We start from the raw sequence: 144,179 nt of genomic DNA, 5'->3' as shown, positions 1-144,179 counted from the left end.
CTGCCACCGAACTTCACTAATTCCCACTATATCTAACTTTAACCTATCCATTTCCCTTTTTAAATTTTCTAACCTACCTGCCCGATTAAGGGATCTGACATTCCACGCTCCGATCCGTAGAATGCCAGTTTTCTTTCTCCTGATAACGACGTCCTCTTGAGTAGTCCCCGCCCGGAGATCCGAATGGGGGACTATTTTACCTCCGGAATATTTTACCCAAGAGGACGCCATCATCATTTAATCATACAGTAAAGCTGCATGTCCTCGGGAAAAACGTTATAAAGCCAAAAATGTTTTCTTTGTAAATGAGCCGTAAAAAGTATAAAGAAAAGGTATCTCTGATTGCTAGAAGTAGTTGGTACATCAAAGTGTTAGATCACGTCAAGCAGCGGCTTTATACCATTGCAATAACTTCTTCCGCGCAACTGTACCTGCTCGTTGAGAAAAAGTCCGTCATTCGAATGTAAATGCTTGAAAATTTCCATCTCCTCCAAAATATCAAGGTTACTACCTTTTCTTCAGCATGCAAGATTTCCAACTTCTCAACCCCTTTAGGAGAGTGCCCTGTGATTAACAGGCGATCTGCAAAAGAATAATTAGGGGCACACGAACCATTTTTCCTCAGAAAATGTTCTTTACAGCGAATTGAAAAGGCACGTCCTGTTTGACCAATATAGTAGGCACCGCAAGTGTCACATGAAATCTTGTAGACAACATGATTCTGAGAGCGCCACTAGTTGACTTTAAATTATGGATGACACTTTTTCTCAAGTTGTTATTTGTAGAAAAGGCAATATTACATTTGTATTTAATCTGAAGCAAACTTTGAATCTGGTATGACACTGGACCTAAAAATGGAATTGAGAAGAATTTTTTCTCCGATTCTTCTGGGATGCTGATGAAAGAACCAAGTGTAGTACCCTTCTTTCCAATCTTCTTTCTGAGGATATCATCTACCAACCGAGCTTCATAACCATTATTGACCGCCACAGTTTTAATAAGATTAATGTCATTATTAAAGTTTTCTTTCGAGAGGGGAATGGAAAATGCTCTGTGAATAGCCGAGAAAAAGAAAGCATTTTTTGAGAGGCTGGATGCGTATAAGAAGTTGGAACGATTTGATCAGTTTGGGTCTCTTTACGGAAAATGTTGAAGGAAATTCTGTTTTCAATTATTGACAACGTAAGATCGAGGAAATTTAATTGACGATTTTTATTTTCTAGTTCACAAGTGAACTTAATCATGAATATCATGAAACAGATTGAAAATGTGGTTGATTCCATCAGGTCGACCTTAGTAGACTACTAATATATCGTTATCGTATATACAGTAGGACAAAATGCCCAGATCTATATCTGAAAACAACGTAAAGAGTTTCATCTCTAACGAATTGATAAAAATTTCGGCAAGAATTCTGGCTAGCGGGATCCCCATGGCTACGCCGTCATTTTGTTGGAACAGTTGCCCCTTGAACTGAAAGTAATTGTACTTAATTTCAACGGTGATCAAATTCATGAAATCTGTAATTTCTTCATCACAGATATATTTCTTAAACCTACGCAGATTTACCTCCAAAATCTTAAGGGTTTCTTGCACAGGAACATTGGTGTAAAGGTTTTTTATGTCTAACGAAACCAATCTATAAGCCTGGTAACAGTCTATATCCTCTACTTTGTGAACTACAGCAGCACTATTTAAAACAGAATAGCAATGGGTGAAGACAAAAGACTTTTTCAGCCGATCATGTAAAAATCTAGCACGTTCATGATAAAAACTGTTCTGACGAATGGGATGGCCAAGCTTATGTGTCTTAAATCGCGCTCTTAATTTGGGAGGTTGTGGATTCATATTAATAAGTGACTTTTTGTGAAATGGTTTAAGCAAGAAATTGGCGTTGTTAACAGCTGATCTGATTTCTTTGTAGAGGGACGGAGTAGGATCGACTTGAAGTTCAGAAATACCATTTTCTTCGAAATAAGACATGGTTTTCGAAATATACTCTTAATTATATGCAATGACTAGTGAAGAGCCTTTATCAGCTTTCGTTATAAGGGCATCATTATCTCTAAGTTCCTTATTAATATTTCCAATCAAGGCCTCATCATTACATGGGGCATTAGGGGAAGCAGCCTGACATTTACTAAAAATATTTGTTACATCATAAGCACAGCAGTATCCATTTTTATGCAATCTAAACCAGTTTTCAGGTCTACAATGACATTCTGCAAGACCTGCTTGTTAGTCAAATCTGGTTTAACATTATACTTAAGCCCTTTTTCTATCAGACTAGTTTCTGCTTCTATAAAATAAATATTAGTCTTATTTAAAACTCTGTGATAAAAGACATGGCCACTTTGTTTGAATTTTTCGGAAGATTTCTCAGGTGGAAAAAGGCAGAAAAGCTTACTGATTTTCTTTTCATGCTTGTGCATAACACCTTGTTTATAATTCTCTAAATAGTCATTAATTTGTGACCATACGACATTGATATTAACATTAAACAAATGATGGTACAATTTGTAATTTCAAGATACTGGTCGTAAGCCTCTGCATTAAGAGCGCCTTTTTTTGGCATCAAGCGATTTTATGTTATCAGAAATTAATTTTTTTACAGTAGGCCTGAAGCTCAAGGCATCATTTTTCCAATTTATGAAGTTAATAAAAGCCTTTACATAAGTGGGTACTAATTCCCTACTTTCACATTGCTTATTAAAACAGATGGACATGCTGGTATTTAACAATTTTTTCTTTAAGTCGTTTTATTTAGATACAGCCTTAGATACCTGGGCAGGCAAAATCTCAAGGTTTTTAACGTGGCTGCCAGTCAGCGACAGTTGTTTGTATTATACAACAGTTTTTCTCGAATGGCAGTGGGTAGTTTACCTTTAAGAATTCTCAGTATATCTCTTGCCAACATCGGTTCATCCCAACAGCAAGTCTCTTTAAGATATTTCTCAAAATACTTTCTTAAATTCCATTGCTGGGGGTTGAAAGATTCCGGACTGTAGGCCTGTTTTCCTAAATGTGCTTGTACAGATCGGGACCATAACCCTGCAAGAAATTTGTTTTCAAAACCAGAAAACGACTCGCACTGTTCGGCCATTTCTAGTGCCCACAGCACTGCATCTCCTGTGATAAAACATATGACAAACTGAATCTTTTGCCCCTCTATCCATGAGAGACGCAAAACGTTTTCAAAACTTTTTGTAAGTATGACAGGATAAATGTATATCCGAAACTGTGTTTTATCAATGATTCCTCAAGTATTACTTGGGCAAGGGTTGGTAATACGCTTGAATCCACGGCACCAACAATGCCCGTAAAAGTCGGTGGAGTCTGGCTTGCCTGACTCTCGGAGACAATTTCTCGTCGCAGCGTATATTAACTGGAAAGTTGCTGTAACACTTTTTTTTCTATGTTTCTCTCTAAGTGGCCTACCCATGCTTATTCAATAACAATATACAATAGACACACAGAAAACACAAGAAATATAACACACACCTTAAGTGAAACTGTCACAAAATGTACTAAAAAATAAACACACAAAAATTAGAAATTTCTGCTTAAATTCACTTCTTTTTAGTTCGGTAAGCTTATCATTAACAAAGTTCTGTACATGAATTGAGCTAGTACCACCTATACAGAATGTTCTGCAACTGCAGTGCAGGTGTTACCTATACAGAAATGTTAATTATCAAAAACACTGCAAATTATCTTGTGATCTATGCTCTGAAGTTACCTTTGTGCACACTTTACTTTAAATTACTTTACACTAAATCTGGCAAGCAAATTCGTATGGAATATGCACTGCACCAGACTATCTGTGTCAGAAACTCAAACTGAATACTATCATTCACTACCTTTAGTAAATGAATCGTTTTCACTTCACTGCAAAAATATTCAAATGTAAATTCACTAAAATATATAGGGAATTTAAAGTTTTTCACTGTGCAGAGCGCCTGGCCCCCTGCTCATTTATGTCTTGTCGTCCACCAGCCAGCAGCAGCACTTGTATCTGCCCTCTAACCTTTTGCAGTTTTTGGTTTATTGTTCTGGTTATTTGTACAAAGCTGCACCCCAGGATCAGTTACTGCAGCCACTTCTCACACTTGGATAGGTTGCTTGTAGGATTTTGATGGAGTGGTTAATGAAACAGTGTATCTTTACACCGTTAAAATATGTACCACCTAGAATTTCTACATACAGAAAATATACATTTACATCTAAGTTTTATCTGAGATTCTGAGTTTAAGCAAACACTAAATACAGCTATATAGGAGAGTAGGAACTTTAATAATGACAACTATTTATTTACAGCTCGTACAAAATAGATATGTGTTTCAGAGTTTTACTAACCTTCAAAGTAATCCCCAGCATTGTGTATAACCCGTTGTCAACGATGGGGAAGTCGTAGGGTACTCCGTAAGATACTCTTAGCAGTGCCAGTTGTGTTGGAAGTTCTAACGGCGCGGTCTATTGCCCGACAAATATTTCGGTATGACGACAGTTTTCATATATTTGCAAATTTAGTCAATTTATTTTTCATCACGTTATGTGGCGCACCACCACAATAGGTATGAAAGTACAGCATAAGAAACATGTAAAAGACAACATACACATGTAGAAAACGAAACTGACTGGAATCCCATAACTTAGAAATGGTTCAAACGGCTCTGAGCACTATGGGACTCAACTTCTGAGGTCATCAGTCCCCTAGAACTTAGAACTACATAAACCTAACTAACCCAAGGACATCACACACATCCATGCCCGAGGCAGGATTTGAACCTGCGACCGTAGCGGTCGCGCGGTTCCAGACTGTAGCGCCCTAGAACCGCTCGGCCACCCCGGCCGGCAAGCCCGTAACTCCAAGGCAGAGATGGATAATAGGGGAGATGCGAATCCTTAGAAGCTTGCATTGCCATGCAAAAGACAAGTGCCTCCTTTACGAAACTTAAAATATTCGTAGGAAAGAAGAGAGGTTCAATGATGGCAGAATTGTGTACAAAGGTTTATACAGGGGAAACGAACTTCAGGAGAGGAGGTAGATAAGAATTACACAAGAGATACGATAGTGCGACAGGAATTTGATAGGTTACAGAAATACGTATTTCGAAACAAGGCACTTGAAATAGTTGTACAAAGATGATATCCTTGATTGAGGCAGCCATGAGAGAATTATGCTACCTGGCATGCAAAATACATGACAAACTGTGAGGTGTCCCTAGTTTTGAGCGGCATTTATTTTTAAAATTTTGCGATTACTAAAGCTTGGTAGAGAGCCGAAGGTAATTCGCTGCATTAACCACAGCTGCACAATAGTGGGCTTCTCAACAATAATAGCTCTCTGCAGTAAACATGAAAATTCAATGCAAAAACGAATATTTTTAGCTTGCCGAAGATGAACGAAGGGCTACGAAGTGTTACGATGTAAGTAAGAGATTTCAGCTGCGCGCCAAGCTCTGAAGTAGGCGATAGAACTACGCTGAACATTTTTCGTTTGTGAGAGCCGACTATAGAATGTATTCATATACTGTACATATGTAATAGTCAGCTTTATCATGGTCCTGGAACGTATTAACTTCATAGAAGGAATCGTTTCATTATACTAAACTGTTACTATTTTACGGTGTTGGCAAATAAACCCATCACAACAGCATCCCGGGAGTTACTTCATAGAAACTAGCCACTAGCGCCACGAGTTAGAATCACAGGTCGCCTGCTTGACAGTGTGCTACAAGATCTGCTTTTGCAAACTTCATCACCAGGGCCTTCACAAATGTGCAGGGAGGAGACCCCCCAAGAGGGATCATTGCCGACAAAATTTTATTAAATAAATTATCCACGCATAATGTTCGGCCGTAGTCGGCTTGGGCATACTGTGGTGGAAGGTGGTGGCCGGAAGACCATGGTCGGCACATTCTTGCCACGTACTCCTCGGTCAGACTCAAGTCCCACGGGTTGGTTGCGCTGTCGGTGGTACGCTACTAGCAAGGCGCATTGGCGGAATCAATCCTCCAATCAGAGACTAATCGTGTGATCACGTGGGGACGCGGCCGGGAGCGACGAGGGCGGCTTGGAAACAGCTCCGCGCTCTCTTAGCTTCAGACCTCGGCCAGGAGTAGTCGCTCCTCTAGCCTCTGCCTCTCTGATGAGCAGACGGCAACCCCTCTTGGGGCTGCTCAGCCCTACGTAGGCACCAATGTATCATCGTTACAGGAATAAACTGGGTCCATTCCACTTCATTACTTTTCATTTTACAACGCATTCCGCTCCTGACCTCTATCCTGACGAACACAAAATACGGGTAGGAAAAAAAACAGTGGATCAGTTTGTGTTCCGGAGAACTGTATGTAAGAGTACATGAAGGATATGCAAGGACACGAATTACCATAGAGGATACAACGCCCGAAGTAAAATCTAAATTTCTAGTATCTGTACCTTTTGACGAAGTTTACGGTAATATGTTTACACTTTGACATTGCGAGGGTAGGAGCTGCAAAATGCATGGAGCGAATCGTAGCCTGCAAGTTATCCATTACCCAGACGGTGTTTTCAAGAGACGTAAGATGTGAAAAGTAAGTACTATTTGAGAAGGGAATCATTCAAGGTTGCAGACATTCCCGAATGACGTTCAATCCGTAAAGTAAGCAAGCCTTAAGGGAACCAATGAGCAACCTGCGAAACGATTCAAAGATCAAGGAGAAAATAAAAATTTCGTATTTCCCCGATGACTCTGTAATTGTCCCCGACAAAGCAAAGGGCATGGAATAGTAGTTGAAAGTGGTGGATATTATCTTGAAAGAAAGATATAAAATACTGGAAGACAATGGGAAGAGAAGAATAATTGTTAATATCCCAAACAAATTTAAATATTTGGAAGCCTTTTCTATAGGTGTTTAATTCGAATGTAGCCTAATACAGAACTGAAATATGGATGATAACGCTTCAGACATGATGAGTATACAAGCATCTGAGAAATGGTGATACAGGAGAATGCTGAAGATTGCGTGGGTAGATAGAGTAACCAGTGATAGGTAATTAATCTATTTGGTGCTAAAAGAAACCTACGGGAAAACATGATAAAAATATCGATTGGTGGAACACGTCCTGAGGCATCAAGGAGCCGTCAGCTGTAATGGACAGAAATGAGGAGATGGGAGAACTCCACAACAGTAAACAGATACAGGTGAATGTATTTGTTGCTCTGTTGTTTTCTTCACTCAGAAGATCGGTTTCAAAGAGATCTCCATTGACTTAGACGCTCTGACCGCTCGCGGAAAATTCTGGTTTGAGTCATAGTAAGGCAAAAATTTTCACTGTTCTTATTCCATTACACAGCTGGTAGTTGGCCATATTCATACCTGCATGCATTTCATGTATTCGTGTGTGTACATAGTTCATCTATAGATTTTGATGAGCGACTGTGCGAGTACCAAAGTGTCCACATCTTTGATTGCATTGACTTAGAAGCTTAAATTAGCTTCACCCGTCAAGGGAAGTAGATAACAGTACCTGAATTAAATTTCAACTTTACATCTCTACCAGTTACTGAGAAAAAGGCGTGTTAACGGACAGATGAGACAGACATCAACGTGTCCCTATAAGGGTTCTGTTTTTATATACTGAGGTACAAATCATTGAAACTGGAACAATTCCATGTGAAATATCGTGCGAAGTATTGAACGACGACCGGCTGCAAGCCCGAAATTTGTTTGAACATGGAACAGTTCCATATTTACCAGTGCGTATCGGAGGCTGGAGCATGTTAACGCTAGAGGCGCATTTACGCAGAGGGTTTTTCTCGGTACAATTCCTATTAGAGCGCCACCAACAATGAAAAATTAGTACCGTCATGTGATGAGGACTCACAGCGCCAGCTGAGTTAACGTCTTTGTATGAAGAACATGTTTGTGTTTTTGTGCAAGGTGAGTACATTTTGTTACTGAAATCTCGAAGCTCCTGGGACGCGTGTCTCTTAGAAATGAAAATAGGTAAGTATATGTTCCGTTACTGAAGATTATTCTACTTTACAAGGAAAGTTTGTATAGTTTGAAGGCCTGGAAGTTACAACTGTAGAAACTGAGGCATAGAGATGAGACACGCTTACGTAGTTCTACTGGGGCACGTTTACCAGTCAATGGAACTTTAAGGCTAGAGCAGTGGGTAACGTTACCTGAAACGTGAAGGCACTGGTGAACAAAACCCAGAAATTGCCAAAATACTATTTGAAGCTAATGAATCCCAAGCAGAAAAAATTTGTGAGAACAGGGACTGGAAGGGCAAGAAACTGTTAAAAGCAAGAAGAAGGAATAATGCTGGTGAACCTATTTCCAATGGCGTCATTACAGTTCTTCCCACACACAGGTAGCGCGTGTTAGCAAACACTCACGTCACAACGAATTCCTCATGCTGTTCTTCTTTCTTTCTTTTATAGCTAGCAGCAGTCTGACGAAGATGATGAAAATTGCCTTTTCATTTACTGCTTGAAGCGATACAACCAATAAAAAGTAATCAAAACGTTTATTTACTGTTAGTGGTTCAAATGGTTCAAATGGCTCTGAGCACTATGGGACTCAACTGCTGAGGTCATTAGTCCCCTATAACTTAGAACTACTTAAACCTAACTAACCTAAGGACATCACAAACATCCATGCCCGAGGCAGGATTCGAACCTGCGACCGTAGCGGTCTTGCGGTTCCAGACTGCAGCGCCTTTAACCGCACGGCCACCTCGGCCGGCTACTGTTAGTGAAGTTTTTGTATTTTGTCAAGTTTTTCAAACGATTTTACGGAAACTATCTGCTAAAAAAGTTCATTTTTGCTTTTTTTATAGCTTTATTTGTCAGTTTCATGATGATGTGCCCATCCTGTCGTTAATGGTCATAGTTTTTGTGATATTTAGGCTAAAGGCAAGACAGTGCGAGGAACTCGAAAGAGTGAGGTTGCCATGATTTTGCGTCTTGTGCATATTACGTAATATGTTGTTGTCTATAAAATTTAGCTAACATATGGAATTTTTGTTTGACTTGGGTAGAGGTATCTATCTTCAACAATCTCAAAAAAAATTAATGTGATGTTGCACACACGTTTGCGGTCGTGCCGCGCCTGCGATAGACAGAATGAAATATCCTGAACATTCCTCATATTTCAAAAAAGTTTTCAGGTGTCGAAATGAGATTTTGGAAAATTATAGCATGCAAAGACGAGAGAATTTTGCCATCCCATTGTTATATAAAACTTCATTATCTCTGTGTTATTCCGTTAACTACAGACTTTTCTGGTGAAAGAATGTAACTTTAGAGAATATTGATAGCTGGTGAAACGAGAAATGCTATAGTTTTTGGAACAACATATGTGAAGACATCACACGTTTCTTTTTGAGTAGCTACTGACTCTACTTTTTCTTTGTTCCTCACTTAATAAACGTAACAAACTGATGCTCCCAAATTCTCTCGAAATTGTGTCTGCACAACATGTTAGTCAGGCGAGACAGTGTAAACCCCATTGTATTCTGGCAAAAGAAACAAGTTATAACATAGCAGCCAGAAGAAATGTGTGGGTTGTACTCAAAATTCGCTTCTCTGAAAGTTACAAATGGTTAACAAGCCAGGCGCTGCATTTCGTACGAATTCCTGTTAGATATTAGCGAAAGCAGAGGTTACAGTAGAAGTTTTTGAATGGTCACTATGCAATCGTGGGCATAGTGTGAGTGTAGGCTTCAGTTTAGAATGGTGATTCCCCTCCAGCGCGCGGTATTTCCCCCACAGTGCTCTGAGGTACCTCCCCCCTTCCCCCCTCCACTGTTGCTCACACCATCCTTCCCCGGCAGACTGCGCATCTAGCGGACACGGCATTTTGCGCTCACTGTACTGTGAAATCAGTAGTAAACAGCACTATTTAACCACAGCCTAACGAGCCCGTCATAATTCGGCCAGTTGGTCAATTCGTCACTATAAGTCTATCGCGCCTTTCGCCGTAACTCAGCCACCACCGGGCTGCGGACGGCGGACCTCTGCCTGCCTGCTCAACCTGGCAGCCACCATCGCGCCAGCCACCCGGCCCTGCTCTTCAGCGTCGGTTCAGACTTCGACTCCGGGTGACACTATCGCCATGTATCTGGGACACAGCGATTTTTCGTAATGGAGACGATGTTGGCGACCGCTCCGTATCCTTATTCGTGGCCGCTCCCTGTCGCCTCAGCACGCCACCGTTCCTTCAGAGCGTGCACACCGACTGCCATACACCAACACCTGTGGCCACTGAAGTGCCACTATGTTACGAGGGAAAACCCCGGACCGAGCTACAGGATACAGCACATTCAGGCGACTGTCTAAGCTGAATAAATTAATACAAAATTGTTATACGATCACTACCGGTTTGTTCGTGGCTTCCCCACTTGTTATTCCTTGCTCTCAAACACCCACGGAAGACTCGAGCACATCCTTTTACACATTGCACATTTATTCCGACCGGTTTCGGTTGAAAACCATCATAAAAGAAGCGACTTTTAAAATTTATTTATCATACTACACACGAATGTAATAGTCGGTTTGTTTCCTGCTTTCCCCTGGAAAACAAAGCAAAGCTAACATGAATTTTCTAATCGACGACGAACTAGAAGATACAAAGTATGCTGGTGACAGAAGACTGCATGTTCAAAGTACAGTATGAAAACGACACACTCCCTGCTGCTTAGGCAAACGTAGCCAAATTGGTTGGTCCTCTTCGCATTATTGGCGGTATATGGTGCGCCTTAAGTGGCTCATGGAGACACTATTAGGTTCAAAGGCGGCTTCTGAGAAACCAGAGAGCCAGCCGCTGTGGCCGAGCGACTGTAGGCGCTTCAGTCTGGAACCGCGCTGCTGCTACGGTCGCAGGTTCGAATCCTGCCTCGGGCATGGACGTGTGAGATGTCCTTAGCTTAGTTAGGTTTAAGTAGTTCTAAGTCTACGGGCCTGATGACCTCAGATGTTAAGCCCTATAGTGCTTAGAGCCATTTGAACCATATTTGAAGAAACCAGAGAAAGATGGTTTTTCGGTACCAAAATCATCCATTAAAGTCTATGAATATCCACCTGTGCAAATGGTGGTTGACAGATTTCGGGTGTTCAGTACAAAATGCGAAATTTTGAACACCTTCAGCAGTCTATTATTTGAATGCAATTTATTTATGCGACCATTTTCGGGGTTTCACTACGCCTTCTTGAGGAGACGAGGAATCCGTCCTCATGTGCAGTCGAAATAAGGACCAGCATTAAGTTACTACTGCGACTGCACAAGAGGCTGGGTTTCTCCTACTCCTATACGTCGGTCAGGGGACCTGAAGATGGCTTAGTGGAAAGCCGTAACTGGTCGCGTAAATAAATTACACTCATTATATCTCCATTATCATCGGAAAGGTGCTGCGAACACCGCTTTGTAATACCAAAGCACTTGCAAAGTCTATGTGCACGTAAAATCCGGCCTGATGTGTAAAATTAGTTTGCTTTACTTCAATTTCACATAAATAAACTATCAAAGGTTTTCTGAACAATAAAGTTCTTTTCATGTGAGTAGCATGCCCTGCTGCAAACAAGGAATGAAGGGTACTAGAGGAAAAATACTGCCATCGGATAACAGAGACGACTAACACGCTCCTGTCTGAAAAGTGGAGTACCAGATGCCTCATTCTGCGTTCGTCAGCAAATTAAAAAAAAAATTCGAAACATTTTGGCACGCCAATGTGATCACACTTCTTTAAGCTGAGAGAGATGGAGACAGGTGTCAGTGTGACAGAGACGGGAAAGTAAGAAATACTGGAAGATAGTGGACAGTGGCTATGGTACAGAAAGAGCGAAGGAGACTACGGCTGTGTGAGAGAAAGAGAGGGACACAGTGGGATTGGAACATGTTGAAATTGACATAACAGTGCAAGGAAAAGAGAGAGTGCCAGTGGGAGAAGAATAAAAAGTGGGAAAAAGTAGAAATGTGTGGTAGCCAGTGAGCGGCAGAGTCCGTTACAATGACACTGAGGACGAGAGAGAAGTGACATTGAGAAGAGACAGCAGCAGTGGGAAGGAATAAATAATACAGTAGCAATAAGAGAGACTAAGAAAGAGATAGTGACAATGGGAGGAGACTTAAGTAATGTGACATAACGAAGGAGACTGTCGCTGTGGCACAGGAGACAATGACAGAGACACAGAGATATAATGGAATGAGTGGGGTGAGTGAGTGAGAATGGGGAAGTGGGAGGGGCTAGTGGGTGTGAGTCAGTTAAAGTTATGGGACTTTGTGAGAATGAGGTGTTACTTGCATATTAAAAAGAGAACGAATATCTTCGCATGCCAAAAAATTTGGGAAAATTCTTAAAGGTACTGAGGAATGTTATGGTTTAGGTACGTTAAGTAATTATCGTGAACCTGATATTCATTTCAAAACGTTATCTAGTTCTCCGCCGTGAAAAATGTGGCCTTACGTCAACAGAGGCGAGGTAAATTTCACCTCGCAGAACAATTTTATCCAGTGTTTCCTGGTGTTCAAAGCCTATGATTATAACGGATTATATTGAAAAGAGCAAATTAGTAACTTACGAATTTTACTCAGTATCTGTACGAACATGATGAAAAGATATAAAAGAAAAGCTTGGGACTGGCATGAAAAAAATTCGTCTTTCTGGTCGACTAAAAAACCACACACAGAGACCTTTCGAGAACGACAAAACTGATGTACGTTGTCAGCGATTGGTTTAACCACCCACACTTTTTACGAGATTAGGAGTTTCCTATCTTCTGCCTATTACTACATCCATAGACATTGGTAGCTGAAAAATATGAGTCTAATGAGGGTCTTGAATGGCTGTGTTTTAAGTCCTCACGGATTAAATTTAGTATTGGAATCTATCCACTGAAACAATGTTATACAAAGTGTTCAGGAGTAGAAGGAAACTAACTCGAAAAAATGATAGATAAAAGTATTTAATTGAAAGCGGAAAGCTTTTCCTTCATTGCATAACGAAATGCGTAGAAAGTCTCGATTATCATCGACGGATATACGCAATAAAATGGACCTGCTGTGTACAACCTCAGAAAATTTTAACGAACGCGAATATGATTGCAGTTACTTTGAGAATGAGACAAGATAGTAATGGAAAGGAATGCAGATAACTAGTAATGGGAAGGAATCTAGATAACTACAGGGTGCACGAGAATGAAGTCCCTATTAAAACTGTTTGTAAGTTTTTTGATAATTTTTGTAAAGAAAAAACGTTTGTTCCTGACAGTGGTGTAATTGTTATGTTTTGCTACAATTCAAAATCAATACCACCATCTCCCATCAGATGTTTGCAAGAGACTTCTGCAGCTAATCTAGCCGTACATATCCAAGAACATGGCGAAACCACTCCTCCACTACATTAAGAGTTTTTGGTTTCGGCGGTAAACTTTCTCCTTCTCCCACCCTCAAAATACGAAATCGCAGGGGATAAGTCAGGAATCCTTGGTGGCTATTATAGGGGGCCAGAACGTCCCAACCAGCGTCATGGAAAACGTGTGTCGAGGCGCACGCGCACGAGATATGCGATCTGAGGCAGAGCCCCACCTTGCATAAAGGTTAGATCATTGTCATTGTCCCATGTGGATACAATACCATAAAATAATTTTCAAGCGTGTCAAGGTACTATTTGGACTCATTGTGTCCCGAATGAGACAGGGACCCACAATTTTCGTGGATGCCATGCTGCTTCCTCGGGTCCTCTGCTGCCCAATAGCAACAACTGTGTCGGTTAACAAAATCGTCGACATAAAACATTGCTTCATATGACCACAGGATATTGCCGAAAATAGCAGACCAGCTTTCATACCAAGCAAGCATCGTCTCCCCATATTGCAACCGATGATCTTGCTGCTCGGCAATAATTCGTAGCAGTAATGAGGTTTTCATGGACGAAAACTCAAATCTCCCTCCACAAGAGCCCGGATTTTGGTCGGGTTAAGCCACCTTCCCGATATATGTGACTGTGATTTCTGTGGACTCTCGAGTGAACGTTTCGTGAACCACTTGCACATTTTCCTCCGTCCCGGACGTTGAAGATCGATGGTTTCTCCTAACATCTGATACAGAGCCTGTGTCTGTTAGCTTCGAGAGGCAATTTCTTATTGTCTATCTGAGAGACGAGGCCCTTTCACACTTCGCCACCATCTCTGTACTCGTACCAAGAACCGAAATACCTTGCACTGTGATACCAGCTGGGCCTGGTCACGCCACTGATATCTGCCGTGACATAAATGAGATACAGTGTAATAAATTTTACCATTGTAAGGAACAAAATGATTCATGTTACAAGAACATTTGTCACTTAAATGCCTATATAGTCCTCCATAACTATTTCGAAGCTATAACCCCCACGAATGAAAAAGGAAGCATTAACTTTTAACAACATTGTGGGTGCTCGAAGTTGCTCGTACAGCGAAATATGATACACACAGCGTCTTGTCTAGGGCTAAGAAATTTGTCATCGGAAATTAGCAACCTCATAAGATAGTTCTTATCTTTGCATAGTATTTATTTTCGGACATGTAAAGCTATACATACAAATGAGTAATCAAATAAGTTACATTGGCATTAACGTATGATGATGGTCATTCTATGGAATATATACGGTATATTGTAAAGCAAGCAATCTACATAATGGAACTAACATGCAATTTAAAATCGGCAAACGTGTACGTATGATGTGTGTGATGCTCTTAATAGTATCAATATTTACAATCTAAACAGTCTGAGAGGCAATATGGATTCGATTGATAATAAGGTATAAATGAAAAAGAAACCGGTGAAATACGTTTAGAAGTATTAACAGTATTAACAGTAAACATTCTGTGTGATTGAATGGACTCAATTATCAAAAGCCTATAAATATAAGTAGAAACACATGTGAATAAAACACAAAGACTGATGTAACTGCCATATTCTTTGACTCAGTAGTATCAGTCACTATGTAGCAGCATGTTGAAGGATATGCGGCAATCTATGCATTCGTAATTTGTGTGATACTCTGAAGTATGCAGTTGAAGTAATTTAGGGCGCAACATTTAGAGTACTTTTCTTTCTTACGCACTTATTTAATGCAGCATGAGAGTAGCGTGTCTGTGCACGCTTATGTATGCAAGAAGTTGTTTAATTTTAATGTGTGTCCATTATCAATACACATATGTGATTTAGAAGGTAATAAGTTTTCCACCAGTAAATTTTTTCTAACTTAAGATTCATCATTTCGAAGTGTACATCGGCTTTGTTCTACAGTCCCCCTTTAAATGCTTTGACAATTCCTATTTCCATTACTTTCGCTTTTACAAAACGTATAAGAATCAAGCAGTTACGTAACCCGTTTGTGCCACGTCCGATGCGAATGTTATTCTTCGCCAGCTTCTGAGTCTTTCCAAAGTTATGGAATGAAAACAGTAGACGAATAAGAGACCGCTCTCTACTTCTCTCTCTCTCTCTCTCTCTCTCTCTCTCTCTAACTCACTCTCTCTCTATAATTCGAAGGGAGCGGAACATTAGCAGAAAAATCTTCCTTACATATTTAGCGAGGTTTTCTGTAAATTACAGAGCTCTTTATTAGAACTGAGAAAAAACAATGAGGGAATACGAAATAATGAATACTGAAATCTAGGAGTAGGAGGAAACAATGTAATAACAACTCCTCTTTTGTTAAGACGCCTGTATCTACGGTATTTCTGAAATAAAGTTAGGAATAAAAGAAGGTCTGTAAATGTCCGTATGAAAAGACAGAAAAGCTTCACTAGAACAAATGGGAACGTAAATTGTAGATTTTATCCTTTGACGTTCAATGTATAAAATATACATGTGTAGAAATTTTGCGAGGTTAACGTTCAGTTTTCAACCAATATACTTATTGTAGCATCTGGTATCAAAATTTCATTTCCCTGTATCTTGTGCTTTACAGATTTATTGAGCGTTTGACATTCAGTCAGTCCCTATATCTTCCTCATTGCATCAGGTCGCTCAAACGTCAGACAACACATCTGGGTTATTATTCAGATGTTTCGAAGGTTTAACGCATCGAAATCTTTATAGGACATTCAAAGACGTCTTTTTCTGGCTAACATCGGAATATTATTTGCAGTGAGGTACAATATTTACCTGCGGTACTGATGGTTCTGCCCTGAGCAAACACTGTTTCTCTTGGTGTAGTACACAAACATGTTCCGGAAAAAATTCTTCATGTTCAGTGGGTTTGTTTATTCTCTCTTAGTTAACATATAAAAATTTATACAGTATAATACTAACACTTTTGTGGTTACAGTATTTACATTAATAAAAGTACTGTCACAAATGTTAACAGGAAAAATAAGTATCTTTCTTGGTAATACATATTGGCGTTTATTGGCTGTCTGATTTTTGCAGCCCAGCTATAATTATTACACTCCAAAATGTAATTTACAATTAATAAGCATTTACATAAATGTTTTGTTCCATAGTTTTCCAAACATTTAGGCCTAATATGAAATTATTTATTTTTTCTAATGCTTTTTATAACTCTACTGTTATATTATGTTGTCTTGTAAGCAAATAATCGCAGTTCTGTTCTTTGAGTAGCGTCTTTTAGGTCGCAGTACTAGTTTGCAAAAAAAAGTGCTGAAGTATATGTTGATTGTTAATAAGTCTGTGAAATGGTGTGTGGGGAGGATGGAGAACGGAGGCGACTGTGTAAGTAAATGTGTGTAGATGTCTCGATTTCACACCATATAATAAATTTGTATTTATTATTCCTGCGAAATTTCTGTCAGTACATTTATTAATGTAAATACTATAGCCTCAAAACCGGTTATTTATAATAATACTTAATTTTTATATGTTACTTAACAGACGGTAAATCAACCCACTGATAATGTACGTGCTTCTCCGAAACGTGTTTGGATACTAAAAGAAGAAAAACTGCGTTTGCCCAAGGCAGAACCAAAGAGCTTCAACCACAAGATGCCAAACTGGTGACTTTCGTGACTTTATCCAACGAATACCTTCCAGCTAACTGCTCCCCATTCTGACGTATGTGCCACGTATTTGGAGGGCAATTAGTATTTAAAGTAGCTTCCTTCAGTTATATGAGGCCAGTATAAATTACAGGTGAATCGAAATGCAGTGAAGAAAACGTGTCTCTTGTGCTGTAAAATTCTAACAAAGTAAGTTTCAGATGGTAGAGCACTTTCCCGTGAAAGGCAAAGTTCCTGAGTTCGAGTCTCGGTCCGGCACATAATTTCAATCTGCCAGGAAGTTTCAAAGTATGTTTGTCTCTGTCGAATCCTCAGAATAACTACAGACCCTGTAGGTAAACGTACGTTCTAGGAACAGTCAGCTAATATATTACTTTCTCCTACTCATATCTCGACGGAGGAGGGAAAAGTTTAAATTAGACAGAGACGAGCACACACAGAGGATTACCAGCAGTCGTTTTTCCCGCGAAACATTCGCAATTTGAACAGGAAAAGCGGGAAGTGACAGTGGTACACAATTAGCAAGGTACCCCCCGCTACACATTCTGAGATTCTTTACCGAGAGTGCGTATAGGTGTATAAGTACAGCAGACTTACAAGAGAACAGTCAATTGAAACATGCTATAAAGCCAATGAAGTTTATTAGAGAAAGGTTGTTTTAGTATTATTACTTAATATGCTCGATGTTCTGTTGACTATTTAGTTTTGATTTAGAGAGAAAACATCCATCTGATCGTCATCGTTATCCATTCGTTGCATCACACTGCTTCGACAATAAGATAGCTATTGGAGTCTGCGCCTCAATACTCTCGCCTCCTTATACGCCTTTGCGTTAGTGGTTTTATGTATTGCGTTAGGACAACGAGTTGCTGTTCGAAAGTAACACCACTTTTCTTGTCTGTGTGAGAGTTTTCTATCTGTATTTACGCACTTTAAAAACAAGAGATAGAACTGAACAAATCAAGTTAAAAAGTGAGTACTTTTCGGAAACTGATACCTGTTGATATCTGCTTAATACTGCCCTATGGTCAGTATGCCCAGGCATCATGTCTCCTTACACCACATGACAACTGCACCACCAAAACGGTCATCTCTGACAATGCTTGAAGTACCCTCATATTGTGAGAGAACACGTAATGCGCCAAGTAATATTGTCGACCACGATCGTTTTGTTGGTCCAGAATCATAACGTTGCATGAGCGTAGTGACTTCCCAATCTTTGAACGCGGTACAGTCACCGGTCAACGTCATTGTGACGCTATATTCCTTCCTCATTTGCGTCTCTTTAAGAGTGCAACCGACGCTACATTCATTTTTTATGGGTGACAACACCAGCCACCGCATCGAACATTGCAGGTGAAAAAACTCTTCGAACGAGTGGATATTCGGCGAATCGACAGATCTGCCCGTTCCCCCATAAACCCTTTCGAAGCCGTGTGGGGTGCTTTGGGGAAACGTACACCAGTACGTCCACACGAACCAGCGACCATCCGGTACTGGTCAACAACACTGCTGGATGAATAGGACGCCCTACCACAAGAACTCCTTAGTAAACGTGTAACCAGGAGGGAGCTCTTTGCAGGGCATGCATTGCCGTCTTTGGTGGTTACCCCCCTCATTAAGAACCATTTTCTGACTTTAGTAGTGTACATGGGACTATCAGGAATCGATGTGACTTCAGTATAATTATCGTCTTAGGAAAAAAATACCATTTCTGTTTGTTTCACTGCATATTTATTTCAGTTACTTCTGTAATTTACATTAGCATATGACTATATGGTCCAAGTCTGATCGAGCTATGTTACTTGGCAGTGACACATCACGCAGAAGTAACTTTATTCCTTAACTTTGGCACACTACCGTAATTACAGAAGGACTGCGCGTGAGGATGTTATTTGCGGTACATTGTTGATTAATAGTGTTGAGCACCGCAGCAGAAAACGAAGTAAAGTCTGTCATACACTATTTCTGTTGTTCAAACTCTACGGAATCACTAATCTTCATTTGATCCCAGTGCGTCCTCGAAACGATGTATACCAAACGTAAAGAAGATAGAGACCTCATTTTTACCGTAAACCCGTCAAACGTTTTGCAATAGGTTACTTCTAAACTAAATATCACAATAAGCAGCACCAATATCGGAAAAATAAAGACTTGATCATTAAGTGATGTTATGTGAAACTATAAGATATGCAGAAATGAATTTTTGTTCCAGTCATTGTTCCCGGAATCGAATGAGAAGCATTACATAGTAAAGAAAACGCACAGAATCGAAAGAAATGGTTTTAAATTTTGGCTAAGAAAAGGAGGCTTTCTATGGAAAAGCTACACGAGTTCTTGTAGAAATGTTTCATTCACTTTTTTTTCAGCAACAAAACCGGAAAACTAAAATTTCTTATGTACTGGCATCGGCCGTCGCTCGGCTAGGCTGCGCATAGGACAGGGTAACCTCATCGGACCACTTTGCGTTAGATTGCTGCTGTATTCACGAGGTCGTGGGACGCTCACGTAGGTGTTGCAGAGTGAGTGCACCCTGGATGAGACGTGAGAAATTACTTACCTCTTAAAGAAGAAAACTTAACGTTAACTTATTATGACAAAAGCAAAATGTATGATTTCTATACTAACCATAAAGATTACTTCTGAATGGATCAAGGTGCAGAATATTCGCTGTTTGTGAATGTGATAGAAGTTTGGTATCATCGAATAAACATTAAGATGAAATAGCTATGAAGACTTCAGTTGGCTGCCGTTACTGACATATTCTGCGAATAGATGTTTTAGACGATAAAATTTAAACAGTACCTGTTGATAAACACATTCACAAATGTGGGAGAAATGTTTATTTCAGGATAATACATGCTTTAAGTGAACCTGACTAAAGAGAAACTAGGCTACTTGAAGAAAGAGTTTTTTAATGAAGTAGGAAAATAGTAATGACATGTTGGAACTTGGTATAAACAACATACCACCATGAGAGGGACCGAAATTTTTCTGTTATATTTGTATTCTTACCTGAATTACAAATTACACTCATGCTTAAAAAAATAAATAAAAAAAAATTAAACGCCTTGAACGACTAGAGAGAGGGCTTTCATATTCATAGGATATGTACATAAGTATCTTCTGCAGAAATGATTAACATTTCAGTCAGGACGGTTCAGCATGTGTCCTGTTGCCCAGCAGGCACAGGATCCGCCATGGACCAAAGTAACTTGTTCCAAGCGTGATGGCATCGACACATACAAGGCACGAATCGCGTCCTATGGTATAGCCATCCATGCTGCATTCACCTGGTTCCAAAGTTTATTTGTGATGGTCGGCATTTGGTCGTAGCACTGCACCCGTTGTTTCACCACAACACACACATTTTCGATTGGCGACAAGTCTCGTGATCTGGCGGGCCAGGGCCAGTAACTGACATCCTGTGACAACAAGAAGTCACGCGTTCGTGCAGCAACAGGTGGTCGTGAATTGCGTTGCTAAAGAATGGCGTGTAAGGTGCTGTGCAGAAAGGGATTTTTACGAGTCGCCGGATGTCATTCACGTAGGTCACACTTGTCACTGTGCCCTGGACACGCACCAACTCTGATTTGTGGTTGCACACAATAGCACGCGACAGCCATAAGGCCTTGAGTTGGCGTTGCATTTCTTGTGCGATTGCAGTCACTGTGGTGCCAGCCCTCCCTCCCCCCCCCCCCCCTTCCACGGTCTGCGATGAACCAAAATGCGGCCCCCATTTTCAAACAAACAGCAACTGGATTCGTCCGTAAACACTACCTGATCTTATTCCTGCTCCCATTGACGTCGTTCCATACACTGTAAATCATCAAGGGTAGGCGGAGAAGTGGAAGACGAGAACTTAGCCCATGCTGTTATAAACGACGACGGACTGTCTCCCCTGATGGTGTGTGATGTGTTACACTGTTCCACTGATGCGTCAGAGCCGAGGAGGAGGCCGATCTGTCCTGCAATGCCATCGGACGACCTGTCGATCTTTTCGGAGGGTGATCTGGCTGGTGCGTCCTCATCCATCTCGTCGTGTTCTACGGCCTTCTGTGAAGCATTCTGCGGACACCCGTTGCGCTGCCGAAACACTTCGTCCCACGCGAGAAGCCATTTCTCTGGTAGATGCATCACATTTTCTCATTGCAATATTGTGTCCTCTTTCAGACTCACCGATCTGCCGTTATCGTTCACGCATACGTCTTCTCACGTCACACTGATCCGTCATCTTCAGGCGGCTGTTGTGGCCTAGCGGTTCTAGGCGCTTCAGTCCGTAACCGCGCTGCTGCTACGGTCGCAAGTTCGAATCCTCCCTCGGGCATGGATGTATGTGATGTCCTTAGGTTAGTCAGGTTTAAGTAGTTCTAAGTCTAGGGAACTTATGACCTCCGATATTAAGTCCCATAGTGCTTAGAGCCATTTGAACCATCATCTTCGGTTTATCGCGACGAGAGCCGCAATCATGTCATATTAGCAGTAGGTGGTGTTGCGCAGCAACACCAATGTCGACCATGAACCCGGGGCCATCATGGTTCAAATGCTAATCAATTCTGCAGAACATACTAACGAACAGGTCCTGTGAACATGAACGTCTTGTCTCTAGTCGTTGAAGATGTTCTGCTTTTTTTTTGAACATGAGTCTATTATGTTTCATAGGTAAATTTTATTATTTTGCTTCTGCTACTTTTGACGACACTACCTTTTACGTACCTTTCATCTGAATAACACCAGAGGAAGGAGTGTAATTCAGTTTCATCCTCAATGACTTAATAGAAAGGAATAAACATGTACTGATTTCAGAGGACGACATGAAACATTAACATTATAACTCTAAAGAGTCTGCAGATAAATTTACTGCCAGGCGAAATAAATAAAAAGATTAAAAAAGTATGTTGTCCGATGTTACGTTTCTCTTTTGTTTCCATAAGTATAGGTTAAAAGCCGCTGCATTATTTTTATGTGGAGAACGGTTGATTAACGAAACAGAGGAGAAAACTGTGTTCACACAATACATGTTTGTATTCTCGGAATTCAGTGTAGCACAATTACGTGAAATGAATTCTCCCTCCAGGCGTTGTACCTTGACGGAAAAGTTGCAGAAGCACCGGCAGTTTCGCAGCCAATGGATAATTTATTCATCCGAGATGTACAGGCCCAGCTAGCATAAAAATATCGTCTGTGCATCGTCTACGTCCAATAGCGTAAAATGGATAGATTCAGCGCAAACAACGCTCGATTTTTTCATCAGAAATTCCTTTTGATTCACTGGTGTGAAATGTCTGTTTTTTTCTTCAGTGGTGCGCCCTCTAATATGCAATTCTTTTCCTCGGAGTAAACTACTGTGGATTGAGACAAAAGAGCTATGTCACTCTTCTTTGTACAATCCAAGTTGTGTCACGATGATCTACGATTCAAACTTGGCAATTGACTTTTAGAAATGAACATTCTGTGATTACTTCTACCTTAGTTAATATATTCCGTCTTCCAATCTCGCGTAAATACGCGAATTACCCTTAGACCTGAGTACTGTTCTGCCATAACTTCACTGAGAACCATCATATTAGGCACGATGCACGCTGGAAAGACCACTTTCATGATACAGATCTCATGAAACGTTAAAGTGAGGTTGCAGCAGACGGATACGACAGCAAAGGGTCATGCAAACTACGTTTCATGAAATAATAGTTTCATCATTTTTGTGAAACTTGTAAAACTGCTTTCGTGTGGCTTCAGTTTCAAGTGTCAAGCGTCAGTTCAACATTGTTCGTATTTGCCAGAGCTGTGTTCCCAGGAGAAGAAACACAACCATTTCATTCTTTTTGAGGTTAGCAGAAGCTGTGGCGAAACATCCGTGTTCATATGATTTTCGGCCTGAAGAAATACAGCAACAGGGACTAAGTGCGTGGGAAGCAGTGGTACCACAAGTGGAAAATTGAGGTTCGATTCAAGTTTTTATACATCTATCATATTCTAACAATTAAAAATTGCATGTATAAGTAGTTATGAAGTTGAAATATTTAGCATATAAACAAAGGTGATGAAGATGATATGATTTACAAAGGCTTGTAAAAACGTAAAATTAATTCGGGTACAATATTAAAGCTGAGGCACATTATATGTTAGTATTTAATAATTTTGTTTTCATTTCCACCTCCCAAGGCATCAAAAGAGAGTGAATGCATAAAAATAAACCGAAGTACCTACTCACTGTTATAATTATACTTCTCCCATTCTGAAGGATTTGCTCTGCCTTGAATCGTCCGCGAATATTAACTGTCATAAGTGGTTGCATTGGGTTTTAGGTGAATATGCAGCATCTTCTGATTTCCGAATCTTAATTTTACAAAGCCCTGGCCCTTGCGACTATGGATGTAACTGTCTTTGTTCTAAATAAACAACAGAGATATCAAAAACGCGGAATTTTGACGTGAACATTCCTAATGCGCAATCTCTGGTCTTGATTGAATCTTCGTTTTCCTTCTGTCACAGTAGCTCTCTGAAATGGTCACATGAGCTAGGTTTTCAGAGGGCAGGCCTCTTCCCCAACGAAGAAATACGGGATATGAACATGATTTTTGCCTAATGGTAGCAACTTCGGTTGTCATAAATTCAACCTCCCCACGATCCAAACAGCGAAATAGGCTTGCTGAATGGAATACATCCTCACCGCTGTTTCTTCCATGATCTCACAAGTCAGTGGTTGTAAAAAAAGCCATCTGCATCAGCACAGGCCACAAGTTGAACAATAAGTTGTAACAATAACTTGAATTATTTTTTCATGCTTGCTATTCATTGAACTCCGAAGTGATTGAAGGCGCTATGAGTTCTGTTTTCACACATTCTCATCACGAAATACCACCTACAATGGTTGCTAATAGTTCCAATAGTTCTCTCACGTGAAGCGAAATACTGAGCGAAAGTCTGAAAGAATTATCAGTATTCAGATATGTGGAAAATAATATATTTCATAAATAAGGTAACGCGAAATAAATAATATAGGTAATACTTTTTCAACGACTAAACTAAATAACCAGTTTTTATTGATTCAAAGATCTGTTTCAATGAAAGAGTGTAAAGAGACTTGTAGGAATATGAGAATCGTATTTGCGAGGAAGATTAAAAAACCACCCTCTGGTTCCGAGGCCAAAAAGAAGTCAAGGCCTCTGGTTCTAACCATGATGTTCATAAAATCACATGGGACTGCCAGAAGAAACAATCTACCTGGGTATCTTTCATCTGCACCTTCTCAGTCATTAAAGGCCGATGACTTATTAGTTATCAGTGAAACCCAGTTGGAAGTTGATCGTGACGAGGTCATAAATGAAACAATAAATACGCGTTCAGAGGTGCTCTGAGAAAATAAAATTAGGAAACTGGGGCAATGGGACCTCATCTAAATAAAAATAAGAAGGAAATCCAGTCAACTCATACTGTTGAAATAACTGCGAATTATGGGGGAGTCTTCATCGTCAACGTCATCAGCTACTGCCGGTCGGCTTCCACTTGTAGAGGGCTTCAGTATGCCATAATGTGATCTACTCTACACGGATCTGTAACCCTTTCTTAGAAAGAATCCCTAATATAATTCTCTTCCACAAGTCTTACGTATATTCCCTCATCATTCAACTACCCTCTTCTCTGTCTGCAAAATTTTTCTTTGATTTTGTTTTATACTTTTTGTAGAATTTAATAACTTTTGGAAGTAATAAAATGTTCTTGATTTTCCTCAGTAATAGTGTTAATTTATCGTCACTACTCAAAGCTATCCTCACTTTTGTGTCCATCTTTGTTATTTTTGGGCTAATTAACTCCAGAGACAAACCAACCTTGTCATTCTGAAGAAGAACCTTCATTTTCTCTGTTGCACTGCTAAGTTCACTAACTGCAACGTAAGTACTGTTTTGCTGATCAAAGGTTGAATACACTACATCCCTCTCTTATTTCGCCGCCAAAACCACAAAAAAAGGGCCAACCACATCGTCATCGTAATACATCACAAAAGTGAAGAAAACCATTTCCCGTGTTTCCTATGTGTACATGTTGAAACGAAACATTTTTCTTGAAGGTCGTTTCATGATATCGGTTTCGTGAACTGTAGCATCTAGCAGTCGCAACACAGTGTTGTTTTGAATGACAACCGAACTCCTTCCGAGTATCAGTTTAGTAACAGCAGCAGGTGTTTATCTCAAGTCACGTGATAGTGTCAGCTACAGTGCCGTTGTGTGAGCTTGTACAAAAATAAAAGAAAACACATGAGTTTGGACTAGAGTGTGGCTGTAAGTGAACATTTAGCCGAGTTAAATTACGCTAGGCTCGGGATATCAATTGGAGCCATCCGGTGATAGCCTGAACTCGTTACACGTAACGGTGTTCTTCAAGCAGTCACGGTCCAGTTGAAAACACTGTACAACGGGATGGACTCGGAACCGTGTGCTGTAGACCTTACTTTTTGAGCAGATTGCCAAAAGTGCCCGGAGAGGAAGGAAAACGGCGAGCAAACAAGGTTCCGAGCAAATGCTGGTACTGCCTGCATCGCCTCTGCTCCAAATTTCCGGACGAAACTTGTGCTGCCGGCTGGGCTGAGGATTCTTGGCGAGAGGCTGGGATCGAGTTCCACGGCGACTGCTGATAAGAATTCAATTAACACGCCGGCACGCGGGCAGCGGGGTCGCGTTAGGTGAAATCAAGGCCTGCGGCGCCGGGGGGTCTAGAGGGGTTTGGAGGCGGCGTAGGCTGGCTAGTGGTAGGGGGCGGCGTTGGAGGCGGCCGAAACCAGCCGGCGGGGCGGCTGGGGGCTGGGGCAGCCTCAGGCCACGGGCAAATCTTCAATCACGGCTGCGGGATTTGCCTCGTCCCGGTCTCAATCCGCGGGGCAGCGCCTCAGGCGCAGCCAGCGAAGACTGATAGACACAGGCCACAGTGGCAGAGTATCTTCCCCGACAAGACTGCATTGTACCTCGCACCTAGCTATTTTAGTCTGCCAGCTCCAAAACGAAACAGTTTTATGCCAGGTCCACATAAATTTTTATGAGAGCGACAAATCCTTTTTTTATCTCTTCAATACGTCGTGTGTAATTACATTTTACTCACTAGGTTAACTTATGCAATTGCCGTACAATGAGAGACGGCAAAGGATTTAGGAAGTCAGTTAAATGGAGAGGACGGTGACTCGAAATGACATCACAGGATGGACACCAAAAAGTGTAAAACATCGCAGGAGTAAGTAAAATCGACTTACGTCGCATGTTATTGAAGATAGTAAATGCGTTTTGCTAGAAAATAAAGGAGCACGTTTGGCCCAAGGAGGATGTAAAAATCTGGACTCTTAACAGCAAGAAAGGTAATAATGAAAAAGAGATGTTATGTGTTGTGTAGTCTTTTCCCGAAATATTTTCCTGCTGTTTCACATGGATGTGAATAGAGGAAAACAAAGGAGAGAATAGTTTTTGAAATACATTTTTAGTATGCTGAATAGTGTTTAGATCATCTAATGAAGTGGTACTGTATCGCATAAAGGACAAGAAAAGAACTTACTGACAGAAGGAATGTCCTGAGACACTAAGGAGTAGTTCATTTTGCAATAGAGAAGTGGTTCCCAACATTTCTGAAATTATTATCGCGGTTACAGTCTGATAGTTCATAAACCCCGTCCCTCGTTCCCAATGTAATACCACAACCCTTAGGGATCCTGTATCCTTTTACCACTCTCATCCCCTCTCTCCCAAAGAGGGCATTGTGTGTTATAATTATACTGCTTCGATCCTGTCTTTTCTGGTTATCTGGATTTGAATACACTGAAGATTTTTTTTGCTGCAAATTAATAATTTGTATTAATTGAAGCTATTGTTTTGACACTGTTTACGTTGGGCCTCACCACTACACAGAATGAAGGGAACATTTTGGGTTAAAAGCTGATGTATCATCACAAATTGTACATTATACAAACTTCAGGCACATGGTAGGAATAAAATTTATGTTGTCATTATGAACTAATTAACGATTAAAGTACCGATGATTTTAGTCATCGAGAGGACAGCTATTTTTATGTTTTCAAACTAAAAATCCAATTGTATCCGTAATAGAAATATGACACGATAATTTTTGTCATCATTAAACATAATAATGTTTTAATTGGAATTGTTTAATGGAATTGTAATTACGACTGCTTTGAAATGTAAAATTTTTCTGGTACGAGATTTAATTAATTGAACCTCGGTCTTTCATTAAATGAAACTAATCCCTCTGTTCACCTGAAAATGATAGGGTAATTATCCTTTAAGCAAGTAAAATGATACATGCAAACTAACGAAATACATAGTTGTAAGGATAAAAGTTGTAATTTAAAGTCTTATCAGAAAAAGATTCTTTCCTGTCCTTGTTGGATATTATTCACTTTTATTTCACCTAAATTTCTATGTAATTTGGGAAGATCTAAGTAAAAGTTTTAATTGTTAAACCTAACAATTTAATATGTTACAATGTCAGTAATTGTTTAAAATCATATAAACAGAGGCGATTTGTAGACCCCCATATCTCAGTTGGAGTTCAGTTTTGACATCAGTCATGAGACAGTGTTAAGTCTATTTTACATGTATTTCGTTGCCGAACATCTAGAGCGCGAAATAAAACTCCTTGTGAATAAGAATTCCTGGAACTTATTTCGACCATCGCATGATTTCTGAGTGGCGATGCAGTAACATCACACAGGAAAGAAACGTTGCAGTGTGTATAAAAGCTGCCCTCCTCACCTACCTCGCAATTCTTGCTTCACCAACACCTTGTATCCCCATTTGAAATCAACTAATTTTAAAAGTTTGGACTATAGTCGGTATTTGTAAATCCCTTGATTACTGGACTCCTCACTTCTGAACTGGGAATTTAAAAGACTTCAGACTGCTAATGTTTTGTGTCTGGCCACAGCCAGTAATAATAATAATAATAATAATAATAATAACAATATAAACCCTCAGGTTTTTATATGTGGTTCCCTAAGGTCGTGTCCGCAATGCAAATGTCACACCTATAAATGAATTAAAAACAGCCTTGTCATAGACAGCCTACACCTAGAGGGATACATTAGTCGAGGTATCCAGTCGTGATGATATTCTACTCTTGCTTGAATAATAGATCGGTAATGCTGAATAGAAGCAGATATCCTCGGAGCAGGGAAGCAACTTAAATCACTTAATAAAAGCAAGTCTTAAGGTCCAAATTGTTTGTCAATTGCTTTCCTTTCAGATTACACCGAGGTCATAGCTTCATACTTAACAATCATATACAACAGATCGCTCGACGAGAAATCTGTACTCGAAGACTGGAAAGTTGCACAGTTCAAATAAATATTCAAGAAAGGTGATAGGAGTAATAAACTAAATTACAGGTCCATATCATTAACGTCAATATACAACAGGATTTTTAAACGTGTATTGTTGTCGAACATTATTAATTGCCTCGAAGAGAACGGCTTATTGACACATAGTCAACACAGATTAAGAAAACGTCGTTGTTGTGAAACACAACTAATTCTTTACTCACACGAAGTTCAAATTGCTCTAAGCACTATGGGACTTATCATCTGAGGTCACCAGTCCCCTAGACTTAGAACTACTTAAACCTAACTAAGCTAAGGACATCACACACATCTATGCCCGAGGCAGGATTCGAACCTGCGGCCATGGCAGTCGCGCGGTTCCGGACTGAAGCGCCTAGAACCGCGCGGTCGCCTCTGCCGGCACTCACACGAAGTTCTGAGAGTTATTGACAAGAGATTTCAAATTGATTCCGCGTTCTTAGATTTCCAGGAGTCTTTTGACATCGTACCTCACAAGTACTTTGTAATCAAATTGCGTGCTAATGGACTATCGACTCAGTCATGCGACATGATTCGTGGCTTCCTCTCAGATGAGTCACAGTTCGTAGTAATTGACGGAAACTCATCGATTAAAACAAGTGATATATATCGTTCCCACAAGGTAGTGTTACAGGCCCTCGGTAGTTCCTTATGATATAAAAGATTTAAGACACAATCTGAGCAGCTGTCTTAAGTTTTCTGCAAGCAGAGGATACTGTCGTTTATCATCTAATTAAGTCATCAAAAGATAGAAACAAATTGCAAAAGGATTTACACAGGACGCGAAAATTGGCAAATAACTCTAAATAATGAAAAGTGTGAGTGTAGAAGTAATCCGAAACTTTGGTTACACGATAAACCAATAAAACCCAAAGGTCGTAAATTCAACTATATACACAGGAATTACAATTACGAACTCAATATACTGGCAGAACACACAGGAGATGTTTCGGGGAAGGTGAACCAAACGTTGCGTTTTATTGGCACAAGACATAGAAGATGCAACAGTTCGACTAAAAGTGGCTGTTTAAACAACGCTCGTCCGTCCTCTTTTTGAGTGTTGCGACGCAGTGTGGGATTCTTACCAGATACGATTAACGGAGTGCATCGAGATAGTTCAAATAAGGGCAGCAACTTTCGTATTATCGAGAAATAGGGAAGAGAGTGTCACTAGCGTAATACACGATTTTGGTTCAAATTGCTCGAAGCACTATGGGACTTAACATCTGAGGTCATCAGTCTCCTAGATTTAGGACATCACGCACATCCATGCCCGAAGCAGGATTCGAACCTGCGACAGTAGCAGCCGCGTGGTTCCGGACTGAAGCGCCTAGAACCGCTCGGTCACAGCGGCCGGCCAGGATTTTGTGTGGACAGCATTACAAGAGAGGCGTTCCCTGTTTCGGCTGGATCTTCTCACGAAATTTCGATCGCTAACTTTCTCGTCCTACAAACAATAATATTGTGTTGAAGCCGACCTCCATAGCAAGTAACTATAATCTTAATGTTGTTGTTGTTGTGGTCCTCAGTCCAGAGACTGGTTTGATGCAGCTCTCCACGCTACTCTATCCTGTGCAAGCTTCTTCATCTCCCAGTACCTACTGCAACTTACATCCTTCTGAATCTGCTTAGTGTATATCTCTTGGTCTCCCTCTACGATTTTTAACCTCCACGCTGCCCTCCAATGCTAAATTAGTGATCCCTTGATGCCTCAGACCATGTCCTACCAACCGATCCCTTCTTCTAGTTAAGTTGTGCCACAAACTTCTCCCCAATCCTATTCAGTACCTCCTCATTAGTTACGTGATCTACCCACCTTATCTTCAGCATTCTTCTGTAGCACCACATTTCGAAAGTTTCTATTCTCTTCTTGTCCAAACTGGTTATCGTCCATGATTCACTTCCATACATGGCTACACTCCATACAAATACTTTCAGAAACGACTTCCTGACACTTAAATCTATTCTCGATGTTAACAAATTTCTCTTCTTCAGAAAAGATTTCCTTGCCATCGCCAGTCTACATTTTATATCCTCTCTACTTTGACCATCATCAGTTATTTTACTCCCTAAATAGCAAAACACCTTTACTACTTTAAGTGTCTCATTTCCTAACATAATCCCCTCAGCATCACCCGATTTAATTTGACGCCATTATCATCGTTTTGCTTTTGTTGATGTTCATCTTATATCCTCCTTTCAAGACACTGTCCATTCCGTTCAACTGCTCTTCCAAGTCCTTTGCTGTCTCTGACAGAATTACAATGTCATCGGCGAACCTCAAAGTTTTTATTTCTTCTCCATGAATTTTAATACCTACTCCGAATTTTTCTTTTGTTTCCTTTACTGCTTGCTCAATATACAGATTGAATAACATCGGGGAGAGGCTACAACCCTGTCTCACTCCTTTCCCAACCACTGCTTCCCTCTCGTGCCCCTCGACTCTTATAACTGCCATCTGGTTTCTGTACAAATTGTAAATAGCCTTTCGCTCCCTGTATTTTACCCCTGCCACCTTCAGAATATGAAAGAGAGTATTCCAGTTAACGTTGTCAAAAGTTTTCTCTAAGTCTACAAATGCTAGAAACGTAGGTTTGCCTTTTCTTAATATTTCTTCTAAGATAAGTCGTAAGGTTAGTATTGCCTCACGTGTTCCAACATTTCTACGGAATCCAAACTGATCTTCCCCGAGGTCCGCTTCTACCAGTTTTTCCATTCGGCTGTAAAGAATTTGCGTTAGTATTTTGCAGCTGTGACTTATTAAACTGATAGTTCGGTAATTCTCACATCTGTCAACACCTGCTTTCTTTGGGATTGGAATTATTATATTCTTCTTGAAGTCTGTGGGTATTTCGCCTGTCTCATACATCTTGCTCACCAGATGGTAGAGTTTTGTCATGAATGGCTCTCCCAAGGCCATCAGTAGTTCTAATGGAATGTTGTCTACTCCCGGGGCCTTGTTTCGACTCAGGTTTTTCAGTGCCCTGTCAAACTCTTCACGCAGTATCTTATCTCCCATTTCATCTTTATCTACATCCTCTTCCATTTCCATAATATTGTCCTCAAGTACATCGCCCTTGTATAAACGCTCTATATACTCCTTCCACCTCTCTGCCTTCCCTTCTTTGCGTAGAACTGGGTTGCCATCTGAGCTCTTGATATTCATACAAGTGGTTCTCTTCTCTCCAAAGGTCTCTTTAATTTTCCTGTAGGCAGTATCTATCTTACCCCTAGTGAGACAAGCCTCTACATCCTTACATTTGTCCTCTAGCCATCCCTGCTTAGCCTTTTTGCACTTCCTGTCGATCTCATTTTTGAGACGTTTGTATTCCTTTTTGCCTGCTTCATTTACTTCATTTTTATATTTTCTCCTTTCATCAATTAAATTCAATATTTCATCTGTTGCCCAAGGTTTTCAATTAGCCCTCGTCTTTTTACCTACTTGATCCTCTGCTGCCTTCACTACTTCAACCCTCAGAGCTACCCATTCTTCATCTACTGTATTTCTTTCCCCCATTCCTGTCAATTGTTCCCTTATGCTCTCCCTGAAACTCTCTACAACCTCTGGTTCTTTCAGTTTATCCAGGTCCCATCTCCTTAATTTCCCACCTTTTTGCAGTTTCTTCAGTTTCAATCTGCAGTTCATAACCAATAGATTGTGGTCAGAATCCACATCTGCCCCTGGAAATGTCTTACAATTTAAAACCTGGTTCATAAATCTCTGTCTTACCATTATATAATCTATCTGATACCTATTAGTATCTCCAGGATTCTTCCAGGTATACAACCTTCTTTTATGATTCTTCAACCAAGTATTAGCTATGATTATGTTATGCTCTGTGCAAAATTCTACAAGGCGGCTTCCTCTTTCATTTCCTCCCCCCGAATCCATATTCACCCACTATGTTTCCTTCTCTCCCTTTTCCTACTGACGAATTCCAGTCACCCATGACTATTAAATTTTCGTCTCCCTTCACGACCTGAATAATTTCTTTTATCTCGTCATACATTTCATCAATTTCTTCATCATCTGCAGAGCTAGTTGGCATATAAACTTGTACTACTGTAGTAGGCATGGGCTTTGTGTCTATCTTGGCCACAATAATGCGTTCACTATGCTGTTTGTAGTAGCTAACCCGCACTCCTATTTTTTTATTCATTATTAAACCTACTCCTGCATTACCCCTATTTGATTATGTATTTATAACCCTGTAATCACCTGACCAAAAGTCTTGTTCCTCCTGCCACCGAACTTCACTAATTCCCACTATATCTAACTTTAACCTATCCATTTCCCTTTTTAAATTTTCTAACCTACCTGCCCGATTAAGGGATCTGACATTCCACGCTCCGATCCGTAGAATGCCAGTTTTCTTTCTCCTGATAACGACGTCCTATTGAGTAGTCCCCGCACAGAGATCCGAATGGGGGACTATTTTACCTCCGGAATATTTTACCCACGAGGACGCCATCATCATTTAATCATACAGTAAAGCTGCATGTCCTCGGGAAAAATTACGGCTGTAGTTTCCCCTTGCTTTCAGCCGTTCGCAGTACCAGCACAGCAAGGCCGTTTTGGTTAATGTTACACGGCCAGATCAGTCAATCGTCCAGACTGTTGCCCCTGCAACTACTGAAAAGGCTGCTGCCCCCCTTCAGGAACCACATGTTTGTCTGGCCTCTCAACAGATACCCCTCCGTTGTGGTTGCACCTACGGTACGGCCATCTGTATCGCTGAGGCACGCAAGCCTCCCCACCAACGGCAAGGTCCATGGTTCATGGGGGAATAACATAAGGGAAATGAGAAATCGCACGGAATGATACAGGTGTTCGCTTTTTCCGGTCTCTCTTCGAGAGTGGAATAGCGGGCAATTATTGTGAAAGAGGCTCAATGAAGTCTCTGCCAGGAACCTACGAGTGATTAGCAGAGTAGCTATGTACATGTATGTGTTGAATAGACATCCTACCAGAATGAATACAACTAGATACCGTAAAACAATTTATTTTCAAATAGCAGAGAAATGCAAAACTGTATCGGCACAGAAGGATAAATCATTCTCTTTACCTAGCTTTGAAATTGGGAGAACATCGGTAAATTTTCTCAAAATCGCGGCCCCGTTTATTAAAAAAATGTTCAAATGTGTGTAAATTCCTAAGGGACGAAACTGCTGTGATCATGGGTCCCTAGACTTATCTCTACTTAAACTAACATAAACTAACTCAAGGAGGAACACACACACCCATGCCCCAGGGAGGACTCGAATGTCCGGCGAGAGGTTCAAATGGCTCTGAGCACTATGGGACTTAACATCTGAAGTCATCAGCCCCCTAGAACTTAGAACCACTTAAACCTAACCAACCTAAGGACATCACACACATCCATGCCCGAGGCAGGATTCGAACCTGCGACCGTACCGGTCTCGCGGTTCAAGACTGAAGCGCCTAGAACCACTGGGCCACACCGGCCGGCCCGGTGAGAGGGGCAGCGCAATCCTTGACAAGGCGTCTCAAACCACATGGTCTCTCCTCGCAGCTCCGTTTAATAGATGGGTACACTAATTCGGTTGGAGCTGATTAGACCCGTCAAATGGGAGACCTCCATCCTGACCGGCACTGACAGTAAAGAGCTCAGAGAACCAGGAAATGGAACTTAACACATTTATTCATATGGTTTCCCTATCTGCTGAGGTGTGTTGTATTTATCACTAATTACAGTGCTGTGAGGAGTTTTGATGCAGCATTGATCTAGTCAGTGCTGTTGGTCACTGTGTGGAGTTAAGTACTCTGCGTACCTATAAATTCTGTCTATACTGTGGACGTATTATACAGTCCGCAAACTCCTAGATCCGCTACTACATCAGCGTAACACCGACCATGTGTCAATGTCTATGTTTACTTACAAGCTGGGGACCGAATCTCAACTGAAGTATTCGTGCGTACAGAAGCACTTCAGTAGGCCTCAGGCTCCACAGAAGAGCAAAGAATCATCACTCTGCTTACAGAGAATCGATTTCGCCACTAAGAGCGAGTTAGTTCCTAGTAATGTTATATATTTTAACTAACGCCTTAAATTATCTTACATAATCACTTGTTAAATAAATTTACTGAATTTCTTTCAATTACAATTGGTATAGGCGAAATCGATAGTTGTGAATTTTGACAGTGAGGCTTTTCGCTGAATCCCCTGTGAACGAAGTATCTAAGCAGCTCCCCGTGCGGTGTGTCCTTCTCTATCAGCGACAGGAGAGTCACCTTTCTCGCCGTACGTCAGTTTCCAGCAAGGTTCGTGTCATCTGCGTGTGGACTCTTTGCAGTGAATCCCCACGCCTGTTACAAGAGCAGTGCCTCGTACTAAAGAAGGCACGAAGCTGACAGACAGTCACTTGCACTTCATACTCCGTAAAGAACATTTGTACATCATTGTAAAACTCATCCCCCGACTAAGAACTCAGCCAGTCAAATTCACTTCTCTGCATTTTGGGGGGAAACACGGTTCGCTGTCTGCCGAGGGAAATCTGCGATGAGTCAACTCGAGTCCGCCGTTTGTGACACCACAGGGAGGCCGCCAGCAGGACTGTGATGACGCTGTCGCCGATCTGTTCTCTTTAGAGCAGTAAAACATCCATCTCAACACCTTTCTATACTTCCGACGGTCGCAGCCTTCACAGGAACGCGTCATGGTCACCATTCCCTGCTGTCAGTGTCCAGCTCAAATTAATTGCCAGGCAAGCAGCACTACAGAAAACTCTACTACACAGTATCAACCAAAGAAATAATCAGTTATTCGATAACCCATCGTAAATTATGATCTCTTATCGAATAAAAGATGGTAACGAACTAGTATAATATTAAACGTTTGGAGGTAAAATAGTGCTGCCTTACAATAATAATAATGATAACACTGTGTATCACCATACAGTAATGATAATAAAATAATAATAATAATAACAACAACAATAACACTGTTCACTGAATCACAGTTGCCATTATGTAGTAACTGTTGTGTTATACTGTCTAATAATTCTATTACTGGTTTCGGAGTGAGAACAGAAGCAATTCCTTGTCCATTGCAGAAAACACATACAGCGAGGAGAGGAAATTTTCATAAGACATTTAGCATATGTTATACGTATGTCTCACTTTCACTGTCATAGATTCATGATACAAAACAAATGTCATCTATAGCTGTTGATCTATGTGATGAAGATATTGTCCACAAGCGTGGATTCCACCGTATCGTGTCCTGGTTTACTGACAGGATTCCAAGAAAGTAATTATTGGTCATTTATGTGAGCAATAATAGAATTGGAAATAATACAGGATCATTTATGTGAGCAATAATAGAATTGGAAATAATACAGGAACGATCTTTCAAAAATAGTGTAGTTTCATGACAGAAAAATCCACGGTTTTTACCTCTTAGGACTTTTAATTTTTCCTCTTAGTGGCTAATAACATACAGTTTGGCAACCGTTGCAAAAGAGGGCCATGTGATTGACAGAAACCGTGGATACAGCCAAGGCTGTGTTATATTATTTCGTTTGAGAAGAAAGTAGAAGTTTGAAAGTGTGAAATGACTTGGACAACATAAACTAACATCGAGAGCTGGAAAAATTTAATCTTCGTACTCATGGCTGCGACAATGACAGTACGCTAATAGAGCTATTGTTGAGAAAACACAATTCGCTCTTTTGCCGCATGAATTCTTAGTGTTGCTTGTGTTCATGTATAAGATCAACTCATAATATCACACGTATATGATTTTGAAATCATCAAAATATTATGCATTATGGCCAACGAAAACTGAGATTAAAATCATTATCGTATGTCAGCGCTGAAGGAAGATCAGGTGATTGGGAAGGAGTATTACGTGCACCCTAGTCGAACGAAAAACTAGGCTCGTCATTCCGCGAGTAAAGTCGCTAGTGGAAATCAATGGCGACGCCAAGTCTAGGTTAGGAAACATTGTACACTGAAGCGCCAAAGAAACTGATATGGGCGTGCGTATTCAAATACAGAAGTATATAAACAGGCATAATATGGAGCTGAGGTCGGTAAAGACTATATAAGACTACAAGTATCTGGCGCAGTTGTCAGATTGGTTACTGCTGCTAAAATGGCAGGTTATCTAGATTTAAATGAGTTGGAACGCGCTGTTATAGTCGGCGCACGAGCAATGGAACACAGCATCTCCGAGGTACTGATGAAGTGGGGATATTCGCGTACAACCATTTCATGGGTGTACCGAGAATACCAGGAATCGGTTGAAACATCAAATCTCCGACATCGCTGAGGCCAGAAAAAGATCCTGCAAAAACGGGACCAGCAACGACTGAAGAGAATCGTCCAACGTGACAGAAGTGCAACCCTTCCGCAAATTGCTGCAGATTTCAATCCTGGGCCATAAATAAGTGACAGCGTGTGAACCATTCAACGAAACGTCATGGAAATGGTCATTCGGAGCCTAAAGTCGGCTCTTGTACGATTGATGACTGTACAACTCAAAGCTTTACGACTCACCTAGGACTGTCGACATCGATGCTGGACTGTTGATGGCCTGAAACAAGTTGCCTGGTCGGACGAGTCTCGTTTCAAATTGTATAGAGCGGATGGACGAGTACGGGTGTGGAAACAACCTCATGAATCCATGGACCGTGAATGTCAGCAGAGCACTTTCAAGCTGGTTTAGGCTCCGTAATAGTGTGGGTCGTGTGCAGTTGGACTGATAGGCGACCCCTGATAAGTCTAGATACGCCTCTCAGATGTGAAACGTACGTAAGCATCCTATCTCATTACCTGCATCCATTCAAGTCCGTTGTACATTCCCACGCTCTTGGACAACCCCAGCAGGTCAATGCGATACCGCACACTTCCAAAATTGATACAGAGTGGCTCCGGGAACACTCTTCTGAGCTTAAACATTTCCGCTGGATACCAAACTCGTCAGACATGAACATTATTGAGCATATATGGGATACCTTGCAACATGCTGTTCAGAAGAGATCTCCAGCCTCTCGTACGCAAAAGGATTTATGGACAGCCCTGTGGGATTCATGGTGTCATTTCCCTCCAGCACTACTTCAGACATTAGTCGAGACCATGCTACGTCGTGTTCCGCCACTCCTGCGTGCCCTACACGATATTATGGAGGTGTACCAGAGCCTTTGGCTCTTCAATGTAGGTGGCGAACGTTACAAGTATCTCAAGTCTAAATCACGGAGGTAATAGTAGTAAACAACAACACACAGTGATCAGAGTTCCAAAATAAAATTCCAGATTCAGAACGGGAGGTAAACTGGGAATTTCCTAATCGGTGTACAGAATCCCAACGGTGACAGTGCATTTGTTATAGTGGACAAACGCTCATCTACGTGTGACGTGTGGGCTGCGCTCTCTAGAGTCATATGGCTGCTGCCGGCGCGCAAATATCATCATCGCCACTCTACACGTCTGGATCCACATCGCTAGAGGGACGAGGTATTAGACGATCAGATAATTGTTGCTTTCAAACAAAGTGTTCCGAGTATATAGTATATAACTTCTTGTATATCAGAAAGGACTTACTTATGAATTACTTTATACTATCATTGACAAAATACGTCACAATATTTTATTTCGTTGTTTAGTTGAGATATTTCCCATCTTGTTGTCATACCGAAACGTGTTTAATTATCAGTGCAAGAGGAAGTGCTACTGGATACTAGAGATAGTGGAGCTTAGAGTTATCTAGTCAAACTATAAACTACCTGCCTGCCTCTGTTGAAAATAATTTGATAACAGCTTCACGTATTTAGAAAGAGTTAACATGAAAATGGGAAATCTACAGAAGAAATGAATTAAAAGCAAATCTGATTCTTTATGCGACTATAGAAATCACTTGCATGTGTGACAACCACAGCTCTGTGTTATTTGACAAGGACAGAACAAAGCTTCAATATGCTTTAATACAAATGTAATATAGGAACACCTTACTAAACATATATTTTTAGTTATTCTATTGGTGGCATAAAGCTGAGGCACTATAAATAGTTTCATACGTTGACTTTTATTTGCCTTAAGACTTAAAGAGAGGCAACAGGTGTGATGTTTCTTCCCGGTCCACATTCAAGTGTGTGCCAAATGATTCTTGCTATGATTAACGGTTTTCACCTAAATCTTTGACTTCGTGTTCAAATGGCTCTGAGCACTATGGGACTCAACATCTTAGGTCATAAGTCCCCTAGAACTTAGAACTACTTAAACCTAACTAACCTAAAGACATCACACACACCCATGCCCGAGGCAGGATTCGAACCTGTGACCGTAGCAGTCCCGCGGTTCCAGACTGCAGCGCCAGAACCGCACGGCCACCGCGGCCGTCACTTCGTGTTCCACATACACAGTATTCCTTGTGACGACTCACACTATGAATCCCATTCCGTTTATAGGAAAATCTTTAATGACATTGAAGGCCACTATCTCGAATGGCTCATTAGCCCACACATGGTTAGGAATAAAAGTATAGAATAATACGGAGGTGACAAAATTCGTGGGATACCTCCAAATTTCGTGTCGGATCTCCTTTGGCCCGCCATAATGCAGCAACTCGACAAGGCACCGACTCAATAAATCTTTAAAAACCCCAGGCAGAAATACTGATCTATGCTGCCTCAATAGCCGACCATAACTGCGAAAATTTTGCCAGTGCACGAACCGAATTTTCTATTATGTCCCATAAATGCTCGATGGGATTCATGTCGGGCGATCTAGGTGGCCAAACCAGTCGCTCAAAGTGTGCAAAATGTTCTTGAAACAAATCGTGAACACCTGTGGCATGGTAACATGGCGCATTGTCATCGACAAAAATTCCATCGTTGTTTGGGTACATGAATTCCATGGGTGGCTGGAAATGGTCTGCAAGTAGCCAAAGATAAGCATTTCTAGTTAATGATCGTTTCAGTTGGATGAGAAAACAAAAATCTATTTCTTTTAAACACAGCCCACAGCAAAGTAGGGAGGCAAACTGTCTTGTGGCACATTTTGTTAGCACGGGTTGTCTACATTAGGGGGAAGTATGGACTCAGGGGCAAACCTGTTGTTCTCCTTTGATTGACAGGTCATTAATCTACTGTTCTCGATGACTGACAGGTCCTTAATCTATTGTTATGCTAAAACGAACCTTCCTTTTGATTGACAGGTCCTTAGCCTGTTGTTCCCCCTCCCCTTCCCCCTCCCAGCCCCCAGCCCTCAGGTACCCAGCAACCCACCATCTCCCCCTTGTTGCTACAGGTACACTTTCAGGTCTGAGTTTCTGCCACAGCTCCTCTCACTCTTATTATTTTGTCCCAATGAACTGGCTCAATGAGCTTTGGCATATAAAATTGAGACCCCCATTCTAACAATGTTTCTTATAGAACACCAGAAGGACATGACAAATCTTGTCAACTTGACTGTGTTGACAGGATGTAGCCAGGCTGCTACTACATGAAGACAAAGGCATATATCGATTTGCCATTTGCGCTCGTCAGCTCATAGAGAGCACAAGTCAAGGTGTAGGTGCTGCCCATTAAAGGGGAGGGGAACAGCAACATAACAGCAATTAAGTAGTCATGCTGTCACTTCCTCTGCTCTATTTTCTTGACATCAGTCCTCCAGATTTAAACTGGCTTGCCTAAACCATTTTCATGAAATGTAGTCAATGTTTTATCACTGCCTCTCAAATCTTGAAGAGCATGCATTATGTCTTGCTACAGTATCGGTTTACTCTCACTTACAAGAATCATATAACAGTTTATAAAATTAGTCCACTGCTACTCAATTTTGAACACTTGCTATCTCATCAAACTTGACGGACAACCTCTGGACTTTTCCCATCAAGAAAGTATCCACGTGCTTGACTTACACAGCCATATTCTATTAACGCTATACACACGAATTTTCCATATAATCTCAGAAAGAGCATTTAATTCCCTTCATTAACTTACCATGACTTCAACATTCGTGTCATTTAAATCGCCCAATTACTCATAGCGAACGAAATCTGGACCATACGTATTTTTTTATCAGACCAGCAGCTGCTCAGCAGCTCACTCCCAAAATATACAAAATCCAATGCGGTTTTGAACCCTACTTTAGTCATTTTCTCATGAACCTCACTTTACTTAATCATCACAAAAACATCACAAATATTTGAAAAACAGCACTTTCTACTAACCCCGTCCGAACAGGCCTTGGGAGGCCCAACAGTACCGACCGGCCGTCGTGTCATCCTCAACCCGCAGGTGTCACTGGATGCGGATATGGAGTGTGGTCAGCACACTGCTCTCCTGGCCATATGTCAGTTTCCGAGACCGGAGCCGTTACTTCTCATTCAATCAGCTCCTCAGTTTGCCTCACAACATCCGAGAGCACCCCTCTTGCCAATACCGCTCAGCGGACCTGATGGTCACCCACCCAAGTGCTAGCCGAGCCCGACAACGCTTAACTTCGGTGATCTGACGGGAAATGGTCTTACCGCCGCGGCAAGACTCTTGGCAGACATCTATTAAATCATGGCAATATTTGCTACGTATTGTCCTAGAGGCCAAGACCCTGCTGTGTTAGGTTTTAATTTTATTACTATAGACCTATTACAGCGTGATTGGCATGATCAGGTTATTATACTTCTGGCGGCTTTGATGTTCATATGACATCGTTGTCTTAATTGCTGTGAGTACACTATAAGTTTGCTCCCTTGGTGTTGGTGGAACTATGGTAGGATATGAGCTTTATGTGCAGCATTTACTTCTGAAGTTGTTCTGTTATGAAAGTTTATTTCACAATGAGGTTACCTGACTGTTATTATGAAATAATTTTTCATAATTCAACAACTTCAGGATTAACTGCTCCAGTTAAAGTTTTACACCTAGTGTATCTCCCCTAACATAAGAGGAACTAACTTATACAGTAGTGGCAGGATCTAAAACAGCGATATCATTTGGAATCAAGATCACCTGATGTAAGCTACATATGTATATACATATATTGGAACAAAGCGGCGTCTTGGTCTCATAGCATAATACATAACTATGCTAACTCCTTAAAGACACCTATTTTTACATTTTTCTATTTTTTCTGTGTATCTAAATATTTTAAGATTTGAGTTGGATGACAATAAATGAGTGTTTAAAAATGGGAACATTGTCAGACACTTATACCATCTTCTAAAGCACACAAATTCAATGATGTTTAAAATACGACACCAACTTGACAGGATTGTCAGTGCTCACATATCTGTCAGTAGATAATATCACATTTACAAACTTTCCCAAAAACATAAATGTCTGGCTAACTATAAAAAGTCCGTATTTTTCTGTCATGCTTACGAGACAGTTATGCGGTATTACAGTCTTGTAACAACAACACCAAATGCATTACCTCTAATAGTCCCTACAAAGAGACTCTTATGAGGACCAAAGAAAATGAAGGATGTTTTCCTTGTTTTCCACCTCTCGTTGAAATCCCATTGTAATGACAGAGAGAAATTTAATCTATCGTCTGCCGGAATGTTAAATACATTTGTACCAATGAATATCACTCTCAACTCCGCTAATATTAATCCCCAGAAGTATTTACAGAGATTGTTCTTAACCACTGTGCAGTACCTTGCTTCCGAGAAATTTAAAGTAAGGAAGAGTTTAGTGGGTTGGTGCACTATTCAGACTTTTACCTCTAATGAGCATTGTAACACAAGTCTGGCCCTTTTTTTACATTTTTGTAAATGATGATATTTTCCTATGGTGCGCTCTTTTCCTGAAATGAAAAACTGCGCTGGAAACTGATAAAGTATTTCCAAATGTGAATACATGTTCGAAGATACAACGTGATCTAGTACAAGCAATGTAGTCAAGATAATCTTGTCATTATTGTATTTAATCCTCTATATGCTACATCATCACTTTATTATAAATCATTAACAGTGCACAAAACAGTTTCTCGCCTTCTGCATTAAAATAAATGATTGGTACTGATTTTTGTAAGCTAAATTCATATATGATTTTACTGATTTTAGTTTTTCTCCATCATGAACACTTTCTTCTGGATATCAGATTTTTCTCTGTTACAGAAATACGCATCAATTTAACTGAAGTTAGTTTCAAGTCATATGCAACAGTGAAACTTTCTTCTCTATGTTTTTCTCTTTTGTTGTTGTTCTCTTTTTTTGTCCATGTAGTGTTAGCTATCAGCAACAAAAGTCACAGTCCTGTTTTGTGCTTCCACACAACGAGAAATTCCGAAGAATGAGTATTGGTGCTACATTGCATTTACAGCTACTACTATATTGTTTACGGTGTTTATGTGATGTATATGAGTACATTGTCACGAACGTATGTGCCAAACGTCAAGGCAGCTTGTAAAGAAACCCAATGTATTTTGTTATAATGATGTATGCAATACCTTAAATTGAGTGTGTGCACACATTATAGCAAACCACGAATCTAATGGCTATAAACAGATTGTGAATGACATGATGTTTCCAAAATATGAAGTATCATAAGTCACCAAAGTTACGATTCCTTTACTGTCATCTCGACGTTAACGTCATAGGTTTATCCTTACACATAATTTTAGAACAAAGTTGTTTATTCTGACATATTCAGAAAATATCAATTCTCTAATTTATATGTCATAGTTTACTACTTATCACCGGATGGAAATATGTCAAATAACCCTTTTGCAACGTTAGTAACCAACTTATAGCCAAGTGTTGTGCTAATGTAGCTAAAAGAAGACGTTGTGAATTTTCCATGACAATTTTTAATATTAGAAAAAGACTGCACCACAGGAAAAATATCGTCATTTACAAAATTTTGGAAAAAAAATGTATCTGACTTCTGTTACAATGCTCGTTAGAGGTGAAAGTCTGAATAGTGCACCAACCTACAATATTTGTGCCTACTTTAAATATGTGTAGGACATTTTCATCACTACTGAGGAGTATAGGTGATAAACATGGGGAAAGAAATTGCAGCAATGGTAAAGTTGTTTATAAGCCATTGGAACTTCAGCTGAGTATTGTTGGCACTTAGTCAGAGACACTAAATAAGATTAATACGAAAGAGAATGCCCAAAAATGCCCTTGTGAACTTATCCTTGGGTAAAATTATATCCACAACTACATATCTCTCACAGATAACTATACTCCTACTCTTGGTAAATGGTGTGTGATAGGAAATATTTATTTTCAATTCCTCATTCCTCATTCCTCATAACAATTACAGGTGTGAATCACCATAATTTTATCCAGAGGGCTGACAAAAAGTAAAAATGTGTTGTACTGATTATAATCAGTAACTAATACGAAATTAAGGAAAAAGTTTTAATGTAAGACAGTTTCTCACTTGATATTAAACGGATTGCACTATGTACAAACAGATAATAATTGAATTCATGATAAACGTTCTGTAAAGGCTACCAAGAGCAATCATTTGTTGATTTACTGAAATTATTTTATCCAGGAAAGTGTTTGAGGCATGTACCTCATCTTAAGCCTACATCAACAACATAAAACATTTAAGAAAAATGTTGTTTATTGTTTTTGTGTGGCCATTGGATCCTAACTATCAGGTTTGTATCACAAACATGTTGCTATATTCAATCATTTCAGTAAATCATAAACATTGTGACTGGTAACGGTATCTAAAGAACCTTTTAATGCTATAAACTGCCACAGACAACATGTAGTCAATAAGATTTTAAATTACTTTAAAGCTCCATCTGAGATTTACTGATATTACCAAACACAGAGCACTAATTACTTCTATTTAACTGTTTGATATGTTATAACTTTCAATTCTGGTACTCAAAGTGAACTACTGAACAGAAAGTTCTGAGTGTAGCCAAAACTAAATGAGGATTGAATTACCTTTAGGCATTTGTTTACATTTTCGAATACGATTTGATTCAAGATTTACCTAAGTGAGCTGACGCCATATGGTTAGTCCCATACTTCTATTATCAGCAAAAAGTGCAACTTTTACCATTTTGTGACAAAATAAATCAGAGAGCATTAATGTACATTAGAAACAACATGAACCCATAAGAGAACACACAAATAGACAAGTTCTTAACAGATTCCGTGTCTCTTTTTGCTATGTAATGGAAATGAAACTGGGCAACTCCGTTTTCTTCCTCTTACATAAGGTGACTACAATTAACTGTTGTGTCAATTACTACATAGCATTTGCACTCCTGCATGGGAAAACCGTCACTTATACTAAAGGTAGCATTTGGTGCCTAGCAGATTATTGACAATGATACTTATTTTGTGACTGCATGATTCTGCTGTATGTCAATATGAGGACGTCAATGGATATACATCTGAAAGCCGATACATTAAAGTTGTGTAACAACATTCCACAATGTCAAGTATAGCTTAAGTAGAAGATTGAACAGATATCAATTGATTGTGTATCTTGGTTTTAACAGAAATGATGGCATACCGGATGATGTTCTAAGCTGAAATATTCAGCTCTAGAGAACAGTATATTATGTTAATCTTTTCGAATAAAATTAATCTGGTTTTGGAAACAATGTTGATAGCAAGTATCTTATGCAGAAACACCAAAGATATTTTCATATAGCGTTACTACACCTGCTTTTTACGGAGATATTGTTAATTACCAGGCGTTATTTGGTAACGTATTTTTATTGGTTCGTCAGAACATGTAAATATGAAAGCGGTATTTCCGACAATATTAGTTATTTGAGAATGTTCATGGCTGGAAATTAGTATAAAGTTTTTCATAACCTGTCCGTTCTACTAATCTTGATTTATATATTTTAAGTTCTATTGGCGATCACTCTAGCTTTCGATATAACACTAATAGTGGCTGTTTCATCAGTTAAATTCAGTATCTCAAGTGCTATCCAAGTATTACTACTAGGCCTTTTCTTTTCACCTATTTGATCCTCATATGCCTTCACTATCTGATTTATTAAAGCTACCCATACTGTAGAAGTATTGTATTGTTTTCCCCTCTTCTAGTCAATCATTGCCTAGTGCTTCATCTTAAACTTTCAACAACCTCTGGTTGCTTCAGCTTAGCCAGATGCCATCTCATTAATTTCCTATCTTTTTCCAATTCCTACAGTTTTAATCTACACTACATAACCAATAAATTGTGGCCAGAGTTCGCATCTGCCACTGGAAATGTTTTACAACATAAAATCTAATTCCGAAATTTCTGTCTTGCCGTCACATAATCCGGTCTCTTCAGGTCTCTTCCACGTATATTACCTTCTGTCATATTTATTAAACCAGGTGTTTGCGATGATTAAATTATGATCTGCCAAAATTCTACCAGGCGGCACCTTCGTTCATTTCTTTTCCCCACTCGCCTAATATTTTTCCTTCTCCTTTTCCTGCTATGGAATTTCAGTCTCCCATTACAATTACGTCTCCCTCAACTAACCGAATAATCTCTTTTATCTCACCGCATATTTCTTCAGCCTCTTTGTCATCTGCGGAGCTGTTCACCATATTAACTTGTACTTCTCTAGTGGGTGCGGGCGTCGTGTCTATCTTGGCTACGCTAATGCGTTCTATATGATATTCACAGTAGCTTACCCATATTTCTATTTTATTATTATTTATTAAACCTATTCCTGCATTATCCGTATTTCATTTTGAATTTATAGCTCTGTATTCACCTGATCGGCATTCCTGTTCCTCCTGCTACCGAACTTCAACGTATTCATTTCCCTTTTTAATTTTAAAAATGTGGAAACGATGTACAACTCACATTTCTCTTCTTTATCTTCGAGCTCCTGCACTAAAGTATCCTGTTTATTATTTTAGTGTAATTTTGCAATGAAATAATAATCAGGTAGTTGAAGTGCATTACAGTTTATTTACTATCAGATACATTTTACATACTTTTCAGGCTGTTAAATTATTTGGGAGTAGACGGTTTGGTGTCATAAGCTCGTTGTCGTTTCCAGACTACGACGTACATAATATGATCCCGCAGTTTATAATTTTCGCGAGGCTGTGGGGTGCCAGTTGGAGTCCGTCTTGAATCACCAAGCAGTTCATATTAATCCTATTTCGTACGGGTTCCACTCAATTCTGCAGTATTTTTTGGATACCCTGCACGATCTTTCTGTAAGTAGTCCCCCTTGTAGATGACCGAATTTCCCAGTATCCAGACAATGGACTGAAATCTGCTTGTGCTAAGACACAGTCTGATGATCCTGTATTACAATTCCACCAACTTTACGTGTAGGTATTTTTTAATGAAATTTTTCCTGACAGGTTTATTAGGCGAAATGGTCTCACAGCCTAGAGTGCACGATCATCAGATATAAAGCGTTTTGACCTTTTCGTGACAAAAACTTGGCGATTAATATATGAATACATGTACGTTGCGCGAAGGACGTCTAATCGATATTCCATGTCACGTAATGCGTTTGACAACACAAGCAACAGCATCTATAACTAATATTCGAGTACTTCCCACCGGACCATGTATATGGGATTTCTTTCCATTCCATTCTAATATGGAACACGGGAAGAATGAATCCTGCAGTACCTCTCTGGGCCATACAAAGTTCCGAGAACCAGTATTAAATGAGAATTTGCGCTGTAGCGTATTACGTATCGCTCCCGGAGGAATATTTGGGGGCAAGATTAGACTACTTACATGTATGCAAACATATAAGTAGTGATGATGGCTAAATACGCATCATCCGCTCTTTCACAAATAAGCCTCTTCCTGTAGTGTAAGGGAAAACGACCTACGGAAAGTGGAGTGACCGGAATCCGTAATCTATTGCAAAACATAGCCTGATATCATCGGTAACTGATTGAAACCAAAGGAACTACACATAAGCACAGTTTCAAAATGCAGAACTAAAATTTTCGTTTCATATTTTCTGAGATTTGTTTCATTACATGGAAAAACTATTAACCTGGTAAACACGTGCAGTGATCTTCAGCTGTTTATCGTCACTGACCTTGACCGTTGAAACTCGTGAAAATAGTTTCGCATGCCGCAGTCTGGCGTTACGAAGGAACAAGTTTAGGTTGTGTAACTGCGCAAAATTATTACTCACAAGGTCCGGTTTGCGAACTGGTTTACTGAAGACATTTCTCAAGAGACTGCATGCAGATACTTCGCAGCAGATTGATGAGACATTGTTTGTGTTACTCAGCGTAGTTAAGTTTTTTATTTGAGGTTTAATACTTATACTGCTGTCAGCGCTGCGGTTAATTTCCACCTAAAGGAAATAAAATGTATAGTTCCATTTTATAGCAATTACTAGTCTGCAATATGCATGACGGGGACGTCTGTGTTAAAATAACATAGTTTTTTTTATTTGCTATTGGCGTCATGAACTGTGCCGTGCAGCCAGTTACGACCAACATTTACTAACCGAATTGCTTTTTCGATATTTCTGGACCCATCTCAATACCTTTAGTGTCACTGCTTTTTCCATACATCTTGTGGATGATATATTCTGACCAAATGATTTTTTAGCTTCCCTGTAAAGTACAAACAGTGATACCTAACACCAACAGATAGGCAATCCGAATTACCGTCAACTACTGGGAGAAATTAGTTAACGAATAACTTTCATTTGACGCGTTAAACATGATTGTGAAAACTGAAATTAATTGCCGGAATGCGAATCCCACAAACATATTGTTGTACGACTATACAACACAAATTCTGCATGCTGAGAAGCCAGTTGACGCTTTGTTTAAGACCTAAATGATGCTACGTTCAAAAACGAATTTTCGAGTGAGGCTGCGAAAATTACCTATCTGATGGCGGCAAGACTCTCCAGTGTCTTTAATACTACCAGACTACCTACAGAGGTTGTCATTTCGATCCTAGGCTATGTTATTACTGGTACAAAGAACGAACTTTCTATAAACGAATGCTTTCAGAAATTTTTCAGTAATGCTTAACCTCACCAAGCACCATTTGTGGTGTGATAAGGTAATGCATCAGTTTCTACACCAGAAAATGTAGTTTGAGTTCTTGTGTCATTATATTTTATATTTTAAAATCTCCTCTAGAGACATGTTCCAATGTTGTTCTATACATTGACGTTACATTTTCTGACGCCTTAGGACAATTAACCATACAAAATTGAAGCACTGTGCGGAGGTCTTTATTGTGTTGTGTATTTACAGTCTGCAAAGTGTGTTGAAAACAAAATTAGTAGTAAAGAAATAGTAAAGTAAAACGCCGTGCATGATGTTGAAGTTCTATTGTATACCATTTAAATAAAAAAAAACTGTTTTCCATGCGTATAAACGTTCATGACATAGCACTGGAACTATACATAGTAAAATGATATGATTCTGCAGGCACATTTAGTTGTATATTAGGGACTGTCTGCAAAATGTGTTGTAAGTAAAGGTGACAGTAAAGATATAATAATACTAAAATATGACACCTGCGGCTGAAGTGTGACTGCATGAAAATTGAAATATTTAAAACAATAGACCCTTTATCTTCCGTCAAGTTATGGGAGATGTTTCCGGCAAAAAGTGTTTTGAAGGCTTTAAAATATGTGTGAAGTTTATTCGAAGTTCCTCTCTGCTCTCATTCTCAGACACAAGATGAATAAAAACGAGGTGTGTATGCATCTTCAAAGCAAACTCAGCGTTTCCAACTGCAATACTTGTGTCATTGAGTTAAATGTTTACCATAAGATCATACTTCTTAATGAGTAAGTTACAACAACGTCTTAATTTTTAAAACTCGGTCAATAACCACATGATGTACTAAAAATCAATATTTAGTTACCCTTGGAAGCTAGTACATAGCGATAAAAGTGATCATGCCCCGGATTTCGAGATAATTGTTTAATAATATAGCCGGCCGGGGTGTCCGATCGGTTCGAGGCGATACAGTCTGGAACCGCGCGACCGCTACGGTCGCAGGTTCGAATCCTGCCTCGGGCATGGATGTGTGTGATGTCCTTAGGTTAGTTAGGTTTAAGTAGTTCTAAGTTATAGGGGACTGATGATCTCAGAAGTTAAGTCCCATAGTGCTCCGAGCCATTTTTTTAATAATATAAACTGACCTCATACATAACGACTGTTACATGTAAATTGTAGCAAGTTGCCCAATATGTCACAAGTTCATGGTGGATGCTACTGGGGCAACAGTGTTTAGTTGATATTATTACTGTTATTACGCCAGACAATGTTGGGTGAGGAAATGTTGGTCAATTTACACGGTGAATGCCATTATTCCAAATGCAAGTGTCAGCAATAAAGATTAGTTGATATATGGTTGCTACCATTTTCGTGAACAAAAATGGAGTAATGGAGGTCTCTTAATATATGGTGGCTACCATTACCCCAAAAGAAAGTGAGGAAATTAAATGGATCTTACTTTACCTAACCCACTTGAAAATTCCTATTTTTTTTTCTTTTTTTTCTAAATGCTTGGTCATCTGGAGGTCCTACATCTCTCACTTTTATTCCTGGCCAAGCTCTGCATGCACCGTATCATTAATTTGAACAAAATCATTGACGATGCGTAGGAACGGTCCCATTGTAAGTCTTACCCACTTCTACACCTGCACTCCCCAATCTAGCCTAGCGTTTACGGTGCAGTGTGCTTCCAGAGCCAACATCTGTTTCCCCTGACCCTGATCAGTTCTCAAATGGCGAATGAGAAGAATTATTTCACTAAAACAAATTTGTCGTATTTTCTTGTTATGGCCACTTCGCAAGAGGTATGTGATAGGAACTAACAGGTTGCCTCACACTTTCTGGTATGTACTGTCTGGGCATTTCGACAGTAAACGTCTCCCTGATGGACAACTCCTCTATTGTAGCGTTCGTTACGTTAGCTTATTGAGATCCCCTAATGTTCTCGCACCAAGAATAAAATCCCACGACGAAATAGCTGCCCTTCGTTGGTTTTTCTCTATGTAGTTTATCAATCCCTCATGAGTCCCAGACTGTTGAGAAATAACAATCGTTCGAACAACTGTTTTGGGAACCATTTCTTTTGTGGATGAATTGCGTTACCAGCATAAAATTTGCTTTCCAACAATTTGTTTGATGGGTTCATTTCACTTTCTCGTAGCTCTGAGTGGCTATTCCTTGGTATGTTATGATGCTGTTGCCAGTGACTTGTTGACAATATTGTAACCTTTCAGTATTGGATCTCTTTGCCTGTTAATGGCCTAGTTTCGTTTCAGGAAAAATGCCAGCTCCCGAATCAGTTATCTAATTATCGATTCTGCACGGGACTTGTCCGCAGCTCGTGGTCTAGTGGCTAGCGTTGCTGCCTATGGATCACAGGGTTCCTGTTTCGATTCCCAACCGCGTTGGGTATTTTCTCTGCCCGGGGCGCGGACGTTTGTCTTGTCCTCATCGTTTGATCATCATCACCATCATTCGTGAATAAGGCTCGATTGTATTGCGTGAAAAATTGGACTGTGTAAAAAGTTGGGACTTGGTACGGGCATAATGAACGAGCAGTTGAGCGCCTTACAAACCAAGCATCATCATCATGTTCACAGTTCATTCTGCAATTCACTGTAGTATTCTGGCATTGCTACCATTTTTGGGACAACCGCATCATCTGCGAACAGCCTTATTGAGTTTCCGATTCATCCACAAGTTATTATGACATTCCTTGGTATAATTTAAATGGTTCAAACGGCTCTAAGCGCTTTGGAACTTAACATCTGAAGTCATCAGTCCCCTAGACTTAGAACTACTTACACCTAACTAACCGCAGTGGTTAGACACTGGACTCGCATTCGGTAGGACGAGGGTTCAATCCCGTGTCCGGCCATCCTGATTTAGGTTTTCCGTGATTTCCCTAAATCGCTCTAGGCAAATGCCGGGATGGTTCCTTTGGAAGGGCACGGCTGATCTCGTTCCCCCTCCTTCCCTCCTCCGATGAGACCGATGACCTCGATGTCTGGTCTTCTTCCCCAAGAACCCCCCAACCTAACTAACCTAAGAACGTCACACACCTGCGACCGTAGCAGCAGCGCGGTTCCGGACTGTAGCGCCTAGAACCGCTCGGCCACGACGGCCTGCGGTATACTTTAGAAATTAGCATTACATCAGTCAGTTTTGTTCCGTTAAGAGTGACATGTTAAGTTCTGTCTGAATGTAAGTCCCGAATTTAGTCACAAATCTGTTCCGATACTGGGTAAGCTTCTCTTTTATTCTCTAAACGTCAATAACGAACCTGTAGTGTCGTAAACATAGTAGTAACACACACTACTAGCAGCAGACAACCTAATGTGTGTACTAAGCATTTTACGAGTTTTATTATGTGTTGAAACATACGTCTGCGGTGTAACTACGAAATTTTTTTTCTTTTTTTTCCACCATGTAATAGCCGATCACTGTGAAATGCGTGACACGTCTGAAGACTGAACCGTGTCGTCGCGTGGCTGGTCACCAGTTTCAGTTCGTCGAAGGACATCACTCTTCACAGAAGCGCTCACGTGTTCCTTCTTCAATCAGTATAAATAAAAAGGTGAATTGTCGTTAGGAGGAGGAGACGGAGGACTAACAGCCTCATAAAAAGATCCTGTTCCTACTTCGCTTCAGATGGTAACACCCTGTGAGGACCTCTACCTAGGATTACAGATGGAAACTCAGGATCCAGACACGTGTGTGTGGTAGCCACCGGTACTCTGGCCAGTGTCTACTGGCTCTGTGAGCTCCCCTGACAAACACCATGGATAAATTCAATATAAAAATTCTGGCAGTACAGGAAACACGATTCTCAGATGAGAACCACTTTGACTCGGATAACTTCATAATATACTAGGAGGAAACAAGCCGTAACCATTGCAGGAATCGATCCCAAATTCTTAGGAACAGGATTTGTAAAATGGAGAGAAACTGACAGGCTACTAGATAATGATGGAAGGCGAAGAAGGGAATTAAAATTAGTACGACGGGCAGTACTGGAACCTGGGTCTCCTTGATACCTTCTGTAGTAATGTCGACCTAAGCAGATCCAGAAACCACATAAGAAACTAAAAAACTGTAAATCCTCCATCAACGCCGTAGGCGAAATTCAGATGTCTCACATAGCGATATCCACGAGGAACACTAGAGAAATTATGAATGTAAGAACATGAAAACAATTTTCCGAGTGCACTCATCACCTACTCCAAGTTAAAGCGACGTTTATACAGAATAAACTAACCGAGAAAACCAACAAAACTTTCAGAACAGACGAGACTATTTGCAACGAATACAGGTAAAAACAGAAAAAAATTAAGAAAATCGACAGTAACGACTGGACGGAACTGTCAGCCACAATGACAAAGCACTCCGCCATCATGCCACATGTGGTCTTTCGTGACCATCCGACCGCCGTTTCATCCTCAGATGAGGATGCAGATAGGAGGAGCGTGTGGTTAGCACAACTCTCTCCTGATCGTTATGATGGTTTTCTTTGACCTGAGGCGATACTATTCGTTCGAGTAGCTCCTCAATTGGTATCACGGGGTTGAGTGCACCCAGAAAATGGCAACAACGCATAGCGGGCCGGACGGTCACCCATCCAAGTGCCGGCCAAGCCCGACAGCGCTTAACTACAGTGATCTGACGGGAACCGGTGTATCCACTGCGCCAAGGCCGTTGCCAGTAAAATTGATGGATTGATAAAATTGGAATGACAGAAAGGAAACACAGAAGGTGAAACATGTTATGCGTCAGTGCCATAGAAGACAGGAAAAAAGCCATAAAAGACTGGAAAAAATTAAGTCATAAAATTTATGAAAAATGGGAAGAATTGAATAGGATGCAGAATACCACATCGAAATAATCCGTAGTGTAAAAAGAGGTTACGAAAACAACAGACTTGAAGAGTTAGGACTTCTAGAAAAACAAGACACGAAATTTTTGCTGAACATTCAGAGAAAATATGGCAAGATATCAAACAACGAGCTTATGCTTAAAAGACAAGATGATACACTAGAGATAAAACCGAAAGGTAACTGTAATATGGCGGCCGCGGCGGCTAAACGGTTCTAGGCGCTTCAGTCCAGAACGGCGCGACTGCTACGGTCGCAAGTTCGAATCCTGCCTCGCGTGTGGATTTGTGTGATGTCCTTAGGTTTGTTAGGTTTAAGTAGTTCTAAGTTCAAGGGGACTGATGACCTATTATGTAAAGTCCCATAGTGCTCAAAGCCATTTTGAACTGTGAAATACTGGCGCAATACTTCAACACACTACTAAACTGTGATAAACAGATGCAGACTCTACAGCTTGGGATGCCAGAACCTAATCTCAATTCTAAATCGTCCACACACGAGGAAATCGTTGAAAAATAACAGAGCTACCTGGAGAAGCGTGAGTGATTGATGAAATTTGGAAATTAGATCACGAAACTATCACATCCAAGATATACAGAATCGTCAAAAACATTTGGGAAACAGGAAGGGTACCAGACGAATGGAAGTCAGCACTAATACACCACCCCCACAATAAAGGAGACCAAACTTTTAAGCTCCCTGCCGCCGTTGGATAAGCAGCTGCCAGCAGCAAGTCGTATACTCCTAGCTCACTCATTTGTTCCATAGTTTAATTCTTAATTTCTTTGCGTGTTTTTGGTACTTGCATTGTTTAAATTCATAAATTTTGGGCGTATTATAGTATTTGAGAGTTGTAGCATCCCGTTTTTGTACCTGAATAGTGTAAAATCGCGTAGTCTCCTTCCGCCGCCAAGCAGTGTGTCAGCAGTGCGCAAGTAGCAGCATTACTGCATTTGCTAGGCAATCTTGTATCTTAATAACCGTTTAAATTTTGTGTCGATTTGTTTGTGCTCTCTGTAGATTAGTTCAGACGTTCTTTGCACAACAGTTTTTAGCATGGATAGGGACTGCAAGTGCTGTGTTCGGATGCAGGCTGAGTTGGCATCCCTTCGCTCCCAGCTTCAGTCAGTGTTGGCTTCGGTCACACAGCTTGAGTCTGTTGCCAATGGGCATCACTGTGGGGGTCCGGATGGGGGTTTGTCGGGGACGGCCAGCTCGCCCCACGCATCCCCCGATCGGACTACGACTGTGGCTTCCCGGGATACTGCCCACATTGAGGCTGATCCCTCACCTGTGGTAGAGTGGGAGGTCATCTCGAGGTGTGGCAGGGGGCGAAAGACTTTCCGGAGGGCTGAAGGGAAGGCCTCTCCAGTTTGTCTGACGAACCGGTTTCAGGCTCTGTCTCCGGCTGATACTGATGTTCGGCCGGAGATGGCTGCTTGTCCTGTTCCAGAGGCAGTCTGCAAGATCCGGGCAGTCGCAGAGGGTGGGCTTACTGGTAGTTGAGAGCTCCAACGTCAGGCGCGTAATGGGGCCCCTTAGGGATATGGCAGCAAGAGAGGAGAAGAAAATCAATGTGCACTCCGTGTGCATACCGGGGGGAGTCATTCCAGATGTGGAAACGGTCCTTCCGGATGCCATGAAGGGTACAGGGTGCACCCATCTGCAGGTGGTCGCTCATGTCGGCACCAATGATGTGGGTCGCTATGGATCGGAGGAAATCCTCTCTGGCTTCCGGCGGCAATCTGATTTGGTGAAGACTGCCAGTCTCGCTAGCTGGATGAAAGCAGAGCTCACCATCTGCAGCATCGTCGACAGGACTGACTGCGGACCTTTGGTACAGAGCCGAGTGGATGGTCTGAATCAGAGGGTGAGACTGTTCTGCGACCGTGTGGGCTGCAGATTCCTCGACTTGCGCCATAGGGTGGTCGGGTTTCGGGTTCCGCTGGATAGGTCAGGAGTCCACTACAAGCAGCAAGCGGCTACACGGGTAGGAGGGCTTGTGTGGCGTAGACTGGGCGGTTTTTTAGGTTAGATGACCTCGGGCAAGTACAGAAAGGGCAACAGTCCGAATGGGTGCGAGGCAAAGTCAGGACATGCGGGGACCAAGCAGCAATCGGTATTGTAATTGTAAACTGTCGAAGCTGCATTGGTAAAGTACCGGAACTTCAAGCGCTGATAGAAATCACCGAAGCTGAAATCGTTATAGGTACAGAAAGCTGGCTGAAGCCAGAGATAAATTCTGTCGAAATTTTTACAAAGGCACAGACGTTGTTTAGAAAGGATAGATTGCATGCAACCGGTGGTGGCGAGTTTGTCGCTGTTAGTAGTAGTTTATCCTGTAGTGTAGTAGAAGTGGATACTTCCTGTGAATTTTTATGGGTGGAGGTTACACTCAACAACCGAGCTAGGTTAATAATTGGCTCCTTTTACCGACCTCCCGACTCACCGGCATTAGTGGCAGAACAACTGAGAGAAAATTTGGAATACATTGCACATAAATTTTCTCAGCATATTATAGTCTTAGGTGGAGATTTCAATTTTCCAGATATAGACTGGGACACTAAGATGTTTGGGACGGGTGGTAGGGACAGAGCATCGAGTGACATTATACTGAGTGCACTATCCGAAAATTACCTCGAGCAATTAAACAGAGAACCGACTCGTGGAGATAACATCTTTGAGCTACTGATATCAAACAGACCCGAACTTTTCGACTCTGTAACTGCAGAACAGGGAATCAGTGATCATAAGGCCGTTGCAGCATCCCTGAATATGGAAGTTAATAGGAATATAAAAAAAGGGAGGAAGGTTTATGTGTCTAGCAAGAGTAATAGAAGGCAGATTTCAGACTACCTAACAGATCAAAATGAAAATTTCTGTTCCGACACTGACAATGTTCAGTGTTTATGGAAAAAGTTTAAGGCAACTGTGAAATGCGTTTTAGACAGGTGCGTGCCAAGTAAAACTGTGAGGGACGGGAAAAACCCACCGTGGTTCAACAACAAAGTTAGGAAACTACTACGAAAGCAAAGAGAGCTTCACTCGAAGTTTAAACGCAGACAAAACCTCTCAGACAAACAGAACCTAAACGATGTCAAAGTTAGCGTAAGGAGGGCTATGCGAGAAGCGTTCAGTGAATTCGAAAGTAAAATTCTATGTACCGAATTAACAGAAAATCCTAGGGAGTTCTGGTCTTACGTTAAATCAGTAAGTGGCTCGAAACAGCATATCCAGACACTCCGGGATGATGATGGAATTGAAACAGAGGATGACACGCGTAAAGCTGAAATACTAAACACCTTTTCCCAAAGCAGTTTCACAGAGGAAGACCGCACTGCAGTTCCTTCTCTAGATCCTAGCACAAACGAAAAAATGGCTGACATCGAAAGAAGTGTCCAAGGGATAGAAAAGCAACTGGAATCACTCAACAGAGGAGAGTCCACTGGACCTGACGGGATACCAATTCGTTTCTACACAGAGTACGCGAAAGAACTTGCCTCCTTCTGACAGCCGTGTACCGCAAGTCTCTAAAGGAACGTAGGGTTCCAAATGATTGGAAAAGAGCACAGGTAGTCCCAGTCTTCAAGAAGGGTCGTCGAGCAGGTGCGCAAAACGTCGATCTGTTGTAGAATTTTAGAACATGTTTTGTGCTCGAGTATCATGTCGTTTTTGGAAACCCAGAATCTACTCTGTAGGAACCAACATGGATTCCGGAAACAGCGATCGTGTGAGAACCAACTCGCTTTATTTGTTCATGGGACCCAGAAAATATTAGATACAGGCTCCCAGGTAGATGCTATTTTCCTTGACTTCCGGAAGGCGTTCGATACAGTTCCGCACTGTCACCTGATAAACAAAGTAAGAGCCTACGGAATATCCGACCAGCTGTTTGGTTGGATTGAAGAGTTTTTAGCAAACAGAACACAGCATGTTGTTACCAATGGAGAGACCTCTACAGACGCTAAAGTAACCTCTGGCGTGCCACAGGGGAGTGTTATGGCACCATTGCTTTTCACAATATATATAAATGACCTAGTAGATAGTGTCAGAAGTTCCATGCGGCTTTTCGCAGATGATGCTGTAGTATACAGAGAAGTTGGACAATTAGAAAATTGTAGCGAAATGCAGGAAGATCAGCAGCGGAGAGGCACTTGGTTCAGGGAGTAGAAACTGACCCTTAACATAGACAAATGTAATGTATTGCGAATACATAGAAAGAAGGATCCTTTATTGTATGATCATATGATAGCGGAACAAACACTGGTAGCAGTTACTTCTGTAAAATATCTGGGAGTATGCGTGCGAAACGATTTGAAATGGAATGATCATATAAAATTAATTGTTGGTAAGGAGGGTACCAGGTTGAGATTCATTGGGAGAGTCCTTAGAAAATGTAGTCCATCAACAAAGGAGGTGGCTTACAAAACACTCGTTCGACTTATACTTGAGTATTGCTCAACAGTGTGGGATCCGTACCAGATCGGGTTGACGGAGGAGATAGAGAAGATCCAAAGAAGAGCGGCGCGTTTCGTCACAGGGTTATTTGGTAACCGTGATAGCGTTACGGAGATGTTTAGCAAACTCAAGTGGCAGACTCTGCAAGAGAGGCGGTCTACATAGTGGTGTAGCTTGCTCTCCAGGTTTCGAAAGGGTGCTTTTCTGGATGAGATATCGAATATATTGCTTCCCCCTACTTATACCTCCCGAGGAGATCACGAATGTAAAATTATAGAGATTCGAGCGCGTACGGAGGCTTTCGGGCAGTCGTTCTTCCCGTGAACCATACGTGACTGGAACAGGAAAGGGAGGTAATGACAGTGGCACGTAAAGTGCCCTTCGCCACACACCGTTGGGTGGCTTGCGAAGTATAAATGTAAATGTAAATGTAAATGTAAAACGGACCCCAGTAACTGCAGAAGAATTTCGCTACTGCCTGTGACATAGAAAATGCTATCCAAAGCCCTATTTATTTTGCTAGAAGTATAAATAGGTCCACAGATAGGAGAACATCAAGGAGTGTTCAGAAAAGGAATATCATGCAATGAACAATATTAACAACAAGAAAAAGCAGAAACAACAAAATAATATTCGTCGACTTCAAGAAGGCCTACGGCTCCCTAAGTAGAGAAACACTTTTAAGCACACTGGAAGAGATGAAGGTGGACAACACGACCAGAAAGCTAATTCAGGTTAGGTTAACAAAACCAACATCCAAAGTGATGTTTGTGGGAGAGGTCCTAGAACCATTAAAAATCAAGGCAGGTATGAGGCAGGGAGAGGGCTGTCACCAACTCTATTTAACTCGGTTTTGGAGATAATACTCGGGACACGGGTTAAAAGGACTCACTTGGGTGAAGCTGGGGAGCTACAAGGAAAGAGTAGTCAACATAAAATGTCTGGGCTTAGTCAGTGATATAGTCATCTTAACAAATAGCAGAAAAGAAGCTTAAAAGAATCTATAGACAGTATACAAAAGTTCATCCAAACAGGACTACAAATCTCATACGAAAAAAACATAGTACATGGGCACAAAATCCACAAAAAGATACCAAAATGTCCGAAAAATTGACACCACACATTCGCTTCGATGGGAAAGGAATCGACCTTCTTTAGTGTGGATGTACAAGTACATCCGACCTCCTACAGGAAGCTCCGAGTAGCGAACATGCAGGAGATGATATGGACAAGGACTGCATACAGGTAGCACTCGGTGAGATGTGGATCGACCGTGAGGCGTGCCGACATAACCCGCACAGGTGTGATGAACGCAGTGCTCCGGATGGGGCAGTGGTTAACAGACTTGCCTCATAAAAAAAAAGAGCGTGAGTTCGAGTCCCCCCGGTTCAGCACCCATTTTTTTTCATTCATCGCCGCTGATTCCGTGTTATGTCCTGATGCCGCTGATATCAGTACTCCCTTTTTTCTCTATTCCTCTGCCCCATTCACATTCAGTTTACATGTAATGTATCGTAGCAGCATGTTCCATGGTGTCCGAAAGAACAGATACCATGCATCAGGAAAAGAATGGCATAGTACTTGGAAGGAATACATCGGATGAACGAAAGTAGACTGATAAAAAAAATTTTAACATAGATAAAACTAATGATGAAAAAATCTAATGGGCAAGTGAAACCACGGAAGACCTCAAGGAACTGAAGATCTCTCAGAATATTTGACAGACAGGAAAAAAATATAGGGAAAAAAATCTGAAAATCGAAATTTTGGCAAACGCTCAAGGAGAAGAAAACAGGAAGAAAGTTGCCAGAAGAGAGGGAGAGAAAGCACAGAGAATATATAAGAGGGTTTTGGGAAAAAAAGGAGAGATACATAAAAATACCATGATAATTGATTATGTTTTAGCGCACTCTTGAAGCGGGAATTAACGATTATAAAGGGTGGCGCAGTCCAAAGTAGACCGCCTTCCCTTTGAATGGGAATGCAATATTTTGACTTCAGCAACAGAGTAAAGAGTTACAGCAGTGGACAGTTATACCCAATAACCAATTGTTAACATTCTTCTGCGAGCATTGCAGTTTATTTCATCAGTGAAATTGGACGTCTGTCTTTGCGGTGTGCGAGATTACTTTCTAGACAGAAAAAAGAATTGAAATTATGGAAGCATTTGTAAAACATGTTAGATTAAGTAAACTCGCTAAATTTTCAAGTATTAAAACAGAGAAGTACCAGAAAAGAGACCAATGCAGGGTTTGCATATAATTAGAGCTCCTACGGATCTGTAAAGAATTTAAAACGGCAAATGATTTCTTCAGTTCGCACATCAGAAGTTATTTCAGAAATTTGTCGATGAATTCTTCAGAGCCCAAAGAAGTTAACACGTAAATTACGAAACAGGTGATTGTCAGTGGGGGGGGGGGGGGGGGTTGCCAAATCGTGTAACGGTTGTGCAGCAATTACGGGAGGATGACAGCCAGAAATGTGTACATTACTGCAGGTGGCTTCTGAATAACGTCAACGATAGTTTGTTATATCTTGTGCATTATATCGTGGGTGATGAAGCATGGTTTAGTCTTTCCGGTCATGTGAATTCAAAGAACACAAGGTACTGGGTAACGCAGAACGATAATATTGTGCGTCAGCAACCATTCCATGATGGAAAAATCAGCGTTTGGTGAGGTGTAACAGGACCGTGCATCATTGGACCGACAGTTTTTGAAACTACTCTTAACATGGTTGCGTATATGGAAATTTTTGATACATTTTGTTCTCAGCTCACTGAATATGAAACACAATACTGCTTCTTCAGAATTCCTGTGGCTACCTTGAAGTACAAGGTCTATGAAACAAATACACTCACATAATTCAGGAAATGAAAGACAAATATCAGGCGTGAAAGTGCCGGCATCGATGTCTGAACTTAACACGGAATCTGTGCACAGCCGTGTACTGATGTTGTAGGGCGCAACTTTCAACATCTTCTATAATCGAATTATTGATTGTAAATACATGGGAAATCCATTGTGCTTACATGGGCTACTTTGATCTACGATTCCCAGTATATATACACTCCTGGAAATGGAAAAAGGAACACATTGACACCGGTGTGTCAGACCCACCATACTTGCTCCGGACACTGCGAGAGGGCTGTACAAGCAATGATCACACGCACGGCACAGCGGACACACCAGGAACCGCGGTGTTGGCCGTCGAATGGCGCTAGCTGCGCAGCATTTGTGCACCGCCGCCGTCGGTGTCAGCCAGTTTGCCGTGGCATACGGAGCTCCATCGCAGTCTTTAACACTGGTAGCATGCCGCGACAGCGTGGACGTGAACCGTATGTGCAGTTGACGGACTTTGAGCGAGGGCGTATAGTGGGCATGCGGGAGGCCGGGTGGACGTACCGCCGAATTGCTCAACACGTGGGGCGTGAGGTTTCTACAGTACATCGATGTTGTCGCCAGTGGTCGGCGGAAGGTGCACGTGCCCGTCGACCTGGGACAGGACCGCAGCGACGCACGGATGCACGCCAAGACCGTAGGATCCTACGCAGTGCCGTAGGGGACCGCACCGCCACTTCCCAGCAAATTAGGGACACTGTTGCTCCTGGGGTATCGGCGAGGACCATTCGCAACCGTCTCCATGAAGCTGGGCTACGGTCCCGCACACCGTTAGGCCGTCTTCCGCTCACGCCCCAACATCGTGCAGCCCGCCTCCAGTGGTGTCGCGACAGGCGTGAATGGAGGGACGAATGGAGACGTGTCGTCTTCAGCGATGAGAGTCGCTTCTGCCTTGGTGCCAATGATGGTCGTATGCGTGTTTGGCGCCGTGCAGGTGAGCGCCACAATCAGGACTGCATACGACCGAGGCACACAGGGCCAACACCCGGCATCATGGTGTGGGGAGCGATCTCCTACACTGGCCGTACACCACTGGTGATCGTCGAGGGGACACTGAATAGTGCACGGTACATCCAAACCGTCATCGAACCCATCGTTCTACCATTCCTAGACCGGCAAGGGAACTTGCTGTTCCAACAGGACAATGCACGTCCGCATGTATCCCGTGCCACCCAACGTGCTCTAGAAGGTGTAAGTCAACTACCCTGGCCAGCAAGATCTCACGGATCTGTCCCCCATTGAGCATGTTTGGGACTGGATGAAGCGTCGTCTCACGCGGTCTGCACGTCCAGCACGAACGCTGGTCCAACTGAGGCGCCAGATGGAAATGGCATGGCAAGCCGTTCCACAGGACTACATCCAGCATCTCTACGATCGTCTCCATGGGAGAATAGCAGCCTGCATTGCTGCGAAAGGTGGATATACACTGTACTAGTGCGGACATTGTGCATGCTCTGTTGCCTGTGTCTATGTGCCTGTGGTTCTGTCAGTGTGATCATGTGATGTATCTGACCCCAGGAATGTGTCAATAAAGTTTCCCCTTCCTGGGACAATGAATTCACGGTGTTCTTATTTCAATTTCCAGGAATATATATATATATATATATATATATATATATATATATATATATATATATATATATATATATATATATATATATAAGGTTACGTACTGACCACATGGTCTTTTGTTCAAAATCTTAAATCTCCAGAAGTTCTTGACCAATTGCAATTCTTCTTCATAAATTCTGACATAACGTTACATTCAAATAGAAGCCTGTTTTTGCAGTACCGTATCATATATAAATAAATGTATAATATATACAATAAATAAAATTATAATATATATAATATGTGTTTATATACCATATGCAGGTATTCGAATGCAACATTGTGTCAAAGTTTCAAAGGAATTGGTGAAGAACTTCAGGAGAATTCAGATTTTGAACAAACGAACATTTCCATCTACATAAAAAATATAAATATTAGAGCGTTCAAATTCTATACCCATGTTTAATATATACAATTAGAAATAAATATGTAATATATGGAGAGGAAAAATTATTGAAACCACCTCAAAATGTTTTCGACCGATTTAATTCAAATTGTTACACTATATTGTTACGAACATTCGGAAAGACGTTGGCTATATATTTTAGTATATACAACATATAAATATATGCGTATTATGTACATGGAAAGCATTGTTACGAAAACTTCAAAAAGTAGTCAACCGATTTACCTCCAATTTTTATCCGTTCCTATAATAAAGATACATATACGAAATGTTGTTACCAAAAAGGCAAGTTTATCTTAGCAAGTTTAGCTTATCGGCTTATGGTAAGGACAGAGAGAAAGGCGTTATAGGAGATGCCCATCAGGGTGGGAGGAAATGGACATAGAAAGTGGAAAAAAGAGGACGGTCAGAGAGAGGGGGCCTGAGAAGATGATGACAGAGGGGGAAGCAGAAGACGGACAGAGAAAGGGAGTGGGCGGTGATGGACAGAGATCGCAGTATTATGCACCGAGCACGCCGTAACCCCTTCATTTCTGCGCCTGTGTTCCGAGAACTAGAAACTGGCTCCTTGCAACCTCCTGTGTCATCCTGCACCATTGGTCAGAAACTAGCAGCAACCGGGATGTGTAATTACTGTCCCACGCCTAGGCTGCGCTTAAGACTACATTACAAATGGCTGCACTTGTAGTGGTCCAGAAGCCAGTAACCATAGAGTGCCGATGAATGATGTCCCGTTATTTTCAGCAACGAACCACGATTCCCCAGTACCCTGAATGACCATCATCGGCGAGTAAGGCGGCGACCTCGAAAGAGGTCCCGTTCATCCAATGGTTTGGTGGGTCATATCGCTGTTAGTCCTGGCGCTGGCGTCGTGGTGTGGAGAGCCGTCGGGTACGATTTCAGGTCACGACAGGTGGTGACTGAGGGACTACTAATGGTACGTGACGGACACCCTGCGTGTTACTTCCCCTTCAGCAGAATTATGGTGCCATGGCACGTATCTCTAAGGACTCTCTGCGTGATGTTGAGGTTCTCGCGTGGTCAGTATGTTACCCAGGATAGAACATGTATAGGACGCCAGTTCTCCACAGCGCCAGTGTGTAGGAACGTATAGGACGAGTAATAATTGTGGGACACCTTGCCTCAAGAGGATGCAAAAGATTTATAGCACCCTGACCAGCCTAAACAGTGCGAGCATCGAGGCCAGGGAAGGAGATGGGATGCAACGCTGTACTGATGAGTGGGCACATCTAAATTTCACTCGGAAATGTATCATTGAAATAACATCACGTACGACTTACACCTGGAAAATTCGTATCTTTTTCTCTTCCTCTTGTGCTTGCTTCTCTTTTTTTGTCAGACAGTGTATACATAAGTCACCACAAGCAGTACAAAATGCGTTCGTGAAACCAAGAAACATGGCATCAACCTTGGTGCCGACGTCTAAGGCACTACCGATCTCACGAACGAACTGAGTGTCGGAAGATACTTCTTCGGTCTTCTGTGAGAAGGTGTGGTCACCAGCGGGTGAGAACTGTAAGCAGTGTATCAGATTTATATACTTTACGTTACGAAAAGTAATTTTAAACCTTTTAAACACTTTATTGCAACAGTAAGTTCACCGGACGAAAGAATTGTTTAATACAGTGTAGTTCCACCACTGGAATTGATAACCGGTTGGATTCGATTAAGGGGTGAGTCCACAGCTTCTGCAAATAAGTCGCATTCGGGTTAGGCCACTCGCTAAGGATTTGATAGTGCAATTCCACCAGACTGCGGGGATGTTGATGTCGGAGTTTTACCCACCGGGCCACCCTGTTCAATAGATTTTCCTATGGGTTCAAGTCAAGTGATCCTGCAGGAAAATCGAGATGTCATAGGGTGCGGCGGTGTTCGAAGATACAGTCACATATTTTTCAAATGACATGAAATCTGCGGCTGTCACCTTGAAACTTAGGGGTATCAACAACATACTCATCACGGTGGTGTTGCCTGGAAGGCAAGAATATTTCAACCGGCACGCTCTTCACATTAGTGATCACCACAGTGAATGGGTCCAATTCACAAGAAGAAATAGACCGCCGAAGTATCAAAGACCCAGATTCGGCTTGAATGCAGGTCTATGAGACTGTGTCTTGAATGACATCTTGGGAGCTGACTGATTCGAAATGTTCATCGGATGCTGTTCCCCTCTCAATATTCTCTCGCTGACAGTTGTTGTTGAATCTTCATTCACTTTTGTGTTTAGAAGAGATGTCGTGTCGCAAGCCGTAGAATGCGACTCCAACGCCATCCAATCACGATCATTTCCCGAGCACAATCCTGATATGCTTTTCGTTAAAGTGTGTGTCAAACCACTGCTTGTCGACGCATTGAACGGAGTGCCGCAATCCAACTACTTCACACACATTGAGCTTGGGCAAACATGATTTCACATTTTTGCCACTTCTTTATGTCCTTACTTTCCCCCATGTTTATGGACAATATCTGCTTGAAACATAAATACGATACGGCAGCGCCTGTGTTGTCCTGAAGTACGATGCTATGTTCCTTCGGACATGCATGCAACAGGAGACTACAGCTGTTACGAAATACATGAATTGTTTTGCAGTTGTGAATAAGGACAACCATCAGTTCCATAATCGAATGACGAACCGCAATAGAACCCGTATTTCCCGCTTACTGCGAGCGGTCGCCTCATCATTAGGCTATCCGAAAATGACTCACAGCCAGAGCCAAACTCCCGTATGTCGTCAACCACGTGTCCATAACCTGTACTCGTACGTCCATTATGTGTACTCCTACTCACGGAAAATATTTTAATTGAAAGCTACTTGCGCAGTGTCCGCGGATAAACATCAATAGCAGAGCCTGCGTTGTTTCGAATTACGATGCAATCTTCTTTCGGACTTACTTCATGCATCCGAACACGCTATTGGTTGTACCAACGAGTGTTTCGTAAACAGGACAGCAGCTGTCACCGTGGAGTGGATTGCCTTGAATGTCTGTGTTGGTCCGCAGAGCTGGCGCGGCCCCCCTTCTTATAGCGGCCTGCTGTCCCGGTGCAGCCAGACGTCAGCCGCTCGACCCACCAGCGACAGCCAGCATGTCACCAGCCTCCGTCACCGCCGCCGCGTCGGCGCTGCACTTACTGCTGCTCGCCGCCCACGCCTGGGCAGCCCCTGCAAAACTGCGTGAGTTAACTGACATCTCATAGGGCTCGTTAGCGCCTACCTTGCCGCCAAGCATGCTGGGCGTTTTCTGTTCCAGAAACGCCAACGTCCAACTGCATTTGTGAAGGAAATGGTTCTGAGATATCAGCTCTGCGTAATTTTTACGGTGATTTTTGATTATTTAAACTGAGACTAAAAGAATATGACATTTTCTACATGTGCATCTACATTTAGATACATACTGCGCATGTCAAGTACGTTTCGTGGTGGAGGGTGCCCTGTGCAACTACCAGCCATTTCCGTTCCTGTTCCGCTCGCAAACAGAGCGAGAGGATACGGCTGTCTAAATATCTCCATATGAGCCCTAATTTCTCGCATATTCGTAATCTTTACGTGAAATGCAACAGAATCGCCCTGCAGTCACCTTTAAATGCCGGTTCTTTCGATTTTCTCAATAGCGTTCTTCAGAAAGAACACCGCCTTCCGTCCAATGATTCCGATTAGAGTTTCAGAAGCACGTCCGTATTCCTTACACCTATTCTATGGCTAGCGGTTACAAATCTAGGAGCCCGTCTCTTAATTACTTAAATGTCTTTTTTTAATTCGCCCTGGTGCGTATCCCAGGCACTCGAATATTACTCAATAACAGGGTACACTAGCATCCAACATGCAGTATCCTCTACAGAGGAACCACACTCCCCCAAAACTCTCCCTGAATGCAGACACAGTTCGAGTCTCGGTCCGGCACACAGTTTTAATCCACCAGGAAGTTTCATATCAGCGCACACTCCGCTGCAGAGTGAAAATCTCATTCTGGAAACCGTTGGCGAAGTCGGACAGCTATTAGATATGAAGTTTCCTCCGACAGCGTGCCTTCCAATAACTTAATATGAGTAGTCGGTGGTCGGTACTTAGTTGTGAGTAGGAAATTGTAAGACAGTTACCGCTTACCACAGAAAAGCTCAAATGCACCTGATTAAAAATTCTGCGTACCTATCGTAAAGCACAGCCTTCCAAGTGAAACGTAAAGCACATCCAATAACAACCGCAACAAAATAAAAGAGAAATGCGATGACAGAAGATAGCATTGATACTGTCAATGGTGGGTCAGCCAAGTCAACATAGAAATTTTTTTTCCAGTGAACACTAGTGCGTAGCGGGGTTATCACTCCACATCTACATCTACATCTACATTTATACTCCGCAAGCCACCCAACGGTGTGTGGCGGAGGGCACTTTACGTGCCCCTGTCATTACCTCCCTTTCCTGTTCCAGTCACGTATGGTTCACGGGAAGAACGACTGCCCGAAAGCCTCGGTGCGCGCTCGAATCTCTCTAATTTTACATTACTGATCTCCTCGGGAGGTATAAGTAGCGGGAAGCAACATATTCGATACCTCATCCAGAAACGCACCCTCTCGAAACCTAGACAGCAAGCTACACCGCGATGCAGACCGCCTCTCTTGCAGAGTCTGCCATTTGAGTTTGCTAAACGTCTCCGTAACGCTATCACTCTTACCAAATAACCCTGTAACGAAACGCGCCGCTCTTCTTTGGATCTTCTCTATCTCCTCTGTCAACCCGACCTGGTATGGATCCCACACTGATGAGCAATACTCATGTATAAGTCGAACGAATGTTTTGTTAGCTACCTCATTTGTTGATGGACTTCATTTTCTAAGGACTCTCCCAATGAATCTCAACCTGGCACCCGCCTTGCCAACAATTAATTTTATATGATCATTCCACTTCAAATCGTTCCGCACGCATACTCCCAGATATTTTACAGAAGTAACTGCTACCAGTGTTTGATCCGCTATCAAATAATCATACCATAAAGGATCCTTCTTTCTGTTGTGGAAATAATTCAAAAGCGAAGGTAACTTAAATACTGAAAGTTCCTAGCAGATTAAAACTATGTGCCGGACCGAGACTCGAACTCGAGACCTTTGCCCTTCACGTGCAAGTGCTCTACCAACTTAGCTACCCAAGCACGACTCAAGCCCCGTCCTCACAGCTTCGCTTCTGCCAGTACCTCGCCTCCTACCTTCCAAACTTTACAGAAGCTCTCCTGCGAACCTTGCAGAACTAGCACTCGTGAAAGAAAGGATATTGCGGAGACATGGCTTAGCCACAGCCTGGGGGATGTTTCCAGAATGAGATTTTCTCTCTGCAGCGGAGTGTGCGCTGATATGATACTGATAGTTCTGCAAAGTTCGCAGGACAGCTTCTGTAAAGTCTGCAAGGTAGGAGGCGAGGTACTGGCAGAAGCGAAGCTGTGAGGACGGGGTGTGTGTCGTGCATGCGTAGCTCAGTTGGTAGCGCAGTTGCCCGCGAAAGGCAAAGGTCCCTAGTTCCAGTCTCGGTCCGGCACACATTTTTAATCTGCCAGGTCGTTTCGTATCAGCGCACACTCCGCTGCAGAGTGAAAATCTCATTCTTGGAACTTAAATACTGTTTACTAGATAACTGGTTTCAACACACTATAGGTGCCACCATCGGATCTGCATGTAGATTAACATTTATAAACCATTTGGATATAGGGATACATAAGGCAGACCAGCTGACGTAAATTCACTGTCACAAAAATTAAGAAATAACTGCTCTCCTACTCATTCTTTTACATAAGATATATAAAACCAAACTCACAAGATAAAACTATTTGGTACATGACCGCTGCTCGACTGAGAGCGGTCGGCATCACACTGTTCTGTGTCAGGACGTACAAATTAAAGTAAATGTGCAATAGCTCTAACAACCGAAGAGCGGAATATGCACTCTACCGGTAAAACAGGAACCATTACAACAACAAACCAGTCATTGCAACTGAAGAGCGAATACGCCCTTCAAGAAAATAAATAATGCTCACAGGAAATTATAAAATAATAAAATACAGTATTGGTGTCCCGTGCAAAGTCCAGCAGTTTTTCAGTTTAAACAATTTTCCCCCTATATATGCGGTGTAGTACATGTGCAAAATGTCTTCACGCATATCTGACGACCACCAGCAAAATATTAGTCAGTCCTTCAAAAGAACACGCTGTTGATGATATACAGCTGGTACCAGGCGCTGACGGTAGTCATGAGAAGGGTCTGTTCTGTACGAGATAATCGGTTGCATAGTAACAGTGAACGGAAATGAGGGGCTACTGTGTACGTACATGTCTTTGACACTATCGTGTATTAAGCTGTACACTTGTTGCTGCATAACCGGCTGCTATGGCCGAGCGGTTCTAGGCGCTTCAGTCCGGAACCACGCTGGTGCTACGGTGGCAGGTTCGAGTCCTGCCTCGGGCATGGATGTGTATGATGTCCTTAGGTTAGTTGGGTTTAAGTAGTTCTAAGTCCAGGGGACTGATGACCTCAGATGTTAAGTCCCATAATGGTTAGAGCCATTTGAACCATTTTTCAATCTGGTGCTCGAAGGTTTCTTGGGGAATGGCTGCCCATTCTTCACGGAATGCTGCACTGAGCAGAGGTACCAATGTCGGTCGGTGAGGCATATCACGATGTCGGCGTTCCAAAACATCCCAAAGATGTGTTATACGACATAAGTTAGGACTCAGAGCAGGCCAGTCCATTACAGGGATGTTATTGTCGTGATACCACTCAGCTAAAGGCCGTGCGTTATGAACAGGTGCCAAATCGTGTTGAAAGATGCAATCACCATCCCCGAACTGATCAACAACAGAGGGCAGCAAGAAGGTCCTTAAAACATCAATGTAGGCCTGTCCTGTGATAGTGCCACGCAAAACAACGAAGGGTGCAAACCCCTCCATGAAAACACGACCTCCGAAATTTACTGTTGGCATTACACACGCTGGCAGATAAAATTCACCGGGCATTCGCCATACCCACACCCTGCCATCGGATCGCCACATTGTTACCATGATTCGTCACTCCACATAACGTTTTTCTACTGTTCAATCATCCAGTGTTTACGCTCCTTATACAATGCAAGACGTCGTTTGGCATTAACCGGCGAGATGTGTGGCTTATGAGCAGTACCTCGACCATGAAATCCTAGTTTTCTCACATCCGCCGTATCTGTCAAAGTATTTGCAATGGATCCTGTTGTAGTTTGGTACCCGTTGTGAAGGTCTGGAGAGATGTCAGCCCATTACACATTACGACCCTCTTCAGCTGTTGGCGGTCTCTGTCAGTCAACACAAGAGGTCGGCCTGTACTGCTTTTGTGCTGTACGTGTCCACGTTTCCACTTCACTGTCACATCGGAAGAAGTCAACCTAGAGATGTTTAGGAGTGTGGAAATCTAGCGTACAGACGTATGACACAAGTGACACCCAGACTACTTTCGAAGTCCGTGAGTTCCTCGGAGCGCCACATTCTGTTCTCTCACGATTTCTAATGACTACTGATATGGAGTACCTGGCAGTAGGTGGCAGCACAGTGCACCTAATGTGAATGTTTTTGGGGGTGACCATATACCTTTTGATCACATAGTGTATCTGAGGTTTTTCGATTGGTGTCGTTAAGAAGCCCAAAGATATCGACGAGCCGCTATTCATGTCTTTCATTGAAGAATTTGACTGTTAGTAGAAATTCTATTGTAGGACGTTCACTGACGAAGTGAAATATACAGGGACTGGACACAAGCATGTAAACCCCACGAGAGGTACGTTTATACATTAATGCAGATACTAGCGGAGCCTGCTGGTACGCTGTTGAATTTGACCGCGAAGAGCAAGTGTGCAGTGTCTTCAACATACTGCAGGTGTCAGTAGTGATCAGAACAGTTTTCTGTTTGGTTGTCAGTGCATTGTGTCGGAACTACACTCCTGGAAATGGAAAAAAGAACACATTGACACCGGAGTGTCAGACCCACCATACTTGCTCCGGACACTGCGAGAGGGCTGTACAAGCAATGATCACACGCACGGCACAGCGGACACACCAGGAACCGCGGTGTTGGCCGTCGATTGGCGCTAGCTGCGCAGCATTTGTGCACCGCCGCCGTCAGTGTCAGCCAGTTTGCCGTGGCATACGGAGCTCCATCGCAGTCTTTAACACTGGTAGCATGCTGCGACAGCGTGGACGTGAACCGTATGTGCAGTTGACGGACTTTGAGCGAGGGCGTATAGTGGGCATGCGGGAGGCCGGGTGGACGTACCGCCGAATTGCTCAACACGTGGGGCTTAAGTTTCCACAGTACATCGATGTTGTCGCCAGTGGTCGGCGGAAGGTGCACGTGCCCGTCGACCTGGGACCGGACCGCAGCGACGCACGGATGCACGCCAAGACCGTAGGATCCTACGCAGTGCCGTAGGGGACCGCACCGCCACTTCCCAGCAAATTAGGGACGCTGTTGCTCCTGGGGTATCGGCGAGGACCATTCGCAACCGTCTCCATGAAGCTGAGCTACGGTCCCGCACACCGTTAGGCCGTCTTCCGCTCACGCCCCAACATCGTGCAGCCCGCCTCCAGTGGTGTCGCGACAGGCGTGAATGGAGGGGCGAATGGAGACGTGTCGTCTTCAGCGATGAGAGTCGCTTCTGCCTTGGTGCCAATGATGGTCGTATGCGTGTTTGGCGCCGTGCAGGTGAGCGCCACAATCAGGACTGCATACGACCGAGGCACACAGGGCCAACACCCGGCATCATGGTGTGGGGAGCGATCTCCTACACTGGCCGTACACCACTGGTGATCGTCGAGGGGACACTGAATAGTGCACGGTACATCCAAACCGTCATCGAACCCATCGTTCTACCATTCCTAGACCGGCAAGGGAACTAGCTGTTCCAACAGGACAATGCACGTCCGCATGTATCCCGTGCCACCCAACGTGCTCTAGAAGGTGTAAGGCAACTACCCTGGCCAGCAAGATCTCCGGATCTGTCCCCCATTGAGCATGTTTGGGACTGGATGAAGCGTCGTCTCACGCGGTCTGCACGTCCAGCACGAACGCTGGTCCAACTGAGGCGCCAGGTGGAAATGGCATGGCAAGCCGTTCCACAGGACTACATCCAGCATCTCTACGATCGTCTCCATGGGAGAATAGCAGCCTACATTGCTGCGAAAGATGGATATACACTGTACTAGTGCCGTCATTGTGCATGCTCTGTTGCCTGTGTCTATGTGCCTGTGGTTCTGTCAGTGTGATCATGTGATGTATCTGACCCCAGGAATGTGTCAATAAAGTTTCCCCTTCCTGGGACAATGAATTCACGGTGTTCTTATTTCAATTTCCAGGAGTGTAGTTGAACTAGGACTTGGACCAATTGTTGGTGCTCGTGTGGAGATTATTTCAAACACCAAGGTAATCGACGTGTTTGGTGTTTGAAGAGGGACCATATCTCAAACTTATACTGCAAGGAAACCGTCAAAACATCTTATACTAAGTCACAGCGCGGACGGTAGTGTCCTTTGAATGATCATGACATTCGGTCATCTACCTGCCTGCCAACAAAGTCCAGGCACAACGAATAGAATGACATCATCCACGGGGACCACCTTCGATTCCGAAAACACCGATCATGCGAAATCCAGCTTGGCGTCGTCGTCACATGAAATTCTAGAATCAACGGACCAAGGTAAAGAGGTAAATATTTGATTTTGACAAGCGAAAAGCTTTTTAATGCGTGACACAGGAACGTTTTTTTTTTTTTTAAATCTTTATTTATTAGAAACCCAATATCATACATAAGTAACCCACCACCTAAAATCATTAGTGGGTCAAACTATGCTACAATTCACATCTCAGCAGCATTTACTTTATCTGTTATATTCTACTGTCAGTATTGCTACAGGAAGTTATCTCAATCTACGGGTATCTACATTATCTACAGGTATCTATGTGGATTACTGTTAGGCAATCATACTATCAGCTCTAATCTACTTACTAATAATAACTACATCCTGCAGCAGGAACGTTTATTAAAAATAATACGATATCAAACAAAATTGGTTTCTGGGTTAGGAATTTCATGGTAGGTTAGACGCAGCATATAATCATGAGTCGCGAGTCATCGAAAAAAGTATCTTATATCTTTCTTCAGAAAAGTGTACAGTGACCGCTGCTGCCCGTGTTCTATGTTAACGGTGTGACAAGCAATTTTTATTATAATCGCACACATTAACTATAAATATCCGGTCATATTTTCAAAAGACTTCAGAGTTGTGCAAAGATTGAAAGCCTGGTTTGGATGCACACAAATGTAAAAGTACGTACTTTGGAAACTAGATTAATACCCTTTGACTACAGCGTCAATTACCCACAACCGCAGCCACTCAACTCTTAAAAATACCCCGGATCTATGACTTTGAGGAGATATGAAATGGAATGATCATGTACGCTCGGTCGTCGATAAGGAAGGTGGCATATGTCGATTTATTGATGGAGTTCCACGACATTACATTAAGTCTAGAGAGGAGATCTAGTGCTAAAGACTCGTTGGATCCATTCTAGAATAGTGCTGAAGTATTTGGGACCCATGCCAAACAGACCTGACACACTACATTGAACACATGCAGAGAGAAGCGGCACGGATGGTCACAGGTTTGTTTGACTACAACAAGTGCGTCACGGAAATGATGTAAAACCGTAAATCCTCAGAATCTTGAAATTTGATGTCAATTACCTCGCGAAAACCTACTTACAATGGCTCAAGAAGTAGGAATCTAAAAATTCTTCGTCCGCCTACGTACCACTTCCGTAAGAGTTGCGACGAAAGGATTAGGCAAACTGAAGTGCGCACAGAGGCATTTAAGCCTCAATACGCGATCTGAGTGTGGTTCAATGTCTAGTATCCCATGCCACGCGTTTACAGTTTCACAGCAATACAGAGGCCAAGGCGGTTGGTCTCTGCAGTGCCAGGGTTTGTTTCATACTGTGGGTTGGCGTCGGGATGTTGTCCAGTGCTGGTTCAAGCAAACATCACTAACAGTTACACATTTTATTGGAAACCAAGCTACGTAGTAGCAGTCCGCCCCACCCACACACTCCCCAAACGGTCACGTGTTAACAACGCGATGTCGCTTATGCTGAGGCAACAGGTGGCTAACCGCCTGCTGGTTGCTAGGTGGGGATGTTGACGTGGGACGTCCGCCGCTGCACGTGCTCCTGAATTGTTTAATTAATATGTGTCGTTTTATCGCACTCCCAGTTTTTATCTCCCGTCGACATTCATTTCCCTTTTAATATTCACCCTAGTTAATTTAAACTTATTTTAGTCAAAGTTCACCCTACCTTTCGTCGCAACACGCTTCCGCCTTCGACTTGGCACTTAAGATTTGCAAAGAGCTGATTATAAAAGACAGCTGCTCGAGAAACTCGCATGGGCGACACACGATAGTGCCCAACAAATTTCTGTCTCCAAATTAACTTGGGCCTCTAGTCCACGTGGCACACGCAGAGTGGGAAGAACTATCGTGGATCTTGTTTGAACATGTTTGTACGTTTCATCCAGCCAAGGTATTGAACTGTTTCAGTCAAATTAGATATAGACGTTCATCAGTTACGGTCAAGAGAAAAATGTCAACAGAATGCCTCAGAACGATGAGTATTTCGAGAAGATTTCTCACTTTTTGAGAAGGATGTTCACATGGGCTATAACATTCAGATTGTAAACAAAGTTCTCGGTAGGCAACTTGGGGTTAGAGGAACCCCCGGTCATAGACATTGATCTCCTCACTTATATACTCTACGCTAATGAGAAATCACCAGTCGGAGCAGTAAGTCCTTTTGTCTGAAGTTGCAGTTGCCACCATTCTGACGTTGTGTATTAAACTAAGTGTTGTCTGCTCCTTGTACGTACTAGACTGTCATTGTGAGAGTACTTACAGAATATCGTATCAGAGTGACTAAACGTGTTCTTAATAATAAGATGGTTAAAATGAATGTCCATATCTTTCTCTGAAACACTGAAACATATATGACTCCCTCTCACAGCTCACATTTCTAGGAATTTCGTTAATCATTCAAGTCATTCTCTTCTCAATTCCCTGTCGCTTGTATTCTGCCACGTTCCCCTTTCCTCTTCTATCTCACTTGTCAAATTCATCGCTGCTAGCGCCAGTCTCTCTGCTTATAGATTACAGCTAACATTCTACTTTTGGTAAACGACCATCAACTATGTTTTTTTTTTTCTTCTATAGCTGTAACTGTTTCATTGTTTCCGTTGTAAATATTTCAAAATATTGGATTCCACTCTAGATCGAAAATTTATTATGTGTGTATAGTAATTTCAAAATTGAAGAATGCCAGTTTGACCATTATGGCCATTATATACACAGGATATATTAATAAAGAAATAAGTAAATTGTAGAACTTGTGGCACACGAACTCTCAACATACATCTACATACATACCGCTACTCATTTCCTGCGCTGTTCCACTCGCAAATGGAAGAGAGAACAGCGGCGGTCTGTACGTTTCCACGCGATCCCTGATAACCCTTGTCTTCGCAGCTGCCCTTACTTGAGATTGATGTTGGTGCCTATAGGAGTGTTCTGCAGTCTGTCGCAAAGGCCACCATTCTAAATTTTCTCAGTAGTGTATCGCTAAAAGAAAGTCTTCATATTTCTGGGGAGCCCCATTCGAGTTCGGGGAACATTACCCTAACACTCGCGTGTCGATCGACCCTGCCATTTACAAATTCAGCAGCACATCTCTTAATTGGTTTAATGTTTTCCTTTGGGGTTCTCAAACACTCGAGTGATACTCAACAATGGGTTGCACAAGTGTTCTATAAGTTGTCTCCTCTGTAGAGGAGCTACACTTTCCTAGATTTGTCCCATTAATATGCCGCGATTACACATTCCCTACAGCCGACTTTACTTGCTCGTTCTGGTTCATGTCACTTTGCAATCTCACGCCTTAGTGCAGAATCTGCGACATGGTCACGAATAAAACTGTGACCCGAATATAGAATAAATTTCCTTTACTTTACGTCTATGGTCACAAATTTATTGTCAACAGACTACCGGTTTCGGTCTATAATGACCATCTTCAGATCTGTTTTATGAAAAAATTTCATAATATACTGTAGCATTATACACCGAAACAGGTAGTCTGATGACAAGAAATTTGTGACCTTAGACGTAAAGTAAGGAAATTTATTCACGCCTAAGTAGAGTATGTGATCAAAAGTATCCGGTCACCTGGCTGAAAGTGATAAGTTCGTGGCGCCCTCCATCGATAATGCTGGAATTCAGTATTGTGTTGGCTCGCCCTTAGCCTTGATGACAGTTTCCACTCTCTCAGGCATACGTTCAATCACATTTCTTGGGGAATGGCAGTCCATACTTCACGGAGTGCTGCACTGAGGAGAGGTGTCGATGTCGGTCGGTGAGGCCTGATACGAAGCCGGCCTTCCAAAACATCTCAAACGTGTCTCATAGGATTCAGATCAGGACTCCGTGCAGCCCAGTCCATTACAGGGATTTTATTCACAAGTAACCATTCCGCCACAGGCTGGACATTATGAACAGGTGTTCGATCGGGTTGAAAGATGCAATCGTCATCCTTGAATTGCACTTCAACAATGGGAAGCAAGAAGGTGCTTAAAACGTCAACGTAGCACTGTGCTGAGATAGTGCCACGAAAAACAACAAGGGGTGCAAGGCCCCTCCATGAAAAACATTACCACATCTTAACACCACCATCTCCGAATTTTACTTTTTACTTTTGGCACTACGCACTCAGGCAGATGACGTTCACCGGGCATTCGCCATACCTACTCACTGCCATCGGACCGTCACATTGTGCACCGTGATTCCTCACTCCACACAACGTTTTTTCACTGTTCAATCGTCCAATGTTTACCCTTTTTATATAAAGCGAAGAGTCGTTTGGCATTTACCGGCGTGATGTGTGACTTATGAGCAGCCGCTCGACCATGAAATAGAAGTTTCCTCACCTGCTGCCTACCTGTCAAAGTACTTTCAGTGGATCCTGATGCAATTTGGAATTGTTGTGTGATGGTCTAGACAGGTGTCTGCCTATTACACGTTACGTACAGACGTATGACAATCGCCTGACCACGTCCGTGGATTCCGCTGAGCGCCCCATTTCGCTCTCTCACTATGTCTAATGACTGCTGAGGTCGCTGACATGGAGTACCTGGCAGTAGGTGGCACCACAATGCACCTAATATGAGAAACGTATGTTTTTTGGGGTGTCCGGATACTTTTGATCACGTGGTGTATTTAGTCGACATGATTGTATCAAGCAGAGCACTACTAATTACTAGAACACTACAGGACGGTTTTTTCTATTCACCTTCAGTAACTTACGTTATTCGACATTTAGAAAAATTTACATTCATCACACGAAATAGAAATTATGTCAAAGACATCCGGTGTGGTCCTACAGTCACTCAACGGTGACACCTTCCCATGCACTCACAAACTGCTGCTCACCCTATCGTATATTCGTTCATGTTTACAGAGAACAACGTAGATCCTACCCTTGTCTCTGATGAACACTCGCCACCAATTGAGCAGAAGCCTGGCTCATGCACAGAACCATTGAAACCAACTGGTACAAATCGTCATCATCATGGGCTCTGCTACAATGGTTAAGAATTAGGATCAACTATTTAGCAGCAACGGGAACGGAACTTCACGAGCTTGCTTTGTATAGTCCAGATTTTACCACGAGTGATGATTCCGGTAAAATGAGGGCGGGAAAATCTCTTAGAGTTTCTTTTAAATTTGGTATGAAATACGAAACTACATAAATAATATATGTTTCAAAATGAATGGTTCCAGTGTCATTTGTATAAAGTTTTAAAAGAGAGAAAGAGAGATTGAATACGTTCTATTGCTAAAATTTTCTTTCCGATACCACGGACTGTGATAAAAAGAGGAACTTAAAATGCAAAGATACCAATCTGTCACACGCTAAAAACGTTGTCATCAGTCACCTAGACTTATAACTACTTAAATCTAACTAACCTAAGAACATCACACACATCCATGCCCTAGGCAGGATCAGAATCTGAGGCCGTAGCAGTTGCGCGGCTGCAAACTGAAGCGCCTAGAACCGCTCGGCCACACCGACCGGCGCTGCAGTACGCACAAAAAATTATAACAGGGTGCAAATGAACTGGCGCGAAAACTGGAAAACGTACAGCAAAGTTCAAATACACGGGGCAGTGCAGTTTTTGAAGGGAAAAGGGACACGTAGATCTGGCGATATGAGATGAAGTGTCACGTCCAGCCTTAGTGAAATGGTGGCCACAATTTGCCCTAGCTCTCGCACAAGTGGGAGAAGTTGATGGACAGGGGCAGCCATCGATATTAAACACAGATTACAATGTGGACACAATCGAGGAACTCTTACGCACCGGCCGCAGATTTTCCGACGATGACGACGTTGACACAGCAGTGCTCCAACAGCATCGTGTCCAAGAACCGAATTTTTACCGTCAAGGAACGATTATTAGAAGCTTCCGACCGTTTTCTCCACCGGCTTGGTGGCTATGTTGAGAAACTGAGCATGTATATCATTTTGAAGTGTAGTGCAGCATTCAATATAAATAACTTGGTCTGCCATAATATTGAGTAATTTAATTCTTGATGTCCCCTCGAAATTGAGTCAGCATGGTACGAGGGGTTTGCAATAATTGTATGTCTGTCCAGCAACCGTATAGCTAAGCGTCCATGTGGGTGGGCAAGGGGGGGGGGTTGGGTGGGGGGGGGGGGGGGAAGCCAGGTAGATTCAGTCAAGACCGAGGATCCAACGGCGTTTGACAGTCGCTGTAGAAAGCTGAGTGGTTGTAGAACTACCAGTAGGTCCGTGCAACATAAGGTTACTTTGTTAAAACGGCAAAGCGAGATCCACAGGTCAAGAGGCTTACCAGTCACAGTGCTCATGCGTACCGAAATGTTAAACTAGTAAAAATTTTTTTTAACTACATGAGAAACAAATTTATTGTGGCCGGTTGATGTTGATACTTTCGATTTTGAGATTTGATACTCCTCTTTAGCTGATCTGCTTTTTTATGTAGTGTGACTATGGCTTCACTATTGTAGTGTCAAACAAACATTTAAAATATATTTTGGTCACACTCCTGGCGACAAGTGTGTCAGAATATGTGAACTACTCTTGTTGCTCTTGCGCTCTTACGTACTAAGATTCATGTTAGCTGTCTCGTTTTAAACATTAAATCTTACGTTATAACGAGCACGTCAGAACACAATTGCACTGAAACATTTTCGTTTGTAATGTTTCAAACACTTACGATTGAAATGTGATGGTAATTACGTAACTGACAGTAGCCATGCGCTTTGCCCTGTACTGAACTTTTCTGACTGCGAGAATATAAAAAGTCAATAACTTTAAACCAAACCAAAACTGCATGAATTTACGTAACACAGAAACCAACTCTTATGCAACACTACTGATTTGAAATTAGCCCTGGTAATAAGACAAAACTTGTTAAATTAGAAAATAATGGTCCCTGCGTTTAGTGAATCCTATCCCTAAAGTAATAAAATTTCTTACCTTTATCTGCGCAATGGTAACTCTCTACGCACTGCTCTCTGTTAGCACTTTAAATTGTATAGTTATCATTCAGCTATTGTGCAAGGCTGGTGCTTAGCATACTTTTTAATTATATCGAGTATGACTGAGACAATAACTTCTTGAGCAAAAATGTTAATTAAAAACGATATGGATCTGGGAAATGGAATTCACCTGTGATACGTAACACTATGGATGTCAGTGCTAAACATTGTCTCAGACGTCACTTACGAATACGCGCATTGAGTTGGTAACAAAACAACTTTCTTTCCCTTCATTATTTCCTGTATGATATCTTGCAAATAAAAGATCGTTACTGCTCGTAGCGTGTAAGTATATAGCTAGCACACATCAGATACAACACGTCTTTACAATTGAGAGTGATCCGTCCCTATCTCCATCTAAAGTTACTGTAACACATTACCCATAACACCTTGAACCAGGGATCGCTGTTGAGCAGCGACGTTACTACACAGTCGATTTTAGATCTGACCATCTCTGGTTGAATGTAAAATTTTCTAACAAATTTCGACGCTATTTATATACCTGTCAACACACGTTGCAGTTCTAAAGCCACAAATCAAGTCGAAGTTATCATATTAAAAGACAGACAATACTGAATGAATTACAGCTGTGTGTGTTACGATGTAAAATTCTTTTAATCTGTGAGTAATTTCCCAATATTGTTTAGCCATCTTAAGCGTATTTCTTTTTGAAACTATATCCTTACGTAGTTCAGCAGTGGAAGGACTTTTGTTATACGATGAAGTCGAACATGACTTCATATACTGTTTATGAAGATCAACTAGTGATGAGTCCTAATATTGTGGCCAATGTCCATTGCGAGAATTAACTCACTTGGTGGACATGCGGGCATGTGATACGGTAACGATACTACGGTGGTATCCAAAATGAAAGCAATAAACGGAAATTTCGGAGTTTTAGTTTATTTTGCCGTAAAACAGTATAAACAAGTGACACGAAAGTAGAAACAATGTAAAGAATACAGAATGTAAACAACAGCAAGACGCACAACGGTAGGCTAAAAATGTTCTTCGTTTCTTCCAATACACATTCCCACTGCTGGTTAATGTGCTCGGTACAGGACGTGACCACCTCTGACAGCAATACAGGCCTGACAACTATGGGGTATGCTGTAAATGATATCATAAGTCTCACGTTGAGGAAATATCGCTTATTCATCATGGAGATCTGCTCGCAGTCTTGGAGAATGATGGTGGACGCTGAGCTAAGGCAAGCTGTCTCCATAGTGCATCGCAGACACTCTCTACGTGATTCAAATCGGGAGAGGGAGCAGGCCACGCGATGTGTGCAACATCTTCCGATTCCAGGAAAACGTCAACCTCCCGCGCTCTGTGAGGTAGAGCCTTATCGTCCTCCAGTACGACGTCTGGGCACTCAGCACCTCGCAACAACCGCGGGTGAGGTCCCAAAATCTCATCACTACAGCAACTGAACCTTGCCGATTCACCCGTGCAATTCCATGAAGAGGAGCTCGAGTAGTAAACATAATCCCTGCCACACCATTAGTTATTCACCTCGATATAGGTCTCTGTCCACAATGTTTGAGTCCAGAAATCGTGTTCCACCTTCCCTACAGATGCGAATTCATCGAGAATTACTCTCCAAACTAAACTGGAACTCATTTGTGAATACTACATTGGCACACTGTTCGGCCGTCCGGGGTGCATGCTGTGAGGACGCGTCAGAGGTAGATATACAGAAGGTCTCCGACAGTAAAGGCCACTTTGCCGGAACCTTCTCTATACCAACTGCCTCAATACAACACGCCCAGTGGATGCTGCAAGTTCACATGCCAGTTGCCGTGCAGTGCTAAGGGGGTAGAGTCGTGCCCTTTACAACCAAATAAGGGTCCTCTCTTCTGAGGTTGAACGTGCTCGGCTCTGCCCTCGTCTCGGGATACAGTTTCGGTCTCTATAAACTGTCGCCATATTCTAGAAACCACAGGACGATTCACACTAAGCCAACGGGCCAAACCAGTTTGCGACTGTCCTGATTCCTTTCTTTCTATGGCCGTCCACCGCAGAGAGTCTGGTAGTCATCTCCTCTGTGCCATACTACACCGTCTGTGACTGTGTACACAGTACCTGGAAAATACTACCTCGTTTCGTAGGGGCCCTGACGTCGTTAGCTGACTGGAATGCCGTCTTCCTTGCAGGACACAATCGTACTGACATCTGGTTGATAGATTGTATGATTATATCATGAATTAGACACACGACGGGGAAATAGCGGTTTGATGCTTTAATTTTCTACTCCATTGTATGTACGTGGAACAGAGACGAATGGGGAGACGACGAAATGGGCCAGCTTGTAGGAATCGATTGACAGAACACGTTTCTAGGCATTGGTAGCCTAGAATTGAACTAGCAAGCTGTTCCGAGGCGCGAGTGCCATAGCACTCTGCCTGGTTGCACAGTTTTCCCACACCAAGGCACCCTGTCAGAGCATGAGGAGGGGAAAGAAAGTGCGAACGCGCCGAATTTAAATGACAATGCATCGCAATTGATGTCACATTTCTCACAATACACATCACAAACAAAACACATTTTCAGTATTATTTAATTTTTGCACGCTGAAGGCCAAATATAATCTTCATGTAGTACAAACTGACGGCATACAGACAGACGCAGAGAACACTGATTCGCACTCAAGTTAAAAAGTAATCTAGGAAAGTTCTTTAACATAAATCTGTTAATCGAAAAATTGTATCACTTTTGAAACCTCATTATGGACAGGCGGAATTTCCACCTGAGGAAAACAATGTGCGACACTTCCTGGACAGTTTCAACGCAAAATTGTCTTTAAAATGGGAACTACACCCCAGATCTGTTAGTTACATCTGCACACGCACTGACATCAGCTCAGACATCTTACGGTCGTGAATGCAGCTGGAAAACATATAAGAATTTCAGCGTCCTCAATTCCTTTAGAAAACTATCTTTGTCGTTATTTCAAGGCCACAATGAATGTTTAAAACCTCGAGTATTTGTAAATAGCAGTCAGCTTAGGGAGTGGAATGTGTTAGAATTTGTCCCTTCCACAATGCCATTTTCATTTTAAATGTATCCCCATCGAGTCAAAAACAAGCTGTTTCTCTCCACTCACTAGATTGTCTCTTTTTATGCGAACTTGCACGAGACTGTGAAGGTCCTTCACACACATCAAAAGAAGTTTTGCATTACCCCAGTTTCTAGAACTCCTGAAGACAGACGTTGACTGTGGATCGCACACACAGTCCCTTTGACTGTTCACAGACGTCACCAAACCTGCGTGCGACTGCTACGGTCGCAGGTTCGAATCCTGCCTCGGGCATGGATGTGTGTGATGTCCTTAGGTTAGTTAGGTTTAAGTAGTTCTAAGTTCTAGGGGACTGATGACCACAGCAGTTGAGTCCCATAGTGCTCAGAGCCATTTTGAACCAAACCTTCCCCAAAGATGTAAACAATCATGCATGAACAGAGCCTATTAGACGGAGGGGGTCCGACAGTCGATCAGTTCCAGTCATTCTACCAGGAAGGAGGTACACCGCTCGTGTTGTCTGTAGTTCAACCAATCCTAGACAGTCAATACCGCGGTTCGATCGCGTCCGCATTGTTACTTTGTGCAAGGAAGGGCTCTCAACAAGGGAAGTGTAGGCGTCTCGCAGTCAACCAACCCGATGTTGTTCGGACGTGGAAGAGATACAGAGAGAAGGGAACTGTCGATGACATGCCTCGCTCATGCCGCCCAATGGCTGCTACTGCAGTGGATGACCGCTACCTACGGATTATGGCTCGAAGGAACACTGACAGCAACGCCACCCTGTCGAATAATGCTTTTCGTGCAGCCAAAGGACGTTGTGTTACGACAGTACTGGACACTACACATTGAAGTTATAAGGGTTATATATATATTTGTTACACTCAGCTTAACTCAGTGGCCCAGAGATGTGGCTGGCCTCAATGTCTGGCTACCTTTTACCGTCATAGGGCGCCAGCTCACACCTGTAGTAAACTTAATTTTTAAGCTGACCTAAAATATAATAAAACAATGCAGGCAGGTATTGCGGTGAAATTTAAAATAAGTAGTCACTGACGTTGACGTATAATTTGAACAAGCAGTTTGTTTTTCCTCAATAGATTCACTAAACACCTAAAATGCAGTCTGAGGGGCCTTTATGTAAGGGTGGCTGTTAATAACTGACGCTACAAGAATTCACTATAAAATTCATATGTCGCGATCATGACGCTCGACATTCCGTTCACAGTTCATAAAATGCACTGTGGTCTGCTGTCCTTTTCCACTATATTGCGCTCACTTGATCGTTTCCGAACGTCGCTACATACATGCTTGTCCCTGGACGTGACTACCAACCCAGTACTACTCCCAGATGCACGGCACGTCCGGCTCTTAGTTTCGCTCAGAACCCACTGCCCTCAAAGATGACCGCCCTATCCAACACTCGAAACGACTGTCTGACTCCAAAAAAAACAATGTTTGCCGAAAATTATGAATATTCTAAAGCTAAACACAAAAACACACATGACGTATTCAAAAACATGGAAATTTTTCGGCCAATAACAATATAAAGACCATTTATTTGTATCCGCGACCGTTTTTTCACAAATATTGTTCTTGTGGCGTGATGTTGCTTTTCCCGGATTTTTGATGCTTAATGTATACAAACAAATAAAAGTAAATACTTAATTACTCATCTACCTCTTTAAAATTTAGAATGCAGCCGCTAGTTTCGTCTCTTTAAATTTATTTATGATTAAAAACACAGTTTCTATCAGTCGAATCCCATATTCCGACCTCTCATTCAAAATTTACAATGAACAGCACAGAATGTCAAATGAATTATCTCATTTTGAGGGTACTGGAGGAGCGACTTCTTTTATGTTCTAAAAAACAGCCTACAGCGCGCAAAGTAATTCTTTATTTAAGACAAGCGGTTTAGAGAGACTTTTATGTATTTTCCGGTCTTCAAAGTCGTTTTGTTGTGAAACATGTCCCCTTTACGTTGCACCCCACGCCAAGTTGTCATGTGGCGTATTTTAATTGTGGCAGACAATTTATAATGTGCTAAGTTTCATCCACATAAAAAAATTGGCGTGATCTTCAATTAAAAATGAACACTTTTGACAAGAAAATTATTTTTAAGACCTGAAGATGACAGCAAAATCTGTCAAAACCGCTCGTCTTAAATGAAGAAAAATTTTATGCTGTCCAGACCATACAGTGTTTTTTAGCAAACAGAACGCGTGTGTCGGAGACCTGCCAGCTACGTAAAACGGAATTGTGACGATCTTTGGGAGGTGTGACGACAGAATAAAACGCTGCTGCAGGCTTAAGTGTTTCACTACACACCGCTCAGTGCACATAGTATAACATGCGGTTCTACAACAGACGACTCCTATATGTTCTCATTTTGACCCAGTTAAATGACTTGGGCACTGGATCATCGAGGATTTGCGTTGGATCAGTGGAAACGTGTCACCTGGTCTGAAACACCAGGTCGATGATCGTCTCTAGATACACCGATAAACAGCTGAACAGGTACTCAAAACTTGGGTGAAGGCTAGAGGTGGCAGTATTACGGTGAGGGGGCATTCTACTGGGATTCCATTGGACTTGCAGTAACAAAAGCACCATGACATCTACGGACTACGTGAACATTATTGTGGACCACCTATATATTTCTTCCCCGACACGCAATACATCTTCTAGCACGACATCTGTCCTTGTTACGGGGCCAGAATCTTACTACAGTTGTTGGAGGTGTATAACAGTGAACTCAAATTGATATCTTAGCAGCTGAATTCGCCTTATTTGAAACTGATACAACAAATCTGAGATTATGTTTGGCCCGAGCTGCACGCCCACTAACCACAGGTTCGCAATTTCCAAATACTGCGTGACCTGTGCGTATGCGTACCCTCAGAAAACTACCAAGGACTTGTCGAATTTACGCCATGAAGAATCGCTTCCGTATGGAGCCCCGAGGAGGAAAATCCATGCAATTACACAACCGGTCATATTGGTTTGTCCCATCACTGCATGAAGAGACGCTGTTTTGGAGATATGACTGAATAAAGTATCTCTGCCTCCCCCCGCGTTCCCTGGCTCCATACTTGCATGAGCTTTCGGCCCCGGGTTCCTCTCTCTTTATCAGGTGATTTCTGATTGCCATGTGCTTCTTGGTCTCGTCCATACATATGCGTGGCACTCGCTGTGATGTCTTAGATGACAGTCCATCAATCGGTGTCTACCGCGCCTCCTTGGGCTTCGTGCTAGACAGTTTTCGTGCTATATTCAACTGCAAGCCGTCGTCTCTATTATATCTCATAACACTCTAGTTTTACGGAACATCATGTTCCCAATCCCCACATAACTTTCACTTGGACTGCAGCCATATCCTTCCGTTATGGCTTACGTATACAGCATACACTGAAAGAGGTATTTTTCCTCAATTTAAGTACTTAATTGTTGTCTCCGAGAAGCTCATATACATAATGAAAGTCCTGGCGTAAATTTGTACTGTCGAAACAGTACTTATCTTGATGCTGAACCTCAGATCTGGTCACTGTTTGCTTTCAGATAAATAGGTTCAAATGGTTCAAATGGCTCTGAGCACTATGGGACTTAACATCTGTGGTCATGAGTCCCCTAGAACTTAGAACTACTTAAACCGAACTAACCTAAGGACATCACACACATCCATGCCCGAGGCAGGATTCGAACCTGCGACCGTAGCGGTCACGCGGTTCCAGACTGAAGCGCCTAGAACCGCACGGCCACACCGGCCGGCGATAAATAGGTATTTAAGAGTACTTCACCTTGAGAAAACGAAATTTTCTTCTTTGTCATACGTAAATGTTAGGAGCATAATCACCATATTGCAATACTTTAAAAATTATCAAGCAACTTACACTCGCTAGTCGACAGAAAAAGAAAGAAATCTACTGATGATGTTAAAAATTTATCGAAACATATATGGATGAAAAGAAGGTAACGATGTTTGTTCTAGCAAGAATTTTTTCCTAAATTTATTTATTTCAATAAATTTTTGGATCTATAAATAGGATGATGTTACAGCAACACATCTGGATATCATATCTTTACTGACAGTAGTGCCCTTTTATTTGTTATTTTATTGATATTAATAGAATTATGGGGAATTTTCCAATCTCTTTGCCACAATATTATGAGAACCCTCTCTACTTTCGTTAGCAACTTAGTTGTAAACGCCAGTAAATAGATTCATTGAGTGAGCTGAGGGATCAGCACTGCATTATCGTAGGATAAGAGCTGTTAACTTAAAATCTTGATGTGTTTCATGAGTTCTAATTCGGGGTCCTGTAATCATACCTATTTATGGGCACAAGATGGAAATAATTCTAGTATACTGAGCTATTCATTATTATGTGGCTGGTTAAAAATATGATGTTTTAACTTCCCTTTGGCTCATTGGTAACTTTCGTAATAGAAATAATCATTTGGAGCCAGTACAGTAGCATTTTGTATAGTTTAGATTCTCCCAATCAGTTAATTTAGAAACAACAGTGAAGTAACCACATATCTATCTGTCTTTGCAGCCTCGTCGTACAAGACTTGCAAGCAGAACGACCCGGACTTCAACGGCTGCCTCAAGGAGGCGCTGCAGTCAGCTGCTCCACTGCTCAAGAACGGTACATCGTGTGCTAATGTGTCTGCCCAGTGATTCCTTAAAAATGTTGTTGTATTCACATTCTTTACACATAGTTTCAGCAGGAATAGTAAATATTGTGGATGCAGCGTAGAGTAATTAGAAAAAAAGTATTTCATATCACATGCATCCACTATACTGGTTACAGAGAGGCATCTGTTAGAATGTAGCCAAAACATATATTCAGCTGTCCGCAGCTCGTGGTCTTGAAATAGCGTTCTTGTTTTCCGCGCAAGGGGTCCCGGGTTCGTTTCCCGGCGGAATTAGGGATTTTCTCTGCCTCCAGATGACTGGGTGTTGGGTGTCCTTCATCATCATTATTGACTCGCAAGTCGCCGAAGTGGCGTCAAGTAAAAAGGATTTGCAATACGGCGGCCGAATAACCCCGCATGGGGTCTCCCGGGCAACAATGCCACACGATCATTTTCTCATATACTCAGCTCGCTTACGGTCTTCATAGAGGCAACATCTTTGTGATTTTCCTTGCTGAAACTGAAATTCATGTCATTGGTTTTCTTTCGTTCAGTGTAACTTTACAGCATATTTACATTACAACTTGCAAACATTGTTGATTAAAAAGGCTCTAAACACTATGGAACTTAACTTCCGAGGTCATCAGTCCCCTAGAACTTAGAACTACTTAAACCTAACTAACCTAAGGACACCACACACATCCATGCCCGAGGTAGGATTCGAACCTGCGACCGAAGTGGTCGCACGGTTCCAGACTGTAGCGCCTAGAACCGCTCGGCCACTCCTCCCGGCCCATTGTTGATTGTCGAATGTTTCATTTGCTTTCTATGCATTGAGTACTCTTGTTTTCTCGGAATCTACCGTATCGCTGTCATCAATCAGGAGCAGTATTTATCCTGATATGCCTCCCGAGAAACACCTGTATTAATGTGTTTTGGTTTTGAAAAGGTTTCCACTTACAGTGTTTGATTGTATTTTAGCTTTAAGTTACATGCACTTTGTGTCCGTGTACGATCAGAACGTGGCATTGGTAGTCATATTACTGTAATAAGCGTCCAAATAAAAGGCACGAAGCGTCCTAACAAAGAAACTCGTTGAAATTTGCAATTGCACCTTTGGCAAAACGTATTGAGACATCTAGTGACGCTAATGTATTTCTGGCATGGTTGTGCGCATGCGTCACCTTCCCCTTAAATTGTCAAAGCTGTGACCTCAGTAGGCAAGGTGAGGCTCACCGTTTTTATCGATGCCCGAGGTTCGATACTCATCGAAACAACGTAGCCCCACGGGATTAGCCGAGCGGTCTTAGGCGCTGCAGTCATGGACTGTGCGGCTGGCCCCAGCGGAGGTTCGAGTCCTCCCTCGGGCATGGATGTGTGTTTGTCCTTTGGATAATTTAGGTTAAGTAGTGTGTAAGCTTAGGGACTGATGATCTTAGCATTTAAGTCCCATAAGATTTCACACGCATCTGAACATCTGAAACTCCGTAACCTACGCAAGGAGATGTGTCTGCTCCACGATAACGGGCGGCCACAGGTCTCCAAGGTAACACAAAATTGTAATAACCTAGATAACCAAGTTCTAGTGGAAGCAGGTTGAGCATTTGTTCTAGAGCTCGGACATGTCGCCCTGCGACTTCCACTTGTGTGGTCCACTTTTCAAAAAAATAAATAAATAAATAAATAAATAAACAAAAAAAATGTGGCGCTTCTACTCGGACGACGAACTGAAGAACACTGTGGACTACTGGATCCTGCCACAGCCACAGGAATTCTGAAAAAAAAAGGAATATTTCGGATCATTCGGAAAATTATACTATTTATTCACAACCGATACAAGAGAGCTACATGTTTACACCTGTTACTGTCCTTCAAAGTGGTTACGAGTGTTGTGTAGAACCCGTTGCCAGCGATGTGGAAGGCGTAGTATACCGTAAGCAGAGCCTGTTCTGTTTATGGTGCGATTGGAGCGGTCTACAGCTGGTCGAATCTCTGGAACAGTTCTGAAGCGAATACCAAGAAGTGGTTCTTTTATCTTCGGAATCAAATCAAAGTCACAAGGACTTAAGTCCGGGGAGTATGGTGGATGGTACAGTACTTTCCAGTCCCGTCGACCGAACAGAGCAGCCACAGTTTGCGCTGTATGTGCTCACGCATTGTCGTGCAAAATAATGGGTGGGTTGCGCAGAAAGTGTCGCCGCTTCTTTCGGAAAGCTGGTCGCAGGTGATGACAGTGTCCTGCTGTACGACCTCTGGCACATTCAGTGTTGATCCAGGTCCATTGTTCCTGTTCTAAAACACAGTGACACCGCTGCCTTACGAGTGACTGTGTTTCCCTCGATTGTGCGCACGCCGGTGACGCGGAACGGGCGAGTCCATTTACTCGGGGGTAAGGTAGGTATGTCAACAACGTGTGCTACCAGCGACAGTAGTAGATTCCATTGCATAGTGTCTCCACAGCAGTGTTGCCGCTATTTAACTTACAACCTACGAACCCACAGTTTTGTTTCGTGTCTCTCCTTCTAAATACGAGTCATATTATTCGTACTATGTTAATATATGTGCCATGGGTGTTACAGTTTTAAAATTTCTTGCAATCGTGTTGGGAACCTTTTTGTCACAATTTTCCACGAGATACGGATCATAGATTTTGTAGCCATTTATTTATTCTCGTAGACACTGTTTTCTGATGTGGGATGCACGAATTAATAATTGAATTTTAACAGGGATTCCCAGCTTGGGTGTGCCGTCAATAGATCCCATGCCATTTGCGACCATCAAGATCCAGCAAGGGAACAAGCAGAGACCAGTATCAGTGGACGTCGAGTTCGACAACACGCTCGTCTACGGGATGTCGCGCGGCTTCGTGGACTCTGTTGAGTGAGTATCTATTCGATTCAGTCTCTAGCGTTCTGTAGCAGATTTCTGCTACGTCTGGAAGCCAGTCATGCAATTAGATTAGTCACAGAGCTTGAGTACAGTGAAGCTGGTTAATTGTGGAATAGCACTAACTACACTGAGAGCCAAATCAGTATGGCCACTGCCAACCACGAGATATAACGCTGCCTAGTGGCTTTGCGAGGACATGACGCAGTATGACTAACATACCAACGGAATTGAGAAAAATGCGATTCAGAGGCGATACGTACCTCTCATTGGGAAATCCACTACATAAGCGACTTTGACAAAGATTTTACGGTCCGCTGCTTCGAAGCGAGTATCCAGGGGGCGGCGGAGGTGCTTCACTATACTTGTTCTACTGTCGTTAGCATCTATCAAAAGTGGTTGAAGGTTGGTGAAGAAACCATACGCATTGGACAAGTTGTTAGACGTCCACGCCTCGTACGAGTGCCATCACTGTAAAGCTGTATAGGTCGCGATGTCTGGAAGACGAAACCGTCATTAATGAAGAAATACGAAGGACTCAACATGGAAACCACAGTGAAAATCAAAAATGTTTAATTTTGCAACAGTTTGCTACAACTTTGAGTTACTCTACTACATATACGCCGCTCCGAATAGCGGTGTCCTAGCATTGTACCGACTTTCAAATACCCTCGTCATAGAAAGCAGCCGCCAGTGCTTTCCACCATTTCTATACCCTGGCCTGCAATTCGTTGTCTTTGACAAAATGTTGTCTTCACAGGCAGCGGTTTATGTGAGCAGAACTTAATATCAATTGATCACACACTTCCCACCGAAAACGCTACAGAGGCATCCTCATTGTCCTAGCAGTACGTGGCAGAGAATTGTTATGAAGAAGGAATTGCGTGACACGTGCCTTATGTGAGCCTGCATGAAATCAAGCGAAACCTCACAGCGGGCGCCGATACCTGGTGGGATACGCTATTGTTCTGGGTATCTCTAGGTGCTCAATGTGTGTTCATAATTGAAAAGAGCAACATGACGCGACCGAGAGGCATACTAGAGACACTGCGCGACACAACTGTGCAAAGCTTCGTCGGATTAACACTGTCGTTTCCATTTCGCGACCAGTTAGACCTTACTTTCCGAATATCCCTGGCAGTTAGTTATAACTCTTTGCAGAGTTGTACATGCCATGGCTCAATGTGATAAGGGAATTAAAACTTCCCGAGTTCTTCGAAGCGCCATTGCTCTCCTGGTAGAGTTTGTTATAAGCGCGAAACTCAACAGAGCGACCTCGATCCACATGTTCAGGTATTTCCTTACCAGTTCACGAGGCATTACATTTGCACTGAAGTTCCATATAACTGTTCTATTGTATCTCATGTTCGTGGTATATATACGTACGTTGTCATGTTTTGCTGTTATCTAAACTTCTGCATTAATGTTACAATTTTACAAAGTTGCGGGCAATTTGCAACCACTCAGTTTCTGTTATCTGTTGTACTTTCTTCTTTTTCTCATTCTCGTAGTCCACTAGTGTGGCAGCTCCACGACGTATTCGTTTCTCTAAAGAATTTAAAGAGAAACCATCTTCTTTACACTTAGACTTTGTCCCGCAACTACAGGCAGTCGTCATGGTTAGTATTGGATTTGGCTTTTCAGTCGTAGAGTGTGGCCGTTGCCCTTTCTGTCGACATTCACTACTGGCCATTAAAATTGCTACACCAAGAAGAAATGCAGATGATAAACGGATATTCATTGGACAAATATATTATTCGAGAACTGACATGTGATTACATTTTCACGCAATTTGGGTGCATATATCCTGAGAAATCAGTACCAAGAACAACCACCTCTGGCCGTAATAACGGGCTTGATACGCCTGGGCATTGAGTCAAACAGAGCTTCGATGGCGTGTACAGGTACAGCTGCCCATGCAACTTCAACACGATACCACAGTTTATCAAGAGTAGTGACTGGCGTATTGTGACTAGCCAGATGTTCGGCCACCATTGACCAGACGTTTTCAATTGGTGAGAGATCTGGAGAATGTGCTGGCCAGGGCAGCAGTCGAACATTTTCTGTACCCAGAAAGGCCCGTACAGGACCTGCAATATGCGGTCGTGCATTATCCTGCTAAAATGCAAGGTTTCACAGGGATCGAGTGAAGAATAGAGGCACGGGTTGTAACACATCTGAAATGTAACGTCCACTGTTCAAAGTGCCGTCAATGCGAACAAGAGGTGATTGAGGATGTGTAACCAACGGCACCCCATACAATCACGCCGGGTGATACGTTAGTATGGCGATGACTAATACACGCTTCCAATGTGCGTTCACCGCGATGTCCCCAAACACGGAAACCACCATCATGATGCTGTAAACGGAACCTCGATTCATCCGAAAAAATGACGTTTTGCTATTCGTGTACCCAGGTTCGTCGTTGAGTACACCATCGCAGGCGCTCCTGTCTGTGATGCAGCGTCAAGGGTAACCGCAGCCATGGTCTCCGAGCTGATAGTCCATGCTGCTGCAAACGTCGTCGAACTGTTCGTGCAGATGGTTGTTGCCTTGCACACGTCCACATCTGTTGACTCAGTGATCCAGACGTGGCTGCACGATCCGATACAGCCATGTGGATAACATGCATGTCATCTCGACTGCTAGTGATACGAGGCCGTTGGGATCCAGCATGGCGTTCCGTATTACCCTCCTGAACCCACCGACTCAGTATGCTGCTAACAGTCATTGGATCTCGACCAACGCGAGCAGCAATGTGGCGATACGGTAAACCGCAATCGCGATAGGCTACAATCCGACATTTATCAAAGTCGGAAATGTGATGGTACCCATTTCTCCTCCTTACACGAGGCATCATAACGACGTTTCACCAGGCAACGCTGGTCAACTGCTGTTTGTGTATGAGCAATCGGTTGGAAACTTTCCTCATGTCAGCACGTTGTAGGTGTTGCCACCGGTGCCAGCCTTGTGTGAATGCTTTGAAAAGCTAATCATTTGCATATCACAGCATCTTCTTCTTGTCGGTTAAATTTCGCGTCTGTAGCACGTCATCTTTGTGGTGTAGCAATTTTAATGGCTAGTAGTGTATTTACGAAGAAATGTTATAAAAATTGAAAACCAATGTAGATTTTATATGTTTTTATTTTTTAAAAATAATGGTAAATGTTCAGAAAATTTCCATATGTTTTTAATTTTTAAAAAGAATGGTAAAACAATGCTGATTACAGACGCTATACAAGGTCACTTTTCGAGTGAAAACTGTTCCTGTGCAACTGAACATGATAAAACGATGTTTCACTGATTTCGATTAATTACGTCCAGTGCTATTATATCCCGGGAAAATCATCTTTAAACAGTAAACTAGCAGTAAAAATAATATACGACTCTCATCAGCAATCATGCCTGGACCTCTGTTTAAGGAACTTTAAATGTTATTTAAAGAAAAGTACGACGTATTCCTAGATGAAGTAGTATTTCTCAAGACTAGAAGAAAAGATCTTATAGGCACCTCACGTTCTATCGGTGAAAGAAAGATAGGATCAAGTGCTCTGGATAGTCCTTGGGCTAAGGATGATTTGTATACCCTGCACAATACTCTAGCTATCCTACACTAGAGGGTCAAATGTAGAACATTATACATATCTTCCAGCTCAGGCAAATGGAGCAAATCGGTTAGTTCTTTATGCTTTGGATGTGATCTACCGTACGCTTTAAGGAGCTTACGGAGGCACCAATTCAGAGCCGCGGATGTCCAAGATGGCTATAACAGCAAATGGGTGTAATTTTTACGATGTATTCCTAAATGTCGATCTCGAGGGCGTGGAAAATTTTCTTGAAACCTTTATGCTTTTCCATTAAATAGGGGTTTAAAGTTTCACTACCTGTACACGTAAAATACGCACGTTATATCCGATGTGAGTCGGAAGCATAGTTTATAAAGTGATGCAGAACGGATAGATTTGTTGTAAAGTGACTCCGCTATAATCAGAAGAGTTTTAGGAACTCTTCGTTGAGGTACTGACATGAAAACATATTCGCAGTTTTTTCTGCTGAGAGAGACTAAGACGGCGATAGAGGGAAAGGGAGGAAGAAGTAATAAATACTGCACGATAGTAAGTGGAGGTTGTGGTATAAAAAGAGCGAAGGAGACAGTGGCAGTGTGAGATAAAGAAAGGGTCGCAGTGGCACCGGTACACAGTTGACAGTGAGAGAGCAATGCTAAGAGTGAAGCAGACAGTGCCAGTGGGAGAGGAATAAAGAGAAGGGAAAAGTGGAAGTGGGTGACAGGCAGTGATAATGAGAGACAGAATCTATCACAATGAGGATGAAAGGGAAAGTAACACTGAGATGAAACAGGAGTAATGGGAAGGAATAAATTAAATAATTAGCAGTAAGACGGAACAAGAGAGAGACAGTGACAGTGAGAGCAGTCAGTAGTGGTAGGACCGAAGGAAGGAGATTGTGGCTGTGAGACAAGAGACAGTGACAGAGACACACATCGAGATAATGACAATAAGTGAGTGAGAGTGAGCAAGTGAACATGAGTTGTTATGAGCGACTTACTCCGATGGACCAGTGTGTTTGAGTGAATTACAGTTGCGGGAGCTTGTTGTAGTGCGAGGTGAGCTGCATATTAAAACGATAGCTGGTGAGGGGCCAGAGGTCGAACGGAGAGTGAAATGTGCGGGGTGAAAGCGTCACCCGTTTCCTGGTGGGAACTGGGGGAAAACACGCCTTGGTCCTGAACAGTGTAAGTTCCACCTGGACGTTCTTGCCAAACCGTGAATCTAAACAAGCGGGCTCTGCAAATCTCTGGAGCCGCTAAATACCTCAGAGGAATTAGAGCCGAATAATTACGTGTATACCCAAACGTTTGTTCCAAATATACTTCTGAAAATTGCACAGAACATCAAGACAAGAAATAATGTAAAGGTGTTTGTTGAAAGTTCATCTGTTCCGTCATTTGAGATTCTCGACCAATTTTTCTGTTTGAATGGTGGGCTCAAAGTGGTTCCCAAGTCGTGCAGCGACCGTAAACCATTAAATTACCAAATATGCCCAAATGTGTCTTGAGTAGTAATACTGTCTTAAGCAGAGAATTATTCTTGATCTCTGTTTAAGACAGTCTTACTACTCATGGCACATATTGGTTGAAAGCAACGATGATGGCTGTCAATCAGTTGAAATCGATTTGTAAAAGTGAATAAATAAAACATGATTTTGCGTCTGATTGCTGCATATTTGGTAATTTTTGCTGTTATCGTTATTGGTACAGGCAAGATAGCCGAACCACTAATACCAAGATTTTCGAGAATCGACAGTTCCCACCCCAATCGTTCACATCTTGTGAATGACTTCCTTCAGGATAACGACATCGCTCGACTAGAGTGGTTAGCATGTTCTCCAGACATGAACCCTATCGAACAAGCCTGGGGTAGTTTGAAAAGGGCTGTTTATTGACGATGTGACCTAGCAACCACTCTGAGGGATCTACGCTGAATCGGCTTGATGAACTTGTGGATAGTATGCCATGACGAATACAGGCATGCATCAATGCAAGAGGGCGTGCTAGTGGATAGTAGAGGTATCGGTGTGTACAGCAATCTGGACCTTCACCTCTGTAGGTCTTGCTGTATGGTGGTACAACATGCAACGTGTGGTTTTTGTCAGCAATAAAAAGGGCGGAAACGATGTTTATTGAGCCGTGCGCGGCTCGTGTTCATGACGTTTATTGCTTGTTATCTGGTGTTTAAGGTACTGCCGTCTCTTTTCTTATTTGATTCACTGGCGTCACTAAGTTTCTGGCTTGCCTGCTCGTTAGTGGCAGCAGCAGCGCTTATCGATAAGAGCACTATCGTATTATCTTTGGAGCGACCGCTAGTATTTCCGGGTCGTCGTGTGTCGGGAGTTGAGTCGGGATGGAGCAGCAGTGGGGTCCGGACAGCCTCGACTCGCCCAACCGTTGCCGACACACAGTTGAGTGGGGATGACCTTGGTTGGTCGATCGGTCGGTCATCTCATCGGCCGACGTGTATTTGGTCGCCGACCACTTCTGGGTTCTCTGTGTGTGTCAGCCTTCTTGTTCCTCAATGACTGGTTTTAGTATTGTTCGACTTGTTTGTGGCAGTGTTTCAGGGGAACTGTGTGTAGCTTGTGGCTTTGGCTGACGAGTTATTGTAACGCTCTCTGCATGTTGGATGCGGTTGGTCGGTTGGGACAGAGCAGCGAGGAAGCCTCCATGGCGCAACGTCAGGCCAGGACCACTGGCAGCGTGCACGCACTGTCGAATCGTAAGGTGCTAGGTGCGAGAGCTACAAAGTTCGTTTCCTACCGAACCTGGACACTGAAGTTGAGTGATCACTTAACCTGTTATGAAACCTCAACTGCTGTGATATCTCTTTGTTCATTGGCTGTTGTTGCTTCCTGGGCCGTTCCAGGCGGCAGCAATACATGGTGTGTTCGAGTTGGCGAAATTTTGCAGCTGTCTTCCTGTATGGTCTTTAACTATTAAATAGGTTGTTATAACTTTCCTTTAATTTACGTCTATGGTCACAAACTTTTGTTAACAAATTACCGGTTTTGGTCTTTAATGACCATCATCAGATCTGTCATTAACCCGATACCGGTAATCTGTTAACACAAAGTTTGTGACCATAGACGTAAATTAAACTTATTGCATATACGGGTCACTGTTTTTTCGCGACAATGTCGCAGCTTGTGAAATTCGTTGTTACTTATCAGTGAAGTCCACCAGCGGTATTTTCTGCCTTGTGGACGTTCACGCCCTAGTTACCTGCCCTGGTCGTTAGCGTAGTTTTCTGGCAGTGTTTTTTTCCTCGCCGTGTTGATGCAAGTCCGGCACGGCGTGTAGTTCGACAGCCCTTTAGTTGTGTATATTTTTTTCTTAGAGTGGTTATTATGCTTTGGCTATTTTTAAATGTCAGTTTTAAAGACGTAGTGCTGCTGGCTTCTTCGTCCTCGGCTGATATTTTCCGTTGTTGTGCCGTTGGTTTGGTTGTTGGTCGGTCCTTCAGCCGTCCCTAGGTCGGATTGCCATCCGATTATTTAAGCTTACTTTTGGCTGCCTGTCTTACCTCACCTTACTTTAGAGCTACCTCCTCAGGCTGACCCTTGGAACACCTCTGAGCAGCACTGTTCTGTTGGTCGTATATTGTGATTTTTATTTTAGTCTGAAGTACTGTGCGAGGCCTTCAGTCGTCTATTAATTTACTTTGTTTTAATTTTAAAGTAAGGCCTTCAGCCGACTTAAATTAAAATTTGAAGATTACTTGTTTAAAAATTAAATTTGGAATGTTTGTTGTATCTGAAATTCTTGAAATTCTTGTTATCGAGGCCATAAGCCGTGAGTTGTTCAATGTCCAGTGCGTGGCCTTCTGCTGAGATTATGCGTAAAGTATTTTTAATATAGCGCCATATATATATATATATATATATATATATATATATATATATATATATATATATATAGTGTGGCCTTCAGTTGCGTGTATTCTTTAAAGGAACTTTTTTATAACTTGTGTTCAGACCTTCAGCCGTCATTTTTTTGGGTATGGTTTTGTGCCCTAAGCGCAGGAGTTGTCGCAAGTTTTCTTAACTGGGCCTTCAGCCGTATTGTTTTAATTTGATCATTTTAAGGCAATGTGTAATTAAGTGGTTCTTAGGAAAATAAAAGTTTGTGTGTTTTGAGCAACTAAAAGTAACTGAATACAGCCCCCTCCACAACCATAACCTGATCGACTCTACCCTGCAAAACCATTCATTTACTTTGATCTGTATTACAATTTACTGTACTGGTTCCTGAACTCTTGGAACCGAGGGGATGCAAAACTTTTTTTATGTGTGTATTACGGCTAGATCGTAGTGGTCAGTTTGTGGGATGGAGCTCCATCCCTGTTGGACTTTGTCGACGAATATACGGATAGTTGAAGCTGCTTGTGGATGACGCTGATCTTCTTAGGACCGTACATTCTCAAGCTCACTGATGCCAGCAATCATGTACAGTGGCTACATTCCTTTCAATTTTCTGCAGTATCGCAGAAGGAACATCCTGCTTGTCGTAGGCCAATTACGTGACATCTTTCAAAGTGAGTAAGGTGCTGATAATGGCGCCTTTATCTCCTTAAAGGTATTCTTAACAAATATGTCCCCCTCCCCCGCCCCCTTCATCTCACCACGTCCAGTCTCGAAATTAAATAACACTCTCGACAGTTATAGCGTATATTTAAAGCAAGCCTCATTCCCGTTCTCATAGTGGCGCTACAAACGCCACTCTTATGCGACTGGCAAAAAATTAGAGTGTACATCATCTTTTACAAGTAGCATCACGCCTACCTACATTCGTTTATGTCGCACAGTTACTTCTTGATGTTAAGATTTTTCTTTCTGTTAGTGTATAAACCAAGTGGGCGATCTTGTATGAATAGAACTGGAGTCTGTGAGCATTTAATGTCCCTATCACCCGACCATTGTACGATAAATTGTTAATCACACATTTGATTTCAAGTACTTACTGTATTACAGCTATGATGCGTATTTTGATTTGCTTCTCCTTACAGCACCACTCATTGTCATATAATGACTGGACGCGAGGGAAATTATATTTTATATCCCTGCTGTGTATGAAAAACAAAATATTGTGTCTTGTTTTGGTGGGAATATGAACTATTTTAAAGTTGTTTTTCAGTCATTTTTGTTGTGGAGGAAACTACAATTGTGGCGTTTTCTTGTCGATACTCAGTTTTCATCCCAATAAACTGTTAAAGATTCGGTATAATAACCATTTCGATGTAGTCATGAATACATAGTTACACATGTAATTACATATCGTAATCTCACTTGTCCCGTATAGCTAATGCGTATTTTCTGATACTAGTTATAATGTGATTACTACAAACAATTTCTTAGTTCGTACTGTGTGTCGTGAGGTCCGATACAGCTGTGTAAGTTGTCTCTATGATACTCCATTTGTTTTCTTTCTTACTAATATTTCTCTTATTTATATTTTATTGACAGTAATTGCTGCAATCCGAACTGTTCTTCCCGTTGTAGCCAATTCTTGTGATAGAAACAGTCTCTGATGTTTCAGTTACAATGAAATGAACACCCTTAGCTGCTTACAGCCGTTGACATATGTCAACGGGGACAGATGAAAATGTGCGCCCCGACCGGGACTCGAACCCGGGCTCTCCTGCTTACATGGCAGTCGCTCTATCCATCTGAGCCACCGTAGACACAGAGGATAGCGCGACTGTAGGGATTCATGTCTGGCACGCCTCCCGCGATACCCACATTCTCAACGCATTGTCCCGCACTACATTCGTAGTGCCCCCGCCCATTACACTCATTACTCGCGGCGCGTTGCCGATTCCCGTAAGAGTTCGGGCACTGTTTGTGCATTCGCACAGAAGAAGAAGATGGTCAAGTGGTCGGTGAGCCCTGTTATATATATACTAAGATGTCCGAAAGAACAGATACCATCTTAGTATACACTCCTGGAAATGGAAAAAAGAACACATTGACACCGGTGTGTCAGACCCACCATACTTGCTCCGGACACTGCGAGAGGACTGTACAAGCAATGATCACACGCACGGCACAGCGGACACACCAGGAACCGCGGTGTTGGCCGTCGAATGGCGCTAGCTGCGCAGCATTTGTGCACCGCCGCCGTCAGTGTCAGCCAGTTTGCAATGGCATACGGAGCTCCATCGCAGTCTTTAACACTGGTAGCATGCTGCGACAGCGTGGACGTGAACCGTATGTGCAGTTGACGGACTTTGAGCGAGGGCGTATAGTGGGCATGCGGGAGGCCGGGTGGACGTAACACCGAATTGCTCAACACGTGGGGCGTGAGGTCTCCACAGTACATCGATGTTGTCGCCAGTGGTCGGCGGAAGGTGCACGTGCCCGTCGACCTGGGACCGGACCGCAGCGACGCACGGATGCACGCCAAGACCGTAGGATCCTACGCAGTGCCGTAGGGGACCGCACCGCCACTTCCCAGCAAATTAGGGACACTGTGGCTCCTGGGGTATCGGCGAGGACCATTCGCAACCGTCTCCATGAAGCTGGGCTACGGTCCCGCACACCGTTAGGCCGTCTTCCGCTCACGCCCCAACATCGTGCAGCCCGCCTCCAGTGGTGTCGTGACAGGCGTGAATGGAGGGACGAATGGAGACGTGTCGTCTTCAGCGATGAGAGTCGCTTCTGCCTTGGTGCCAATGATGGTCGTATGCGTGTTTGGCGCAGTGCAGGTGAGCGCCACAATCAGGACTGCATACGACCGAGGCACACAGGGCCAACACCCGGCATCATGGTGTGGGAAGCGATCTCCTACACTGGCCGTACACCACTGGTGATCGTCGAGGGGACACTGAATAGTGCACGGTACATCCAAACCGTCATCGAACCCATCGTTCTACCATTCCTAGACCGGCAAGGGAACTTGCTGTTCCAACAGGACAATGCACGTCCGCATGTATCCCGTGCCACCCAACGTGCTCTAGAAGGTGTAAGTCAACTACCCTAGCCAGCAAGATCTCCGGATCTGTCCCCCATTGAGCATGTTTGGGACTGGATGAAGCGTCGTCTCACGCGGTCTGCACGTCCAGCACGAACGCTGGTCCAACTGAGGCGTCAGGTGGAAATGGCATGGCAAGCCGTTCCACAGGACTACATCCAGCATCTCTACGATAGTCTCCATGGGAGAATAGCAGCCTGCATTGCTGCGAAAGGTGGATATACACTGTACTAGTGCCGACATTGTGCATGCTCTGTTGCCTGTGTCTATGTGCCTGTGGTTCTGTCAGTGTGATCATGTGATGTATCTGACCCCAGGAATGTGTCAATAAAGTTTCCCCTTCCTGGGACAATGAATTCACGGTGTTCTTATTTCAATATCCAGGAGTGTATATCTGTTGTTTCAGTTTCAACATATTGACAATGATACGACGTCATAGTCAGCACATTGCGTATGACTTTGTTGCATGTTCACTGTGTCACGTCAAAGCAAATAGCTAAGTATTTCGATTTCCTCATCACCCTTTAATTTCATTAAATTTCTGTATTGTAGCGTATCATACGTGATTTGGTTCTGTCAATGATTTAAATCATGAATTACTTAATATTCTAGAATGAGAAGCTTCCATGTGGGGTAAAGCATCAGAGATTTCAGCATCACTCCCCATCTACATGCACCACGAGTAAGGTGCAAGTTACTTGCATTTATCTTTGGGCACCTAAAAACATTGACAATAGCAATGAAGAAAACCGACAGTGCCTCCAGTAAATAGCAAGAACCCATATAGTATATAAAGACTTCCTTCTTTCAAATAGGACATATAGTTAGAGGTTTGCTGTTTTACTATTTGAAATGGAACGCGCCATTTTTCTTTTTTTTTATACATGTCCAGGATTATATATGTGCATGTAAATTAACATATAAATTGTGACTGCAGTTTTTCCACTAAAGTAAACATAAAAAACGATGAAGGAATATCACCACAGTTATTCCATGACAGATTAGAAGAATTATTGACACCCTGAAATATAATTCAACAAAGCAATATTGTTCATAAAAATGACTAAATCGAAAAACTGCCTTAATTGTACTACCAAAATCGTCTAGTACTTTGCTGGATAATCTGAAATACAAGATACATAGAGCAGCTGAATCAGATATAAGACTGGAAGAATTCTCTAGAATAATGGATTTTTATAGGAGTGTAACTTACTTAGATCAAAATAATTAAGTACTTACTACTCTCAGCAAACTTAACCGTATTGTCTGTTACATAAGCGTACGTGTAAATTGTCACGTTGTTCTATTTCAATATTAATTGCGTAAAAATTCCTGTAGATTGGCTCGTTCCACATCATTGCCCTATATCGAGCTAACGAGTAGGGGCTCACCAAGCAATGAGCAGGATGGTGGAGGGCGCCTGTGAACTTCACTCGTATCCAGTCTCATCAGACAGACCAAGTTTAGTAATAGTCTAAAGACACAACCACATATCGTGATACCTGTTGACCCTGTGGCAGTGAATCAATCTTCAATTGCATCACCCCCTTCCTCCCCCCCACTCCCCACTAACACCCCTTCCCCCCCACCCACCTTTCTTTGCTGACTACAAGATCCTAGATCCTAACTACTCATAGACAATTAACTAAATTACTCATGGCAATCTGTCGAACTTACAACAGTACGAAAATTATTTTCCATCCCTATTAGAGGAACGTGTCGTAACAACCCGCATGTAGCTCAATCAGGTGGGAGCAAGATAAAAGTACTTTCCTTTCATTGCAGAATGGTGCCCGGCAGCTACCACATGAAGGCACACTTGCGTGTTGATGATCCCATGTACATGATCGGTACATACAAGGTGGAAGGCAAGGTTCTGGTCCTGCCCATCAAGGGAAGTGGCGCCTACAATATCACCATCGGTAAGTTTATTTGTTTGCAGCCACGCGCGCAGAATAAAGTAATTGCTCTATGCGGCAGCATATAACTTCATCCGTTAAAATTCTAGTGTGATGGCTTTCTCTAAGTTTACAATAGTTTAGCTCGTAATGTGTTAAATACACTAGCCAAATATGGCTTCCGATGGTTACACATAATCAACGCAGGACACACTGACCTCTCGTCATTATGATTGTTTCTACCAAATCAGTCCTGCAGGTAAAAGTGTTGCCGCAAAATTTATCTCATAGATGAGAAGGCCTCTGACACATACCTCACTTCGATTTCTCGTGCTCGAGATTAACAATAGGCTGCCTTGTCTGTTGACAATGGAACAAGAAAGAATGCAGGAAGGAAATGGCATATCATCGCATACTGAGCGATTGATAATGTGCCTTAACATTTTATGCGACATACGACTCCATCAAACAAACATTTTACAATTCCGTAACCGGATTTGATTCAGCCGAGGTCATTGTCTCACTGTAAATAGATAAGAAGAGGGCTCAGTGAATCATATTAGAATATATAAAATCTACTAAGTAACCATCGACAACCCAAAGCAAACATTACATCACAGCTTGCATCAAATGCATTTAGCATTCCGTTTTAGGAGTACGTTATACATTTTTACAGATTCTATAACGATTCTTTGTTTGTCGACAGTCCACGTGAAATAATGACAGGATTATGAAATTCCATTGTTACTTGTCTCATATAGAATTTACTTATTTTGTGTAGAAATTAATTAAGAAATTTCCCTCCAAAATATTTATGAAACTGCTATAAATACTTTAAAAAAGCTTGGCTCAAAATGAAACACAAATGACACACATAAAGTATTGCTGAGCTTTCTAATACGACAATGAATAGCATTATAGTAGCTCACATAACCCATTCCAATCACTGCACCTAGATAGCAGCGAATGGAAGGAGAAGAAACACGTATGTTTACAGAAATGTGTCAGCTTAGCACGCATTATTCAGACAGATGGATATAAGTGATACAACACATTCATAATAATCAATTTGAGCACACTGTTATGTCTCAGCCCTGTCTCTGTTAGTGTGAAGCGACTGACAATAACAATAAGCTGCTGAATGACTAATACTAGGAAAAAGAGCTTATATAAGTCACATCAATGCTGATGAGCAATTTGGAAACCTTCAAAATTTGTTTACATGTGTCACTAACAGCAATAGTCTTTACTTAATTATATATCACACTGTTAACACTTTTATAAACAGCATCGAAGTAGCAAGATCGAACACAACTTCTTCAAAAGTATTGATTATAATTGGATGCATTACTTTCACAAACAAGCAAGGCCTTATCTGAAGCTCTGCAAGACAATACAACGTTATGAAGTAAGTGCAGTTTGCACCTTATTTTTGGAATTACTGGCAAGCTATCACCCATGTAAATAACACAGAATAACTTTTGTATCCACCTTGGACGAGGTTAACAGATCAAGCTTAGCGTGCTCATCGCAATATTCGGCATTCGGCCAGGAAAATTATGCACACACGTTCTTGTTGACGGGTGAAACGAAATTGTCCATTATCTCAAGTCTACCAAGCTCCATTGCTTTACAAACGATAATTTTAGGCCAGCGGCAATACTTCCATGATAACATATTCGCCCCGTAATTGTTTCATAATTTTAAGCTGATCAAATCTGACAGTTTAATTTTGTAAATAAATAAGGAGTAATATTTAACATGCAGTATTGTGGATCGAATCAAGTTATTCGTTACGACCTTCTAATATATACTCAATGACGGGCGTCAACAGAATTTTTTCCAAACGATTCTACAATGGCTAGTATTGCTACAACTGATCTGATGACTTTTAAAACCTGTCTTATCCTATGAGTAGATTTGAAAAGGAGTGTACTAACCATATTGTACCTCAAAGGATTATTCATAGATATCTACTTACTACATGAATGGTAGATCACTGTGACACCTAAACTGCAAACACATTTGAATAATATACGAAAATTTGGTCGTTGTGTGTGGATGCCACATTTTTCATTCAACGATTATAACTTCAGATTATTAAATGCAGGGTATCCATTGAGTTGTGAAACGATATTCACAAAAAAGGCCACATAGTTCCATTAATATTTATTGAAATTCAAAATTAAAAATGTGAAACAGAAAAAATATGGGAAAAGGATTGAGACAATCCTTTTGAAGAGCAACAGAGACACTCTAAAAATATGTCAGACTAATATCCATAAAACTGGAGTTAGTTGAAATAAACTTTAAAAAGTCTTATTCAATTTTCATACCATCTGCAACATTTCGTTCGCTTACAAATTTTCACAACGTATGACATTATGGATTTACGGCATTCATTTAATTCTTGTGTGTGTTTAATATTGACACAACTAAAGCTGCAGAATAGCAGTTTGAAAGTTGTTGTTGTTGTGGTCTTCAGTCCTGAGACTGGTTTGATGCAGCTCTCCATGCTACTCTATCCTGAGCAAGCTTCTTCATCTCCCAGTACCTACTGCAACCTACATCCTTCTGAATCTGCTTAGTGTATTGATCTCTTGGTCTCCCTCTACGATTTTTACCCTCCACGCTGCCCTCCAATGCTAAATGTGTGATCCCTTGATGCCTCAAAACATGTCCTACCAACCGATCCCTTCTTCTAGTCAAGTTGTGCCACAAACGTCTCTTCTCCCCAATCCTATTCAATACCTCCTCATTAGTTACGTGATCTACCCACCTTATCTTCAGCATTCTTCTGCAGCACCACATTTCGAAAGCTTCTATTCTCTTCTTGTCCAAACTGGTTATCGTCCATGTTTCACTTCCATACATGGCTACACTCCATACAAATACTTTCAGAAACGACTTCCTGACACTTAAATCTATACTCGATGTTAACAAATTTCTCTTCTTCAGAAACGCTCTCCTTGCCATTGCCAGTCTACATTTTATATCCTCTCTACTTCGACCGTCATAAGTTATTTTACTCCCTAAATAGCAAAACTCCTTTACTACTTTCTACGGAATCCAAACTGATCTTCCCCGAGGTCCGCTTCTACCAGTTTTTCCATTCGTCTGTAAAGAATTCGCGTTTGAAAGTAGAATATTTTAAATCTAGTACTTGTCCTCATTGTTCATAGTCAAATGGTAAACTACTGATTCCATTGTGCAGCAAGTGGGCGGGGGGGGGGGGGGGGGGGCCTGGGTACTGACCTCCAAGGAACTGGAGTCGGCTGATGGAGGCGTCTTTGTTCTGCTGCATTTATTTTGCGTTAGAAACCTGGGGGGGGGGGGGAGAAAAATGGGATCGATCCACTTCTGCAGCTCGATACGGCTTTTTGAACGAAACAACGACGGAGCAAAGGCTGAGGGGTCTTTTTAAACATTCTTCTTCACTGGCTCGCATCCATCTTAATTGTAGAAGATAGTTAACTCGTCCTCCCCCCCCCACCCCCCCAAGAACCATGGACCTTGCCGTTGGTGGGGAGGCTTGCGTGCCTCTGCGATACAGATGGCCGTACTGTAGGTGCAACCACAACGGAGGGGTATCTGTTGAGCGGACAGACGAACGTGTGGTTCCTGAAGAGGGGCAGCAGCCTTTTCAGTAGTTGCAAGGGCAACAGTCTGGATGATTGACTGATCTGGACTTGTAACACTAACCAAAACGGCCTTGCTGCTCTGGTACTTCGAACGGCTGAAAGCAAGGGGAAACTACAGCCGTAATTTTTCCCGAAGGCATGCAGCTCTACTGTGTGCTTAAATGATGGCGTCCTCTTGGGTAAAATATTCCTGAGGTTAAATAGTCGCTCATTCGGATCTCCGGGTGGGGACTACTCAAGAGGAGGTCATTATCAGGAGAAAGAAAACTGGCGTTCTACGGATCGGAGCGTGGAATGTCAGATCCCTTAATCGGGCAGGTAGGTTAGAAAATTTAAAAAGGGAAAAGGATACGTTAAAGTTAGATATAGTGGGAATTAGTGAAGTTCGGTGGCAGGAGGAACAAGACTTCTGGTCAGGTGACTACAGGGTTATAAACACAAAACAAAATAGGGGTAATGAAGGAGTAGGTTTAATAATGAATAGGAAAATAGGAATGCGGGTATGCTACTACAAACAGCATAGTGAACGCATTATTGTGGCATAGATAGATACGAAGCCCACGCCTACTACAAGTACTAGTACAAGTTTATATGCCAACTACCTCTGCAGATGACGAAGAAATTGAAGAAATGTATGATGAAATAAAAGAAATTATTGAGATAGTGGAGGGTGACGAAAATTTAATAGTCATGGGTGACTGGAATTCGGTAGTAGGAAAATGGAGAGAAGGAAACGTAGTAGGTGAATATGGATTGGGGCTAAGAAATGAAAGAGGAAGCCGCCTGATAGACTTTTGCACAGAGCACAACTTAATCATAGCTAACACTTGGTTCAAGAATCATAAAAGAGGGTTGTGTACATGGAAGAAGCCTGGAGATTATGACAGGTTTCAGGTAGATTATATGATGGTAAGACAGAGATTTAGCAACCAGGTTTTAAATTGTAGGACATTTCCAGGGGCAGATGTGGATTCTGACCACAATCTATTGGCTATGAACTGCAGATTGAAACTGAAGAAACTGCAAAAAGGTGGGAATTTAAGGAGATGGGACCTGGATAAACCGACTAAACCAGAGGTTGTACAGAGCTTCAGAGAGAGCATAAGGGAGCAATTGACACGAATTGGGGAAGGAAATACAGTAGAAGAAGAATGGGTAGCTCTGAGGGATGAAGTAGTGAAGGCAGCATAGGATCAAGTAGGTAAAAAGACCAGGGCTAGTAGAAATCCTTGGGTAACAGAAGAAATACTGAATTTAATTGATGAAAGTACAAAATATAAAAATCCAGTCAATGAAGCAGGCAGAAAGGAATACAAACGTCTCAAAAATGAGATCGACTGGAAGTGCCAAATGGCTAAGCAGGGATGGCTAGACGACAAATGTAAGGATGTAGAGGCTTATCTCACTAGGGGTAAGATAGATACTGCCTACAGGAAAATTAAAGATACCTTTGGAGATAAGAGAACCACTTGCATGAACACCAAGAGCTCAGATGGAAACCCAGTTTTAAGCAAAGAAGGGAAAGCAGAAAAGTGGAAGGAGTATATAGAGAGTCTATACAAGGGCGATGTACTTGAGGACAATATTCTGGAAATGGAAGAGCATGTATATGAAGATGAAATGGGAGATACGATACTGCGTGAAGAGTTTGACAGAGCACTGAAAGACCTGAGTCGAAACAAGGCCCCCGGAGTAGACAACAATCCATTAGAACTACTGACGGCCTTGGGAGAGCCAGTCCTGACAAAACTCTACCATCTGGTGAGCAAGATATATGAAACAGGCGAAATACCCTCAGACTTCAAGAAGAATATAATAATTCCAATCCCAAGGAAGGCAGGTGTTGACAGATGTGAAAATTACCGAACTATCAGTTTAATAAGTCACAGCTGCAAAATACTAACGCGAATTCCTTACAGAGGAATGGAAAAACTAGTAGAAGCCGACCTCGGGGAAGATCAGTTTGGATTCCGTAGAAATGTTGGAGCACGTGAAGCAATACTGACCCTACGACTTATCTTAGAAGCTAGAATAAGGCAGGGCAATCCTACATTTCTAGCATTTGTAGACTTAGAGAAAGCTTTTGACTATGTTGACTGGAATACTCTCTTTCAACTTCTGAAGGTGGCAGGGGTATAATACAGGGAGCGAAAGGCTATTCACAATTTGTACAGAAACCAGATGGCAGTTATAAGAGTCGAGGGACATGAAAGGGAAGCAGTGGTTGGGAAGGGAGTGAGACAGCGTTGTAGTCTCTCCCCAATGTTATTCAAGCTGTATATTGAGCAAGCAGTGAAGGAAACAAAGGAAAAATACGGAGTAGGTATTAGAATCCATGGAGAAGAAATAAAAACGTCGAGGTTCGCCGATGACATTGTAATTCTGTCAGAGACAGCAAAGGACTTGGAAGAGCAGTTGAACGGAATGGATAGTGTCTTGAAAGGAGGATATAAGATGAACATAAACAAAAGCAAAAAGAGAATAATGGAATGTAGTCGAATTAAGTCGGGTGATGCTGAGGGAATTAGTTTAGGAAATGAGACACTTAACGTAATAAAGGAGTTTTGCTATTTGGGGACCAAAATAACTGATGACGGTCGAAGTAGAGAGAATATAAAATGTAGACTGGCAATGGCAAGGAAAGCGTTTCTGAAGAAGAGATATTTGTTAACATCGAGTATAGATTTGAGTGTCAGGAAATCGTTTCTGAAAGTATTTGTATGGAGTGTAGCCATGTATGGAAGCGAAACATGAACGATAAATAGTTTGGAAAAGAAGAGAATAGAAGCTTTAGAAATGTGGTGCTACAGAAGAATGCTGAAGATTAGATGGGTAGGTCACATAACTAATGAGGAAGTAGTGAATAGGATTGGGGAGGAACAGAAGTTTGTGGCACAATTTGACTAGAAGAAGGGATCGGTTGGTAGGACATGGTCTCAGGCATCAAGGGATCACCAATTTAGTATTGGAGGGCAGCGTGGAGGGTAAAAATCGTAGAGGGAGACCAAGAGATGAATACACTAAGCAGATTCAGAAGGATGTAGGTTGCGGTAGGTACTGGGAGAGGAAGAAGCTTGCACAGGATAGAGTAGCATGGAGAGCTGCATCAAACCAGTCTCAGGACTGAAGACCACAACAACAACAACAACTGTTAACTGGTGAATCATCCGTATCCCCTAATAATAATACATTAATGAATATAACGCCAGGACCTAGAATCCAGGAGGGACTAACTGCCTTCCCTTGCCCTCGCCTCCATCTATTCGGACAGTTAAACCCCCAGTTGATATTATCTTCGGCAATTATCACCCAGTTATCAGCTTAAAGGACAGATAATTGTTACGATCTCCCACGGACATCCGTATTAGGTTACATCTACTTCTCTAAATCTGTAATACTTCATCTTGGTAAGTTTTAAAGACAATACGAGCTAGCGCACAAACCTCTGAAGCCCTCTGCTAATTTGGGATTCCCCTGATAACACATAACTACCTCCACCGAGCTAGTACATCTTCGGTTATTGGATTTAATGATTTTAATATAGTGTTTTGAGACGTTATTTAAATATCTAAGGTAAGTGTATATGTGGATAGAAATACCGTAGAAATTATTAAATAAAATAATACATCAAGGGAAACGTGATATCCAACAATGAAACTCGAACATTGAGAGAAACTAAATCACATTTAAAAATCATTGCACGCAGAGGAATAGGAGAGACGTTTGGGAAAAAGGGATAAGTGGAAAAGATCAACTGCATTCAGTAAAAGTGGGTTATTCGAAACGAATTGATCTTAGAATTACACCGAATCGGAAACGAAGAAAGCAGGAAAAAATGTTAAAGTGGATGAGACCATAATGGAAACTTCAAATGGGTGCTTTACATGTATCCTTCAGAAGCACTAATTATAACTGAAAGGATCAGTTTATAATTGAATGGATGTTTCTATGTTGAGATGGTGCGTAAAAATAGACGACAATAGCAAACAGATAACAACAGATGGTCAAAGAAGGAAAGGAGGTTCATCCGAGAGAGAAGAAGTTAATGAGGATGGTCACCTGGAAAATTAGGTGAGAACTGCCAAGGAAGCTGTGGGCTTGAGGAGTCTCCAAGAGAGGGACTGGGAACTCGGTAAACTGTTGAAGATGATAAGCGAGAACGGCATTTCGAGTTCTGTATACATATGTTGAAAAAGGAGGGTATATTCGTAATAGATGGTATGTCTTGCGACAGTCAACCGATGTAATACTTAGAGTTTAGCAAACAATGGGACGAGTCACCTGCTTCTCTTCCGGTGTGCCCTTTGGGTCAAATCATATGATCAGATCTTTTTCTTTTTTATTATTTCGAATTTTGTAATGGGCGCTTACAGCAAGGAATAATAACGTTCTTTGTAATAGAATCTACATATGTAACGTGGTGGCAACGAAAAACTTTATGTAGATATTTAGTGTTTGAAAATAATCGTTCTAATATAAAATGAATCTCTAAGACGACTATAAATACAAGATACGTTTTTTTATGTGTTTCTATGATTCAACGATGGTTGAGAACCACGTTGTTCCTAATGCAAAATGGAACGACTTCGTTTTCAGTGGGTCAACAAGAGGAAAGTAACAGTGGTTGTGGAGGAAAAGAGGCAGCAGGTGTGGCCAAAAATGAAGGCGTAAGGCTAAGATGAATCATACTTGACTACGGCTGCGAGCAAAAAGATATGTCAGGGTGGATTTGTGGTTGTTAAGTGGGAGCTGGCCGAAGATTCAGCGTATGAATGGATAAGGCGTGGAGATGAATCGCAGGTGGCATAAAGTCGTAGCGATGCAACAGGATTCGTAGATCGCGGATTAGTGTGAGAGATGAAACTTCCTGGCAGATTAAAACTGTGTGCCGGACCGAGACTCGAACTGGGGACCTTTGCCTTTCGCGGGCAAGTGCTCTACCAACTGAGCTACCCACGCACTACTCACGCCCCGTCCTGACAGCTTTCCTTCTGCCAGGTTTACTTCTGGCAGAAGTAAAGCTGTAAGGACGGGGCGTGAGTCGTGCTTGGGTAGCTAAGTTGGTAGAGCACTTGCCCGCGAAAGGCAAAGGTCCCGAGTTCGAGTCTCGATCCGGCACACAGTTTTAATTTGCCAGGAAGTTTCATATCAGCGCACACTCCGCTGCAGAGTGCAAATCTCATTCTGGAAACATCTCCCAGACTGTGGCTAAGCCATGTCTCCGCAGTATCCTTTCTTTCAGGAGTGACAGTTCTGCAAGATTCGCAGAAGAGCTTCTGTGAAGTATAGCCGGCACGGTAGCTCAGCGTGTTCGGTCAGAGGGTTAGCAGCCCTCTGTAATAAAAAAAAAAACTGAGTTAATCGATCAACAACGAACATAAATGGATGTCTTACGACGTCCGCCCCGAGCAGATGCAACGAACGAAAGCGAACAAAATGAGATTTTTTTTAAAAAAAGTAGGTAGAGCACTTGCCCGCGAAAGGCAAAGGTGCCGAGTTCGAGTCTCGGTCCGGCACATAGTTTTAATCGGCCAGGAAGTTTCATATCAGCGCACACCCCGCTGCAGGGTGAAAATCTCATTCAGTGTGAGAGATATTTAGCCTCCGTTTTATTGTAGGGGTCCCAAGGTGCTCCGGAATGAGAAGCAGGTGCGGGAAATGGGTGACTTATGTGGGCTACAATTTTCGATGGTATGTGGACGCAATTATGCAAGACGAAAGGTATATGTTGCTTCCGAATAAGTGGCTTCCGGAACACAGAGCAGCTATCGATGAACAGTACGATCCCCACCACCCTAGATTTCAATTTGCAAATCTTATAGAATGCACCATTCAATTTGGAGTGCATCCCTCTAAGTTAACCTTTTTGCAACAGATACGTATGAAATTTACTCACCCCGAAGACTACCTTTGTAAAGGTGGTGGAAACGTCGGTTTTCATAGTAGATTTAGTTTCATAATGACACAACCTAGTGCCCAAAGAACTTTATTCAGATAGATAAAATCGTAACGCGTGTGGCTAGTCTGGGAGACCCACCTGGGGGCACCCGGGATGCCTGTTGCATATCTTTTTAGTTGACGTCACTTAGGCGACTGGCATGTCGATGAGGATGATATTATTACGAGGGCAACACAACACCCAGTCCCCATGCCAAGAAAATATCCGACACGGCTAGAAATCGAACCCGGGCACCTTGCATGACTTTGCGCCGCACTGACCATTCAGCTAAGGTTCAAATGGTTCAAATGGCTCTGAGCACTATGGGACTCAACTGCTGTGGTCATCAGTCCCCTAGAACTTAGAACTACTTAAACCTAACTAACCTAAGGACATCACACACATCCATGCCCGAAGCAGGATTCGAACCTGCGACCGTAGCAGTCGCACGGTTCCGGACTGCGCGCCTAGAACCGCGAGACCACCGCGGCCGGCATTCAGCTAAGGAACTGGACATTCACATAGGTGATACGAAGTAATTAACGACATTTAGATGTATGGTAAACCCTTTACGACAATGTATTTGTATCAGGGACACTGATTTTGTCCTCATCTGCCATGGATTACATCAGTCATGTTGTTCACAGATCGGAAAGTAATGAGAGCTTCGTGGACGTGGAATATACCAGAAAATGAGAGAATGTGTGTGCTAGGATTTGATTTTCATTCCACGGAATATACCAGAAAATGAAAGAATATGTCTGTTTAGATTTGATTTTCATTCCACAAGTCCACAGCGAAGTGATTTTCAAGGATAAGCTCGAAGTAAATTTCGACCACAACAGAATAAAATAGTCGTCAGAAAGAGGGAAAAACAGATAAGGAAATTAGGGAAAAACAGGTAAAGCAATGTAACGCGCAGTACTTAGATACCACCGCAATTAAAACATTCAGGAATCATATATTACACAGATATTTCATTATGGAACATCTACTCAACAATTATTCTTCATTAGACTTCCGTTTTGGAAATACAAGGAGTTGGCCACTAATAAAACTTTCAGTGCTGAATGATATAGTAATTTACTATCGTCCCTACCGAGTTACTGAAAATGCGTGCCCCTGAGTCATGGAAACCATCTTTTACTTTGTAAACCTCCTTTATATCCTGATATAGACTGAATTTATTCCTACGAGTAGTATTGTTTCAACTTACTGAGGTCTCGGTTTTGTAATGGAAGGTACTATTAACGAACATTTTCATTAAAGAATAGGCGTACTATTATGCCACTTGGTATAACCAGCTTTTGTGTAGCACGTTTCGAGTTCACACCACAGCAGTTCGAACTCGACTTCAAAAAACGTTATTTTAGATTGAAGAGCTGCCCAAATTCGCCCGCGGTTAATCACCAAGAAGTTTTAATCAGCACAGAATGCCCACTTTTTAATTTCTAAATCACCGGTTCATGATAATTTTTGCATTGCAAATAAATGTTTCGTTAACTGTTTGAGAATGTCTGTGATATATTTCCCCCAGGTGAATTTACTGCCAAATTTGCCTTACTAAATTCAATACTAATTTCATCCTATCGACTACTTCTCTCACATATATTTTATATATCCTGGGGAAATTTTTTCACGCCTTCTAAGCCGCATCTAATGATTGTCTCTCAAGAAAAAATTAAAAAAAAATGTGTTCAGCTACTAACTAACGTCGGAAGACTTCGTACATGCCATTTCAAGAACACTATTGATATGATTAACTGTAGGAAACTATCTCGATGTTGATACTTACAGATGTGCATTGAACGACTAAGATATAGTGAAAACTGTCCATGGGTCACTGTTAGCAGTCACAGAGGACAACACTTCTGCTCATGCAGCTGGAGATTTCGGATTCTATGCAACTACATCATTATCTTGCAGTTGGTTTGGAAGCTGATATGGAGATGTGGGGAGAGCCTTTGGAGCGAGAAGGAGAAGTGTACTGGGATATCAAGAACTTCACAGTCAAGATGGATGTAGGAAAGATCTACATACAGTTTGGCAACCTGTTCAATGGTGACAAGTTGCTGGGTAAGTGTGCAAAAGTTATTGATGAAACTATTTTTTACAACTGTGTTAAAATAATATTAAAACGTAAGTGTAATGTCCGTTTTCTGAAAGAGATACGCTAGGTATTATATCAGCAGAATATACGATCGACCACCTAAAGGAATAACTTACTTCACTTCCAATTCGTAATCACATAAAGGTAATGTACTTTAGTAAAACGCGAATTCATTATCTAAATTGCCACAGAGGTACCTAAGAGCAAACGTCCTTTATAATGAATTGATGACGTGAGACAGAAAATGACCAGTTCACTCAATTGCGACGTCGCATTACTGTATCACATCCCAGGTGCTGACTCCACTGTGTGGGTAGAGTTGATCTCTACTGCAGAAACTAATCACACAAACAAAACTGTCTGTACTGCTACGTTTCTTATGGTTTCTGATTACTGGAAAATAAGCTGTAATGGCACCATGCTTAATATCTTTATGTTTATTGTTTACTGCAATGGTTTATTAGTATTAAATGTCCTTGCTGCACCTATCACGTTAATTGTAAAAAATTGACACTATCCAGCACAGTCTTTGTTTGAAAAGCAAGTGACTGTTCAACAGTTAACGGAATAACAGCGACGTACTCGTAAATGATGTCGCAGAGCACCGCGCCAATTGTGAAACATCATCTGCAGTGTTTCTGTTTTCATCACTGTGTACAGTATGAGCTGTAAATATAATTAGAATCCTATGTGGTGTGTGGTGGGTAGTCAAACCTAGTATCGTACTCAGCATATACACAGGGTGGTCTATTGACAGTGACCGAGCCAAATATCTCACGAGATAAGCATCAAACGAAAAAGCTACACAGAACGAAACTCGTCTAGCTTGAAGGGTGAAACCAGATGGCGCTATGGTTTGCCCGCTAGATGGCTCTGTCACAGGTCAAACGGATATCAACTGCGTTTTTTTTAAATACGGACCTCCATTTTTTATTACATATTCGTGTAGTACGTAAAGAAAGATGAATGTTTTAGTTGGAACACTTCTTTCGCTTTGTGATAGATGGCACTGTAATAGTCACAAACATTTGGCTCACAATTTTAGACGAACACTTGGTAGCAGGTGGGTTTTTTAAAATTATAATACAGAACGTAGGTACGTTTGAACATTTTATTTCGGTTGTTCCAATGTGATACATGAACCTTTGTGAACTTATAATTTCTGAGAAGGCATGCTGTTGCAGCGTGATTACCTGTAAATACCACATTAATGCAATAAATGCTCAAAATGATGTCCATCAACCTCAATGCATTTCGCAATACGTGTAACGACATTCCTCTCAACAGCGGGCAGTTCGCCTTCCGTTATGTTCGCACATGCATTGACAATGCGCTGACGCATGTTGTCAGGTGTTATCGGTGGATCACGATAACAAATATCCTTCAACTTTCCCCACAGAAAGAAACCGGGGACGTCAGATCCCGTGAACGTCCGGGCCATGGTATGGTGCTTCGACGACCAATCCACCTGTCATGAAATATGCTATTCAATACCGCTTCAACCGCTCGCGAACTATGTGCCGGACATCCATCGTGTTGGATGTACATCGCCATTCTGTCATGCAGTGAAACATCTTGTAGTAACATCGGTAGAAAAATGCGCAGGAAATCAGCATACATTGCACCATGTCGATTGTCATCGAAAAAATGGGGGCCAATTATCCTTCCTCCCATAATGCCGCACCATACATTAACCCGCCAGGGTCGCTGATGTTCCACTTTTCGCAGCCATAGTTGATTTTCCGTTGACCAATAGCGCATATCATGCCGGTTTACGTTACCGCTCTTGGTGAATGACGCCTCGTCGCTAAATAGAACGCGTGCAAAAAATCTGTCATCATCCGGTAATTTCTCTTGTGCCCGGTGGAAGAACTGTACACGACGTTCAAAGTCGTCGCCATGCAATTCCTGGTGCATAGAAATATGGTCCGGGTGCAATCGATGTTGGTGTTGCATTCTCAACACCAACGTTTTTGAGATTCCAGATTCTCGCGCAATTTGTCTGCTACTGATGTGCGGCAGCAGCTAAAACACCTACTTGGGCATCATCATTTGTTGCAGGGCGTCGTCGACGTTGTACATGTGGCTGAACACTTCCTGTTTCCTTCAATAACGTAACTATCCGGCGAACGGTCCGGACACTTGGAATACGTCGTCCACGATACGATATCGACCTTTTCCGCAATTGGTAAACTGTCCATTTTAACATGGGTAATGTATCACGAAGCAAATACCGACCGCACGTGAGGAATGTTACGTGATACCACGTACTTATACGTTTGTGACTAATACAGCGCCATCTATCTCAAAGTGAAGAAAGTGGTCCAACTAAAACATTCATCTTTCTTTACGTACTACACGAATATGTAATAAAAATGGGGGTTCCTACTTTTAAAAAAACGCAGTTGATATCCGTTTGACTTATGGCAGCGCCATCTAGCGGGCCAACCATAGCGCCATCTGGTTTCCCCTTCTAGCTATTCATGCTAGACGAGTTTGGTTCTTTCTAGTTTTTTCGTTTGATGTTTATTTCGTGAGTTTTTTGGTCCGTTCACTATTAATGGACCACCCTGTATAGCACTATTAAGTACCAAAATCAACAATGCCTCTTTCATGTATTACAATACAATATATGCAATTTTAAACAAGTTGGAAAATTGCAGTACACATGCACAGGACACGCTTAAGAGGAATGACATCAACTGCATCGAACGCTCTCTCGGTAGAAGCATGTGCAACCCTGCTTGATCCATAAGACAGCTACTGGCAGATGAATATTACTTAAACAGACTGTCGACTGATGAGCATCCAGCAACCTTAAGCATAGACGCATTCTGTATTGTGGTCAAATATAACTGTAGAAGACCTATCACCTCAACCGTTTACCCCAGTCACTAGTTACGGAATTATTTTGAAATCTAACATATGGTCACTAAGAGGCCTCCAGTGTATGAATGTGATGTAGCTTGCTGAGAAATCCTGACTCTCCGACATATATTGTATTAGACTGAAGAGGGGCAAATTTGCTTTAATTCAGTTGTAGACTTAGATTAAGACTGTAAGCAATTATTTTGTGGAATATGCAGTCTGAATTTCAGAAAAAAAGTAGGCATGAAGTACAGAGAGCGAACGGTTATCAATAAACTGCCGAGAAAACAGACTGCAGTCACAGGGGTGAAAGTAAATGAAACGGAAGTAGTAGCTGAGAAGGGAGTTTTTGGCATAATACCTATGTACAATTGCATGCAGTTAAGTAAACCAAAGAGATAGATGCAAAGCTAATTTATGTCCTTCCAGAAGAGATAGAAACTGTCCCTGGTGACAGAGTAATTGTGTGAGGGGCAGGAAATGACGTGAGACAGCAATTGAATGGAGAGGATGATAACTTGAAGAAAGGTTATAAGATGAGCAGTGACACAATTGAAACAAGGGTAATGAAACAGACTCGAATTAAATCAGGCAATGCTGAGTAAATGAGATTAGGCAATGCAACACTGGTGAGGCTGATGACCTCGATGTTGAGCGCCTATAAACCCCAACACACACACACGGTATTTGGGCAAAAAAATTACTGACAGTGATCAAAGTCGAGAGAATATACACTACTGGCCAAATATACACTACTGGCCATTAAAATTACTGCACCAAGAAGAAATGCAGATGATAAACGGGTATTCATCGGACAAATATATTATACTAGAACTGACATGTGATTACATTTGGGTGCACAGATCCTGAGAAATCAGTACCCAGAACAACCACTTCTGGCCGTAATAACTGGCTTGATACGCCTGGGCATTGAGTCAAACAGAGCCTGGATGGCGTGTACAAGTACAGCTGCCCATGGAGCTTCAACACGACACCACAGTTCATCAAGAGTAGTGACTGGCGTATTGTGACGAGCCAGTTACTCGATCACCATTGACCAGACGTTTTCAATTGGTGAGACATATGGAGAATGTAGTGGCCAGGGCAGCAGTCGAACATTTTCTGAATCCAGAAATGCCCGTAAAGGACCTGCAACATGCGGTAGTGCATTATCCTGCTGAAATGTAGTGTTTCGCAGGGATCGAATGGAAGGTAGAAGCATGGGTCGTAACACATGTGATATGTAACGTCCACTGTTCGAAGTGCAAGGGTCGTAACACATGTGATATGTAACGTCCACTGTTCGAAGTGCCCTCATGCGAGTAAGGGATGACCGAGACGTGTAACCAATGGCACACCATACCATCACGCCGGGTGATACGCCAGTATGGCGATGACGAATACACGCTTCCAATGTGCGTTCACGGCGATGTCGCCAAACACGGATGCGACCATCATGATGCTGTAAACAGAACCTTGATTCATCCGAAAAAATGACGTTTTGCCATTCGTTTACCCAGGTTCGTCGTTGAATACATCATCGCAGGCGCTCCTGTCTCTGATGCAGTGTCAAGGGTAACCGTAGCCATGGTCTCTGAGGTGATAGTCCATGCTGCTGCAAACGTCGTCGAACTGTTCGTGCAGATGGTTGTTGTCTTGCAAACGTGCCAAACTGTTGACTCAGGGATCGAGACGTGTCTGCACGAGCCGTTACAGCCATGCGGATAAGATGCCTGTCATCTCGACTGCTAGTGATACGAGGCCGTTGGGATCCAGCACGGCGTTCCGTATTACCCTCCGGAACCCACCGATTCCATATGCTGCTAACTGTGATTGGATCTCGACCAACGCGAGCAGCAATGTCGCGATACGATAAACCGCAATCGCGCTATGCTACAATCCGACCTTTATCAAAGTCGGAAACGTGATGGTACCCATTTCTCCTCCTTACACGAGGCATCACAACAACGTTTTACCAGGCAACGCCGGTCAACTGCTGTCTGAGTGTGAGAAATCGGTAGGAAACTTTCCTCTTGTCAGCACGTTGTAGGTGTCGCCACCGGCGCCAACATTGTGTGAATGCTTTGAAAAGCTAATCATTTGCATATCACAGCATCTTCTTCCTGTCGGTTAAATTTCTCGTCTGTAGCACGTCATCTTCGTGGTGTAGCAATTTTAAGGGCCAGTAGTGTAAAAATCAGACTGGCATAGAGAAATTTGTTAATATTTATTATGTATCTAAATGCCAGGAAATCTTTGTCTAAAGATACGTACCATGCTTGTAGCCTTAACACAGAATTGAAACGTGGACAACAAACTGTGCACACAAGAGGAGAACAGAAAGTTTTGAAATGTGAAGCTACAGAAGAACACTTCAAAATTATATGGATAGATTGAACAGCTAAAAAGGAAATACTGATTCAAAATGAGGAAAACAAATTTATGGGTAGCCCAACTAAAAGAATGGATGGTTTAATATGAAACATCCTGAGTCAGCAAGGAACCTAATCAATTTAGCAATGGAGTGAAGCACGTAGGGTCCCGTGTCACTCTTACTGCCACCGAAACAATTCCCTCTGTGCGCGGTTGCACACATCTTCCATTAAACTCTCCTCTCTATTAGTTTCCTGAAACCTTTGAGGGAGACCAGGTCATGAACGTTGCAAGCAGGTTCAGATAAGAACTGGTTGCAGTAAAATGCAAAGATGGAGAGACTTGCATAGGACAGACTAGCATAGAGAGCTGTACCAAACCAGTCCTTTTACGGAAGATCACAACAATATGTCAGTTGAAAATGGTACAGCCACCTAAATCGCGTTTGTCAGAAACAGAGCCAGTAGCAGTCCAGGGGGAACACGTTGTCATCTTTGAAGCTGTAAGACCGTATACCGAGATAAGCAGAAAACTATTTTCGTAACTGTTATGTGTTCTATTGCAGGTGACAACATGAACAAGTTCTTGAATGAGAACAAGGACCTGTTGGTGGAGGACCTGAAACCGGAGATGGAGTTGGCGCTGGCGGCGACGGAGATGGATGTGGCGAGGCGGCTGTTTAGCAACGTGCCCTACAACTCCGTCTTCCCCACATCATGAGCGTGCGTGGGAGCGTACGTGTGTGCTCCACTCAGTTGTAACAGGAGGAGTCCGGAGAGCCCCGTCTCACTCTTACTGCCACCGAAACAATTCTCTCTGTACGCACTTGCACACATGTTATAATAAACTCTCCTTTCTATTGGCTGCTTTCATTGATGTTTCCTGGGTATACAAAAAAGATAAAACTTTGTTGTGAAACACATCTCACGCTATAAACCGTATTGACATGAGTGGAAAGGACAAATAATGACGCTGTTACAATATTTGTGGAACCGAAACCTATTATTGCTGAGGCAAATTTGTGTAACTCATTTTGCTATTCTGAGGTACCAGAGCGATACAAGCAAGTGCCTTATATGCAAGGTGTTCACTCGCCTGCAGTGTGCCAGAGAGAGGACGAATAATCTTAGCAAAGCTTGATGGAAGTTGCCGATGATGACAGATATTACCTCCCTAACAGCTGGCCACACAGCAGCAGAGTCCCCTGTCAGCCATAACGTCGTGCTAGTTCCAAAGCCATGTTTCACAGATCCGGCCTGCCATTCTCAGTTCAGAAGTTTCCCACTTGCCTGGTGGTGCCACCTGTCGGATCCTTTAACTTACCCTAGTTAGTACTATCGGTGTGGAATTGACGAGAAGTCTACGGATTAAAATTGATAAGACATAAAATATTATTTTCTAGGAATAACTGGCTTGGCTTCGTATTTTCGTGTCCTTGAATCGAATGATACGCAGGTTGTAAGCAGTTAATAAATTCAAAGATGTCGCCGGCCGGGGTGGTCGAACGGTTCTAGGCGCTTCAGTCCGGAACCGCGCGACTGCTACGGTCGCAGGTTCGATTCCTGCTACGGGCATGGATGTGTGTGATGTTCTTAGGTTGGTTAGGTTTAAGTAGTTCTAAGTTCTAGGGGACTGATGACCTCAGATGTTAAGTCCCATAGTGCTCAGAGCCATTTGAACCATTTCCAAAGATGTCTCGGTGCGGTGGCCAGAATGGCGCTGTAACAAAAATGAGCCAAGTGGGCCACATTTCCATTTTGTAATCTGTCAATAGCATATTAAAGAGATTATAACGCAACATCATTGGTTGAACGAAATAAATAATTATTTATATTTGTTTTCATGATATGTACATCTTAACAGATCAAAACCAGGAGTAAAGGAAGTGACAGAAGGCGAAAGACAGACAAGTAATAGAGATCACATCGCAATGTTATCCCATTTCTCCATGGTTTGGAACGCAATAAGTTCGTATTTTAAAAGTACACCCCTTTCTTTGACATGAGTGGCTCACTGCATAATTAATTCATTACATTGAGTAACAGTAACATCAGTAATACAAGAAAAACAAGAAAAAAATAATCATATGTCGGTATAATCTGTCCAGAGATCGGTAGCCTTAGTGTATGGGTAAATTGGCGTAGTTTCCTTAATTACTCGCAGGCCAAGAGCCACTTTACATGTTTGAAATGCCAAAAGGTACAGATGATGGATTTCAGTAACTACCACTGTGTCTCACCGAACGTTCATTGTATAGTGCAGCGTTATGTCTTTTAATGCAGTACCTTTCCGGACTTCAGATTTTGAAACTCATTTACAAAAATGGTTCAAATGGCTCTGAGCGCTATGGGACTTAACCTCTGTGGTCATCAGTCCCCTAGAACTTAGAACTACTTAAACCTAACTAACCTAGAGACATCACACACATCCATGCCCGAGGCAGGATTCGAACCTGCAACCGTAGCTGTCGCGCCGTTCCAGACTGAAGCGCCTAGAACCGATCGGCCACAACGGCCGGCAAAACTCGTTTACATCTTCGAGGGAAAATTAGTATGGACAATAGCAGGAGAAAACTTGTCGTTGTCACCACCTGTACGGATGTACATCTATATCAGCATGAATACTCTGCAAATTAAATTTAAGTGCCTGGCAGAGGGTTCATCCAACCACCTTCACAACAATTCTCTATTATTCCACTCTCGAACTGCGCGCGAAAAAGAACACCTATATCTTTCAGTGTTAGCTCTGTTCTCCCTTATTTTATTATGATCATCATTTCTCCGTTTGTAGGTCGGCGACAAAAAAATATTTTCGCATTCGGTGGAGAAAAATGATGACTGAAATTTCGTGAGAAGATTCCGCCACAACGAAAAATGCCTTCGTTTTAATGGTGTCCATCCCAAATCCTGTATCATATCCGTGACACTCTCTGTCCTATTTCGCAATAACACAAAACGCCCTGCTCTTCGGTCAACTTTCTCGATGTACTCTATTAATACTATTTGTTAAGGATCCCAGAATGCGCAGCAGTACTCCAGCAGTAGACGGACAATCTTATTCTCTTTAGTAGATCTGTTACATTATTTTTCTTTGGTTTGCCTTCCCGCCAACAATCGCAACGTGTTCTTTTCAATTTTGTGAAAAAAAGTCGCACAAAATGAGTAAAAAAATTGCCGAGCGCCACTCTCCAATCATATGGGTCTCATTCAGTCTCAGAGCTCTTTTGACTGACGACTACATGAACTACTTAAGCGTAGTTCGTACATTTTTGGGTGAGTACATTTCACAGCGGGTGGAGCAACAAATTGTACTTTAATGACATGTTTCCATTACATTTATAAATGAATGCACTGTGACACAGTATTGTGCGAAACGATTTCACTACTCTAAAGACTGCTTTTCTGAGTTGTCGGCATCCATCTGAGGATAGTGATTTTTTGATATGCTAGGAAGAGAGAGTTTTTGATCTATGTAAAGTGCAGCAGGTCATAGGACTTCTACAGTAATGGACATAGTACAGCTATGCGTAATACAAAAATCAAATTGGTTCAAGCGAAATTTTATTTGTGTATACAATTCATCCTCACCTTTTCTGCATCCTTCGGTAGCGTCCACCCCTTTGCCACGTGACTGAGAGTGGCGGGGATCGACCACTGCTCACTTGCCTTCGGCACGCGGATGACGTGCTCTCATGAGTAGCCTTTCGCCACGTACAGCACGTACGGTGCTGCTGGCAGTCCAAAGTTCCAATGCTGTACGGATGACATTGTAAAGAAAAAGACAATGCATACTAGGACAGCCGGCCGCTGTAGCCGAGAGGCTCTAGGCGCTTCAGTCCGGAACCGCGCTGCTGCTACAGACGCAGGTTCGAATCCTGCCTCGGGCATGGATGTGTGTGATGTTCTTAGGTTAGTTAGGTTTAAGTAGCTCTACGTCTAGGGGACTGATGACCTCAGATGTGAAGTCCCATTGTGCTTAGAGCCATTTTTAGAGCCATACTAGGACATGCAAATGATTGTTGTTGAAGCGTAACCGCATGAAATTAGTAGGAGTAACGCTGTACATAGCCTTTATCTAAGAAAAATAACGTCGTTTGTTCCTCATTCTGAAGATGCATTTCAGTGTTCGACATCTCTGAGAAGATCATTCTCTGCCCTGTGTAGTCATGTAAAAATGCAACGATGTAATGTTTCCTAGTGTATCGTACATGCACAGTAAGTAAATTACCATTGTTCACTATCCTTCCTGTTGCTGCAGTTGTAATGGCCGCCAGTACAAAATAACAACTGATAATTTGAGTACTGTCTGAATGGAGACAAAGTTTGAAGATACTCAGAACATTGTAGCAGCAGTAATTTCTCAACAATACAGATCGTCGTCGTTCACTCAGACCTAGTATCAGGCTCCTCCTATTTGACTATGTGTATCAAGTTCAATAGAAATATGAAACTAAGATCTAGTATTCCTCGTCGACATTAACGCGCTCGCTATGATTGTGTTTGAATGGATCATAACGATCGACTACTGGGTATTCGATGTGTCATATCTTGGCATTTGGGCTCATACACAGCATGTCAAACTACTGGATAGCACAGGGTACTACACAGCGATGGATAGGTACTACAACGCTCAGTGTGACCATGTAGTGAATTGAGACTAGTTATCTTTAACTAACAGGGACGAAACGGCTCCACTCAAGGCATGTATTCCACAAATGGAATGGGACACACTACCACTACCAACACTTTTGCACAAAATGGAAAACATTAATAAAGCATTAAGAACTTTAATACGACGCTAAACAGCAATGCAGTCAGTTCACTCAACACAGTTTTAGATCACATTACTTTGAAAGTAGTAAACGTAAAGTGAAGAAACAATGCACTTAGAGGAACGGAGAAGCATACCCATACACAAAAACTTAAAAAAAGGAAATAAATAAAGGAATAAAATAAATCCGTGCAACACAGTGTGGAAAATAATTTTCAAAATGTTCTTCTCATCTACTAACAGTGTACTATATGCTTGATAACCTTCATATTCGGCTTTTATAGGTTTTCATCTGCAGCAATGACTATCCATTATCCAGCATTGATGTACTTATTTTCATGAATGCTGTAAAAATAATAAGATGGAATTCGTACTTTCAAATCCGAGTCAAATGTATGGCTCGAATTACAGTGGTTCAAGTTTATAACACAACTTGCGACATGTCCCGGCTGCGCTAGCACAGCACTAAATATTTATGGTCAAATGACTTATCTGGCAGAGCAGCAACAAATTATATACAAAAAACTTACTCGTGAATCAGTCTATTGGTGTGAACCGTATCCAAATCGCTAAGGTAGTTCCTGAGATTTGACTTTACGTATAGACAGAAGAACATCGGTGGGGACTTTAATTTATAATCTGCTTGCAACCCAAAGGTAGCACTAAATATCTACAGCCGGGCGACTAGTCTCGACCACTGCACAGAATTACGATTAAAAACCAGAGAACAACTTTCGGAAGCTGAATAGCGTCGTTTACAAATAATTTAAACCGTCTAAGCAGTGCACTATCTGAAAGCTCTCAGGTGGTAGAAGCGTTATCTCCTCTATATTTAACTGGTGTTTGGAGTGACTCTACCACGCGGCTGATACGGTCGCAGGTTCAAATCCTACCTCGGGCATGGATGTGTGTGATGTCCTTAGGTTTGTTAGGTTTAATTAGTTCTAAGTTCTAGGCGACTGATGACCTCAGAAGTTAAGTCCCACAGTGCTCAGAGCCATTTGAGTGACACTTCATGGCAGTAATGGCAGCTCTCAGCTACCGCACTGCCCAGCCCACCTGATGACGTCACCAGTCTAGCACGAGCCACTTGCCAGCCACGGGAGTCCACTGCCAGTCTAGTGCGAGCTACAATTTCTGTGTGACCTGTTCCAGCTTAACGAAAGTAATATTGCTACGAAACACCATCCATAACGTAACGTCGTTGGAATGCACCCTCAGTCACACACCACTGGTATGTAGCACCCTCCGCCACATAACCTCGGTACGCAGTAACCTGTGGCACACAATATCAGTACAAAGACCTAACAGCCTTACAACACTGACACTAAGCAGTGTCTGCGACTAGATATCGTTATTAAGCACCCTCTATCACACAAAATCGGTGCGAAGCACCCTCTGGCACACAATACCAATACAAAACTTCCACTACCACGCAACATCAATATGAAGCCCTTCTACCACTAAAAATTGGTACGAAGTATCCTGCGTCGCAACATCGGTACAAGGGACCTTCCAACACAGTGCATTATTACGAATCCATCTCTGCCACACATCAGTAGCATCAGCACCACTGTCTCCCACAGAAAGTTTGTAAGATTGAGTCCTCTATGTGCATAGGAGATAATACGTAAGGCTGCCCTGTTTGCGGCGCTTAACTGCCCCTGATACTGTGATTCCAAGGAGTTCTGCCGTTCACTGATAGATGGCAATTCATCGTAGTTAACCCAACAGACATACCCGTGGACAAGGTACTTTACTTTACTCGTATATACGGGTGTCGCACTTATTTGGCTCTCCCAAAATTATCTTTTCTGATTCGTTGAATGAAAAATTGTTTCAAGCAATGTTATTTAACATCATTGGATAGTTCTTACTGAAGCTATACGTTTTATGTATCCTCACAGATGGAGGAAACACGGGGTCCAAGACCTAGTCATAAATGCATCACAGTGTTCCAATTTATCTACGAAAGTAGTTGCTATGGAAATGATAAATAATACATAACTCCTCTAATTTAAATATCACTTGAGTGCATTTCATTAACTAAATCATTTAACCTCTTCAAGGCGTGTTTGAAAATTTTACAAATTACCAATATACACTGAATGCAACAGTACTGCACTGTACAGTAATTGAACCTTGTTACTGTACAGTACCTTATTATAGTAGTTATGACAACCAAAAGTAACATGGCCCTTTGTAGTAACATTTACTGTAATATTGCACTGCATTAAAAGCAGAGCATTTACATCACATGCTCAAAAAGGTGACCATTGGCATTCTGTGGATGAAGGAAGCTCTACATTGTGATACCACTTCCCACGTAATCGCTGTGTTGTTTCTGGTCGGATGTTAGACTAAGCTTTAAGGACCTAAACTGCTAAGTTCGCCTTCCAAAGCAATACTTGTCAGGTATATTATTTTTCTTTCTCTTTGGTTGTTCTCAAACAATGATAATTATACTTGCGCATTAGAAACCGCCTATTATTATCTAGTAACTTCCTCTCGTGGTGATTATAAAAAAATATTTGAACTAATAAATGCAGAAAGGACATAGCTAAATGAGTTTGAAATTTTCGTTTCTTTCTTTCCCTCTTTCCTCTTGCATCAACCGTAAAAAGGTGGGTCTGTCAGATGAGACAGCAGGAAGAGATTATCCTAATGCAAATAAAATAACTTTTCAGTTGTCCGTTGAAGCATACTGAATATAAATCAGATATGCAAATCAACATTGTTGCTTTTAGGTACACAATGTGATCAGAAGTTTTCGGACACCCGGCTGGAAATGACTTACCAGTTCGTGGCGTTCTCCATCGGTATTGCTGGAATTCAGTATGGTGTTGGCCCTTCCTTAGCCTTGATGACAGCTTCCACTCTCGCGTCCGTCCACTGTGGCCGAGCGGTTCTAGGTGCTAGTCGGGAACCGCGAGACCGCTACGGTCGCAGGTTCGAATCCTGACTCAGTCATGGATGTGTGTGATGTTCTCAGGTCAGTTAGGTTTAAGTAGTTCTAAATTCTAGGGGACTTATGACCTCAGATATTAAGTCCCATAGTGCTCAGAGCCATTTGAACCACTCTCGCGGCCATACTTTCAATCAGGTGCTGGAAGGCTTCATGGGGAATGGCAGCCCATTCTTCACGGAGTGCTGTGCTGAGGAGAGGTATCGATGTCGGTAGGTGAGGCCTGGCACGAAGTCTGCGTTCCAAAACATCCCAAACGTATTCTTTGGGATTCAGGTCAGGAGTCTGTGCAGGCGAGTCCATTAAAGGGATGTTATTGTCGTGTAACCAGTCCACCACAGGCCGTGCATTATGAAGAAGTGCTCGATCGTATTGCAAGATTCCATCAACATCCCCGAATTGCTATTCAACAGTGGGAAGCAAGAAGGTACATAAAACATCAATGTAGGCCTGTGCTGTGGAAGAGCCACGTAAATAAACAAGGGGTGCAAGCCCCCTCTATGAAAAACATGACCACACCATAACACAACCACCTCCGAATTGTATTGTTGGCACTACACACGCTGGCAGATGTCGTTCACTGCGCATTTGCCATACCCACACCCTGCCATTGGATCGCGACATTGTGTGCCGTGATTAGTCACTCCATACAACGTTTTTTCACTGTTCAGTCGTCCAATGTTTACGCCCCTTGCACCAAGCGAGGCGTTGTTTGGCATTTACCGGCGTGATGTGTGGCTTATGAGCAGCCGCTCGACCAAAAAATGCGTTTTCTCATCTCCCTCCTAACTGTCATAGTACTTGCAGTGGGTCCTGGTGCAGTTTGGGATTCCTGTGTGATGGTCTGGAATAATGTCTGCCTGTTACACATTACGACCCTCTTCAACAGTGGGCAGTCTCTGTCAGTCAACGGACGAGCTCAGCCTGTACGCTTTTGTGCTGTACGTGTCCCTCCACGATTTCACTTCACTATCACATCGGAAACAGTGGACCTAGGGAAGTCTAGGAGTGTGCAAATCTCGCGTACAGACGTATGACACAAGTGACACCCAATCACCCGACTACGTTCAAAGTCTGTGAGTTCTGCGGAGCGCCCCATTCTGCTCTCTCACAATGTCTAACGACGACTAACGTCGCTGATATAGAGTACCTGGCAGTATGTGGCAGCACAATACACCTAAAATGTATGTTTTTGGTGGTATCCGGTTACTTTGGATCACATAATGTATATTGATAAATTAGCCAAGCACACGTTTCCTCTTAAATGTCACAGTAGCCTCCGGGTCTTCCTCAGGAGAAAACATGCAACACTGGTAGTGATCCACTGATGATAAAGAAATGGAGGACCTGTAAAAACTTGCATAGGATACATCGAGTTTTTTAAGAGACAGTCTCCGAATGATGCACAACATACACACAAGGATTTGACAATGAAAGAGAAGAAAAACTGTTCGTAATTACTCTATTCATATGTTTTTCTGGAGATTCTTTTTAATTTTTCTCGGTTCCTCGTTGTATCATGTGAAACAATATTATTATTTATATTACTTTAAAAAAATGTTTCTGTGATTCCAAATATTGTACTTCGCAAAATGACAAAACGATTGACTGATATGTAATTATATGTCGAAGTAGTTTCCTTTCACTATTCTGACAAAACATGATCGCAAACCTGCAGCAAAGTTTCATGTAGAGACTTGGTGTTTCAAACTGTATATAAGGCGCTATCAAAAAGGTTCCGTCTGAGGGCATTACTGCGGCGTTTATACAACGTAGCGCGACTTCGATGTGGGTATCCGGGCACTGACATGTTGGCAAGGAATCAGTGTGTTATTCGTGTCTTTCTGACGTGCGTGTGGTAAATGCGGTAACGTGGACAATAGCAACGTTATCACCAAATGCATCCAAACAGGACCAACGATAGACAACCATCGGACAGGCAAGGATGCCTATTGGGCAGCACGTCTGCCGACCCTACGGGAAAACTGCGACAGGGAACGCTGCTGTTTCATGGCAACACATGTCCCCATATCGAAAATGTCGTAACGTACAAGTTACACCGACTCGGAGACACACGAACACTTACCCTATAGTCCAGACCTCTCCCCATGCGAACATCACGCCTTTGGTTCTTTAAAAAAGGGCTTGAAAAATCAACGATTCCTGCAGGCAACTACGGACTTCTTCTCGTAGTGGGACACGGTGTTTTACCATACAGATATCTTCAACCCGATAATGATTACCTCAATGCTCACGGCGATTTGGGTCACAGCGATTTCGCCTGTTTGGCATATTTTTTATGGAAAGTACGGCCTTCTAACTGGAACTTCTTGATAGCCCCTTATATGAATTATTTTGTTTCTACTGATAACTTCCAATTTTGTTAAATATGTCGTTTCTGTATCTTGTAGTTCATTTCAACCGGGTGATTGTTAGGCATCTCTCACATCTCTTATTATGTGTGCATAACTGAAAGACGTTTATTCTAGTAACGAATGTGAAACATATGGAAAACCAATTGAAAGTGTTTTTTTTTTCTTACCGAGCTACTGTACATCTTGTAAAACGTTATGCTGGTGTCAAAATAAATGAAACTCATTCATTGTGTAAATGTATATGCCTGCACTACAAAATGACTTGTAAGTGAAACATAGTATATAAGTAAATACAGCATTCAATGAAAACATGGGGACATCTATGTGTAATGCGAAACGACCACTAAATAGAAGACGTGGACCGAGAAATATAAAGGTACGTCGGGAGCAATGTGTTTTCCGTAGAGAAGCACTAACAACGCCGTGACACATGAGAAGCATTCGCAGTTGCGAATATGGATAAACATCACATGTAAAATGGAATGACAACAATGAAAATTTGTACCGGACCGGGACTCGAACCTGGACTTCCCTCATATCTTGAGCGGCCACCTTACCATTTTTTATTTTTATTTATTTTTTATATACGTATAAGAAGCAACAAAAACAAGGGAGCCATACGTCAAAAATTATGCCTATAACGTGACATAAAAGGGGCCATCTTGCCCGCTGGGATCGCCTTATCTAAGCGGGTGGCCAGTAAGATGTCGTCGTCTTCGCAACGCACATCACCAGACATCAACCGTCGGAGCGCACAGCGTAGGGGAATCATGGAAACATCACGTCTGCAAGTCTCAGCTGGGTAGTGGGTCCATGAATGACGATCCCAAATCGTTAACAAAAAGGTCCCGGATTCCGTTCTGTTCTTTAAGACTAGGAACTCGTCGATCATGTATTGCCACAAATCGAGGACATTCTTTTCGCCGTCGCGTACATGTGGTGTATCGCTATTCATGGTACCAAATTGATCGCATTCACCCGGGTCATCTGGAATTAGCGTCAGGATGAAATAGGTCCAGGGGCACAATCCAAACACAGGGGCGGCATAGTAGGAAAGCCAGTATCTAGCGCATCAGTTTTCAGCACTCGCATGCAGGGCCACAGTTCAATCTTTATTCATCCGAGTCTACCGTCGTGCAACGGGGACACATAGGGTCGTCAATTAGCTGAATGGCATGTAGCCTTCGTAGGGTCGGAAATTTCTCGTCAGTGACCACATACCACGGCGACCGCACTAAAGTTTACAGGAAGGGCGCGTGGATGGCTCGCCAAACCCGCGCCCAATCGACCGTGGGGGGCGTCGTACAATATCGTTAGCCGGATTCCAGTACCGGATAACACTACAATATATGTTTGCTGTCGGATTCCATGTCTCCGGTATAACCCCGAACATACAGCTGTGCTCCACGGAAAACGTCGTAATATGTGATAGTGAGGGCAATAAATGTCTAACAGGTGCCGGTGGGCACTGCGTGTGTGGGGCCGCCCCTGCTATCCGGATGCCAGGAAGACTGTCAGCTGGTGAAAGACAGGGTCGCCGCATTGAGCGAAGGTACAGCTCCAACGCTCTGTGCTTGACTTGAGTGATTCCAATGCCTCCTTTGTGGAAGGATAAAGTAAGAGTAACAAAACAGACCTTAAAAACGGCCCCACGTGTCCCTACACTGCCTGTATCCTGGAAGCCATCGTGTCTGTCATCGGTAATACATAGGCGTAATGGTTAAGGTGATAAGCCATGTACACATAGACGAATTGAGTGCGTTGCAAAATGTCCAACGATCTGAATTTAATGAGGCGAACCTCTATGCGGGATCGTCGTAAGACGCTGTACGTTGTATTTGTCGATGGAGCGATATCCCTAAACGTTTGAGCACTGGGACCTTTGTAAGGAATACATCCACTTATGTAGGCAGGCCTTCTCCCACCTCCATGTAGCGTGATTTCCGGAGGTTGATCACACTGCCTGCCACCGCCCCGTAGTGTTGGAGCCAGGAGAGACCCGTTTGTATTTCGTCACCAGTCCGTGCTAATAACATCACATCATCGGTGTATGTGGCACATCTAACGGTCACTGAGCGGAGGCTAAGTCCTTCCAAGCGTCTCCGCAGTCCGTGAACAGCTGGTTCGAGGGCAGTGGCGAATAACATGTCAGAAAGAGAACAACCCTGTTTGATGGACCTGTTGACACGGACGGGGGCGGGCCGATAGCCGTTTACCATAATCTTCGTGACCGCCTCATGTATCAAACGAAGCACAACAGGTGTCGTCATGCGCGGGATACCTGTGAGTTCCATAACTACACGTAGGAAACCATTTTCGACGTGATCGAAAGGATGGTCAAAATCCAGCGCAACAAGAGCGCCGTGGAGGTGATATGTTTACGTAAGCACCACCTCGTCTTTATAGGTGCCTAAAGTCGTAAATATATTAGTGTCGCCTACAAAGCAGGTTTGATCAGTGTGAAAGCCTGCCATTACCGTAGGTTTGAGCCTCTCACGGAGGATGCGTGTCAGCAAATTGTACTTGCTGGGTAGCATTTTCAATGGCCGAGAATCAAGTGGGCGACAGCCTCCTCCCGGTTTGGGTACCGGAATAAAGAGACTCTCAGTAAATTCGGATGGTACTTTAAAATCGGGATTCAGGAGTTCCTGTACATCCTGACCTACATTGGGCCCATAAGATCCAAAATCCTTTTGTAAAATTCAAGAGGGCCTGCCCTTTTGTTGGGAGCACCGCGCTACATAGCCTCTTGTAGTTCTGCCAAAGTCACCTCCGACAAGAGCGTAGCATCTTGTGGGTTCCGAGAGACCGGTAGGGCAGATAGAATTTCCCTGACTTCTACATCCTTCATGCACTCTCGCTCGTAGAGAAGTGTACATGACTGTTTGAACGCTCGGACGATGTCCATTTGCTTTTTAGCTCATCGTCCCGATCTCAGTGATGAGCTGACTCTTGCGTCATCTCCTATCTTGAATGATGTGGTGGAGGGAAGATCGTTCTTCACTAAGATCATCAATTTTTCTCGCTCGCACCTGCACACCCGCAGTATATCAGCGCGCTCTATCTCGTCCTTAGCTGGCTAATGTTTGGCACAAGGCGGGTTTGACACACCGTAACCACCACTGAATTACGGAACCGTTGGAGGGTAATCGCGGGTGGCATTTGCTACATATGGACTCAACTTCGCGTCTACGTCATCAAGAAGGGCCACATTGAGGCGTTACTGGCCTCTGCTTCGTCGGACGTGTTGGCGGGGGTGGGTTATTGTACACACATACGCTTGGTGATCAGCGAACGCTGCCGGCGACATCTCAGCATGGGCAACTGCCGATCGCAGGCCGCGTGTGACGTGCACTGGTTCCAAACAGCTAGCGGAATGACTACTAAAGTAGGTGTATGCCTATCGGTCGCCGTGTTGCATGACCCAAGTTTCCGACAAAGCCAATATCTTTACAAGTGCCTGAAGTGCTGAGCAGGTGGTATTACACCCGGTCGGATGGTCTGAGCACACAATTGAAATCTCCGCCTACTAACAGTTGGTCGGCATTGCCCTGGAAAAGCAGAGCTATGTCCTCGGCAAAAATGGTGCGGCGTTCTCTCCATCTGTTGATGCCGAAAGGAGCATACAGATTCACCAGACGAACTTTACCATATGTGCCTGATATTCCGTCCCCCCCCCTCCCCCCCCCCGCGCCTCCGGGCCTACGGTAAATAAGATAAATCAGTTGTCATAATCTCTTCCCTCAGCAGAATAGCAGTACCTCCTCCGCCCACATATGAAGTCATAGACAAGACGTCATGGTCGTAGGTATCGATACAGAGTCCTGATCGGACGTCTTGAAGGATAAGAACATGCAGACCCGTAGCTCGTAACGTATCCTGCAGCATACGGGTTTTTGAGAGCAGAAGTAACGCCGTTGACATTGATCGTGGAGAGGCGGTATGCCTGTTCCATCAAGTCGCGAAGGGTTTCCTAGGTATTATAGGTGGTCAGTAGTCGTGGTGCGGAGCGTCGTCAGGGCGTAGATATAGGAGGCGACGGGTGTAGATCATGCCGGCCTAGGCGTCTGCCGCCGTCAACGGCCGTCAACGTAGACCCTACGAACGGCATCGGTGTATCGTCAGGGTCCTGAAACGCATTCTGCATGTCCTGCGCCCGGTCTCCCAAGGACGTCGATACCACTGGATCTCGAGAGTCACACATAGTCGTGGGAGCATCCCGGGGTCGGGGCTTCGGTTTCCTCCCGCATCCCCACAGTGCTCAGACACACCGGTAGCGAGAGAAGACGTCGAACGGTGTGGTACGTTAGCATCACCCGTGTCGGATCGGTTTATTGGCTGACGTATCTCATAATTCATCGTTGCTATGTCGGGCTGTTCTGTTGCGTCGGCTGTTATGCGCCATTTCTTATGGCGCTTTTGGGATTTCTGTTCACGTTGTCTCGCCTCTGTGTCCTCCGCAGGGCGAGGGGAGCACGCGGCATCCTGTTCTTCAGCTTCCACCGCACCGTCGACTTGTCGCTGTGGCGGTTCACCTGGTTTCGATGAGGGGGCAACAGAGGCATCTGCCCTAGAAGATGCTGCGGGCTCCATAAAACTATTGCAGGGGCCTCCAAGGCTTGCACCAATACAGAAGAGGCTTCATAGACCGCTGGCGTCTCCTGTCTCGCCGCCACAACATACGTAATCGACGATGGAGGCCGCAATCGTCTATCGAATCTGAACGTAGCAGGTACTCGGCTGGCCGTCATAAATAATTATCGCTCTGCAGCCAGCGATCGTGAGATACGAAGGTATATGGCGGTGCAATTCAATACGGACCTGTCGCACCCCGTTAATGACAGGGTAAGTTTCGATGGTCTACCGTTTTTCGACCGTATGGCCGAGGACTGTGCCATGGGGTCGAGAAGCAAGGGTGACCAAATCCGCTGGTACTTCAAATGGTGGCTAACACGCGCACATTTTGTATTCCCAATCCAGCAGGCTCAAACTTTACCATACACACTTTTTCAGAGTGGCAGAACCTATAACCTTCCGTTGGGCGTCTGTGAAGTTTGTCACAGGCCTCATCATCATTGAACTTAAGATATACAATGCTGGAGACGATAGATAAGTGCATCTTTCGAGTCAACATGTATCACGTCGCGTAAAAATGGGCCTTGGGTCTACAGTACATAGCGTCGAACTGCAACTTGATCGTGGCTTGCCGATACGAAAGAGCCTGCCGGCCGCTGTGACAGAGCGGTTCTAGGCGCTTCAGTCCGAAACCGCGCTGCTACTACGGTCGCAGTATCGAATCCTGCCTCGGGTGCGGACGTGTGCGCTTTCCATAGGTTAGTTAGGTTTAAGTAGGTCTACGTTTAGTTGACTGATGACCTGAGATGTTAAATCCCATAGTGCTTAGAGCCATTTGAACCATTTCGAAAGAGCCACCGTATGTCAGGAACGTAACTATAACACTAAACACCAGCGTGGTGGCGCGGTAAACAACAACACACCCGGTAACGCAACACGGAGCCGCCAGGACGTACCGCACTGCTCCACAGCCTAAGGCCGGCTGTGGTTCAAATGGTTCTGAACGCTACGGGACTTAACATCTGAGGTCATCAGTCCCCTAGACTTAGAACGACTTCAACCTAACGACATCACACACATCCATGCCCGAGGCAGGATTCGAACGTGCGACCGTAGCACAGCACGTTTCCGTACTGAAGCACCTAGAACCACTTTGCCACAATGGCCGGCAAGGCCGGCTGTGTTCATTTGGCTATCCGAGCACACTCAAGGACACACCAAAACTTCAATATGCCGTCAACTATTTCATTTACTTTTCATGTCGGCTGATGTTGCTTTCGGGCACCCCCCCTGGCATTCCCGAAGGAACACAGGCACAACAATTTAAATATCAGCCGACAATGGGGGAGTGACTTTCAGGTAAAATGTCTCTTCAGTGCGGGAATATTCATAACGGATGTACGAGTACAGGCTGTAGACACTACCACCACTAAACCAACGCCTCTCGTACTAACGGAAGGGCTGTAGAACATTGTAGACGGTTACTGTAAAATGGTTCAAATGGCTCTGAGCACTATGGGACTTAACATCTGTGGTCATCAGTCCCCTAGAACTTACAACTACTTAAACCTAACTAACCTAAGGACATCACACACATCCATGTCCGAGGCAGGATTCGAACCTGCGACCGCAGCGGTCACGCGTTTCCAGACTGAAGCGCCAGAACCGCACGGCCACACCGGCCGGCGGTTACTGTAAGACAATCGCTTGATATCAGCTGAAGAAATCAGTTGTAAATTCGAGAGAGATGCCAGCAATCATCTGTCACAAGGAATTAGCATATTGAGTTAAAGAGAAAGGAGTACAATGACCAAGAAGTTCCACGTAAGCAACACAGTTCTGTAATCAACGCTAAGCGACACTTGAAGTGCTCTATGAAGCGACACCAGTCGACAACGGGTGACTGTAAAATACTGATTTCGAGTGATGCATCACGATGTATGCTGTGACAATCCGTTACCATGGTCTGGCTTTGGCCTGAAGAACATTATCTGCCATGTAGTGCAAGGAGTAACTTACTAGGGATGTGGTGCTACGATAGAGGGGCGCTTTTCCGTTTTTAGGGTATGAATCCATTGTTGCGCTTGAGAAAACGCTAAATGAGGAAGCATATAAACATATTTTACTGCACTATTTACCGCGCTCAGTCGAGGAATAGTAAGTATCTGCATGACAATGCACCTTGTAGTAAAGCAGCATCCGTGAGACACTAGTTTGTGGACAGTAACGTTACTAAAACGCACTGACCTGCCGAGAGGTCGACCTTAATAGCATGGATAAGCTCTGGTATGAGTGAGAGCATCGACTTTGCATGCACCAACGTTCAGTATTACTACCTTCTCTGGATTTGGCTCTTGAGGGAGAATGGACTGCCATGCATCCACATACATTCAGGCACTTCATTGAAAATGTGCTCGTAATGCAAAGGGCAGAAGATACCTCACTGAAAACGTCCTCGTAATGTGAAGGTCAGAACCATCCAATGTTAATGTCCACTAATAGATGTCCAGAAACGTTGTACCAGATGCCGTATGTAAGTCAAAAGGCAAAAAAAAAAAAATAAATTGCTTTAATTGTTCCCAAACTACGTCAAAGGTCTGATTACCTTCCTGATCCTGGAGCAGTTCACTACAATCTCTGATAATGTAAACTTTCAGTGATATGGAAAGTGATAAATGTGTAAATCAAGTGATAATTATTAATTTATTGTCAATCCATTGCCAATGGTCACAGATCTAATATAAATACACTCCTGGAAATTGAAATAAGAACACCGTGAATTCATTGTCCCAGGAAGGGGAAACTTTATTGACACATTCCTGGGGTCAGATACATCACATGATCACACTGACAGAACCACAGGCACATAGACACAGGCAACAGAGCATGCACAATGTCGGCACTAGTACAGTGTATATCCACCTTTCGCAGCAATGCAGGCTGCTATTCTCCCATGGACACGATCGTAGAGATGCTGGATGTAGTCCTGTGGAACGGCTTGCCATGCCATTTCCACCTGGCGCCTCAGTTGGACCAGCGTTCGTGCTGGACGTGCAGACCGCGTGAGACGACGCTTCATCCAATCCCAAACATGCTCAAGGGGGGACAGATCCGGAGATCTTGCTGGCCAGGGTAGTTGACTTACACCTTCTAGAGCACGTTGGGTGGCACGGGATACATGCGGACGTGCATTGTCCTGTTGGAACAGCACGTTCCCTTGCCGGTCTAGGAATGGTAGAACGATGGGTTCGATGACGGTTTGGATGTACCGTGCACTATTCAGTGTCCCCTCGATGATCACCAGTGGTGTACGGCCAGTGTAGGAGATCGCTCCCCACACCATGATGCCGGGTGTTGGCCCTGTGTGCCTCGGTCGTATGCAGTCCTGATTGTGGCGCTCAGCTGCACGGCGCCAAACACGCATACGACCATCATTGGCACCAAGGCAGAAGCGACTCTCATCGCTGAAGACGACACGTCTCCATTCGTCCCTCCATTCACGCCTGTCGCGACACCACTGGAGGCGGAGGTCGACGGGCACGTGCACCTCCCGCCGACCACTGGCGACAACATCGATGTACTGTGGAGACCTCACGCCCCACGTGTTGAGCAATGCGGCGGTACGTCCACCCGGCCTCCCGCATGCCCACTATACGCCCTCGCTCAAAGTCCGTCAACTGCACATACGGTTCACGTCCACGCTGTCGCGGCATGCTACCAGTGTTAAAGACTGCGATGGAGCTCCGTATGCCACGGCAAACTGGCTGACACTGACGGCGGCGGTGCACAAATGCTGCGCAGCTAGCGCCATTCGACGGCCAACACCGCGGTTCCTGGTGTGTCCGCTGTGCCGTGCGTGTGATAATTGCTTGTACAGCCCTCTCGCAGTGTCCGGAACAAGTATGGTGGGTCTGACACACCGGTGTCAATGTGTTCTTTTTTCCATTTCCAGGAGTGTAGGTTATCCATCTGCCTAACTTGTGTGAGATATCCGGCTGGTGTGGCCGAACGGTTCTAGGCGCAGGTTCGAATCCTTGTCCCGCATAGTTGTGTGTGATGTCCTTAGGTTAGTTAGGTTTAAGTAGTTCTAAGTTCTAGGGGACTGATGACCTCAGATGTTAAGTCCCATAGCTCTCAGAACCATTTGAACATTTTTTTGTGTAAGATATTATCTTTGCAGCAGATGTGCCAACCAAAGGCACAGTGGAATCATTCAACAAAGTTTTGTTAGTCCCGTTTGACCCATCGCAAATTTGTGCCGACAGTGTTATATGCAGCAGAATTGCTGGGCTATTATTACCAGTCGCAACAGGCGATTCAATATAACCCAACAATAAAAGCAAGTTCGGATCCGGTGAACGAGCGAGTAAGAAGGGAAAACCTCTCCTTCCTAAGCACCCTTCAGAAAACATCTTAGAGAGCTACTTAAGAAAAATATGTGCAATATGCACAGGGAATAGTACGAAAATGAAGTTAAGTGTCTTGCCAGCTGGAGATGTTAGTGGTTCTCACTTCTTCATGATATAAATCATAATGTTGGTTGCGTCACCACAACCTATAACGTGAGGACCTAAGTACATAAAAAATCCAATTTTTCACCATTTGTAAGTTCTCGTATTCCAAACAAAGATTTGTTGTGCAACCCATTGTGGTTTCTGACTTCAGATACAGCTGTTCCTGGACCTAGTTTTGTGATCAGATGTTAATGTTTTTGCCATCACCCGTGAATGATTGTATCACTCTTCATAAGGATAGAACATCTAATATCTACTATCAAACAAATTTTCGTGAAATATAATTTTTCGCGTAATCCTTTAATAGGATTTGCTGGGAATTGTCTTTCCGTACTTTGCCATAACGCTTATTTTCTTTTCATTTCTGTCATTGTCATGTTTCAAATTATGAATGGTGCAGAAGCATAGTGAAAGAACTTAGAGCAAACTCAAATTTAACGGACCATCCTCGAATTGTTCTGTAAAGAATCTAAACCCTTCGTAGTGGGTTTATCTGTCCTCTCAATATGTCTTCGATACACCTGCCAAAATCATTGTGAACGGTGGAGTTAACGCTGTCCACGAAGAAACACAGGTCTCTCAGTTTCCTTAAGACACAGTAACCGATTTTTTCCCGACAACCATTGAGTTTGCTGGCTGTTGTCAGCCGCTTTATTTTTTGGTAATTGATCGGAATGCGACGCATACTCGGCAGTTTGCTTTCAATCCTGAATGCTTTCTAAACAACTTGAAAAATATCTTGCACTCAAACATTCTCCGTATCAATTCTCATGCGCTTCCCATATGTTTCTGCAATACGAAATGGTACGTCATGCACACGTGTCGGTGCATTGTACAAAAGACTGTGACGACATCCATGGTTGGCAGAAGGAAACAAAACAGCTTTATCTTATCATGTTCACCACGTATGTGTTCGCATTCAGATGTAGCACCTCATTCAGTATAGGTGTTAGTCAATTTGCCGAATAGGATCTCTGTTTATTGAAATTGGACGAAGCGTGATGTGAAACGGAGAAAATATTAAGCTCACCTGCCAATCTTTTGCTCCCTATGACGCAGTGACGTCGGGCTTCTTCTTGTCCAGCAGTTGTTTCAATTACTAGATTAAAATTTATTGATAGGTGGCAACAGGGGAAAGCTACAGAAAAGCTAACAGACAGACCTAGTACACAATTCTGGCATGTTCATTGCGCACATGAAATGTGAGGTAGCCCATTATGTTCTGTAAGAGTTCGATCCACTCAGAATTAATTGCATGACATACCTCGACAACGTCTTGCTGAAGGTGAAGCTGAACTGAACATTAGAAACGAAACATGACCAACTCGTTCAGCTACTTTGAGAGATTGTGCCAACAAATAAACTTGAATACCGTCTTCAGTTTCTAATCGAAATGGAAATGTATGAATGCATAGTTTCGAGGCGATATAAATTATTAAAATTTTCGCGAGGTTCCAGCCGCGTCAGGTGGTTAAAATCCCACGAGTTTTCGACCGAGGTCTCCTCAGTCATTGTCAAGGGGTAATAATGACTGTTTTCTCGCCGTGGCCGCGTCCTCATAAAGCCGCGCTGCTGGCTGTGACGTCACAAGTGCTCTATTCCTCGCCATATATGGTAATGTTTTCATCCCGCATCCGTCGCGCCCGTTTAAACCTTGTGATGGCCGGGTCCGGGGCTGTGCTGAGCTGCAAACCGCCGTCCTTGTTGATGGTGTTTCCAGAGGTTTTTCTTTCAATAGCTATCCCTAAATCCCTTCGTCCTCATAACGACAGATGTTTCGTCGAGTAGAATTCGGTGTCCATTTTCTAAGGCGTGTTCTCCCCGGCTGATTTTTCTGGATAGCGTAGGCGTAACCTCTCGTGCTCTGTCCGGCGTTGCTTCACAGTGCGTACTGTTTGGCCGACGTAGTAACAGCCACATTGACACGGTATCTTGTAAACTCCAGGGATTCTAAGCCCTAGGTCATCCTCCACAGGCCGCATGAACTGTCGAATTTTTGCTGGGGGCCTGAAAGCCGATGAAATGTGATATCTCTTCAGGAGCCGGCTAATCTTTCCCGACACTGTAAGAAAGGCAAATAAATAAGTTTCTTGCTTTCTTCTTCGGTGGTGTTCTCTGCTCTGTTAGTGTGTTTCTAGCATGCTACACCATATATAGCCTGTGACACCTGTCCGTGGCTGTACCCGCTTTCCCGGAAGACTTTTTGGAGGTGGCTCAATTCTAGTGGCAGATTTTCAGCGCCTCAGACGACTTTCTCACGATGGGCGAGGGTATTGCAAACGCCATGTTTTTGTGCCGGATGGTGGTGGCTGAGATCGTGCAGATAACGATCTGTATGTGTCGGTTTCCTGTAGACACTCTGGCTGAGGTGCCCATTCGTTTTCCGTCGAACGAGGACGACGAGGAAGGGTAATGCACCATCGGTCTCGACTGCCATCCTAAACTTGATGTGGCCGTGAATGCTGTTCAGGTGTTCTAAGAATTCTCCGAGGTTTTCACGACCATGGGGCCAGATGATAAAAGTGGCATCGACGTAATGATAAAAGGAACTTGGCTTAGCTGGAGCCATGTCCAAGGCGATGTATTCAATTTCTTCCATAAAAAGGTTGGCTGTGGATGGAGCTAATGGGCTTCCCATAGCCACGCCGTCCAACATCTCGAAATACTGGCTTCCATGTAGTATACGACAATGTCAACGTGTGCTTAAACAGCCCCAAAATTGTGCTATCAAATAACTGGGAGGGTAGATTTTTTACAGTCTTTGACCGGAACCCACGTCAACAGGGGTACGAAGCATACAACGACCCACATGCGATACAAGGAGGCTCGGCAGTTGTTTTCCCAATCTGCAGTTGGGTGTCCCAATGGTGTTCACAATGGGACGAAGAGGAGAATACAGTTTGTGGATTTTTGGTAGTCCAAAAACCGTAGGTTGTCTCGGCGCCTGAGGGGGGAGATTCTTAATAGCTCCCTCTTCCACTGTTGACATCAAGAACACCGACGATTTTATCAACAGAATTAAACAACTTAGTCAAGGAGATATAATGGTTAGTTTTGATGTGGTCTCCTGTTTACGCGGGTTCCGGTCAAAGACTGTAAAGATCTCCCCTCCCAGTTATTTGATAGCACAATTTTGGGACTGTTTAAGCACACGTTGACATTGTCATAATGTTAAATTTATCCGTAACCTGCAAAGGTAATGCTGTCATTAACCGGAAGATTAACCGCAGAGTCCTTTAGCCGATACAGTGTTACTGGACAGGGTAAAAAATTAAAGCTATCCTCATCCTGAAGATTGGTTTAAACACCGGAGGGGTTTATTAGGCATGGTCCTGGCGTGTGCGGTATACTTTCGTTTTCCTCCGACCATCAAACTAACTTACCCAGGAAGTTACTGTGAGACACAAAGCTCACTTGAACTCCAAACCACGTTGCGAAGCGACAATTTTCACATCAATAAACATTGCCCCAAGTGAAAGATGTGACAAATAATAAAAAACTACTGACACTGACCAGGAATTGAAACCAAGAGCATAGAATCACTAGTCGACCACTTTACCACTGAAGCATCGAACCGCCGACCACTGTGGCAGAGCGGTTCTAGACGCTTCAGTCCGGAACCGCACTGCTGCTACGGTCGCAGGTTTGAATCCTGCCTCGGGAAAAGGACGTGTGTGATGTCCTTAGGTTAGTTTGGTTTAAGTAGTTCAAAGTCTGGGGGACTGATGACCTCAGATGTTAAGTCCCATAGTGCTCAGAGCAATTTGAACCATTTTTCTTTTAAGCATCGAACCACATTAATATACCACTCATGGATGTCAATACGATATTTTGACCAATGACGATTTGCAACTAATCATAAAAGCGTTCCAGTTCCGACCCTGTCAATAATATGCTTAATATCGACTTATAAATCATTTTCTTGAAAGTAAAAATATCTGACTGCACCACATTTTTCCGTTCCCTGACAGATATGGGAGGGTGGTGGCTCCTCCTACCTCCACGTATGGGCGCCTTGATACCAGATACGTGCACTGCATATTCGATCTATTTTCTCACTAGTACCATCGTTTTATATTTGTAACATCCCCTACTCTTTTAAGGCAGCGATACATCATTTGTCACACTTAATGCTTTTTCGGTTCTGTCGTTGCTCAGAGTAAGCATCTGTAGAATTTTTAATACACTGCAGCACCAGGTACGCCTAAATTCCCCACACTAATAAGACATGTACTATAGTCATGAATAATGACGCGCAACGACTCATTATAAGTGAAACACACAGTGATCAACCACAACATTGTGATCACTGACCTGCTATAGATATAAACTTGTCCAGGCGATAGCAGCTTCACTTGGTGAGGAATGACTGCTAGCCACACACACACATGGTGCATGTAGTATCAATAATCGAAATGTCCCTCTGTAGAATGGGGAAAGTGCGCTATCTATATGAATTTGACCGAATGCAGATTGTGATGGCTCGGAGGTTCGGCACGAGCGTTTCGGGGGGATGGGTGGCCAGTCCTCATTACAGATGTCGGACGTGATAGGCTTGGAAGAGTGGTTAAACAGGATAGGCGGCGAACTGTGGCCGAACTAACGTAAGACTTTAAAGCTTGTAAAATCCCTGGGCTAGCAGGACAGAGCGGAAGCGTCTATATTTTTGGAAAGGGGCCAGATAAGTTACTGTCAGTTGCACTCAACATATAAAATTTATTTCTTAAAACACACAATCACGCAAGTAAGAATCAAAACTCTCAAGGTTTTCACGAAAGACCTCCTTTGATTTAATTTAGATCGGCTGAAGGCCACATCGAAAATCCAAGGCACAAGGCCTAAGCAAGGAATTGAGGTACAGGAGTTCTGGAGGTTTCATTTCTTTAGAAAAAAAATTATCTTCAATATAAATCGGCTGAAAGCCTTAGCTTAAATTTTTCCCATAGAACTCGGCCGAAAGCCACACATTAATCTAGAACAGTGTTACAGCTTAAGGCCGAGACAAAGATTTTAAATTTTAATGTAAATAGGCTGAAAAATCAGCGGAAGGCCGCATATCAACAAAACAATTTAACGGCTTAAGTCCTAGGAAGAAGAGCTTTCAATTTGAAAACGCTAAGATTAAAACTCGGCTGAAGGCCACACAACATGCAGAACACAATATTACAGCTTAAGGCCTAAAGAGAAGAGCATCTAAATTTCAACTAAGGCTAAACGCTTTATCCTAAAATGCATCACATAACTTTCGGTTGAAGGCCACATACGAAAACCAAGCAATCTCACGGCTTAAAGCCCAGACAAGGAAATTTCCAATTTTTTATTTAAGCTGGAAAACGCGGCAGAAGGCCACATAAAAACTGGAAAATATTTGTTACGGCTTAGGGCCTGGACAAAAAATTTTAACTTTAGATTTGGAAAGGCTGACAACTCGGTTGATGGCCACATACCAACTTTAAACCAATTTAAGGCTTAAGGAATAGGCACAAGGAATTTTGAATTTTAATTTTGAAAGGGGGAAACTCGGCTAAAGGGCACATACCAAACAAGAAACAATTTTTTACGGGTTAAGGCCTAAGAAGGAAAGCTGTGCAATTTTAATAAGCTAAAACTCAGCTGAAGGCCACACAGAGTACTTAAGACTAAAAAGGAGATCACTATGTGAGACACAAGGAGCGTCGCTCAGAAGGTTCCAAGGGTTGGCCTGGGAAGGTAACACTAACGGACGTTTAGGTGAGACAGGCAGCCAGACCGACAACCTCTTAATCGGAAGGCTACCCAACTGAAAGCCAGCCGACGAACTAACCAACAAGATCAGTTCTGCTCCAGCCGACCAGCAAAACGCCA

At 42.7% G+C, this 144,179-nt stretch overlaps 1 protein-coding gene across 2 annotated transcripts; it reads left to right on the top strand.

Moving 5' to 3' along the window:
* Positions 1–65,583: 65,583 nt before the first annotated feature.
* Positions 65,584–119,966, top strand: LOC126234543 (protein takeout-like). Of its 2 annotated transcripts, XM_049943238.1 has the most exons (6): positions 65,584–65,711; positions 86,798–86,890; positions 89,606–89,759; positions 102,094–102,230; positions 113,712–113,861; positions 119,702–119,966. In XM_049943238.1, the coding sequence occupies exons 1-6, from the start codon at positions 65,624–65,626 to the stop codon at positions 119,854–119,856; spliced, it is 777 nt and encodes a 258-aa protein (XP_049799195.1). In that variant the 5' UTR covers positions 65,584–65,623; the 3' UTR covers positions 119,857–119,966. The 2 variants fall into 2 exon arrangements, with proteins under 2 accessions (XP_049799195.1, XP_049799196.1); XM_049943239.1 differs by lacking the exon at positions 113,712–113,861.
* Positions 119,967–144,179: the final 24,213 nt, after the last annotated feature.

This window comes from Schistocerca nitens, chromosome 2, assembly GCF_023898315.1.
Source record: "Schistocerca nitens isolate TAMUIC-IGC-003100 chromosome 2, iqSchNite1.1, whole genome shotgun sequence".
In the NCBI taxonomy this organism is placed as follows: domain Eukaryota; kingdom Metazoa; phylum Arthropoda; class Insecta; order Orthoptera; family Acrididae; genus Schistocerca; species Schistocerca nitens.
This window is presented reverse-complemented; position numbering and strand designations above follow the sequence as displayed.

Coding starts and splice junctions, on each gene's coding strand:
- LOC126234543 (XM_049943238.1), top strand. CDS start 65,624: ATGTCACCAGCCTCCGTCACCGCCGCCGCGTCGGCGCTGCACTTACTG. Junction 89,760..102,093: donor GGCTTCGTGGACTCTGTTGA/GTGAGTATCTAT, acceptor CTTTCATTGCAG/AATGGTGCCCGGCAGCTACC. Junction 113,862..119,701: donor CAATGGTGACAAGTTGCTGG/GTAAGTGTGCAA, acceptor GTTCTATTGCAG/GTGACAACATGAACAAGTTC.